Source organism: Tetrao urogallus, assembly GCF_951394365.1.
Source record: "Tetrao urogallus genome assembly, chromosome: 1".
In the NCBI taxonomy this organism is placed as follows: Eukaryota; Metazoa; Chordata; class Aves; order Galliformes; family Phasianidae; genus Tetrao; species Tetrao urogallus.
In genome coordinates this window covers 58235505-58379605 of record NC_136813.1, presented here as the reverse complement: position 1 = coordinate 58379605, position 144101 = coordinate 58235505, and the positions used below count along the sequence as shown (strand labels likewise).

Sequence of the window (144101 nt, the reverse complement as noted above, 5' to 3'; positions counted from 1 at the left end):
TCTTTAGAAAGAGTTGGTTCAATATATTATACACTCTGAATGGTGTCATTGCAGAAAGAAGTAATACAGCCTGAAAGCAAGATTCACTCACATGGAAAAAATGGGGTTCTCGTTCCGTATCAGGAGGAAACAGATCCTCTTTTCTTTTTCCTGGGTGAAAACAGAGACACCTATCTCCAAAGCAGCCAATAACAAAGAGGCTGAAAGTTTCCTGAAGTTTTGGACTCTGGGTCCAAAGTCACTTTCACTAAATCAAGAAAGCAAACTCATATACCCTGGCAAGGACTGATACAGGAGCTAGTGCTTGGCACAAGTACATGTTTGATGTAGGAACATACAGGACACCTGCATCTCCATGTGCACATCCACACACATGCGTAGTGAGCTTGGGCTAGAGGAAGGAAATTAAGCACAGGAGTTTGCAAGTGCAGCTAGGAACAAAAAGGCTCCAAGCAGCTGATTTGCCCATTGAAATGCAGGATAGTTTTGATACCTTTGAAATTGAAGCTCCTTTAAGTGAAATTTCTGCCACTTTCTCACTTTCCCAAATGTACACCACATGCACTGAACTCATATTTTTACAGTCTTTATGCTCTGACCAATTTTAAGGTTCTTTTGTTTTTCAAGTTATTGTTAGCATATATATGCAGATAACATATAACACATAACAGTTAACATATATGTTCATACAACACCAGAGTCATTAGGTTCATGTGATAGGCATGTTCTTGCATTTGCTTATGAGGAAGAGCATTGCCTAGGAATTCACTAGTTTTACTCAGTGAATGAATGGAGGTTTCTGAAATCAAGCGATTCCTCTCTGGAGGAGTTTATCCTTGCTTTATTCAAGCTGAGACTTGTGCCATTGTTCTGCCTATCAATCCTCTGTAATAATATTTGAACCCATCGGACAACTTAATGCCTTTGGCAGAAGGACAGACCTCCAGGACAGTCTAGCTGGGGAACCATAGTGAAGGGACAGGAAGTGGAAGGATTTCCAAGAGAGACAAACCACACTGGAATTTATACAGTAGAGATGAATGTAGGAAACAGTTTGTTGAGAGCTGACTCTGCTCATAGTGTAGCAGTTTGTCTTGTGTTATCTTCAAAAACACAGATGGGCTGTTCACACTGACAAGAATATGTCTACATGGAGATGAACTGCCTCTCTGTCTTTCAGCTTCCAGTAAATTCACAAATATACAAGGTGTGTTGTCTAGCTCTGTCCAGCTAGACTTTATTACAGCTATGGGATCAGAATTGTACTCCTTTTGTGAAAGACTTTAATAGACAGTGTTCAGGAGGCACCGTTGTCTCTCTTCCCTCCAGAAGTCAATTGCTGAGTGCTTAGTGAGAACCTCCTACAGAAAAAGGATGTCCAGTAAACAGTGAAAAAAGCAAGTCAGCTTTCTTTCCTTCTTGCCATGGATTTGCCTCTCTAAAGAGGACAGCATTTCTTCTCCACATAGTCCATATGCCATAGGCGAATTACACAGAAGTTAAGGTGTACCAGCTTGTTTCCAAACCTCAAAGCAAATCTGCTGATTTGTGTCACAATACCACATCAGTATCCTGGAAAAAAGTGCACTGAAGGAAATTATGAAGGATTGCAGCCACAGGGAGAAGAGGCCAAGTGATGGAAACATCATAACCCACTAAAGTGGCGCGCAGCAGCCAGTAATACCTCCCCATGTATGCTTGCAAGGAGACTCCTACCAGCAGGAAACAAGGCCTGACACTTCCTTATTATGAAAGGACATCTGATAGCCCAGATCGCTCTACCAGACAATCTATCATTCATTTATTGAGCTCTAATGAAATTGGATAGTTGTTTGCCCCTCTTGGATGCATCCTGTCTTCTGCTCTGTAAGTGACTGATGAGCATCCTAAATACTGTGGTGGACAGCTACACTAATTTTAACAGGGGAATATATTTGTGAAGATGAATACTGCACACTCCTCCCCATGTCCAGAAAGATGGAAATGGAAGAGATGCTGAGATACTTCAGCACACAGGATGATCAAAAGTACTGCATGGCCTCTGCTAGATCAAGGAGGACCCTTCTGTTCGAAAGGGAGATGAAAAGGGTTGGGAAGAAGGTTTTGGGACCACCAGGAGATCCACGGCTTCCCACAAGCTCTGGGAGCAGGGATGCTTTGGGACCTCCATGAGAGAGGGGCTTGTGTTTTGCTGGGACAGCGGTTTCAGCACACAGAGCAGCTCAACAAGTGGGGACATAAATTAAAGGCCCCCACAGGGCTCAGCCCCTGAGATGAAATAAAACCCACCTCATAGCTTCTTTTTGTGCTGTCCTGCAAGCCCTTTGTACAAAAGTAATAAAGCCACTCAATGTAAAGCATGTGTGCTGGGAAGAGTGTACCCCTCCTAGTCCTTCTGTTGGGGCCTTATGCATACATGATTGTCTTTGGCTCATTTGCCACTCCACGTGTCCCCTGATGACAACTTATACTCTCTCCTCATGTTGCTAATCAAACAGTCAGATTTACATTATTCAACGATGTCACCCGTTCTGTGAGGTAGAAGACCAGCCTGAGAACCAAGAGACTCAATTTTAATACAACATGTGACTCAAAGGCAGCTGGCACATCCAGAAACAAGGCCAGATGCCCTTCCAGAAGCATCCCACAGCCAGCAGCAGGCTCTGAACAAGAGGGACAAAGCTGGAGAAAAGCAAATAGTAACAGAAAAAGGCACAACTATCTTCACAGCAACTGGAAAAGCAAAGCGAAGTGCAAAGGAAGTAGAAGCTAAAATGCTGGATAAAAAGAAAGAGAGCAGCAGACATAGAAGAAGGCATTCAAATTGTAAAGTATCTTGTTGCCTGTCATAGATATTACATCTCTTATTGTGTTTGTTTCCCTCTGGTTCTGTTGTGCATCATTCCATTAATTCTTTTTTTAGATGAGCACTGTTATATGAGACGCTTCCCAAATGATATATTATTACCAAGCCACTTTTCAAGTGTGAAGTCAGACTTGGCCTGAAATGGGATTGCAGAGAGAAGTACAAAGGGAGGAGAAAAAACATAAAATGTTCAACTCAGGTTTTAAGAAGGGCACCATCTGCATATATGTCAGTGATTTTGATCAGTCAGACCCCATAAGCATGGGGGAATAAAGCTCCCATACTGTTCATTCTTCTCATGAAAAAATATGGCACTGTTGAAATCAGTAATCTACATTTCCTACTCACTTTTCTTCATACAGAAAAAGTATTTAGTACAGCCTTTGAGAGGCTATCATCCCATCTTTAACATCTGATTAACTACCACGTTATTGCTTGAGGTCTTCATCTCAGACTTGTATCTGCAAGATATTTTTGCTCACCCTAGGTATGTCCTGGAATTTCAAGTACAACTTTAAAACATGTAAACAGAAAAGCCTGTAAAAATATTATCTCTACTCAGTGCCATTCACTGAGCAAATAAATAAACACAATTTCATTGAAAGCCCTGAAACTGTAATTCTAAATTTAAAAGACAAAATTAGGATTTTAGGATCTCATGGACAACTGAAAATGTATCCAGGGAGGAAAATAAAAGCAGTAGATACAATCTATTTCTGGACACACATTTTAAGGCTGGGAAAGCCTGTCCAGAACTGTCAATCAAATCCAAAATATGTTTTTGGCAAGTCCTGTGAATGCTCTGTCTCCATGTCGCCATCTGTGAATGCATCGCAAGGCTCCAGCCCTCCTGCAGAGAATATTTTGGGATCCCATGTAAGTGGATCTCTGTAGCAGTGTGAATATCAAGCAGGGCTTTTACTCATTAAGACATGTTGCACAGCTCTGCTATGGACCAGGCCATCCTGTGCCTGTTAATAATCAATTTGTACATATTTTATATGTTTATGTCCTTTATTTAAAGGATGCCAATGAACAACTCTGAGATGTCTTATTATCTCTTGTGATACCTCTCCATTACAATTTTTTTCCTGATAGAATCAGTGCTCTGAGTCTGACTGTCACAATTCAAGCATCTCTCAGTGATGAATGGAAAGGTGAGAACTCTTCTCAGATACTGCCCTAATAATCTGGCAGTAGTTTAAGTCCTAAATAATGAACTGCCCAACAGCAGACACAGAAGGGGCTTACTGAATTGAAAGTGTATTTTCTTAGGAATAGCATAAACATGTATAAAATAGCATCAAAACCTCTTTAGCTATGCAGAATGTTTTGATTTGTTGCTCCTTTGGTGTAAGCAACTTGCTGAAGTGTGACTGGCTGCTGAGAAAGTGGACATGCTCCAGACTTGCCCTGTCTCCCCTTATTTGAGACCAATGGGAGAAACACTTATTGAAATCTATATTGCAAGTCTCACACAGGGTCTTTCAAGTCACTGGAGTAAATCAGATCCAGTGTTTTCTCCTTTCTCACCTGATGGTTCACGTGTACAGGCTTGCCTTCCTGATAGTGGTGTAGAAGGTGAATCAAAACAATATTTGCAACTGATCATGCTGAGTCTGCAAGTCTTAACACGTACTTCTATGAAGGAACAAATCTATCAGCAGGTGGGAGAACTGAGAAATACAATTGAGAACTGAACATGGTATTCACAAGCATCTCCACAATTTCAGCTTACAGTCATAGTCAGTTCCAAACATCAGGACCTCAAGATCTCAAACTTCAATATTCACTACTGATGCTGATCCCAGGCAGCGAAATCAATATTAAGACACTAATACTTACATTCTGAAGAACAGCAATATTCCAAGATTTTCCCATCTCAGAGGATAACAGTCAAACTGCCAGTTTAAACTGACAGTTAAAAAGATGGTTTTTGAGGTCCCTTCCAACCCAAGCCATTATATGATTCTATGTAATATTTCCTGCAGATTTGTTTCATACAAACACTACAGTGTGCACACGAAGACCAAAAGACTCTACTAATGAAAATCCCTACAGCAGCAAGTAGAATGGGATGTGGGCAGCAGATTCAGGCAGGAGAACAGCCTGCAAGCAGTTGAAGGTGGCATTTCTGTAGTGTAAAATGTAATGCCTTGGTACAGGCTGCCCAGGGAGGTGGTGGAATCGCCATACCTGGAGGTGTTCAAGAACTGTGTGGATGTGGCACTGAGGGATGTGGTTACTGGGCACAGTGGGGGATGGGCTGCTGGTTGGACTTAATCTTAGTGATCTTCCCCAACCTTCATGATTGTATGATTCCAAAGAATAGAAAATCTGGTTAAACTGGGGATGGCTAGGGCTGGAGAGTAGATCTTAGGGTGGTAAAGTGTGACACTGGCATATGGGAGAGGGTGAAGGGCTGCTGCTTGGGACCTGCCACACAGCTGTGAACCGAAGCTTTAAAGGCTACCTTACAGGAAAAAAGAAAAAGAAAAAAAAAAGGAAAAAAAAAAATTCTCAATATCCAACCTAAACCTCCCCTGGCACAACTTGAGGCCATTTCCCTTCATTTCCCCTCGTCCTGTCACCTGTCACCAGTGAGAACCCCGCTCTCCCTGTAAGCATCTAACTAACACGGAGACCAAAAAAACGGCCGCTTCGCATCTCACAGCAGACAGAAAAAAAAGAAAAAAAAAAAAAAGAAAAAAAAACCCGGCCAAAGAGACAGAAAAACAAGCACTTAAATCATTTATTTCAAGTTCGTCCAAGAGGAGAGCAAACGTTACGTTCCCGCGGCGCTGCCGCCGAGGCAGAGGCGGGGGCCGGGCGGGTCGGGCGCGGTGCCGAGCCGGCTGTACGCTGCTCGCTGCTGCCGCCCGCCGTGCCGCCGGGGTCCTGCAGTGGGCAGGCAGGAAGCCGTGCCCGGGCTCGGTGTGGCCCAGCGGGAGCTCCAGCCCTGCCGAGCTCTGGTTTTGTGTGGCAAGTAAATAAATACATAGAAATGAAAGGCAGTGTTTACTTTGGGAGAATCTCTCCCTCAGGGCGGCACACACACACACCAACCCGGGGAGTAAGGTGATGCTGTGGAGAGAGAGCAAGGTGCAAAGCATGCTCGCAGGTGTATTCATGACTCCATACAAATTGTTTTGAAGCCCAAGAAGATGTCAACATGGACATCACATAGCTCTGGGTGCCCACAGCTCACCCTAACCACAGTAAGCTGCTACCAATCTTAGGACCTCAAAGAGTAGGGGAAGGAGAGTGATAGGACAAGGGGAATTGGCCTCACATTATGTAGGGGAGGTTCAGGATGGATATTAGGGAAAATATCTTCTCCAAAAAAGTGGTCAGATGCTGGACTGGGCTCCAGCACCCAGGGAGGTGGTGGAGTCACCATCCCTGGAGGTAATCAAAAACATTTAGATGGGGTACTGAGGGATGTGGTTTAGTGGGTAAACACTAGTGGTAGGTGGATGTTTGGACTAGATGATCTTAAAGGACTTTTCCAGCCTTAACAATTCTATGATTCTACAATATTGGGAGTAGTTTAAAAAGCGTGTGCGCAGCTTTAGCTACACCATTATCCTTTCTTGTTTGTAACTGACTTGAAACAATAGTGATTATACTCCCAAGATAGTAATTATACCAAATGTAAGTTCTTTGTTTGACATGAACAAGACTTTGTGCATAACAGAGGCAGGGAGCAGCTCTGCAGGGGCATTGGCTGGTAATGCGGCTTGTTTCCTTGCAACACCTCATGAACACCATAGGACAATCTGTGCAGATGGAAAAATCCCTTTGGCAAAAGTTAATGAGGCCAGAACTGCTGGAGATGTTTTGTGGGATGCTTAGTGTTCCCAAGGACCTCATTACTCTCTCCATCATCCAAAAGACACTGCAAGCAGTAGTATGCCACCCCACAATGCCAAGCTTTTGACTCACTGACTGTCCATCTGAAAGGAACATCACTGAGTTTTGGTATTTATTTTTGCGCTCAGTTTAGCACTAGTTTCCTTTAGTTGCTCCTTTAAATTGCAGAATGAAAGTGAAGGGAGATGGCTGGGCTCATGATGGGGCCATGTTAGCAGCCCGAGACAAAGAGCAGGGCAGAAAAGCAGAGGCCAGCCAAGGTCCTCTGGAAAACCCCAATAAGTGGTGGGTCAGACCTGAAGAGAAGCTGCTTTGCACTTTCCACAGCCCTGGTCATGCTGCTATCATAAACCCACACTTTCACCTAAACCTCCTTGCTTTTATCAATTGCCCTGAGGCTAGAAACATCAGCACAGTTCAGCTCAAAGATATTTTCACTGTTTTCTTGCCCTGAGCTCCTCAGGCTGCCAATTTGATGCCTTTATTCTCAAATGTAGAATTGTTGTCCTCAAATTTTAAAAATGCCAACACCTTTGTCTTGTCAACTTGCAAAATTGCTTGTGGCAATGGTGTTGGAGCTTGATGATCTTTGAGGTCACTTCCAACCCAAGCCATTCTATGATTCTATGAAAATATGGGAGAAAAGCAAATAAGAGGAATATAAAATTCTCTTTGCTCTTTCCACTAGGAAGGCACAGCAAGCCTAATCAACTCCTGACCATTTAATATGGAAAACAGCCATTAATCAAAGAGAAAGACGCAAAGCTCATTTCTGCCAGTGGATATGACCCCCAAACACCAGCTCTCCCATCACCCCTGAGGTGACCTCCACACACAGAAGGTGGCAGCCCAGCAGATGCCTCCGCCCAGGACCCACCACTAGGACAGATTTCCCTCCTTTCCTGCCCTTATCACGAGTGAATAATGTTTAATGTTTTACTAACACTGATACTGAGCTCCCATTCAGTACCATGCAGCAGCTCCAGCAGCTCACTGCAGTGAGCATTATACAGCAGGGTGAGCCACCGTTGTGCTAGGTGTGCCGTCATCCACTTCTACCGAGGAGAATATCTCAGGACAGCATTTCAGGCTAGAGCAAAACTTACAGGTGCTCCAAAAGAGGCTAAATTAAATTTAAAGCTCATACTCAAGCTTACAAACTGTACTAATTCCCTTTGCATTCAGGTATGCATTCAGCTACTTCTGATCACAGCAGCACAGCTCTCCTGAACATGCTCTCCATTGCTCTTCTGGAGAACATGGGCCACCCTGAGGCCAGGCTTTTCCATGCACACAGTGAGGTCGACAGAAGCAGGAAAATGCACACAGCGCCCCCCCCTGCCCTGAGCAGGGCAACCTGAAGCAATCGTTAAAACTGCAAAACTGGTGCTAACGCTGCTGCCTGCTGGAAGGGGTAGCAGGGCCGTGGTCTCCAGTTCTGTCCCATGCTCCTGTGTGACCCTGCCGCTTGGCTGTCCTTCAGCTGAACAGCCAGCCCAAGGTCGGAGATGCAGATGTTAAATACCAGTAGGGGAAAGCAAACATTGGTCCCAGTTCATGAAGCTCTGAGTACATGAAGTACCTTGCTGCTCTCTGAATGCAGTGTGTGTGCATGCCCACATGCCCATGGCCTTGCAACCAAAGGCCAAAATGCTGCAGGATTTGGGCAGAATAAAGAGACCAGAGCTGGCTGCAGGGCCAGCACTGGATGAGGAAAATGGGCATGAATTGAATCCTAATGGGCTACAACAAGCAGCTACTTAGACCAACAAGCCCTTCATGGAGACATGGAGAGATGTCCACTGGTTGGTGACAAATGTCCTGACAAACGGTCCCAGCAGTGGCTGGGAGCTTTTGAACAGAGCCTTTGGAATAGTCATATCTCCATCCTATCCTAATAAACCTCTTCAGACAGGCAGTGCATATCCCCATTCACATGCACAAATTTTCCATGAGGTTTCCTTACTTGTCACAGCTCCACATGGATTTATGCCACACAGCTGTGATAGCTCTGAATTCAGCTCTGTGGGCACCAGTGCTTCCCAACCCCAGCTTTTGGTGTTCTTTTACCTCCACCTGCAGATGTCAGTGCCCTCTGATCACAACTTTCCATATCCAGCTTTTCATCCTCTAAATATGGCTGCACAATTTGGTGGGCAAATTAAGGTATCAGTTAATGAATTAAGGTAAGGTCCCAGCTCCCTGGAGGCAGATTTCACACACTGCCTGGAAAAACCCTCCAAGGAAAAATCTGTCTTTATAAATCTTTTCATTCCAAAATTTCCCCTCAGCCTTTCACAGGAAGCACCAAACTCTGAGTCAGTTTGCCTGAAGAGAGGTGGAAAATCTCCAGGTTCCCGCTGGGATAATTCTGAAGTCAGGCAAGAGAGAAGCTGTGACCTTGGCTGGGCCTCCCTTGTCGCGGTCTTGGCTGCATCTTGGCAAGAGGACAGGGGGTGAAGGTGATGTGGGTCTGCTTGGTCAGGAGCATCCATGACACGTAGCAACAGCCCCACTGAAGATTTTATAGATATTTTGCCTGCTTTTTCTTACATTTTCACTGACGATTCCAAATACTGAAGAGAGAAACCACGTTAATTTAACCACCTGCTCTCATAGGACTTTGATGTTTTGTTTTTCCTACTCCTGATTCCGTGTGTAAACACATTTGTCATTTATTGTTCTTAATATATTTACGTATTTAATTTATTCATGTTAGAATTATGTACTTGGCTCATTATAAAATAAGGATATAATTAACTTGCGGTAATTTTATTTATGCTCTTATATTAATGTGGTTAATGTGTTTATGTAATTTGTATTTCTGGAACTTCCAGTCAGAGCAGATTTCCATCTGTAATATTTTTCCCCTTTATTCTTGCCTTTTATTGTAGGTACTGCTTTTTGTAGATACTTCTGCACATCTTCATTTGCAGTTTTCAAGGCCTTAGGCCATTTCCTGCCATCCACATTTCTCAGCCTCAGTCATGCTCTGCACTGCACCTGTGCTCCTCAGATCTTGGGGTTCCCAAGTTGTATGCAGCAACAGGTATAGACAAATGAGATATAACATGAGAGAAGATGACTACATGACCACACATGAAAGCCTTGGCCTGGGGCTCATGAAGTGTACTGCCAGCTTCCCATACAGCGTAACACAAACTCCTGAATGCAGGCAGGCTTGGCTTCACCATCTTTTTGTTCATCCTCCTCTTTCCATGGGGCATACAAACTGGCAGAATGTCTGTAAATCTTAATTTTGTTTCACTTAGCCTGGTTCCTATTTTATCATCTGAAAACAGGTAAAATCACCCCAAATCGGTGGCTCTTACACTAAAACATCATGCTGCCTGACCTGAGGCAGAAAAGCAATATAAATCTGTATTGCTTCTTAGAAATTCAGCATTATTTAGCTGGCAGAAACCCCTGCCATGTCACAGGGCTCAACTACAGCTGTCTCAATGTCCAGATAACAAAAAGCCTGCCAGTTAATCTTGTCAGATGTTCCCATCTTAATGACTTTGCCACCATACTGAATGGCAGGGTATGCCAGTGCTTAAAAAAGAGGATGAAATCCCATCCCTCTGCCCATAGGTTGTAATGGGAGTATTGCAATCAGTATTTGCAGGTTAACTGGAAAGAAAGAAGGAAAGAAAGAGGAAGAGAGGAAGGAAGGAAGGGAAAAATATAAATAAATAAAAAAAAACAACAGAGAGAAAAGGTTCTCCTTCTCCTTATCTCTTTTGATAACCACTATCACACTGAGCATATCGCAAGCCCTAAGGCACTCTGCGAAGTGCGTAATCCTGTCAATCTCTTTGGGGCAGTTTACCTGGGAAGGGCATTTGATAGGAGCTGACTTTCCTTTGCCAGCCTCAGCACTGAGCGTTATCAGCACTACCTATAAAGCACTGCATCTGCTGCGGGCCAGTAATCAGTGTAGGGGCTTTTGTCGGTATAGGCAGTGATCTCCTTGACCTTCAGTGGAGGGGAAAGTATAAAAACCAAAGCAATTTGCTTGGGCAACTCTTTGAGCCCCCGTTGAATTTCTTCATTTCTGAAGAAGACGCTTTTGGGGGAAATTTTGTGGCAAAATGGCAACTTTAAATGAAAAGAAGACCTGCAGTGAACGGATGGAAAATTTCCGCCGTTTTGTCTGGAATCCAGAAACGAAGCTGTTTATGGGAAGGACCTTGATTAACTGGGGTATGTTTCTGTGCACAAGGGTTTCCTTTCTGACACCCTTAAAAATCTTGAAGGGATAGGGGTTGTTCTGATGAATGGGAGGTAATGGAAGGATGGAATTTTTTATAACCTCGATTTTTGGATGTGCTCCTGATCCTCTTACAATATCCCTGCTCTCTGAATACAGTCAATTAGGTCGAAACATTGATCCAAGAAGCTCCTGCAAATATTCTAAAGCATTTCTGGCCCAAATATTTGATAAGGACAACACTGGACATATAGAATCATAGAGTGGTTTGGGTTAGAAGGGACCTTTAAGATCATCTAGTTCCAACTCCCTTGCTATAGACAAGGAGAGTGTTATAAGCAATAGACATGTTAACATCCTATTAATAGCTAAGTGTTATGACTATAACATGATGCTGACATTGCTGTCTATAAGGGCTTCTGCTGCAGGGGAATTTGGCCTTGCTGCTACGCTGGCGTTGTTCAGCCCTGCAGATGCCAGGCTGATGGGGCCAAGCAATGGCAGCACTGTGCTGCAGACCTGCACTGATGATCTCTACTCTACAGCTAGCTGGGGAGGTGTGGGAAAATATTTTCTGTCCAATTCTCTGGAACCACGTTTTGCTTTTCTGAATTTCCTTTTTAAATTACTGCATGTTGAGTAAATCTCTTTTACCGTTGAACTAATGCCTGTTTCAGCTGAGGCTTCCTGTTTGTAGCCAAGCTTATGTCTGCCACAACAATGTGTCTGATGATCTGATGATCTGTGTTCTGGGAACTGCAGCTTGGAACATTTTAGAGAGTCCCTGCACTTCCTGCAAGTCGTAAGTGTAGCTGCAAGCTTCCAGAAGGTTTTCTTCTGATGGGAAATGTGTAACTGTAGCCTGTTAGCCATTCCTATAAACAAAAAGGAAACCTAATCCTTTCTGATTGTGTATACATTCTGCATATATGCACCAAAACCAGCATTATTCTGAATCTCACCCCATAATGAAATAGCAACACGGTGCATTTTGCTGGAGGTGAGATATGGATCTAAAGCAAGCATGCCCAGAACACTAAGCTCCATGGTGCAAGCAATACGAGCAGCAGCTTGCTTTTGTCAATGAAATCTATTGGGTCTTTTGCTCAGTCCGTGTGTAATAAGCAGCTGAATGGCCTTAATGTGAGAAGCTGCTCCATGAAGCCACACAATCCTTCAAGCTTTAAACAACCCAAGTGCCAGCAACGCCAGGCTCGTTCCCTTCTTGCTGACATGATGCCATTAGCTGCAGTGTTCACACAGCATGAGCTCAAAGACCCTTCCCCTCCTTTTTCCTCAGTGTGGATCAGCCTGTACTACCTGGCCTTCTACGTGGTGATGACCGGGATCTTTGCCCTCTCCATATACTCCCTAATGAGGACGGTGAATCCTTACGAGCCAGATTACCAAGACCAGCTCAAGTCCCCAGGTATAGCAACTACCTTAACCATCCCTTTCAACCTCAGCCTGAAAGCAACTAACAAATGTTAAATATTTTAATGAGCCGTGCCAGCAGCCCGTTAAATAAAGGCATAAAATAAGGCAAAGAGACATGGAATGAGGAATCAGGGTTTGTGGGACATGATGTGAGGACGGAGAGGGACAAGACAGAATTAACAGGAGATCACCAGAGCCTATTGCTAGAACTTCAGCCCCCAAGTCACTTTTTATGATTTTTTCAAAGAAATTGCCTCTACTTATTTATTTGTTTGTTTGTTTGTTTGTTTGTTTGTTTATTGCATGCCTGCTGTACTTGGAAGCTTTCTTTCTCAGTATTCTCTTAGTTTGATGTTTGCTGACAATATCATTTCTCTGTAATATTAAGCACAGCGTTTTCAAGAGCTGTTTCTCACCTGGCAGGACAGCCCATTTCCTTTTTGTAAATGCTGTGTTTAACAAGTCCTGGGGAAATCCACTGCAGTCATTGGGATTATTTTGTGATCTGCTCTGATAACAGCACCTCTCTCCTGCTTTGCCTTCCCCTCTCCTCCTCTTGAAGGTGTAACATTACGACCAGATGTGTATGGGCACAGAGGGCTACAAATCTACTACAACGCATCTGACAACAAGACCTGGGAGGGGCTGGTGACAATGCTCCAGACGTTTCTGACAGGTAAAAAAGACAATAAGGTCACCTGAAGAAATGTTCTGTCACCTTTTCCTTACTACAGCTGAGAACCTTCAGGTTTTCCATTTTCTGTTTGTCCCTCTGAAATCAGAGATTTTGAGTGGGAAATACATTTTTTTCTGAAAAGCAGGAGCAAAACACTTTGTGAATCTATAAATCAAACATATGTAAACGTGTATATTAAAAGCAGAGCCCAGCTTCATCGCTCTTTTTTTTTTTTTTTTTTTTTTTTTTTTTTTTTTGTAGCTTTAATAAAAGAGGCTATCAGAGAGTAAAGAAATGGGAAGAGAAAGATCTACAGAACTACTGTCTAAATTAATCTAATCGTATCTGTGACTACAAATATCAAAGTGCCATAGCAAGTCCTGTGGAGCCAGCACATACTGTCATCAAAGAGCACAGCCAAAATAGGTTGGGTGCTCCATTTATGTTCATAGTTCAATGTATTTATATTCCTTGTAAGCCTTATTTTCACATTTCTGTTTCTCATACATGCATTGAGAAAAATCGTATTTGAAATTGCCTTTTTCTGGAGCTGGCAACACAAATTGCCAGCCTTAATGCAATTTTTTATTTTTTTCCCCTGGATATTCTTAAAAAAAAAAAAAAAAAAAAAAGAATTAAACTTTCCTTGTTCCATCTAATCCCAATTTCACTTGAAGTACAATCTCCCATCATAGAATATACAACCTGATGTTGAGATAGAATCAGAGAATGGTTTAGGACCCTTAAAGGCCATCCATCCAACTCCTCTGCAGTGAACAGGGACAGGTACAGCTGGATCAGCGTGCTCAGGGCCCCATCCAGACTGACCTTGAGTGTCTCCAGGAATGGGGAATCCACCACCTCTCCATGCAACCTGTGCCTCACAGCCCTTACTGTAAAATTCTACTTCCTTATATCCAGTCTAAATCTCCCAGATGCATAACTTCTCTATGAGAGGCTTCACAGAGGAATTTTCTTTTTTCTTTCACAAACCCAGCATATAGCCCAGCTGCTCAGCATCTGAACATCAACTGCACAAGCAACACATACTTCATCCAGAACACCTTTGATGGTCCAAATAACACAAAACTGTCCTGCAAATTTACATCAGATATGCTTCAAAACTGCTCTGGCATCACAGATCCTACTTTTGGATTTCCAGAAGGAAAACCTTGCTTTATTGTAAAGATGAACAGGGTAAGTGCAATGTCAGGCTGCAGAACAGCGAGGAATTAGTCAGGAAGCACTGGGTCTCATGATTCTCAGCTGGAGAGCTCAACTCTGCTTTGCAGTGTGCAGACAATTCACTCCGCTTTTCCCAAGAGTGACTAGAGAAGCAGTGACTAGAGATGGGACTTTGTCACCATCCCTAGGAGAGTAACATGAACAGAATCTCTGAAGCTTTGGGGCACTTTTGTTAGTATCTCTGTAGTGCTGCTGTCTGAAAAACTATTATGTAAAAGCTTCTTTTTTGTAGTACTGAGACCTTGCTGTTAAAGCGTTAAGATAGGGCTTCAGGTAAAGTGACTTCAGAGATGTGCTTCTTGCACATTCCATTTCTCCAGCCTGCAAAGAAAATCTTTGAATGAACAAACATTTCAGGTAAAATGCTGAGGTTTATAGTTTAATTTCAGTACAAAATGAAGAGTTTGTATTTGTCAGTTCCTGATAGACAAAATCCCTTCATTTTTGGTTTGGCTCGCACCCTAGGCTTGGGCACTGAATATTTTTGGGAACCCAAAAATGAGATCCACCTGTGAGGGCAGAACCATGCACCTAATGTTTGCAGGCAAAATTAGAGGTGTTTCCTGAGGAAGTTCTTTGTTTTCCTCAGCAAGGATGCGTGCAGAGTAGACAGAAAGGCAGTTAACAGGGGCGTGGGGACTTCAGTTCCTTCTGCCTTTGCTGCTGCAGGAAGTCACCCTACTACTGTGTGGGACCAAATGGGTCCTAGAGCTTCAGCCAAAGCAGAAGCTTCCTAGTAGGATATTCACAGTGCTGCTTTCTGAGCACCTCCCAGGCAATATCCCCCCCACTATCTTAGTGAGGCGGTCTGACTGATGGGGCCTTATGCAGGAACACATTCAGCAGCATCTAAAGCTCAGTTCATCCTTTGCTCCCTTTTGTCTCAAAACCATCACCAAAATGACTCAATGTGTGCTTTCTATTTCAGATTATCAAATTTTATCCTGGCAACGGCACCGCACCGAGAGTGGACTGCACCTATGTAGTAAGTGTGTGAGGGCTGCACTGAAAGGCTTTGAGCACCACAGCTCTGACAGCCAAGCAGCCTAAGAACCAAAAAGCAACCAAACAAAAAAGCAGTTTGTTTTGCTCTCCCAGTAGCGAGGTTTATGAATCAGAGTAACTCTTCAAAGCTTTCTGCAACTTTCAGCAGATCTGTTTTTCTTGGCAACAATAGCAGCAGGAGATTTCCACTTTTATTTGAAGATTGGCTCTGAACAGATCGCTGTACTTGAGCAACAGCAAGGAATATTTGCAGGGGGGCAGCCAACAAATCTCTCTTACATTACAACAGGGTGACGAGTCCCGCCCGCTGGAGGTAGAATACTACCCAGTGAATGGCACCTTCAACCTGCACTACTTCCCCTACTATGGAAAGAAGGCACAGGTGGGTGCCACATATTTCAGTTTTAATTTTCTTCATCTCCTTCAGACAGTGATGGGACAGGGCGGAATGGTTTTAAGGTGAAACAGGAGAAATTCAGGTTAGATGTTAGACAGGAATTTATTACTCAGAGGGCAGCGAGATGCTGGCACAGCTGCCCAGAGAAGCTGTGGTGCCCCATCTCTGGAGGCACTCAAGGCCAGGTTGGATGGGGCTCTGGGCAGCCTGAGCTGGTGGGGGGCAGCCCTGCCCATGGCAGGGATTGGGGATGGCTGGGCTGTGAGCTCCCTTCCAACCCAAACTGTTCTGATTCTATGGTGACAATCTTTGTGTAAAATGAAATGACTGCAACTTTCCTGTCATGTTATGTGAACTGGAAGAAAGATCTATTTTAAGATTTTGAAACTGGCAATGGTAAGATAAAGAATTTTTGTTTGTTTCCTCCTAGCCCACTTACAGTAATCCTTTGGTAGCGGTGAAATTTCTCAACATTACAAAGAATGTAGAAGTCAAGATAGTGTGCAAAATCATTGGAGCCGGGATTACCTTTGATAACGTTCATGACCCCTATGAAGGCAAAGTGGAATTTAAATTGAAAATAGAGGACTGAGCAGCGAGAGACACTTCTGAAAAGCTGATGTGAAGAATGACTTACCTGTTGTCACACAGACTGATATTTATTTCCTATGATTGCCATATGAATGTACTCAAATTACAGTGAGCAGACAGTTTCTACTGAGAGGTAACCCATACAACTAAAAACCAGTACATCACTCAGCGTACAAAAGAGATGGGAATTATCCCCAGTGTACACAGCCTAGTGTTCTGTGGCTACACTGTGCTTAAACCTCTATGCAAATCCTTGTACAAAACATGTGTCTTCTAACCCAAGCAGGTGTGCTTTCCAAGAAGAGGAAGTATGGGATCAAATGTTGTTTTTCCTCATTTTTCAAACTCTAATAAATAATTGATGTATAATACTGAATACTGGATATTGTAGAAGCAATAGCTAGAAAAATAAGTAGCTTGAAATACTCTGAGATAATACCCTTCTCAATCTGCCTTGTACAGGATGTTTAAATTGTAAAGGGACAGCCTTTATTTATCTGCATGCCAATGCATTGCTTTGTGTATCAGCCAGCTGAGTCTGACTTCAGTTGACAAATCAATAACTGCAAGAGAAGAACTTTAAAGCGGCCTGTAGCTTTTCTAATACCTAGCATCTGTGATTTCTTTCTAACAATAAAAACGCTTTTTTGGTTGGTTGGTTGGTTGTGGGGGTTTTTGTGTTTTGTTCTTCCCCCCAAAAAAGAACTGCCATGTAAAGCAATGAGTTGTGGGTTACCTGGAATAATCTGGAAAAATGAGAACTTTAAACTAAAACATTAAAGGAATCTAAACTTTGAGAGGTCCAGCCCTCCCACAAACATGCTGTGTATGTACAGTATGTTCATCTTAGATGAACTGGCCTCACTTAACAATGTCCTAAGCACTCCTATTCCAAGTCTCTAATTCCTTTTATATATATATACACATACGTATATGCACACAAGTTCACATACACACATACAAAAAATACACGTACATTCAGTCACAATATTAGAGATAATTGGTTCACCAACCAGTACCAATGAAAAAAGCCTGTCAAACTTCACAAACCTTTCTTTGACCAAGACACTGAAGCAGTGCATTTCAAACTAAATACCATATAAGAAAAAGAGATTCCCAAGTTTAACTGGATACAGATTACTGAGACACTAGAAAGAGAAGGCAGCTGGGCCATGTGGCCCATGGGCCATCAGAGCAGAGGGATGGGCCATCATTTTTCCTGTCAGCTGTGCAATGGAGACACCAGTCAGGGAAAGAGGCAGGTAATAACATGGCATGAAACTAATGTTAACCAACTGCATTATTTTATCTATATCCAATTTTTTAAAATATCCATTAACTTTCAGTTTCTAGACTTTTCTCTTAAAGGTGTTAAATCTCATACTGAAGGTCAATGCAGAGCAGACAAACACAGAAGTAACTTTGAACCATTAAGGTTGGAAAAGACCTCTCAGATCACAGAATCACAGAAAACACCAAGGTTGGAAAAGACCTATAAGATCATCCAATCCAACTATCCACCTATCACCAATAGTTCTCACTAAATCATATCCCTCAACACAACATCCAAACGTTCCTTGAACACCACCAGGAACAGTGACTGCACCACCTCCCTGGGCAGCCTGTGCCACTGCCTCACCACTCCTTCCAAGAAGATACTTTTCCCAATATCCAGCCACAACCTCCTTTGAAGATGAGATGCATCTTCCTACTGCATCCATTGACAAATATTCGTAGAACTGCTGATCCAGTAGTTGAAGCATTAAGTCTAATCTTCAAAGTCACAACCAAATATTAACAGGGAAGAAAAATATCAATGCAAGCTCTTCAATGCTTAAAGGAGGCTCTTTGCTATGACTATCAGCAAATTAAAACGTTTGCTTTCCAGCTTCCACAGCTCCTATGTACTGTATATAATATAAAGTCTTTGCTTAACAGTCTCACACAAGGACCACAGTGTCACTGCAATTGCCCTCAGGAATTCCACCTCATCATTTTATGCAACTGTTTTTCACCTCTTTCATTCAAGTAATAAAAGACTGATACTGACCAACCTGCAGCAAATAAAAGTGTCTATGTGCTACTCGCAGTAATTGGATGGAAAACAATCACAACTTGCATGTCTGCAAAAAACATCACATGCTTTGCACACAGCCCCTTCATAAGCTTCCCCACTTTCAGACAAAAGCATTCAATCACAAACAAGATTATGTTGTTTAATAGAAGATAAAAAATAAGTATGAAAGAATATCTGCATTTTTTTCTCCTCAATTTAAACATCTGAACAACTTCGGACAAAGTTCGCTTTTCACTTCTTCCAATTCATTTTTTTGATACCAGAGTGGGAACAGCTGATGATTTCTGAATTGTATTTTTGTTGATGAAGGCCCAAGGCCTTGTTAAAGCAAGCACTGCTCGGGCACCACATGCAGAAATTGGGTTCCTACATCTCTCACCTGCTCTAAAATGAGAAAGAACTGAATTTTGAAGATGCTTAAGGGTAACGTGCTTCATCAGTGTGCTCATGTGTCAGTCCTACTCTTACCAAAATGAGCATTTTATCATTCCAATTTCATCACGTGTCAGAGGGTTCTTACCACCTTTACCAATTAGATAGCTGAGTTCAAGCTGATTTTGAATTCCAGTCCCTAATTCTTGTGTTGCTTTTCTCTCACATTGATGAGCCCCTTACAATGATGTCATTTTGTGTGATCTGATCTGACAGAAACCCAGACACTTCTTGTGTTTCTTTCCCACAAACCGAGAGTTCCTTAAATCTCATACAAGAAGACTCTGACCTTTGATTTCAAGTAATGAGGAAATGATTTTTTCACAGTCTTTTCCAATTGTTCCAACAATCTTTTTAAACGGCGAGGCCAACAAGAACACAGTTCCTCAATGCTGGTCCTGCTGTTATGTATCCAGGTGTAAAATCACCTTACAATTACACTCTCAGAGAGTGGTCAGGCACTGGAATGGCTGCCCAGAGAGGTGGTGGAGTCTCCATCCCTGGCAGTGTTCAAGAGGCGCCTGGATGACGTGCTGCATGATATGGTTTAGTGCTTGTGGTGGCAAAGGTGATGAGGAGATGGTTGGACTAGATGATCTTATAGGTCATTTCCAACCTTGTGATTCTATGATTAATGATTAGTTCTAAGCACAAATATCAGATTAGCTAATTCCTTAAAACACTGTGTAGGAGACTTATATGCAGTTCCCATCTACTGTGGCACCAGATCATTCTGTGGATCCCACATTTTCAGCACATAATCTTATCTTCTGTACTGTTACCTTGAATTCTTTGTTCAAAAGATGTGGTTTGCACAAAGCACTTTGGCCACGACCTTGCTTGCCAAGCAATCTGCATTTATCTGTCCTCTTCATTCTTTTCTAATCATATCACTTACTTTTTAAAATATTTCTTTCCACGTTACTGAAGAAAACCTTAAGCAGTAGTTCAACGTTACTTGATGCAACTACTCAGCCAGTGATGATCCCACAAAAACCTTCGATTCAGCAGTGAACAATTTTTAACCCCTTAACACACAGTGTATCGATATGGTAAAGCTGGAGGTGCTTAAAAAAACCTGGAGGTGCTTAATGATATTGAAATATATCCATTGTTTCCTTCCTAAAATCAGCTACGCTATCATACCACATTCATTTGTTAAGACCTATTCTGCAGTTTGTCCATTTTACAGTTAATCTTCCAACCTTTTGATTGAGTTTCAACTGACTCCTTCAACACTTTTCGTAACATGTTCGCTGCTGATCTCAGGCTCTGTAGACCATATTCAGAGGTCGTATTCACATCACTTTTGAAAAATGGAATTCTGGAATTCTTTCATTCTCCAGGCATTCACTCGCAATCTCAAGGCTCATTAAAAATCAGCATCAGAAATATAGAGATTTACTTCACCTAGAATAAATTACTGGGGTTGCAGTTCTTTTTAAGAGTTAAGCTTTAAGTATTTGCTTACATTTTCTGCTTTGTTTTTTTGTGAACTCTCTAACATTCCCATGACAAAAGAACACAACCCTTGCCAAAGATTCCATCTTTGCTATCATTCAACATGCTACAAAGCAAAAATTGTACCTTCTGTTCTGTCAGGACTGGTATGATTGCAATATTTACAGTGATGTACCACAATGCGTCCACAGTGAATGTACAAAGAAAATCAAATCCTTGAGCCTAGGTTTGGATTCCGGCCTGATTGAAACATCCAAACACAAAACCAACAGGTGTTAGCAGAACACAGAAGAGCACTGGTGATTTTCAGCTAACACCAATCTCTCTTCTTTATTCTCTACCACATCAGAGCATTCTGCCTTTATGACCACAAAGACGTTAATCAACAATCTCAATTTTCTCTGGTTCATGTTTCTCTTATTGGTCTTGGCATACTTTGTATGTCTCTCTGGAGACAGCTGCTCTCTTAATTTTTGCAGAGAGGCAGATGTGGCCAGATGAGCAGCACCATAACATCAGATGAGGACTACTATAGTAACTGCTGCAAGCAGAAAATGCCTGTGCGCATCCATTGCCCTTCATCTTGCTCACAGCATCACCTGCATTTCTGCTTAGAAACCCCATCCTAAAGAAGGCAGCCTCCTCCCTGCTCAGCTAACCATCTTGTTTCTTCATAGGAGCCTACTAACATCTCAGAGCTTCTGAATATCAGCTGAACTTCCATTCTTTTTCTGCTGAGTCCCCAGGATGCAGGCAAGCCAGACGATCCATTTGTGAGACTGCCCAGGAGACTGATGCATGGTATTCTGTAACCTCCTTTCCTTAAGGGACCATATGATAACTCAGGCTGGCAGGCACCTCAGATGACTCCTAGTTCAATTCCTGCTTAATGCAGGGTCAGCTGTGAGGGTTCAAGCATGTGGAGGAGCTCTTATCACAAGAGCAGTTATCTTGCCTTTGCAGTGACTCCCTTTGTGTAAGTAACAAACCCTGATTTCGGGCAGTGTCCTGCAGGGTGACTGAGCCATTTCAGTAACCTGTGCTTCCAGGTCAGAGCAGAGAGCGTGATGTATCAAAAAGGTTTAAGGTGGAAGCGCACAGAAGGCATTAGGAAGAACTGTTCTGAGGATGTGGGAATGCATGACAGAAAACGAGGACTGGGGAACATCGGATGGACAGTTAGGATAGTAAATGTGGGATTTTGAACAGAAGAGCTGGACTAGAGTGCAAAGACTGGCCCGACAGCCTGAAGAGCAACAGGACTGAAACAAAGAGACATGAAAGAAGAGAGAACACAGTGTATGATATTGCTCTTTGCATCGTATGATATCAAGACTTATGAGAAGAAATTAAATTAAAAAATTTGAGCCCTCTGTAGTGCAGATGTGGTATTCTGAGAGAGTCAGTTCTAGGTCTTGTGATGAGGAGGAGTGATATGTTCTAGAACAATCCTAAAATTAGAAAAACCACAGAGCTTGTTAAAAATGCCCATGCGCGTTTTATTAATAAAAACTAACAGTGCCAAGGTTAAACAAGTCAAACAATTATAGTCTCTTTATATTCCATAAAATATTACAGAAAAGTTTATTTGTGTTTCAATAAAAAGACTACTGTCTTAGAATAGGCAGCTGACAGTATTTGTGCAGTTAATTGTTTGTGAATAAATTTAAAAAGACTACCACCTGCCCTGAAATTCCTTTTATAAAAATGAACTATTAAAAATGATTGACAAATTTTGAGTTAAAAAACTTAAAACATTCTCTATATTTAATTTCAACTTTATAATAGATTACAGGAAGATGCTTATGAAACAAATACAAACATTTGTTTCAGTACATGTCTTTATATGATAGACTTATAAGTATGTAAACAACTATATAATAAAAAGTTTCCAAAGTCTGCCTGTAAGAAATCAGGCAAATTTTACCATAAGCAATAAATCATTCCAAACCTTCAAGACATTTTATATAGCTGCACCAGCTGGCAGTAAACATTTGCCAAAAAGTTTGTAATTCTTATGTCCCGACATACAGTGACAAGTATATAAACTTGATGGAATCATAATGTTAGATATAATTTAAGGGAAAATTAGTTCACAACAACATTTCTGGAATTTAACATGTAAAAAAGTAGGACGTATCTTTCCTGTTTGGTTCTTTGGACACTGCATGGTTAACAAAAAAACACACTACTACATTAGCTCGCTATCCCTCGAAAGTGGTATAATCAAAATACACTCCAAATAAATTGCCATTCAGTGTATTCATTTTCCACAGAAGGACAGCATTTTATTTCTCAATGATGTGTCTACATTTTCTTTAGCAAACTTAGCAAGAACATTTGGGGGCAAAATCCATTTTCCTTCAAGTAAAAAAAACAAAAACAAAAACAAAACCAAATAAAACAATAAACCAAAAACCCCTAAACCAAGAGTAAATAAAGGCTCTGCATTAACACACTGGTATCAAAAACACACATCCACACCACATTTAAAAATATCCTACATAAAACAATCCTCGCTTGCTTATCAGAGGTGCATTTCTAAACTCAGAACTGCTTACCAACACTTTCCTTGAGGGATGGGGCAAAGTTATTTGAGACTTCTCTCCCTAGAACAATTTATTCCTGAAGCTTGCTGAATTTTAACAAGTCTACAAGCAAAGGGCATCAGTCGTCGTCATCGTTTTCATTAAAATCGTCATCGTCGTCATCGTCATCTCCCACGTAAGAAACTGGTGTTTCAACTCTGGAGCCACTGTACTGAGATCCATTGGAACTCGTAGCCAACATCCCATCTCCACCATTGGAAAAGTCACTAAAACAAGAAAAGTCCAGTTGACAGTGTTTAATGATACTTCCCAGATTATGGTGCTTATTATCACGCGTCTTCTCCATCTCTTTAATGCCACTGCCACTCTGTAAATTAACAAATTTTGAAATGGTTCTTACTATGTTTCTTCCCCAGGGTTGATATGAAATCCTTTCAAGAACTACTTTCATAAATATGCTTTCTAGATTTCATTTGAAGTAGGTGTACTTAATGCCTAACAGCTATCTAAGGCCCAAAATGTTCTGTAGCACCTGACACGAGGCACCCCAACTGGATCCAGTATCTTCCAGAAGCACATCTTGATTCAAAGAATTGAAAAAATGAAGAATTCATAGCTTCTCTTGGTTATTATATGGTCAGCTACCATGGCTACATAGTATATTTTTAACTGGAAATTTCTTTTTCCTAGATGAATTATCTGTATCCAGAAGTATTCTCTTTCAGTAGTCAGAACATTCCTCATTACTTGCTATTTTTCTGAAGTTTGCTAGTGTTAACTTTATCTAGTTCTACATTCTTAGTTGCAAATTCTTGAAAAAACATTTTTCTAAAAATCACAGAAATAACATCTCTAACTTGACAAACACTCATCTTTAAAACTGTTTTCAAAAATACTTTTACTCATCATTTTTAATCTACTTAACATGCATTATCAATCACACAAAATCTTGTTGCATGGAGCTAACTGAAAGGCTTGGGAGTCTATCATTCCATGAAGTGAAGCTTCTTTCAAAAACACGAGTTACATTTCTACTCTTTAATCTTGATGAAAATGTTGTGCTTTGTTTTGGCTTTCCCTTTCATTTAACCTGGAAATGATGTTCAACTAGCTAACTGCACACTTCCAAGGTTTCAAAGTTAACTGCAGTAGACCAAGAAAACTCCTTGGATAGAGCCTGCATCTGAAGCTGTACAAGGATGAAAGAATGGATGGGGTGGATGGGGATGATGTTTGGAAAGGAAATGTAGCACACCCTAGAAGCTTGCAAGGAAAATATATTCAATATGACACTTTCACGTCATACATTCTATACATTCAAGTTGTATGTTCTATACATTTTTTCAAAAGAGAGATACCAAGATATACATCTAGCTAAAATTATGAAGAAACAAGTTCTCCACAATTAACTGTAGAGACAATTTCAAAAATAAAGAAAAAAGGAGATTTTCCCTGTTTTCCAAGTTTGGAAACAAAAATCAATCTCCCACATAACCAAGAGGATAAAAGCTAGTGGATTTCATAACTGAATTATCCTAGTGACACAAAGACTAGGATGAAGGCACTGGAATTGACATCTTCAGGCTTAGAATAGCTTTCTCAGGAGAGTTGACTGAATAAACACACAGCTTTTATTTCCATTGGCAGCAATTTTTGGCACCAGGCATGCTACACATCTTGTAGTTTCCTACTGCCATGAACAGGTAAATATATACAATAATTAAACATAATTAATCACTACCCTTTTCCAACCTCCTACGAAACGTTAAGTGCTAAGAGTTCTTGTGTTTCTCACTATGGCAATGAGCTACAATCAGTCTCTCAATACTCCAAAGTTGTTCCGATTTTCTTTGGAAAACAGAATGCCTTAAAAGACTAATGCAATCACACTTTCAAAGTAAGCTTTATCTTTAGGAAGGACTTCCTTCCAACTCTAAGGGAAGGCGGACTGGTGAGGAAAAGCATCTTCAGGTAAAAGAAAGAAGAATAAAATGCTATTTCCTTGTCTAAAGATATCCCATCAGTACAGAAGTTTTTCTACTAACATAAATGACTTTAAAAACAGCCAAAAAACTAGGACTTCCTAAATAATTTAAATAATATATCAATTTCCCAAGGCACTGACAAGGCACTCTTACAAAAAGAGCCTACATAATCTGTAATTTGCACTCACCTCATTTTACATTGCCCAGACTGGATCAGTTGCATGATAATAGGACGAATGCAACTGACCTTTGATATCAAGCTAACTTTCCATACACCATCAGACAAACATATGTCAGGTAATGAACACATATACACGTAATTTGCTCAGATAATTGACTCACTTCATTCAAGTGTTTTTAACAGCATTAAACATTTCAATAACATTTGAGTCATTTAACAACTCAAAGCTCACACAAGAGAAACTTCTGATCAATGCAATGACAAAAAAACTTGTCAGTAGTTACTACGTAAGGAAAAAGTGCCTTGTATGGCAAGAGAATAAAATATCAGTTAAGCTCTGAAATAGCATATCTCTGTACAAGGTTACATAAAAGACGTGACTTGTCATTCTACCAGTGTATGATGTGGTTTAAAGTTCAAAGACAAAAATCTGTTTTGTGCTAGATACCAATAACCAAGTGAGAACTGTGCCCTGGTTAGGTCTTAGAAGTATCTGTTTTCTTGTCACAAACTCAAATCTAAATAAAATTAATACCTGCCTACTCAGTTTATTTTCCAATACTTTTAAACAAGTTTCTTTGTTGACATTGTGAAGAAACACCAATAGTCAAATTAAAGCGATTTCCAGGGATAAACTTGAGCACACTCCACACAACATTTAATCAAAGCATAACTAGTTTCACAAAATATTTCAGATGAAGTTAATTTTTCTTCATGCTGACAGATTTTAAACATTTATCAGTAATTCCATCTCACCTGGCTGAAAATCTTGTGCCATTTGATGCAGAACCTGACGAAGATGTGACATATACACTGCTGATTGATCCCTGAGCCATTTCTGTAAAAACAAACATACAGATCTCAACACTTCGAAGCACAATCACCTAATTCAGTAAAAATGCTTTATTCTTTTTGGAGTCCAGAGAATGAGTCTTGCAGCCAATACAACGAAACATATTGATGCCCTACACCCAACATTTCTTAATTAACAACCTAGTGACTGCAACATTTCAAAATGAATATGATTTTGAAGTGAACAAGCCAGATGTCTTCATGATTCTATATATGGAAAATGAATAAATAAAATGAAGCCATTACCAAGTTCACACTTAATACCTTCTCCCTTCACAGATGAATCAACTACGAATAATGTCCTCAAAAAAACCTCACCAAATTACATAATGAAAAGATTGCATGGAGCAATGCAAAAAGTGGTGCTGTAAACAGCAACAGTCTATTTGCTAAGAATGTTATTTATTCCCCAAAGTATAATAAAAAGCACAAACATCTGACAACTTATAAATCTACAGCATAAAACAGTGGAAATTAGCTGAAACATTTTCATGAGTTCAGAAAAAAAAAAAAGAAAGGAAACTAAAAAAGAAGGAAAACAAAATAGTTCTTCTTACACTAACTAACCTGTCACATATGGTTCCAAAGCTTTGGGAACCAAACTCCTTGCAATTTTTAGGTCCTCTGCTGAACAGCTTCCAGATTCTAGCCCACAGGCCATTCCCATTCGTTTTAGTACTTCTATATCATCATGAATTTCAAAAGTATTGTCAAAATTAAATAGATACTCAAACCTGTAGAGGAAAAATGTCTCCATTAGCTTGAATTACTTTAACTATCTTACCAGACACTTCTAATTTCAGGAATTGCAGAACTTCAAAAGCTTAACACAGTGTTAGTGACACACCTTCTTAAGTAATCAAAATTTTCAAGATACATGTATTTGACAGCAAATAATTAAAAATCATACACACTAACCTTAAATCAAAATTTAAGCTAAAATTAAACATAAGCTCAATTAAAACTAAAATTTTGCATACTATATAATCTTTAACACGTTTAACAGATGTTGAAAGTTTTGGTTAAACGTTTAGTTAAATATTTTGCACATCAATAAATATTTCTCCTATTCCTCTCTTTTTACTGGCAACAGTTGACTGTTTAGCAAGCAATAATTTTTGTTTTTTTAAGATTTATAGTAACCTAATAGTGCAAGCAGAAACCACTACTACATTCAGTCTTAGTTGAAAAACCTAGATTTTTGAACTGAAAGCAAGGAACAGCAGTTTTAAAAACAAAATACAGTCAAGTCTTCTGGCCGTACTTCATGTTAGGGCCAAGCTGACACTCCTTGCTAATGCAGCATTGTATACAACTTAAGTAGAACTGCCTTACTTGGCTTCTAAAATTTCTAGTTCATAAATCTTACATTACTAAATCTGAACACTATTACTCTTTCCATTACAAAGCTCTATTCAACATTACTAAGTTTAACTGCACGTTGGCAATCTGTAAAAGGCACAATTTATTTGTATTCCATTTGAACAAATACAGATTAATTCTTCGTACAGAGTTAATACAGATACAGAACTCACAGCTGTACCAAAAGCCAGAGAGAAAGCTTTGTTAACTCACTTGTCATTTGAAATACTGCAGTCAATCACTGTTTTCTTGCTGGTGTTCACGATGATGAATGGCAAATGGATGACAGAATTGGAAGGTGGCGGTCGATTTGCCTGCTGTTCTGCCTGACGATTTCGCTGAACGAGGTTCTTGAAGGCAATTTGCTACAAAAAGCAATGGAAATATGGAACTCTGAATTAAAATTTCAAGATTCAATTAACCTAAAAAATCTCTCAGTGAGTACCAGCAGCACATGAACAGAGAAGTGAATAAAAAAAGGTTCACCACATTTCTGAACTTTAAGATGCAAGAAAAAAATCAAAAATCATAGTATTAAAAACATGATAAAAATTGAGGGGGAAAAAAAGCATTTTCTAATAATTTCATTACTACAGATCCCTGAATAGAACTTTGACAGAGAGAAAAGACAACAACTGTAAAAAAGCAAGTTTCATACAACTTCATACTTCCACTTTGTTTAGTATTCCCTACTAGCTATCACATTCCACAACAATAGTTGAATTAGTAAGACTGTATTTTTGCTGAAATTATATGCTTGAAACAGTTAAAGTTTGGGATGTGAATGTCTGATATTACATTTCTGGAACATTCAACTAAGATCTGTAATTTCACCTTGAATTTCCTCAGAATGGAATTTCCATATGAATGGAATGTTTGTATTTTAGTTCTTATGTTTGCCATTCTTTAAAGTTATTCCAGTTAACTACAAAAACTCAAGTTACATTAACATCTTACACTAAGCTACCAAACTAAAAATACCGTGTTTCTGGTCGGTCATGGAGTAAAATGAAATAAATGGGCATTTATAAAAAATAATGTAAATACAAAGCCAACAAACGCTGATAAATATCGGATAGTTGTAGAAATTGCAGATCCACAACTGTCTTTTCTTTCTGCATGCCTTCCCTGAGACTCTCTTTCTTACTGCATACACAGCACAACTAATACATTATAGTGAACCAGCAGTACAATGACTTAGGGGATTACTGCTTCCTGTATATAAAATACTATATATTGCTTCCTGTATATAAAATACTATATATATGCTTCCTGTATATAAAATACTAGGTGGAATCTGGGAAGTTCAAGTTGCCATTTAGCAACTGTTCCAATACAATTAAGCCACCTACACAGCAGGGCAGCAACGTTCAAGAAAGGCAAGATAAAGATCATTACGAGAGATGACCTGTTACAGTCAAGCTATTTTATCTGAGGACTACTGCAGAAAAACATTCATTGGACAATTCCAAGGAGTACAATATCAATTATTGGTCCTGACAGCATAAATTCTCTTTAAACATACAACTACAGAAAAAAAACCATCATAGCTCATAGAAAGTTGGTACCTTCGCCAGAAACAACAGTCAACACTGTGGTCCCAGTGCTACCTTTACCACAAACCTCACTTCTAGCCTTCTGAAATGTCTCCCATTCCCCACTGGCACAAAACAACAGGAATACAGATGGAAGTTACCTTGCCCTATAGACAAGAGTACCTTGACTGTACCTGTAGAATGAGTTCTTGTAGTTGAGATTGTTTTTGCTTTATTCTTTCAAGTCTTCTCTGTTTCTCCACCTTAAGACAGTGAATGAACTGATTAGTTTGTAGGTTTTAAGTAGTGTTTTGTATCAACATTTTCTCCCCTTAAATTGTTTAAATACCAGAGAAATGAAGGCAACAAGTGTGTCAGTCACTAATGTTCTGCAGAAGATGCAGAGACCTACAAAGTCTCACATCAGTACTACTGGTGGAAACTATAACAAAGAGTTAGGACATCCAGGAATAAAGAATACAGAAGGAAGAGCATAAAAACATCTTTGTAAGTGGAAGCTATGCCTCAAAGAGTTACCCATATTCTGTGTATTCCCTCTTCTGAGGGAGGCAAAAAGCATGTGGACCAGAATGGTCTATTTGGTATATCCTGCTGATATTGAAGCTATTGGAGAAAAATGCTTAAAGAAACGAAGCTGCTTACATTCCCACAATATTAAGCACTAATTAGATCTGCTGTACTTTCTTCATCTGAACACAATAACACTGCTAACTGAAAGAAGGTTAGCAATAGCAAAAAAACCCCACAACATTTCATAGAATCATCCCCCTCTGTAGACAGATTCAAAAATGTTTTTCTCACTTGTCTGCTTCTACACAGCTTTTAAGTTCTACTGAAGAACTTACCAGGAATAAACACAAACACCTCATTCTCTTCTGGTAAAGTACAATTGATTTATTTAAATATCTTACATTCACTATCATGCAAATGTGGGACTCTTAGGATGCTTATAAAGACAATAGAAAAATTCAGCCAAAACTCAGGAATGACACTCAGTATAAAACATTTAACTTCCAAGGCTTGTAGTAAGAAAATGCTGATGTATTTGCCTAAGTATCAGAAACAAAAACGACCTACAACAATAAAGAAGGATCATGCACTATCTGCATCTACTGATTGACATTTAACATCTATTGCTGCAGATGCATTACTTGTCTGGCATCTGAAGAAAACAGTATTCCTGACTCTTGATTACCACTAGTGTAATGTTGGAAATACACATTAATCACTCGCTTTGATTTACTTCTAATTAGAACAACTTGAATTACTTCAAAAAAAAATATATATATATTAAAGCAATCTGGAAGCTTAGATGCATATTCTGTAAATACAAATTAGAAAGAAAGTCAGAAGGAACCAAACTATTCTACTTTTTATCTCAGAAGATTATATGCACATGTAGAATAAAAACGAATTCAAGTTTTTAATCAAACAAATCCACTGTGAATTTCCCATACATTTACCTCTAAATTCTGACATTCCTGAGCCGAGTTTGTAGGTAGACCAATCCATTTGATTTCCTTCTTCTCCTTAGAGATAATGTTCATGGCCATGAGGACATTTAAGGCATCATAGACACGTCGTCTAATGTTCTTCTGGTCGTAAGCCTGCTGTAGACATAGTGCATTAATCAAAAACATACCTGACAAATGACAAAAACATTTGAAAATAAATACATTACAGCAAATGAGTAAACTTGGCTATTATCTGAGCTGTTTAATTTAGTAGTGGGAAAAGAAATCTAAGTCTCCCCATTCAGTTTACATGTTACTAGCCTCCCATATACTCACTGATTCATTTGGTGAAATGTGATCATCAGGGGTAGTGAATTCTGCAACCAACTCGTCTGCCACCTCATTGTATGAGGTGGTTCCTTTTCTTTGTACCTTCTCACAAACCTTCATAGAGAAATGACGTAAACCCGTGCCGCTCTTCTCTCCTTTTCTGTTCCGCTTCCTAAACATAGATATAACACATTGTTTAAGAAGATTTGAACTTTGGAACACTTAACAGCTCTTTTTCAAATATAGACACACTGCTGTGAAAAGCCAAGGTCTTCCCTTTTTTTCTATTCCTCACCCTTCCCAACATTTTTTTGGTACGATTCCACCCTCTCCCTTTTAAAATTTAAAGTAACTAATGATTATCTTGCTGTTCAGACACACTAGACGAATGCAGTCACTGTATCTGGTTTTTTTTCCCAGTAAGGGTCAAGTTCTTAACTCAAAATTCAGGATATACTCATTCAATCTGAAGTATATTTCTGGACATCCTCCAGCCAAACAGAAATGTGAAACTAAAAGCCGAGTCACCTCAGATGAATTCCTATGTCCTTTCAGGAGCTGAATTCTTGAAAAATAAGTAATGTGAGAACACCTGTCAGTGTTCACAGAAACATCCCAGTTGCTTTTATGACATGAGATGACATCATTCTTGTGTAACTGCATCTGATTTTAGTACAGTACACTTAAACACTGAAGTGCTCCTGATTTGAAGGTAAACAGACTGTCTTTCCCACGCTGCTTTCCCCCATGAAGAGCGCATACGCTGTCACAACAAACATTTAGAGCAAAAATTCTAAGTAACTTATTGATCTTCTGTAACTTTTATTTTGCTCACCCAGCAGACCACGGCGAAGAATCTGCAGTCTGGTTTTGTGATACAAAATGTGTGTTAGGTGTATGTGGACTTCCTACCAGGATAGTATTTGGCACTGAAGGTCTCTGAGGTGTACCGATAACCTACAACAAAGATAGAAATCATTTGGAAAATAACCATAACTACCCCAAGATATTCAGATGCTGTATTATTCATGACGCATTATTCAAGAATAAAAAATGCTTTCTTTCTACATACTTGTAACAGATGCTTTCAACTTAGACACGTTAGCACAAATGCCTTCAGACCACACATCACAGGGTTAAAACACTCCTTAAGCAATAATCATTTATATTTTATCCTTCCAAAATCAGCTTTTCATGCTTACTGGGTTTCTTACAATTGCAAACAAAACAAAAAGCCCTGCCAGACTACACCTGAAGATGCTGCTGTAAATTACTGTTAAAATATAAATATACAGAAGAAGATGATTTGAAAATCAGTAACAGCTGAAAGAAAACAGTGCAGTTGCAAGGCAATCTCTCCTACAGGCAGCCTCTCTCACTGCAGAGTTGAAAACAAGAATACATTAGAAGTGAAGATAAAGAAAGGTGCGTCTTTCTTCCTCACTGAGAAACTACCCATAGTATAGCTATAGTTAGGCCATTTCTGAAAGAACATTTTTAAGAAGAGCTGGAATAAGCATCTTCCAGGCACGTTCTAAATGTCTGATCCCACTTGCTGGTTTTTTTGCTCTTAGGTAACTGGAATTCCTGCAGCTACCGAGGTGTGATTCTGCCAACAACCCTTTCACTCATCTCATGGGAAAAAAAAAAAGTCTGGTTCACCAACATCTCAGAATGCCGTGAAGACTGCCAGTGTGCCACTCACATAACACACACAATAGAGAGAACAGAGGAAAGCTAGTAGCCAATCTCTGTTTCTTCTGATGACAGAGGACTGGAAGAGATTACTTAACAGCCTGCTTGCAGAGGTCAAATTTAAAGGGTCCCCCTCTATGCCTTGGCTCCCCAGTTCCACAAACACTCCCACCACCAGCCTGATGCTACATCTAGAATTCCTAAGATTGTGCAGCTGGATGAGAGGCCAAGCCAGCACAGGGGAGCGAGCAGAATTACAAAGCTCAGAGAAAAACAAATCCGTTGGCAGCAGCAAATGCTGGAAATCTACTGTGCTCAGTACTACTGCTAAACATTGAGCAGTACAGAGTAAGTGGATAACCCCACAGGCTAACGTGGAAAACTGAAGTCTGTTTGGCAAATTCAAAACCTGCTCAGCATTCCATCTCAGGAAGTTTACAAACTAGCCAGAATAATACACTTTTATGCTATATGTTTTGAAAGCCCGCGCTTTCACATAAAGGGTATGGCTCAGATCTAAGTTCATGTATTATGCAAATAATATATGTGAGGGATAGAGAAACTTAGACATTTTCTAAGTATCCGTAAGAAGTCTAACATTCCTCTTTAATACTGAAAAGTCTTCATATAATGAACAACTGTATGTTAAGACTGTTCAGTTTCTCTACAGAACACGGAGGAATAGATAAATCCCACAGGCAAAAATGAAATTGTTCAATGTGGGGTTACTTGCTTTTCTTTTTAAATAGCTGTTTGAAATCCAATTACTGTCACAGTGACCACCAGGAAAAAAAGATCAGCAATTTTCTTTTTTTTTGCTGAAAGTTGCATCTCCACCAGTTTTTAAACACAGCTTCCACAGAAGCTTAGAATTTGCACTTTTGGTTCCAAGGTCCTCTCTTGTTACACTGCTTCCAAACATCCAAGATTTTCTTTTCCGTATTTCAAGGACATGAAATGCAGAAATACTCCAGAATTCCAGAAATAACTTGTAAGCCTCTACTGGTAACTATGTGAAGAATCTTGAACAAAGAGGATGTCGATATCAAGTGTCATATTCAAAGCTAAACAAGTATGGACTGACAATTAAGGAAGACCCCACAGCCTAGAGTTTCAGATTTAGTCTAAGAATTATTTGATTTAGATTTTGATTCAGTCTAAGAATTATTTGGTATTCTTATTGTCTCCTTAAAAGAAATGCTGATAACCCTAGGTTACTCACGAGTTCACAGGTGATCATAACTTTGCATTAAAATAACACTAAGAGCTCAGTAGAATGAAGTCACTGGGGCACTGGGAACATCCTAATATGAAAGCTTACAAATGGAATCATAAGAGGATAATCGAACAAATATAGTTGGAATTTTAGGGAAAACAGAAAGGGAAGAGGCAAAGAATGAAGTCAAAGTAGAAATCCACTGTATCTCTACATTTTTAAAATGTTTTTGGATTTACGAAGAATGAGATTAAAATTCAGTTCCTTAAGAATAAAGAAGATCAAAAAAATGGAAAAGAACAGGCATGACAGCCTTCAAATCCACTTCACTGTACTACAGCGCTGTCACCATTAACACTTTTCTCCTGAGAAGAAATAATACCAACTGAACAAGAATACAAGCTCAGAAAATTAAATATTTAAGTATTAAAAACATGGTTTTACCAGACAGATGTTAAAAAGTTGATCAGGGTCACAAGCAAACTCAATTCTTTACCAAGAACATCTTGCTTATTGGCAAAAAAAAAACAATTATCTCCTCAGCTTTCAGGTTTAGCTTTTTCTTGTTATCATTCTGAATTATAAGGCCAGCATAATTTTATCCAAAAATTTTCTCTCAATATACACTTGAGATTGAACAAGAACTCCATCTCTTCTCTGCCAACATAAAAGTAAGCATCTTATTTTGTACCAATAAGAGTCAATACAAATATGCTGATATGGGCCATCTTTTTTCTTACTTAAAATGTTTAGAATAACACTTAAAATGCTGACAAATTCTTCACTGCAAGCATGAATTTCACACAGTGATCACACTAAGAAAGACACCATGAAGAAAAGCAATTTCATGTTACCGTGCAAGACTGAAAGTACACGAGCATTTGTCAATTAAATGCAGTGAAGACAATTTACAGATGTATAATTAGTGCATATGCACACACACAGGACTGTAAACGTTTATTTACTCAACCTTCAAAGTTTAAAAAGGCATCAGATAGCTTGTCATTTCATTATCAAACCCTCGTTTTGATAACTTAAGAAAAAGTCTTCCATGTTACCAAAAAGAATGTTTCATTTTCAACATTAAACTCAAGTACACAGCCTCAAGTATACAGCCTCAGAGTAATGTCCAGAAGACAAACTACGTGCCACTGTGATATGCAGAAAAAACCATTCTCTTCCTACTGCTAGTTACTGCATTTAAATTAAAAGAATATCTAACAGCTCTGTACTTGGATATTTATTGATAAAATATCTCTTACTGAAGAGGTGAACTCAGCTAAACTCATTTTAATAAACTCTACCTTTCAAGCAATTGCTGGAGGCACTGAATTCACCAATGCATACAATGAATAATCTGCAGTTTCACTGACACTTCGTTAATCTACAATCTTTAGTCTATCTTGTATGGGACTCTTCAAATTATGTGAACCTCAAGACTTGAATGTAGATATTGTAGTTCAACTCAGGACATGGGAGAGTGTAGAGGTTTGTGGGTTTCTCATTGCTTTGCTTTTTTTCTTGGCTTGTTGGTTTTGCTCTTCTCCCTCGCTGTGCTCTTCAAATTGACAGTTACACCAGAGCAGCTCTCTGAACATGGTAGCAATTTCAAAGTACAGCTGGTAAGCAGTTATAAAGATAGGACTAGAGGGACTGGACTTTCCACAACAGCTGTACAGTTGAAGTGGTACAGTTTATAGATTTAGGCAGTCTTGCTCCTTAGAGCTTAAGAGTTGGGCAAAGGGGATGGTAAACTGTTTTCGTATCAAGAAACTCAAACGTAAGACAAATTAACTTTCAGATCTTTACACAATACAGTTGCTTTCCATAAGATGGAAACCTTGAGACCTGCTCTCTTCAGACCACCACATTTTAATTCTGATCACTACAGAAGTGGCTTCTTATAACCTGTGTATTTTCAACTTCACTATTAGATTCCTTGAATCCTTATTTCATACGCCTCACACAAAACAACAGTAAAAGTTAAAGCAAAAGGATACTTCAATTTAGAATAAAAAAAACTTTGCTTTCAAAATTGCTTTCAATTTTGTTCCACTTGACTTCAATCTCACTAACAACGTGCTAGAAGAATCCATTTACATGTCTCTATGACAGATTTCAAACGAACATGTGAAAGAGCCACTGATTAGAAGTGGCAACGCTACCAAAAAAGAAAGCAATCCGAATATTCAGGTATCTGCCTATTGATTTGAAGGTCATTTTCTCATTTCCTTCTGCAAAAGCACATTTGTTCTAATTTAGTGAGTCTATTAAAGCTAGAAACATTTAGACAATCTGCACATGACAAGTGATACTGAATATCAGCAACTAAGATTTACAGCACGTAAGTTAAAAGAAAACAACACATCTCCTTACCACTTGTTGTGCAATGTTGACATTAGACCGTCCAAATGTTTTTGGCAGGAGCTGTTTTCCGAGCGTATTTACTGTAGAGGGATGAACAGCCAATAGAGAAACAACTCCTAAAAACAAATAGAAGTAGAAATCTGCATGTCAGCCAAACTGTATTATTTTTGCAATTCCAGTTTCATAAGTATTACCAAGGCCTACTAACAGAAACCAGCTCTGAGCGCCACAGAGAGCCAAAATGAACGCAGCATTCACGCTCTTGAAGCAGAAAGAAATTAAGATTCCTAATATATTTTTCTCACCTTCCTTTTGTGTAATCATCTCAGTGATCTAGTACGAGCATGACTTAACTCCTTACGGTCCACTTATTCTGCCAAAGTACAGTAGTAGAGCTAACAGGTTTATGATAGAAGGCATATTCCCCTCCTCTTCAACCCACTTCTCCTTAGTGGCTACCAAAGTCTTTTGCCTAACCACTTAAAAACCATGCCCAATTCCCCAGCATCTGACATACCCTTCTGAGGCATGCTGATCTACAAGAGATTACATTTGTTTAGCATGGACTTTCCAACAGAGTAATTCCAACCTTCCTCTTTCTCCTAGGTGATCCCTTCCAGCTGGAGAGAATTAAAGAAGTCTACAAGAAGCCAGAATTTGAGCAAAACACATGTGAACAAATGCAGACCAACCCTGAAGGGAAAACTGTTATTTTCCTGTTCATAAGCTATCCACAGTCGCCACTGATAGTTACATTTTAACTATGTAAGACAAAAATACAACATCAGGTATCCTTAGAAATCTGATGTTCCAAGACAGTCATGTCCCTGTCTCCACCCCCTTTACCCTCCCAAAACCCAACCAACAAGCAACAACCAAAAAAATGAACAATACCACAAGATACCAGGAAAGATTCATGGGGCAAACAAGATGAGAGGTTTGACAGTTCTTTCCCTCAAATCTCTTTTAAAGGGGCCAATGGAGTTAGAAGGGCACGGCACAGCTTCCTTTGCCTTTCTTTTTCCCATTATCTCATACAAAGATAGTCTGTGATCAGTCCATGATACTCTCCATCTCTCTAATGAATGCCCTTAATCAACTGAAAGTTGAAGAAAACTCAATTCTGAAGGCCTTGCTTTCCCAAAGGCTTGTACTTCCTAGCTGCCATTACTACACCATGACAAACTTGACAGCTTTGCACCAGAATCTACTGTTGGTCCCACACACAGCTTCTCAGGATGCTATAGTCAAGGCAAGTCCAACCCACAGCCCACAGACTGTGTGTGGCCACACACAGCTCACACTGCAGCCGTCCCCTGCCCTGAACCATCATGGTGGTGGTTCTGCCCCATGGAGCAGCCCCCAGTCTAGGGCAGCTGGCCCAGCACAGCCATCACTCAGCACCAATTGAATATTAGTACACTCTTAACCCCATCCAGGATGAAACTAGGGCACAGGATGCAGTGCAGTGCCAGCTCAAGTGATGGCAACGAAGTTTATGGGTTTTGATACACTGGCTGAGCACAGTCCTGTGAATAGAGAAAAACATGCAGCCACGCTTTCTGCTGTGATAAACGAATTTGAGAACAGATTTCAAGATTGCCAAGAAGCGAATCAATTTTTTTGTTTAGTTGCAACTTCATTTTCAGTTGATGTAAATTAACTGAATCTAAATCAACTAAATCAAATTCATAGGTGTGAGTTTTCAAATGGAACATACAGAACTGCAATCCATAATCTGTTCACGTCTACCTACTGGACTTACAGAAGCTCTCTCTTAGCAGAGAGAACATATCCCTCGCTTCATAGTCACACCTTATTCATGTCACCACTTTTGGCAGAATGCACATTTGTGAACAACTATTCTCTAGGATGAAGCACAAGAGTAAGATTTCATCACCAACCTCTGATAAACACTTGGAGAGCTCACTGAGAACTGCCATCGAACCTGACTGATGCATCAGCGTCACAAAAACAGGGTCATGTATCCCACCAGCACTATGCTTTTGTTATTCTCTTTTGTAGGTTTTAAATAAATAAGTTTTGTTACTTATACACATTACCTATATTACACATTTTATGAGGGCTGTTCCAAAAGTAATACTTCCCAAGTTATGATGTTGGCCCACAGTGTCAGAGGCAGATGATGGTGGTATGGCAGCAGAGGCTGAACCTTTGACCAATATTGTTCTTTACAGAGAGAGTGGTGAGGGGCTGGAACAGGCTGCCCAGAGAGGCTGTGGATGCCCTGTCCCTGGAGGTGTTCAAGGCCAGGTTGGATGGGGCCCTGGGCAGCCTGGTCTAGTATTAAATGGGGAGGTTGGCAGCCCTGCATGTGGCAGGGGGGTTGGAGATTCATGATCCTTGAGGTCCCTTCCAACCCTGGCCATTCTGTGATTCTGTAATATCTGTTACATGCTGTTGCTGTGTGACATATGGCAGCAAAGGGGCAGCTTGACACAATGGTGGATGAAGCAAAAGTGAATCACTGAATTCCTCCAGCTGGAAAAAATGGCATGCACTGCCATTCATCTACAGTTGCTGACCATTGAGATAGAGATCAAACAGTGGACATGAGTACAGCGAGGTGCTGAGTAGTGCGTTTCAGCAGCAGAGATGGCAGGTTGCTACAGGATTGTTACAAGCACAGCATGCAGGCTCGTGTTCATTGCAAGCAAAAATGCATAGGTAATAGCTGTGACTGCGTTGAAAAACAGCATTTTGTAGCTGAGAATTCAATCCACTAAACAGTGCTACTGTGCTCTCTGTACCTCTGGAAATTTCCATGGAAATAATTAGGAGGCATTACTTTCAGAACAACCTCCACAAACGCAGCCCCAGACAGTTTCTCTTCACTCAGTGCAGCCCAGACAAGCCGAGAGCTTGGACACCCATGCTGCAGCCTGTCACTCTCACATATTAACTAACTTTTAAATGCTCTTTTACAGAGTCAGCAGCTATCAAGCTTGCAACAGTCTGTTACACCTTTCCGTTCCTTCAGTGCTCCTTTGAGTTCAGTCACCACTATCTAGCTTTTTTTTTTTTTTTGTCTTGCTCCTTGCAGAATGCTTGAAAATGATATAAACTACTCCAACTACAAGTGCCTGCCTATCTTCTGCTCAGCTTTCTGCCAACATGCCTTTTTTTAAACCTTCTCATTGCTTGAAAGACAAGAAAGCTAACTGGAGGTTCCACTTCCAGTATAAAAGTTGTAACATCTTTATCAAGTTAAGAATTCTTGTCATCTGATCTCTAACTGTACAGAGCCCTCTCCTTACCTCTGATGCTGCGTGTACACCTTCGAGCTCTCCTGCTGTTTGAGACTTGTTTTTGCAGGAGACAGGGACACGTTACCCATGAAAAAAGGATGCCATATGTTATTGTACAACTCTGCAGCATATTTTCTATTTTATTCTCTGCTGATTTCTAAGCAATTCTTTAAATTTAATTTGCTCGTTCCCCAACAGACACTAATTTCATGTTTCCATAACTTAACTTACAAGGACTTTAATAACTGCTCTGAATTGTAATACCTCACTTGGGGTCCTCATTACATCTGGTTTGGTTTTCATCAATTATTAACCCATAGGAGGACTGTCCCATTCTCTGACACCTTAGGTTCTTTAACAGGCTGATTAAAGCCCGATAACTTTTTTTTTTTTACCACTGCTTTTGACAAATCCAAGGACATCACACTGATTAGATAACCCTTATCCACATGCTTGTTGATTCTTTCAAAGCATGACTTTGAACAAAGATATAACTCTCTAACTTCCCTCTTTCCCTGCCTTGTGGAAAAGCATTAGCTCCTCCTCATTATCACATTTACCAGTGTGTTTCCTAATTACTTTATGTGTTATAATTACACTGGGTGAACAAAACAGAAGTACCTTCACTAAGTACTTTTAGAACTCACAGGTAAATATTTTTTGGTCAAATTACTAACGTGGTTAGAGTACTGAAGTGCGTGATGTTTAAGGAGAAGCTGAGGGAGCTTGATGCATTCAGCCTCGAGATGATTAAGGCAGGAGAAGATGTGTGCTTGTAGTGATCTAATTGTCACCTTTGAATATCAAATGGGTAGTTACAGAGATGCACAGCAAAAGAGGCAGCTGTCCCCAGAAGCTGCACAGAAAATTCCAACTAGATGCCAGGGAAAAAACATTCACAATGAAAACGGCAACAGGTTGCCTAGGAAATTCCCTGCAGTTATATAAAAATTTCAGTTACTCAAGGCCCCATTCTTTGAAGTTGCCCCTGCTTTGATCATTAGGCTAGATTAGATGGCCTCCAGCTTCCTTATATTATTCATAAAATTCTACGAATACAGTTATCTTGCAGCTACATCATCAGCATGAAGGGAATAACCTACACTATGCTTCTTTAAGGTTTTTAAGAACATTAATGTTTTTGTGGCATTGTGCTACGGAACCAGCCTGGCCCTCTCCAGGAACTGCAAAGTACATTTGTCTGTATGTACGAACTGAGTGGCAAGGACATACAAACACAACTGGAAGAACAGTAACACATGCTTCAGTTCTAAGCAAAGTCAAAGTCAACTCATGAAAGGTAACACATTTAACATTAAAGCATAATAGCTCATTTTATTTTTTTTTTAAGCATTTTTAAAGAAAGGATGTTTTCAATTTGTGTCTGCTTAGTGTATCTCCTAGTTTCTTATTTACCTGATGCGCACTTTTCTAAAAATCCAAATGCACTTTTTTCCAAAGGCTCGTAATACTCTGGTTTCTGGGTGGAGTGGGGAAAGTTGTTTAAGTACATAAAGCAGAAATATTTTTTTAACTTAGCTTTGAAGGTGACTGACAGCTCAGTTTCTCAAAGGAATTTTACTAATCATTTGTTAATTACTGTTACATCAATTAGTGCAATCCAAATAATCTTCTGTTTTACGGCCAAGAGACAGCATCCATACCACCATGTAAAATCTGGAACAGCATGTTAGCAAACAGTTTGCCTGGCACCAACTCTTTTTACTTTTCAAAATATTTTATTAATACAGCTAGGTCCTTATTTTCTTTTATTTCTGAAGAGACAAAGACTTCAAAAACCACAGTAAAAGGCCATTTAAAGCATAAAAGAAGTTATATTGAAAGACAAAACTTTCCTACCTAAATTCTCAGACTCTCAAATATTGTCAGTATGGAAGAAAACTCTAAGCAACTTACAAGCAATCATTAAGCCCAAATGGAAGTAGAACTTCAGTACTGTACAGTTATAGAATGCTTCTATACATAAGATAATGATACAGATGGGATCAAGGAGTAATATCACATAAAACTTGAACAGCAAAAGCAGCAGCATGCTTTAACAAAACATTTTATTCACCTGTCTACAAACATTGCTAGGTAAGCGCTTTCCTCACAAAGAAAATGTGTTTAATTGCCTGTTTCAATTACTCGTTTCATTTAGGGGAGAACTCTTGAATCTTTTCTGGCTTATAAAAACAAACCCAAAAATTCTCCCAACAACAGAAATCATTGAAAAAACTAGTCAGTTTTCTGATAATGCAGTCTTTAACACATTAAGTCTTGTAAACCTGTCTCCTAGCATAGGAACAGTAATGTGTATGATTGTTTTTAGAAGGTAATTTTGAAAGCACTTTCTCAATTATCACATGCCAAAAAAATATACAGCATGAGAAAAAGAATGGTTTTCCTGCGGTCAAAGTAATTCCCACCACTTCCTTCCACAGTTGCAAACTCTCCAGCAGACTGGTTTGTAAGTAAACACTCTACAAGATTGAAGGCTAGGTGCTGAGCAAAAGGGTTATTTTAAGAAAGATCTAAAGAGAATTAACCTCACAGATGACATTTTGCAATACAACCTCTTAAACTACTCTTAAGAACTGCGTAAACTTTTGGTTAGATTCTATAAGCTTTGAAATCAATGGCTTTTAACAGAGAGCTGAATCTAGCTGAGGACAGCCACACAGCTTGGAAGACAGCAGCATTACTAAGCCAATCTCAATACAAGTCATACAAGTTATTTTTATTTTTTTTTAAGCCAGCATTAGTATCAAGAAGCTGATAAAACTAGAGCAAGAGAGTTGGGGAGACCAAAAAAGACCAAGGAGACTTTCCATGAACCAGAGGGTTCCAAGAAATGACACTGATGATAACGATTACCACTTTCGAGAACGCCAAGTGCCATTTGGAGTATAACATTCCAAATTTTGGAATTATAAATTTTTAAAGGTGGCACAGTACCAGTACTTCTTAAGATGCAAATTACTGATGTAGGATTACATGAAAACTACAAGAACTGTATGGAAAGTGTTGTAGCACCTGATGTTAGCATCTATCTTCTGTTCGTGGATTTTCCTGAGTTAGAAGAGATAGGAGGAGAAAGACTGAATTCTACAAAATCACTACCAAAATTCCTTAACGTCACCATTTTGCAAAGCAAACACAGACAAAGATAATTTGCGCTTCAAAGCAAACCAGTCATTAACTGCACAACCTGCTCTTTTCTCTCCAGCGTGTCACACCACCCCCACATTGGTCTCTGTAGAAAGCTGTCAGAAAAATTATTTAGTTTGGAAACAGAAAGTGACTAGGGTCTCTTATATGAATGTAAAGTAGCTTAACTCCATTCTCATTCTTTTGCAAAAGTTCTTTTTCCCTTTACAAAGCTCTGGGTTACCAGACTAAAGATTTTTCTCAGGGCTTTTTCAAGTCATGAGACTTATTGCAGATATGGCTATACTGTTCTGAAATACTTGACACTAAAGTCGCTGCCACAGGCTCTACTTGTATTTGTATCACCTTCAACTAGTTCTCACTTGATGCTATCCTACTTAGCAAAAGTTGCATTTGGCCATTATAGCCATGTAGTTGACTGCTCAATAGGTGGTTAGTGGGACCTCCCACTAATTTCAGTCAGACAGCTGGTGACATCAGGCAGTAAGAACACAACCAGGTAACCTGAGGAAAGTCCTCTGCTTGTTTACACAGTATTGCTGCACGGGCAGCAACAAAAAAAAAAGTCTAAAAAAACATCCTGGAACGACAAGATAGCTTATCAGCAACCTAAGTTTTCTGTACGAACTCCAGGGCAGACTTCCTCCTTCTGCCTCTTCCTCAAAGAGTCATCATGGCAGTAGGAAAGTGTACTCAAGCATCAAACCCATAAAGCTGCCTCAATACAATGTGATGTACATAGCGCCTGACCATCTCTTTCAACCTCAATTCCAGATAGAGATGAAGGGGAAATCAAATGCCAGGCAGTTCTCACAAGGACTATTTACAGTCTTTTCTGGGCATTTTGTTCTACAAAAGCTACCTCCAATCAGCGAGTCTGAACCGCTGCTTTCATAAATGTGAGACCATTATTGAAAACACCGCTAGGGTGAAAACATGAAAGTGTCACGTAAAGAACCATTTATCCAGTCCACATCGCTTAAGAAAATCATTTCTTATCACAAAAGCATCAACTTGATTAGCTTTAGGTTATTACTGATCACATATAAACATACAGAATAAGCATAAAGGGTGTTCTTAGAAGATCTGGTAATGAAGACAGGTGACAAGCAAATTCTGGGAGCTCCTCAGGCTTCCTTAGAAGCTGCAGTCTGGAACTTCTCTCTTGCCACCACAGACAAAATATGATTATTTACATGCTAATCTTCAAAAAACATCAAACTACTTCTGAAGGTTTCAACCTACTGTAAGTTCTAACAGGGCACGTAGATGACTGCCTCTAGTTGGGTACCAAGAGTGACTTTTCGTATTGAGCAGATCACACTGCCTAAGATATTGTTCTCAAACAGCAATTTGGAAATCTTTTACAAAGACATCAATCTTCCCTTACGTAATACTACAGTATCACTAAATGCTTACTAAACTTCTGAAATCAATTAATGCCCTTAGCTAATTCTTGCCATTCTTAGATATGACTAATAATTTATCCCTCATATTACCAACCAGTCTTTCCAAGTCTGTTCAAATAAATGCTAAGACCTACTCTTAAATTTCTTGGATTTTCATTGGATTTTTTCCAATATCCTTCCTACTACCAGACACAGTTTTATTTTCCAACTTGACTTTAGATAATAACAATGGTTTGGAACTGTCCGCAATGCCCAGCATTCCATAATCAATAGAAAGACACATGTTTGCTAAAGGGTGCATCCCAGGCTCCTAAATAGATCTCTATTTCTGTTCCAGAAGCACAATTCCAAACACAGTCAAAAATCAGGGAGTTTGATCTCTCTGTATAAAATTAACAGTTATGTTACACTGAAAAAAAGCTTCTTGTCATTTAACAAGTCATTTCAGTTAAACAGTGCTGAAAAGAGCTTACATACACCTTAAAAATTGATATACTTGACTTCAAGTGTTTAAATTAATAAATTTGAAATGAAAACCAAACACAAGTTCCTTATGCCTACATAGCATGAAATCTTATATTAACTATTAGGAAAACAAAAGGAGCTAAAGACACCTTGACAAGCACTTGCTGGTTATGTACCAATAATGCCACCTACTGGCATGACAGATGATGCAAATTTTATTTTTCACTGATTTTAAAAGTAACTGAAGAGCGTTATCTTCAACAGAGCATTAAATAGCATTGTTCTTACTTCCTCTCACCTCAACCAGATGTTTTCTTTCGCCACATATCCTGACAAGCAAGGGGTAGGATTAGAATTGTATTCTTTAATACTGAGTCTAATTTGACCCTAATAACTGGGTCTAGAATGCAGTAGTCTTCTTCATAACACAATCTCACTAAACAGCAGCATTTACAGACTTAGAAAGTTAACTGCCAAATAGATTTTAGAAGACAGACGTGTAATGAAGTTTTATTGGTTCGGCTCCTATTAAAAATTATTTCATTTCCTCCAATACATACGTAATTTCTAACTCTAAAAATGAATTCTAATCCTAATAATCAGTTGAAGCCCATGTATAGGAAGAATTTGAGCAATTTTTAGTTTAAGCAGTGAGTCAGGTCGATATTTCAAAACAAACCCAGCAGGTAACACAACTACGTATTTTTTTCATTTTTAATCCCAGAATGGAAACAAATTAAAATAGCAAGTAAAGTATCCAAATCATATTATCCTTGCCTCATAACTTCAGAGGTAACGGCCTCAAACTGTACCAGGGAAGGATCAGGTTGGGCGTTTGGAAAATTCTTCTCAGGAGTGGTGAGGCAGTGGCACAGGCTGCCCAGGGAGGTGGTGCAGTCTGTCCCTGGAGGTGTTCCAGAAGCGTGTGGATGTGGCACCGAGGGACGTGGTCAGTGGGCATGGTGGGGGTGGGCTGGCAGTTGGACTGGATGATCTGAGAGGACTTTTCCAGCCTTAATGACTTTATGATTCTCTAAAGCAAGCAATTATGATCAAGTCACTTCAGAACTTAATCCCACAGTTCATCTGTGCTCTTGTTCTATCTTTGATAAAGGGATATCTCCCTTTTGATTATCAGCAAAAAAGAGGTGATATAGCTATAAATCACAGTATGGGTGTCCTTAGAGCTTCACTTTAGTTCACATTTTACATTTTTTAAAACATTGTTTCTGACTATAATGATTTATTAATTTAGAAGAAAAATTTATGAACAAGATTAGGAATGCCCTCCCCGAATACAGGATAATAAGCATCTAAGTCTTTAGAGAAAAAAAAGGCAACTGGCTATTTTGATATGAGGCACAGAAACTTATGTGTTCAAGAGGATTTAGCATTTCTCCACACTGTTACAAGCTGACAGTAAATACAACAGCACAGGGCAAGCATGAGCTGTAAGATCATCTAGCTTTATAAGGTTATCAACGGAAGGGTGGCTGAATACCACTACCTTTCCCTCTGTGTGTTAACTCACCATCAGAGACACTACCAAAGCTGCATTTTTGAAGTGCCTGGCACTGTCAGGATGTCCTGAAACAAACACATTTACATCATATCGTCTTCCCATTAAACTGCTTGGGAGCAGGGCTTTAATAGAAAAGCATCTTCCTGGCTACCAAGCACACGTGTCAAAACCTTTCACGGTGGCACTTGTGCCAAATCAAACTCTGCTGACTGGTGTCTGTGGATTTGTGCCATGAAAACCCTGTCAGACTACAAGTTCAACAGACCTGGTACTTAGCATGAAAGCTGCTCTAAGATATAAATTTCATGCCTCGTCTCCTTAAAGACAAGTCTTCCAGGAGAACATGGACCTTCTCATCAGGACCCCCCAGGATCCAGACACACTGAAAACCTGCATTAGTTGTATCTTTTCATCCAGGGACTGGTAACATCCTGAATACCAAAGATACTCCACAAAGTGCTGTTCTTTTTAGGGTTAATGAGGTGCTACGTTTCCTTAAAGGAAATACACCAGAGCTTGGGCAAACAGAAGTGAATTTAGAACGATTTCTGAATAGACAACCTTCTACCACATATCAATACCTCTTACTGCATGCTAAATATGTTTTTAAAGCATGAAGAACATTAACTTAAGGGCATTTTACAGGTGCTACTCAAAAATCACTTGCAAAACAGATGTTGTAAAATTAACATTTTTACTTATTTGGACTATTTTATTAAAATAAATAAAGTCCAATGTTGCTTTAAAAACAAAACTTGTTAGTTAAATCAGTGCTGGTAGAAATCCAAAGTTTTTCAAGCTGTAAAAATAAATGCTTAAAAGAGTTGGCTGAAACTCGAAGGAATGGTGTAGAGCTGCTTCAGGGGAGGGTCACGCTGGGGGTTAGGGAAAGATTCTTAACCTGTGGGTGACTGGCCACTGGAACACATTCCCCAGGCCACTGGTCACGGCACCGATCTGGCAGAGTTCAAGAAGCGTCTGGACAAACATTCAGTTATATAGTATGATCTTTGGGTGGTGCTGTGTGGAGACAGGAGTTGGACTCAATGATCCTTACAGGTCCCTTTCAACTCAGGATATTCTACGAAACAGGATACAGAAGACTAGACTCGAGATGCCTTGAACTGGACTACAGGTTAATCTGAGCGTGAGGGCAATCCATCAATGCACAAAGTCAACGGACTTGTCAACATGGAGGTTTATGAGAACACAGATAAGAAGCAGCAGGTGAGTCAGTCCAAATCAACTTTGCCCTACTTAGTACAACCTACCAAAGCACCCCATCTGTTGCACACAAATAAACCAGACTATCAGCATTTGGACGCAACAAAGAAGAACAGCCATTCCACCAAAATCTACTGTGAGATGACTGTGAACCACAAACACAATGTTGCACTGAGAAATACTGATACCTCCATAAAAACATGGCCAACGGTTGACTTGGAACTGTATATACAATTTGGGTCACTTGTGTTAAAGAAGGCTGATGAATGCAATAAAAAATGGTTAGACGACTGAACACGCAGAAAATCCAGAGGACATAGCATACATCTGATGACTAATCTAGAAAAAAATCTGGCCAGCCCATCAAACTAGAAGCTTAAGATACATCATTGCTCTTTACAAAGAACAGGTAAACACATTGGAGAAAAGTATTAGACTGAAAAATAACAATGCTATCAGCAAATGCATGAACTGGCAAGAATACATTTAACTGGAAATCTCACTATGGAAACATCCCATAAGAATACAGAGAAGAAAAATCTGATTTTCATATATAGCATAATCAATTTACAAAAGATTATATGACATAGCTGTCTAGAACTGCAGACAACTGGAACTCACTGTATTCTGTTTTCTTTCCCAGTTATGCTAAACGTAACAGACAGCACATAACTCTTCTAATGTTTAGATATTCTTAGTTTTCCAAGCCTACATATCAAACTGAAGTTTATAGCCTGTTTTATAAAACTGCTTGATTATATTACACTGTCATACAAGCACAGCCACTACGAGCGAGTCCAGAACGGTTCTGTTCAAATTATTATTTCAGACAGAATTGCATTAGTATGAATGCAGTATCATATAAACTGTCAGAACCTCTCTCAAACTACTGCACTCCTACATTTTTCCCATTTGTTAGAACATAATGCCCCAGAAGATGTATTTGGCCATCACAGCCTGCACACTTACATCAGCTATTCTAATGTGAAGATCACGTACAGAATGGCAGTAAAACCACAACTGAAACTGATCTTAATTAAACTATAGCTTGTTTGCTGAGCACGTAACATACAACTTAAGAAAAGCTCTACTAAAGCTAAGGAAGTAGATCAAAGCCAGTAACAAGCATAACAATCAACAATCAAGAAACAGTCTTACTAAAAATGGTGTTCTTACCTTTTCCAGGACTTAGGTTTTGGTCTATAAACACCTTAAGCTCTCCATTGGCTTCAATTAGTCCAGCCTATTAAAGAAAGTAACTTTTATTAAATTGACAAACACTGACAGCCTTTTATCGTCAAAGAGGGAAGAAATCACACCAGAAGACTCTGTTGCCACCACTCACATTTCCTCACTAATCTGCCACTTATGTAACCACACTGCTTGTGCTATAATATTAGCCAAACTTCAAAATCAACTGATTTTTATAATTATCATGTTCCTAAAAGCAAGCAGAAAATCAGTTTACACATACCTTGCTATTTTGCGTTCTAAGTTTACGAGGGTACATGCAGTGTCTTAATAGATAGCTGAACACCTTGCTAATTAGAACCACTAACATCTGTGACTGTATATTGTGCTGTATAGCAACTATCAACCTGCCACTGAAATCATGGTAGAACCAACAGAGGTGCTAAGTGCCTTATGTCACACTAAACAGAAAAATGGCATTAAAAACAAACACCGTTTGTTCTTCTTCTTTTCTTTTTTTTTTTTTAAGGATAAGAAAGCAGAGCTCTTAAGTAAAGGATTTCATCCAAGTGTATCAAATAATCAGCACCCTTTGAGAATGCTCAGTAGAAGCTATTAATAATATATACTATTAATTCTGGATAGAAAATGCATGATGCAGTAACTCCTTATTATCTTCAGACTAAGCAGTCCTGAAGGAAGAACGAATGCAGGACACACAGACTTTTTCCATTTAGAAAGAACAGTAAAAAATTCAATATTTGTACTCACCACAGTATAGCAAGTGGTGTTACAGAAGCTGAAATGTCCCTAAACTATATTTTGTGCACTGTCAGTACTTGAGGGCTACTGCAGAGAGAGACAATTAAGTGCTCTGCTGTCAGTCAGCAGCAAAACTTTCCCCTCAAAAGGCTACCTGAAAAGCCTTGCTGGTAATTAGCAAGTTCAGCAAACCAAGCAGACCACTAGAGGATGCTGTAGTGCTGCTACTATCCAGGTGTATGACAGCAATCAATTTTTAAGCCAGAAAGAACTTCACAAGGCAGGAAACTGTTGAAAATTTTCTCTCCTCTCACTGAAACAGAAGAGGGGAAAAGTGGTTGATAGAGCACTGAGGACAGGCTGGGAGGTGAGCAGAAGAGAAATTTTGCTAAGGTTAGGATTAAGAGCAGAATTCTGTAATAGCATTGCAGAGATGAGGACCTAGTGGCACAGAGGAAACATAAGTGAGGAGATAATGGAAGCAATGGGTAAAATGAAGAGCTTGTAGTATTTGTCCTTCCTTCTCATAATCCCCCCCCCCCCCCCAAAAATGCAATAGCCTGATTTAATGAGGCTGCAACAACTTACCATGACAAAAACAATGCCTGCTCTCCACCTTGCCCAGAGCAGGGATTCAATAGTCAGCTCCAAACGACACTTCTCCTGCCCTACTCCTAAGCACCAGACCGAAACAACGCCACAGGCCAAGAGACTACATCTGACCCTTCCAAAGAAAGATGCTATTCACTAACATGAAATTGCTAACATGTGCAAAGATGTTATAAAGCAGGCTCTGCAGCAATATAAACTTCCAGAACACCCAAACTCAATGTATTGAATCAGATGTGAAGACAAATTTGGAGGTTTTACATTACGCGCCCAACCCTACCTCAGTTACACAACAGGAGTGCTAAACCACACAGGAAGCACAGTTTCACTGTCCCAATTCTTCTAAATGCAATCCTTCAGTTTCTATTCAACAACAGAAAGAAGAGGCTTGTGTACCTAAGACATCCAATGGTTTTTCTTTTCATGAGAATGAGAAATATACCAATGAGAATGGAAAGATTTTTAATATGCAAAAGAAAACTTGCATCAAGTTTGCGTATCAGTTAAAGTGATAAGCCAAATACAAATATTTACAATGTGAGCTTATGCAGGAATTCAAGTAAAAAAGGCAAATCACTACTGAATACCATTTCAATAATTAGCAAATTAGGTAATTCAGTAATCAGTTATTCTTTGGCCTCCCCATATCTTTATTTTAATTGGAACAATCTCCAATATAACCATTTCTATTACTTCATTTTATCCTTCAGTATGCTGTCAATTAATACATTACATAATATAATAAGGTTCGTATTTCCTTCTACATCATGATGAACTACCAAAACCAATGGTCAACTCTAGGAACACAATCCAACGTTACAAAGGGTCAGGTTAGTGACCCTGGATCATGTTTCTGTGTGACTGAAAGCATGCAAACCAATGACAAAGTGGAAAACATTCAGGAAAAACATTGCATTTCAGTCAACAGCAGAATACAATTTTGGAAAATCTCAGAGAAAGACAATCACCAAACAACAAGAACCCTGAGGAACCAGCAAACTGATGAAGACCACAGCAGTTAGAGCTCCACCACCCTGCACACTGCTGTCTTGCCAAAGGTTCAGTTCTGGCAGTTACATGGCTGGTAAATATTCAACTTGAAAGCGTATGCCTAGGAAAGGCTCCAAGAAATCTGCCTGGGAAGAACATTACCAAATTCAATAGCAAGCAGCACCTCCAGCTGCTATGATTCATAATGGAAGTTGATTTCATTTCTAGTGAAAATTCTCCTTCTCCAGGCTCAGTATGTGCACTTCACACTTCTAGATACAGTATTTGACTATGAGGTGATCAAAATTGTCACTATTTTTGAGTCTCCTTAAAGTCAGTAGCTTTTAGCGACACAGAACTCAAAAGCAAAACTTTCATCCCGTATAAAAATCCATCGTCTTTGTTCCACAATAGAACTACTAGGCAAAAAACTCTCAGTGCATACTTGAAAGAAATTCCCGCTATTTTACAGGGCAGTTTTTTGGGAAGGGTCCAGGGTTACCCCTCCATAACCTACCCAGCACAGCGCCCAAAAGAATTAAAGTTGACCTCAGAGGGAAATGTGACCACAGCTCCCAATATTTATATCCCAGTCACAGATCCACAATGCATGCAAGTAGTACTTGGTTTTTGTTTTCCTCAATAGAAAAGTAACCTTTCACCAAGAAGGGTATCAACTTTTTCTGATGTGAAAACAGATTTAGTTTTCAGGCCTTATCGAGCTACTTGTATCAAGGTATTTTGATTTTTTTTTTTTTTTCCATCTGATAACAGAATAAAAAGACAATGTTTTCTTCTTCTCATGATTCTCAGCTTCAAGATGCATAACTTCCTTTGATGATAATGTCAGTGCTGCCTGGAGCAATATCACGATCTAAATATTTGATTCTGAAAGCTTTATTAACTGTCTGCAACTTCACAATTTAGAGTTGCTTTCCTCTTCAAAGAGGCACGCTAGGTACATAAACTTTTGCAAGGCTATGTAAATGAACTTTTTGTGTTGGAAACAGGTAACAGGTACAAAACCCTTTATGCTTTTCGCATTTCAACAAAACCAACAGAGATGTAAAAAGAAAAAAGCAAATAGCTTTGGACCCTCAACACAGCATCTAACTCCAGCAGCTGTTTCCAGCAAAAACTTTGATCCCCTTTCTACTAAACACAAGCACAGAAGATTAAAGACCAATGGACAAATCAGTAAATCTGCACACTAATTGTGGAAGCCATGCTTGAGTAGAGAACCCTACCACCACCTGGGATCCACCTCATCACTGTTCAGAACTTCTAAGGATAAGAAAACGACTGATAGGCTAAACATATTGAAGTTTCAATTGAAGTTAGCCTGCTATAAGATCAGTAGCAGCCAAAAGGACTAGGAAGTCTATTTTTGCTTTGTTTCCAAGTAAAAGCTGAGAAACTATAAGTGGTCTCCAACTGAGAGACAGTAAACTGTGAAATAGTATTTTTTCTTGGACTAAGGTAAATCTGTAATGAAATTTGCTAAGAATGCAGAGAATTTCACTTGTTAAAAAAAATCCCACACTGCAGACTGAGATATCAAGTCCTCTGATACTAGCTAGCTTGTATTTGTGATCTCCGAAGTTACATAGTAGGAATTCAACACCCTTACAATGAAAGTACCATTTCCATAGCCTTCCAGACTTGCAATTTTCTCTTACTAAAAACTGGTATAAAATTATTCATTAAAAGCTTTAAACATTAGAGTTTCTTGCTGAATTTGGACTGCAGAATAACTGGAGAGGTCCATGTCTGATGTCTGTCAAGGCTAACCTGAGAGGAAGATCCCCCTGCTACAATGAGATAAGCAAATACAGAGAAGAGAAAGCTGCCTTTGTGCCATATAAATACCTTTTCTATCTCGCTTCTATGTAATGAGCCAAATTTTAAGTATGCTCCATGAGAAAGAGCTGAAAGAAGTGGGAAAGAAAAAAAAAAGGTGGAAATAAATGGAAACAGAGGCATTTGCCAAAAGGTATTTCTCAGAAAGTTTTCAGTTGCTAACAGCAAGATAAGACCACCAAAATGAGGCACAGAAACTGGGTTTGACAACCAAACAAGAAAAGTAGGTCAAAATACACAACTTTGCTGAAAGAATAAGAGTCAGAATAGGACAGCCGGAGAAACAAGCAGACAACATCGGCACTGACTGGGAAAGAATGAAAAAGAACTACAAAAATCAAATGTAAGACGACAGATGAGGAGTAGAGTTTAGTGTAGTTGGGAGTCTATTAAGAAGTACAGGAAACAGAAGTGATGGGAAACTGAAAGTTTTAAAAGAGCAAGGAGACTGGATCCTATGCAAAGAGAGTAAGAACACGGGAACAGGGATAGTGAACACATCCTACACTAAATTAAGCCACAACTACAGAGTATATAAACTGGGACTCACACTGAGAAGTAGTAAAGACACAACTAGGCAATGAAGAAATGAGAAAGGAAAAGTATTCCCAATAGAGCAAATTTCCTCCTGCAGCTTGTCAAAGGCATCAGGAGGATGCTTCTACTGTCTACAGGCATTTGCAAAGTCAACTGGCAAAAACCCACACATCTGGAGCAAACTACTTAATTTGATCAGTACAGAGTACCAATCTCCAGGATTTCACGCTTTAAAAGTAAACAGTAAACATAAAGGCACTGTGCCATGCAATTTGATTGTGTGCCTCCTTAATCATAATGTAGGGGTCTGGGGTTTATTTTATCATCAGGAAGCAACAAAAAAACACAATGGAATACAAGCACAGCTACAAATGGAGAACCAGAAATACAACCAGAAGTATTACAACCAGAAATAATGCTTACAACCAGAAATAATGCTGCTTAGTTTTACTTTCACCCCTGGCGACACAAAGATGTCATTTGTAACAAGATGACTATACATTATTTTTCCCCATTGGACTCTCACCTCATTCAGGGACCAAAACAAACATGCCCTGGAAATGAATCATCATACAAATACAGGAGGCTGTCCTATAAAGATAGCCATTTCATTTTTCACACAAATTAAAAGGTAATTAAGGAATACAGCAGAGGTCTGCAGGAAAGGAAAGAAGGTTCTTAAGTTTAAAATATTTGAACTGCATTTTGCAAATGAAGTGACAACTATGCCTTACTGTATAAAGTAAGGCAAAAGATCTTCTAAAGTCAGGCGGCAGGACCCTGATCCTACACAATTCTCTCATGTGTTACTTTACTGCGTCCCAGTAACTTTCGTCTAAAGCAGATACACCCCATCCTCAGTTCACAGCACATCAAGATTAATGTGCCTGATAACCACTGGGCAATGACCTATGCCAAAGTAAAAAGCCTCCCAAAGAGTAAACCAAACTATTAGCTGCTTAACCTAAGCAAGGTGCAAACAAAACACTAAGGCACTAAAAGACCTGAATCATACAGAAGCCTGCGACGATTTAAAAAATAAATAATCATAGGTTAGTAGCTCAGTGAAGCACGGTCAATCTTTGCTCTGAACGTATGCTCCACTGGTACTGCATACACTGGACACTGACATACATACGTGGAATTGCATTTAAAGCTTTCTCTCCATTGTGGAACATTTCAAGGCCATTAACTTTGCTGGCTGTTTTTCTAAAAAGAGTAACATGTAATCTTTGCTGAATTCCAGACATGAAGAACTCATTTTTAAGACAAGTCAAACAGTGACCCAGCCTAAGAAGTCACACGGATCAAAAAATCCAAGCAGAGTTAAAACTATTATAGTAGACTGTTTCTCACAGTGACCAAATGGCTGAAGTGACCCAATCTTTGCCAACACTGAAGTTGGTGCCCCCAAAACTAACTGCAAGGCTGTAGGAAGCTGAATATGAGATTCCTAGTGTGAATACAACCAAAGCACCGGTTCACCATCTCTACCACAAACTAATCAGGAAAGGAAATGCTGAATTCACAGAAATGCAGGGGTTGGAAGGGACCTCAAGGGATCACTGAGTCCAACCCTCCTGCTAAAGCACATACCCTACAATAGGTTGCACAGGTAGGTGTCCAGACAGGTCTTGAATATCTCCATAGAAGAAAATTTCACATCCTCTCTGGGCAACCTGATCCAGTATTCTGTCACCCTCATTGTAAAGTTCTCCCACATGTTTGTATGGAACTTCCTATGTTCAAGTTTTAGGCCATTGCTCCTTGTCCTGTCACTATGCACCACTGAGAAGGTCCTGGCCTCATCCATTTGCCTCCCACCTCCCTTGAGATATTTATAAACATTTATCAGATCACCCCTCAGTCTTCTTTTCCCCGGGCTGAGCAGACCCAGTTACTCAGCCTTTTTGAGTCCTCCAGACCTCAACACTCCCATGCAGAAAAGTAACAGCGGTTGCTGTTCCCACAACTGTCTCCCAATGCCATTGTAGATTTGACTTTAATAGACTTCTTGCAATCAAATCAAATCCTTGAGAAATTTGTTCAACAGTACTCGAACACAGCAGAATTCAACAGGTTACGTTAAGTAAGATTTGTCTGCCTTACTGATGTCTTAAAAGGCTACAGCAGCCCACAACATTAATTCCCTGTAAGTCTGCATAACCATGATACCATGGGGCTTAGCAGATGTAATGTAACGCAACACAGGACAAGCAGCCAGCAGCATTCCTGGGCATATGGACAACTGACCACACTTAAAATCAAGTTGTTCATCCTCTGAGAACCACTTTGACACTGAGAATATTTAGCAAACATTGGCCCATTTTTTCCACTTACTTCCAATTAAGACACAATAAATCTCTGCTAAGTGATATCCAAGCAAGCAAATGCGAACACTGAAATAAGTAATCCCTAGTGTAATTTAACTTTTGAAAACTGGCATTTTTGTTGAGCGTGTTAAGTTGCCAGCACACACTGTATTTATTTAGTAATGCAACAACTAAACATATGCAGCCATTACCATTAACTACACATAAAATTAATGAAGTAAAGCTTAAGAGAAAATGATTAGCGAGGTGACGGTAACTTCTGAGTTGCCATTCTCTGTTTAATAAATATAAACTAACATGGAAAATAAGAAATAGAGTTTATTATGTATTTGCAATGCAAAGATCTTAGGAGTTCTTTTTCCTTCTGCATTCCTCTCAAAGGCATATTTAAAAACACTCTACCAGCATTTGAAAACCTGGACTGAGATGCGCTTTCATAAGACCTGATTTCATAATACTATCTCATCTTCAGTTTACCAACTTCTGAACACGTTAAAGCTGACAAAAAGCAGACAGAAATAAACTAAGCTACTGAGCAGTCGTTGAGCTAAAATGATACCAAACAAGGTGTGCAAACCTCTTGAAATCCACTGACAATTCAATTTCTATAAGCTGCCTCACTGAAATAAAAAATAAACATAATAACAGAAATACATGCCGATACTTTAAGAAGAACTCTGCTAAATGTTTTGTAGATTCTTGAGCGCTTCCTAGATGCTCACATTACTTCATGTAAAAATCTTTTTCCTATTTCCAACAGGAACTGTTTTTTTTATAAGTCTATTCCAAATGTGACCTTCTCTTGCCATGAAGGCTTGCTCAAGTTTGATGTACAAGAACCATACAAAAGCAGTTAAGAAGTACAACTTCGGGATGTTCCAGCAAAATTACCTGCACAGAAGTAGAGATCTACCTCCTTCCCCAAAATGAGAACACCTACTGACCTATTAAGTGACACTGTTGTAAGCAATGAGTTAGCTGGTTGCTACTTTTTTGTTGCTTTTTGGTACATATTTTACTCCAAGGATATTTAGGGAGTACTGTGAGATAAATTCATTGGATGAAACTACATACCCAAACGTCTTCTCAATAATCAATTAAAATAAGCCATCAATCTTTAAACCCTGTGTCTTCAGGGGTCTAGTGGTATTAGAACACGTGCTGAACTCTGTACCAGAAGAGCCTCTACCATAAGTGTCTTCAGGATTTACGCATACACACAGGGCTTCCTCTGCAAAGTTAGATACATGGGCCGTATCTGGTATTCAGTGATATTAATGAAGTACCAAGGACAGACAATATGCTTCAAGCAAACAAGAGGACAACATAAAAATCACTCAAAGTAACTCAAGAAAAAGATAGCAGTAGAATAAACCATAAAATTAAATATATATATATAATCTTAGAACCAGTCATCCTCAAACCAACGCCATTGTGTGCAATTCATGAAACTGTATGAGCCTTCCTGATGAAACAGCTCTCCAGGGAGGTATTTCAGCCCGTGAGAAGTTCTGAGAGCTAACAGTGGTGTGCCAGTTTAAATGTATGCGAAACACCAAATTAGTTTTCAACTGCACATTCTTACCCATTTTTCTTCTAAGAGTGGAAACAGTCTATGCAATGACTGTGAACAACTGAAACAATCACAAGCAACTGTACACGCAGTGAGCATTTAACTTGTGTAACTCATCTACTTCAATCTTAAGCCTTAAGTTGCGCCAGAGGAGATTAAGGTTGGATATCAGAGAAAATTTCTTCTCACAAAGAACAGTGATGGACTGGCACAGGCTGCCCAGGGAGGTCAGGGTGGTTGGAGTCACCATCCCTGGGGGTGTTCAAAAACCATGTGGATGTGGCACTGAGGGATGGGGTCAGCAGGCATGATGGGGATGAGGTGGCGGTTGGACTAGATGATCTGAGGTCTTTTCCAACCGTCATGATTCAATAGGCAATTTTCAAGATCAGAAATTATACTCATTCCTTTTGTCTAGCTCCCTATTTGCCTGTAATACCATGCACAGGGCTACCCTCTCTAATAGCTCCAGTGCCTAGAAATGAGTCCTGCTTCTTCTCCTTAACATTGGGTCTTAAAGAAGAGAACTGCACGCTTCTCTTAATGGCTGCTTGAAGGGCTCAACAGTTAATCTGCAACAGAAGTATCTGAAAGCAGAACCTGAGTCACACCTTAACTTGGATTTTCTACTACCGGCTAGAAACTACTGAGTGATGGAGAAAATACTGATGCTACTGATAAAGAGAAGTATTTATCACCTTACTTATCAGATAATTATAACACATAAGTGAATATAAATAAGGCCAGCAAGCAGTCTTCACTTACACTGGGAAATGGAAGACAAAAAATTAAGGTACCAAATTTACTTTCTGTCTCCTTCTATTGACGCCATGTGCTGCCTAGTTTTAAGCATGCCATGGGTGACAAGAAAGGTCAGCATTTCACTCAGGAAACTCTACCTCCACCTAACCATGAATCCCTTGAGCAGCACAAGTCAGCTGAGGACCTTTGCTCCTCCAGCTCCTGCCTCCGACGTACATCTGTAAAAGCAGCTGAAGAGTTTATAGTAGACTCAGTGAAGTCTCAGAGAATGACAGTTATTAACCAGAAAGGGGATGTGGCTAAGCTGGAGTTTCTGGAGATGCTACTTCTGTTTCAGACCAAGAGATTTCCCATACACTGTGTCCACTGCTCTCAAAGAAGACATACACGGTGCAAATGCACACATCAGACTGTACACTACTAACACTACTGCCCTCAACAGAGCAGTTTGTCATTCTGCCTCTGAGATGCAGTAGATTGCTCCTGCTGCCATGGTGCATGCATTCTGAAGACACTGCACTTGGCATTCCCTCACTCACCCATCTTTTCTTCCCTGCTGTTCTTTTAAATTATGAAAAAGTGAAGTCCTTTTAGTAACTCAGCTCTTCTGAATTGAATGTGATATTCCACGGCCTGCCTGGTTCTATTAGAACTGATTTCAGCTCCACACAATGCTCGCATGCCTCAAGCCAGAAATGGCTATGCTCATTACCATGACCAGATCACACTGGAAAATGAGTTTCTTCTTTCTTTTTCCTTCTACAGTTATAACATTCTAGATCTCCTAACCCTTATATAACCATTCCAAAAAATAGAATTTGGAATTCTCACAGATACTTTAACCTTCACAAGCTGCTGCCTCTTTTTACATTGTTATCTCTCAATTTAACTTAACTACAAGACTAGATGTGATTATGCTCTTAAACTCAACCTACAAGCTTTTAATTAAAGTGCTACTTGAGAATGTATCTTTTTTTTCCCCCCTCATAGCTCACTGACCACAGCAAAGGAGATGAAAGTATTCTGCCAAAAACCAATGCTTTGTTGCTTATTTTTTCTTTACTGTACACTCTGAAAAGCATTAGTGGGATATATTTTAATATAAGACTTAACAGAATTTAGACTTTGTTCAAATACCTTGCAGGCATTATCTTGCCAGCTTACCTGATCAGTACTTTTCTAATTACAGAATCACAGAATTGTAGGGGTTGGAAGGGACCTCCAGAGATCATTGAGTCCAACCCTCCTGCCAAAGCAGGTTCCCTACACCAGGTCGCACAGGTCGGCATCCAGGCAGGTCTTGAACATTTCCAGAGAAGGAGACTCCACCACCTCCCTGGGCAGCCTGTTCCAGTCCTCCGTCACCTCACTGTAAAGAAGTTCTTGCGCATGTTTGTGCGGAACTTCCTATGCTGCAGTTTCCGGCCGTTTCCCCTTGTCCTGTCTCCACACACTGCTGAAAAAAGTCCGTCCTCGCCATTCTGCCCCCCACACCTTAGATATTTATAGACCTGGATCAGGTCCCCTCTCAGTCTTCTTTTCTCAAGGCTGAACAGACCCAGTTCACTCAGCCTTTCTTCGTAGGAGAGATGCTCTAGGCCCCTCACCATCTTTGTGGCCCTAATTACTTAGTCCTTTTAAAAAGCATTTTCTTGGGCTTGCCAGTACTCTCCATCACGCTCCCAATTTCTTCAATTCCCCTAGAAAGACTTAGTCTGCACACTTTCGCAGGTACTTAACTTTCCAGACAGGTATTTTCAAATAGCAGTTTTTATACAACAGAGGCATCAGCTGAAAAGCTAGACGTGAGCAACGTAAGGAAAAGAAGTATTTTCCTTCAGCAAGTGGGAGGAGGGGTTAAGCAGGAACGTTATTTAGTGCAGCTCTGGCTCCACACCTTCTGCAGGGCCGCCTGTTCCAGCAGCCGCCAGCACAGGACCCAGCAGCACTGCACCCAGAGCCCATGTTCCCCAGCTGCAGCATGCTGACACATGCTTGGCAATGGGAATGCCACCTTCAGACTTGGGGGGAGAGCGGCACAAACCGCCCTCACCACAGTTGTGCCACTTCAGCCCTACTTGGAAAAAAAAAAAAAAGAAAAAAAAGGAAGGAAGGGGTGGAGGCATTCATCAACCGTGCCATCTTCTTCACCACATCTTGCAGTCCATTACAGCACTTGATAGGTGACACAGCAGAACCACAGGCCATTAATTGCAGCAGCATTTTCATGTCAGAATGTTTATGTTTACAGGGAGCACAGGTCTTCACAGACCCCGTGCCCAGGAATGCAGTGCTGCTTTCCCTACCAGGACTAACTCCACTGTTTCACTAGGGTAAAAACTGAGCTTTTGAATTTAAAAAAGTGAGAATCACTCTTCCCTTTGGAAAGTCAAAAAACTGTTATATCAATTAGCTTCTCCGTTTTCTAACATCAAACCAAACCTAATAGGTTTGACTTGGAAATTTAAGATCTCCCAAGATTCATTACACATTTTAGGCAACACATAATGGTGGCCATGCAATAGCCTGAAAAAAGGCAAGCAGTTCGTTTTTCTTCCCTGAAACAGGACCATATATATCCACAGAGACTTCTGAAAACAGGTTAGACAGTTCATCAATTAAGACTTCATACACTCCCTATCCTGTCCCAGTGCTCAAGCATGCTTAACATGTTACCTACAACCTGAGCCGGATTATCACTTCTCCAAATTCAGTTTATTACTTCTTGATCTACTCTTAGAAGATGCTGAAAACACCTATCTGTTCCTAACTGTAGCATTTTCTTCCATTTCTGAAGTTTACTGTTGTGTATGTTATTCCTCCCTTAATTATTCCCCTCCTCCAGCAAGACAGATCTCTGAAAAATTAGGTTCTTTCTTAGGTGTCTTACGCCCATTATGCTCCCACACACTTTCTATGACACTGATCAGTGCTACTAATCTGCACTTCAGGTGCCAGTCCTTCACGCAGCCCACCTCCTTCCAAACGGCAGTATGAAACAGATGTATCCTAATGTCTGAGTTGCTCTGAACTGCCGCTATTTCATCTCCTCTTCCACCCCTTCTGTTTCATTTTTTCCCTGCTTGTACAGCCCTTCATTCCCTGAACTCTGCTATCTGTAGCACACTTGAACACCCTTATCTTTTACAGGCAAGCTTGCAGTGACTATGTATTTCTAGTTGCATTTCTGCACACCGAGATACTTCTCATGTGCTTCTGAACGACTAAAATTCCCTACAAGATTAATTTGTTGAACCAATCACTATTTCACAGTAATTCTCACTCTTTGGAAGCTACAACAGTTCACGTAATAACGTAACCTGCTGTTTAGAATTTGAATCGTATCACTTTGCAACTTGTTTGCTTTTTTTTTTTTTTAATATATAAGTGGAGATACATTCATATCTGAATACAGAGCACTCTATTCTCTTATTTTCCATAAAGAAACGTGGCAGTCCAATTACATTAGCTATGAACAATGCAATAGATCTGAAAGGCAGAACGCATTTAAATGCTTTTTAAAAGAATACTGGAATGGATAAGAGCAAAGGTGGTTCTAAGGCCTGCCTCAAGGCCACCAGTCTTGGCGTGGATGGCAGGGAAGTCTACGCTGCAAGTTCCCGATGCTTGTTTTTACAGACAGTAATCAGCATCTTTGAGTGGACAGGGAAGAAAAAGTGAGGAGATAAGGAGGCTTTGCTGCCCTGAACACACCAAACAGCAGAGGCAGCGCCAGCCAGCAGTGACACTCAGCTGCTGACTTCTGGAGACAACGGGACAGAGCCACCAACCATCCCAGCACCTGAACAGTGTATTCTGGGGCTGTCAAAGCCAACCTAGGATAGCGTTCAACATGAATTCATCTAATGCCAATGACCAGACTGCTTTTATGAGTACAGTAGATCCTCACATCTGCTCTGAGGAAGCTGCTGCAGACCTGAAGCCGCTCTGGGGTTGGATCACCCATAAGGAAGCACAGCCTAGGCCTGAGGTAGAGCAGAGTCAGGTTCATACATTTGCACTGCCAGCTATAACAGAGCCTGACCTGCTTTGCTTCTGTTAGCAAAAACAAAAGCAAAAATATGCTATTAGTTATGCCCCTGCATGTGATGTGCTATAAATATACTTACATCTTTTGCCATGTTACCCCAGCCTAGCAGGCAATCCTCTTACAATCCTGCTGCCTGCGGGACGCGGGGACGACGATGCTATTTTCTAGAAAGCAAACACAGCCAACATCAGTCAGCTCACCACAATGAGAGGAGGCAAACTTTGCACCGCCCCAATTCCCGACTGCTCCCCACCGCGTTTTGCTTCACAACACAACCCTCTGGGAGAGCACGAAGTTCCCCCCCCCCAGTCCCGCTCTGTCGAAGCGACGCCCCCGCTCACAGTCAGCACGTGGGAGCGACGCCCCGCCGCCCCCCCCCCTCCCCGCACAGCCGCCGGCTCCGCTCCCGTCCAGCTGCACAGGGGGGTGCACGGCACGGTCGGGCCTCCTCCAGCCGCCCCCATCCCGGCGGCGGGCACACGTAGGCCTCGGGGCCGCCCCCCTCCTCCCGCCCGCATACAGAGGCTGCAGCCGCCGCCCGCCCCGCGCCCCTCCGCCGGGGCCTCCGCTCATCGGCGAGGGGCCACGCCGATCGCGGCGCCTCCCAGCGACTCCCATCCTTTTCCTCATATCCTCGGGCCGCAGCCTCCCGCACCTGAGCGGCCCAAGGCGGAGAGCGCCGGCTCCATCCCCCGCCGCCGCCCCCCAGCCCGGGTCCCGGCGCGCAGCACCCCCCGCCCGGCGCCGCGCTGCCGCTGCGGAGGCGCCCGACTGCACATGTGCGGCGGCGCGCGCGGGCCCGCGAGCACGGCGGGAGGGGGCAGGGGCGGAGGGAGGGAAGGAGAGAGGGAGGGAGCGGGCGCCCAACGGCCGCTCGGTAGGGGGTGGGGGGGGGGGGGGAACACGGCTGAGCACGCTCCGTGCCGGCGCGGCGGGACGGGGGGGCGCCGCGTGCGGGCTGTCACCGCGCGGCCCGCGGCCCTCGCACACCTGCCCGGGGGGCGGCTGCAGTGGGAGGGGGGGGGGGGGGGGGGGGAAGGCGAGCGCGGCGGCCCCTCCCCGCGACCCCGCCGCCCGCTTCCTTTCTCTTAATTTTATTTTTATTTTTATTCTTCCCCCGTCGACAATGGAGGGAGCGGGGAGGGGGGGGGGCAGTTGTTGGGAGGGGGGGGGTAAAAAAATTGAAACTTACACTTTTGTGCGTCCCACCGGCGTGACGCTGCGCGCTGACGTCACGGGGTGTAGCGTGCCTTGCACGGGCACACGCGGAGCGCCTAAGCCAACCGTCCGCCCCTCCGTGGGCGGAGGGAGCATGCGCGGGATTTTCGCGCTTTCCGACTCCCCGCCCTGCGGCTCTGGCGGCGGGCGCGCGGGAAGCACCGGCGCGAGATTGCTCTTCGGCCGGGCACGTGGTCGCGATGGCGCCGCCAGGGGGCGGGAACGCGCCGCGCTGCCCCGCATCCGCGGCGCCGCCTCCATCGGCCGACCCGCTGCGGGGAGGCGCCCCGCGGCGAGCTGAGGGGCGCAGGGGGCGGCAGGGACGTGCGGTTGGGTGCTGCAGCGACGTGCCGGCGCTTCCACTGGCTTGAGCGCCAGTCACACCTAGGGAAGACATCACCCATGGAGTCACCGTCCCGGGAGGTGTTCAGGAACCGCGTGGATGTGCCACTGAGGGGATGTGGTCAGTGGGCACGGTGGGGATGGGCTGACGCTGGACCAGATGATCTGAAAGGTCTTTTCCAAGCTCAGTCATTGATAACAGCGCTCCTCAAGGCGTTTCCTTCACAGTAACCCCTCACTCTCTGTCTGTCCCACTCAACTGCTGCAGGTACCATGGCCATGCAGTGCCTTGCACTGACAGCCACCATGGCCCCATCTCCCCATTCTTCCTTCCTGGAGGGGCATGATGGCAGTGGAAAGCTGAGAAAGAAGATAGCAGTGAACGTACAATGTGTGTGCAACTTCACAGGAAGAGACTGAGAACCTTCATAGAATCATAGAATTGCTCAGGTTGGAAAAGACCTTAAAGATCATGGAGTCCAACCACAAGCTAACCATCCTACCCTAACTCTAACAACCCTCCGCTAAATCATGTCCCTGAGCACCACATCCAAATGGTTTTTAAACACATCCAGGCATGGTGACTCAACCACCTCCCTGAGGAGCCAATTCCAGTGCTTAACAACTTTCTGCAAAGAAGTTTTTCCTAATATCCAACCTGAACTTACCTTGGCACAACTTGAGGCCATTTCCCTTCATCCTGTCACCAGTGAGAAGAGACCAACCCACACTAAATAAACATTGAGCACCTTAAAACAGATGCTATATAGATACTATGCATATTTAAACTATTTGTAAAACTCAAGTCCCTGTCTACAACCCCAGCACCCCATTTACATTCATTTTTCCAAGAAAAATTTGCTCCAGTATCCTAATGACCTGCAATTTCCAGGATTGCATCCTCAACAGACAACGAGGCATGTCTGTCCCAGGGCAAAGAAGGGACTACAAAAAAAGCAAATAATTGCTTTTAGAAAATTGGAATTTAACAACTACACTGAGCAACCAGACAGTTCCTCTCATGCTTTAAGTTATACCTCACAGACCAGCTGTGGTGCCTCATCCCTGGAGGTGCTCAAAGCCAGGTTGAATGGGGCCCTGGGCAGCCTGAGCTGGTGGGCAGCAGCCCTGCTCACAGCAGTGGTTGGGGCTGGGTGGGCTTTGAGCTCCCTTCCAACCCAAACCATGCTGTGATTCTGTGAAAATTCTTAGGCTGAAAACTTGTAGCTTCTCAAGTACAGAGGAAGATAGACAGAATCTTCTCATAAAGGTGAGAAAATAATTCATTACCAGTTGTGATTTATAGGAATTAAGAAAACTATACTAGCTTTTTAGAGCTAAGGAGCAGTAACAAAGGACAGAATATGAACCTCGTACCACTGCTTCTGCAAACCACATAGCTTCACTGCAAACAAGAATTGATACTTTCTAGACCACAGTCAGTACAGAAAGTGATTGAAGACCACCTTTTTAATTACTCTAGTTCTTCTATTTACATTTGTCATGTAATTTTGCTGTTGCACCAGCAGGAAGAACTTCAGCTCTCTGCTCTCTCTTCATCTTCTCTTCTCCATCAGGTGTTTTGGAGATGTAAGACTTGTTTGTATCCGTGGAAGGCTGCTGTGCATTACTGTATGTCTGTGGCCTCCTTCTCCATCTTCAGCATGCTTCAGAATGAGAACAGATCCCAACTCCAAGCATCAATTTGCTGTGACTCCACAGCAGACGCAGAGAGGAGGAAAACATGTTTTAACTAACTTGCAATCAGAAACCTGCAATGGGCCAGAGAATGTGTACAGGGACACATTTTGACTTTTGGAAATTGAAGGCAAGCCGTCTTAAGAGAGGGACCTGTGAGAGCTCCTTAAATACAGACCTCGTACCAGCTGATAAGCTTGTCAGCATTTGGCCTCCTTGGGAGGTACTATCTCCCAATTCTCAAATTTCTGCTCTATTTTAGGAAATAAAAATACAGCTTGGCTCTGTAACCTTAAGAGTTTTGCCATTGATCTGATCTAGGTTTTATTCCCCAAGGCAGGTTCAGCTGTCCCTAGGCCCTCTGGTCACATGATTGTCCAGTTTGTCTTTTATTTGCAGAAATTGGGATTCCTTAGTCTCTCTTGGTGTTCCTCGCTGTCTCGCTGTCCCTACTGTCAAGAAGCCTCTCCCCACTGTCAGTGGTAATTACTCAATGAAGTCTGTGAGAGATCCAAAGAAACAAGCTTCCTGCTCCATGAAGCTGGTAGACCCGTATCTTTATCTTCCGCCTGTTTCCTTCAGGGCAGGGTGGGCCACACAATTCCCAGCTCTTAAAACATCTTGCTGCATTTCCTTCTCTTTTCACTGGCATCGCTGCCTCCCTTCGCTGTCAGATCAGCTTATGGTGGTTTGACTGGTACTTGCTGCTGTTAATAAGCTATTGCCATATCCAGCCAAGCTACTAACACTGCTAGTACAGCTTACCCTTGTTATTTAGAGGTCCAGTTTCCTCCACACTCCATGTTGCCCATGTGCTGGAGCACTGCCAGGATTGCTTACAGAGCAGAAATACATTCCTTCCCTAGACAAAACCCAGGAGTGCTTTTGTGGTTAACTGTTTTGGGTTCATTCCAGCAGGCAGCAAGACCACACAAGGTTTCTCACATTCTCCATCACGCACCATCCTATAGCACTGTTCTCTCATGCGAGGCACTCCCATGTGCCCCTCTGCCCACAAAGCAAAGGATATCCAACTGTAAAACCAGATAAGAAGTACTGTGAGGCTGCTTTCTCCTCATCTTTGAAGATGGAAATAGGAACTCTTAAAGCTCTCAGAAAGTTCTGTCTAGGCTCCCACAGCAGCATTCCTTGATCTTTCTATGCTAGGGCCGTATCAGTCACAGTTGCAAGTAGTTACCTTGCAGCTCCCATAGATAACTTCCAAATGAGAAACTGAAAGCACAGACTTCATATGGGATGAGCTGTACCTAAGAGTGGTTGTGGGGCAAGATATACCAATCTGGCCCTGGAAACAGGGAAATGAATCACAAAGTATAACCATAGGCCACACCACCAGCTTGTAAATTATTCCTGAAGAGCTGTGGTTATTAATTTCTAAGTGATCCAACTGTGAAATATTTTCTCCCCTAACAGATCATTCAAGAATAAGACCTATTGTTTCTATCCTAAGATTTTATCATGAGACCACCCAGTTTTGATATGGAATTGTGGATGAAGCCATTCCTTGCATTGTAGGAAATACTGAAAATATCTAAATATACCTCCAGCTTTCTGTGGGAGAGTCTCAACCATGTAATTGTAAACAAACTTATGCGTCTAATTGGTAATTTGGACTTGCATCTGGTATCCAATCAGGTAATCCCAGGCTGCATCAACAAAGAGACACAGAATATTGATATTACTACTTCTTTCCTCAATCATGACCAAATCAGAACTTATTTAGGAAAGAAATAAAAGGGATGAGACAGCCCTTATGTCACCTGGTGTCCTAAGGTCACCTGGTGTCCAGCAGGTCATACCTGCTGTTTGGACAATGGTACCAAAAGGACTTTTCACTCAAATCTTTTAAAAGATAATAATGAAAAAAATAAATATTTTTTCTCTTAAGAGATGTAAGCCATCAATATCCCTACTCTCCTAACAGGAATTTTCCAGAGAAATACAACTAATCATAGCAGTTTATTTATACAAAAGGTTTACTTACCACAGATGTAATATTTGTATAATAGTTTCAAGGGCCCACCGGCTGAAAGAAATGCTGGAACCCAGATAGAGGCCTCTCTCATAGTCTATCATGGCCTTCCTTCTTCTCTCCCTTCCTCCCTTTCTTTTCCATAGAGTATGCAAGAGCATCTTTCCAAACCAAGGCATTGAGAAGTTTGTATTTCAAGAAAAAACTATAGACTAGAACAGTAGACAGACTAAGCTTTCTTTTCCTAGTTAAGAAATAAAGTTTAAAAGTTTAATTTGGTAGATGTTAAACTATACTGTAAAACTTTAGAAGAATCTCTTTTAGAAGACCAAGTCTCAGACCACCTCATGAGACTGAATATATGCAAGTCTGCAGGGCCTGAATAGCATGCATCCCAGGGTCCTGAAACAACAGGTTGATGCGGTCACCAAGCCACTCCATCATATTTGAGGAGCCATGGCTGTTAGGCAAATTCCCAATGAGCGGAAAAAGAAAAACATCACTCTCATATTTATGAAAGGGAGAAAGGAAGAACTGGGGAACTACAGGCTGGTGAGCCTCATCTCTGTGCCTGGGAAGATCATGGAGCAGATCCTCCTGGAAGAGAGGTTAAGGAAATGAGGAGGCAATTTGAGAGTCAGTGCGGCTTCACTAAGAGCAGATCATCGTACCCCATCAGTACTGGTGGCCTTCTGTGGAGGAGGAACAACATCAGTGGACAAAGGACGGGCAGTTGATGTCATCTGCCTAGTCTTGTGCAAGGCCTTTGATGCCGTCTCACATCACATCCTTATCTCTAAACTAGAAAAGTATGGATTTGAATGGTGGACTATTCAGTCAATAATGAATTGGTTGATAGTTGTAGCCACAAGGTTGTTGTAGATGGCTCTGTGTCCAGTTGGAGGCCAGTGATGAGTACTGTCTGCAGGGGTCCATTGTGGAACTGGTGCTTTTCAACCTTTTTATCAGTGACATACAGTGAGATTGAGTGCACACTCTCTATGTTTCCGAATGACACCAAGCTGAGCAGCGCAGCTGATAAAACAGAAGGAAGGCAGCCTTCCATTTTAATTTGCAATTTAAACCTACATAACATACATTTTTCTAGCTGTTTGGTGGGTATCAAAGTTGTTTCAAATGACAGTATAATACTGACCTGAAGTGTTAATATATTTTAATAGAATCATAGAATCACCAAGGTTGGAAAAGACCTAAGAGATCATCCAGTCCAACCGTTCACCTATTCCCAATAGCTCCCACTAAACCATGTCCCTCAGCACAACATCCAGCCTTTAAAACAATAGCATTGTTTTAAACAGATAAACCTCAGGATGATTTTTAAATTGTCAGAGTAGACTACAGTCTATGAATTAAATCTTCTCTATGATTCTTCTGGAATAGGCTTTTACAAGGTGCATCCTGTTTATCTATAATGTTTTAAAGAACAAAGCACTTACATCTAAGATCACATTCAATCTTTCTTTAAATATCATGATATTTTAAAAGACTAGCAATTTATTCAATATAAATGCAAAGTATAAAGTTGTGGAGTTCCAAATACATATTCAAGCTGCCCTTTCTAGTTTTGTGCAAATTAATTTACTCAAAATAATTTCAAATGCAGAATATTATAAATAACATCCAACCTCTGCAGTGATTTTTTTTTTAAACATCTGCTTGAAATTAGACTACCCATATCTACTAAGTTTATTTTGGATTTAAAACAAACAAACAAAACTGTAAACAATTACTGTAACAGTAGCTAGGAACAGGAATGCATGACAACTGTCAGTCTTCAAATATAACTTAAGTTATGCCCTTTTTCACCATCAACTTATAATCAAGTATGTAAATAAATGCAAGAACTAACACAAACAGAAGTTACCACTGAAAGAAAACACATTATATGCTGTAATTTGGAACAAAGTAGCACACAATGTTGGCTGCATTATTTGGAATATGTGTTTGACTGCTTAAAACAGTTTGATACTAACAGTTAAACTTTGTAGAAAGGACTAAGACTTTTACTCACCGTTACAGATTTGTTTTGTGATTGAATTTACACTGCTCTAATGAACTCATTCCTAAATGCGAAAATGACTCAAGTCATTTAATGGAAGGAGATACCATAGGCACCATAGTACACTTTTTTTCTTTTTTTTTTTTTTTTTTTTTTTTTAAACAAAATCTGGTGGTGAACTAACAGTAACGAAAGGAAAATGAGAATTAAAAGGCACATTCAGGCAAAAAAAAAAAATAATCAACAAAATTTGCATGATGCTACAGTTAAAAAAATAATTTAGACTGCATAATTGATCAGATAAAAAAAATAGTCTGGCAGATCCTAATCTGTCAGAGAAAGCCAGTTTTGTAAGAGGCATGCAATTAAAATCAAACAATTCTTTAGTGTTGAATTTTGTTTTAAGGTCAGTGTAAGGCTTATTACCAAGTGCATGTTAAGAGGACTACTGAAAACCTCTCGTTTTCCAAGTGCATAGAAATACAATGAGCAATGAAGATATGTTTGCAAGAAGATGTGTTCTTGTTCATGTGCAAGTCTTATCAAGTACTTGAGCGTCTTTCAGGCCTTGGAACACATTTCATAATTGCAGCTCTCCACAGGGCAGGGGCAAGTAAAAGGCTTAGAGTAGTCACACTCAGAATAAGAAGATAGACCTGGAAATTGGAAATAAAAGCTCTCCACAGTTACAAGGCAAACTAAGAAACTATTGGAAGTTTGATGAGATCGAACATTTCTCAACAGTATTTTCAGGAAACTTCACCTGTCTCCTCATCCACCTATGCACACTGTTACAAAAACATACAAGTGCAAGCACAAAACATCTGTTCACCCGGTTTGAACATTCAGTTACAAAAACAACACAATGAACTTACATTAAAATAATTATTTAGATCTGCAGTTAAGAGGTCAATTTTGAAAGCAGAGCCAACAAGTCAAAGGCTAAACACCACTTTATGAAAAAACAAGATTAATTCAGGTTTGCATATGTAACTGCAAAATGCATTACTATTTTAAAGACTAAAAAAAACAACAAAAATTCCTCTAAGTCATACCACACATCTTCTGAAATGAGGTCTTGGTTACATATTCTGAAAGAGTCTTACAAAATGGCAGTGGGAAGAAAACAGAAGAGTGACTTGAAGCAATTTCAGAGCTACATAAACTTATGCAGTAGATAACGGCACGAAAAATGAAAGCCTAAAGGCCTCCCTCCAAACCAACTGGGTGGGCCCCCCTAGATTGATTCTGTAATCACATATGGGTCTCTTGAAACTCTATACAAACATACAGTATTTATAACTCCTAATTATATGCAGGAGTAAACATGAAAATGAATCACCTTAACATACACAAGTGAACAGCATTGTGTAAATTTTTCACACTTGCTTAATTTGGAATTGGTTCCAGCATTATACAGCCTACTGCTCACACAATGGAAAGCTCAGAGAGCCAGGCAGCGGAGTATTTTTGTGAGCAGAAAGACAGAGGAGAACACACATAGCTTTAGAAAGCAGGGTCAGTTGTTACATCTCTGTAGCTACAGTTTACTGAAGTTTGCAAAGCAGATTTCCTCTGGAGACAACAGTATTCTTGTAACTTGAATATAAAAGTAAGTTAAAGTTTTCCTTCATAAGAAATTTTTTTTGAGAACTGCTTTAAAAGCTTATTTCTTCTGCAGAGGATTTAAAATTAACAAATTTCACAGGTGGTGACTACAAGTTTGTTTCCTCCTTTGTTTGTTTAAATATTAAGTCAACTTCCACTTCACCATACCTGCTCTCTAATTTATTGATGTTTCCTTCCTCAGTTCCTATGCTCTCAGTTACCTCTTCCTATAGCTGTATCAAGATTTCAAAAGCACAGGCTTCTAAGCCTTAGTGACTTGGGGAGTAGCTACAATTCACTGCTCAGTTAATAAGGAAGCTCTAAGGAGGAACAGTTAAGAAAAAGCATTTGTAACAATGTCATTTTAAATTTATGCTTGCAGCTTTAATATTTTAAGTCCAAGAAGTTTAATGAGTGAAAAATCAAACAACGAATCTTGTCAAGGACACACGTTTCCATTTGTATGGGCTGATTATTTGCTAACAATTTAGAGGTGCCACCAAATACGTGTGTATTTCAAATACACTGTAAAATAAAATCCCAGTAAAATACTGAGATGCAAAATGCAAAGTTAATAACTATAAAATAGCTTACCTCCCGAGATATGATCCCTGCTCTGCGTGCTCTGCTTCCCAGAACAAAAGAGAATTCACTGACTTGTGCCAGTCCTGCTGAGACAATCCATTTGATATACTGGCTGGTCTTTGGAAGAATCAGAGAAAGGACCAGCACTGCCAAGACAAACTTTGAGAACATTGAACATTTTTTTGTTTTTTTTTGAGTTGTTGCTGTGTTGTTATTGTTTTCTTGATTACTTTTTAAATAAAGGAAGTATAATAGATAAAATAGAACAATCAATAGAAGATACATTGCATCAAGTGCAACACTGGACTGGAGTGGACTTTTAATTATGTTATCTGTATTAATGTCAAAAGAGGCAAAAGGTAGACTGCAGAGTAAAAAGTACCATCTTATTTACTATAATAAAACATTTGATAATTTGATAACTTTTCATGAATCCTAAGTTAGACAAATAGGCATTTCTCCATGTGTAACAGGCTTTTACATTAAGAAAGATCTTTTCTTTAAGAATACACACACACACACAAAGAATGTTACATCAAACTGTATTCTATCAGATTTCTCCAACTGCAGTCAAGATGTAATATTCATTGCTATACTAGATGTGCAGTTTCTGTGCAATTTTCATAGTGACATGCAGTGCTATTCAGACTATCTAAAGATTAAAAAAAGAAACAAATACCTTCATTATGACCACAGACAACGTAAGGAAGAGTAACACTGTGAGTTCGTATATTACAAACGTGGGGAAAACATGAAGTCCTAGGAGGAAGAAAAAAAAAAAAGTGCTATTATCCCAGTACTTCTTTTAAAACCAACAACTTTTGCCAAGCATTCAGACTCACATCTAAGCCAAGTCTTAAATAGCAAAGTCTTATGTTTGTTGGAACGGACAAGTAAACAGAAAAGTATGCAGTGTTTCCAAATGCCAAAACAATATATTTTTATTCTACACTATTTGCAGATAGATATACTATGGAGTTGTATTGCATTTAGTAGAGGATTTTCATTTTTTATTTCCCCTTTAAAGGTATCTGCTACACTGGTATCTTTCATTTCTATTTCATTTAAAGCATACACAGTTTGTTGCTGAACACTGCTAATGTTTCACAAGAAGCATTTGCAATGGTATTTGCAAACAGCATTTGACTTTTTTCCAGATTTTTGTAACTATTGCTTTGATAAATTTTTAACTTTCAGAATAAAACTACGATGAGGAAGCTCTGATCTCACTGCATATAATAATACCCAATTTGTTATTCTAGGAATCCCTGGAGACAAATATTTCAAAGCTTAATGCTGATATGTCATTATTATCATTTTTAGAGTTAACAGATTTAATTGCAAGACTATATTTTCAAAAATAAACAAAATCCCTAGGATACCTACCAACACTACCTACTCCATCACTGAAACACTCCTTGCCAAATCTTTGGAAGGGTTCATCCCAAACAACATTCAAAATCAAGTTAAATTGTGTATGATTGACACACAGGCACTTTCATTTATAATGTTTTCTCTCTTCTGCACCAGTAAACAATCCAGAACCTGAATGAAACACACCTCTTTCATGAAAGCTATAAAAATACCACAGGAAAATAATGCCATTGTTCTGCAGTGTTTGCAATATAGACTTTGCTAGCCACTTAGCATTTTTGTATGAAGCTGTAGTGGACTATTACTTGGGAAATAATGTCATTTTCAGGTTTTATATACATTACAACTACAACAGAAAATTGCTTTCATCCCATGACCCTCATTCACAATCCCTGAAAATCACCTGAACAAGAAAAATCACTTTGAATGGAATCAGGGAAAATCATTAACCTTTGAGTATGGCCTACAAGAAGAACTGCATAAAGCTACATTGCTATGGTGTAGGAATTTTGTTGTTGCTGGTTTTATTGGAAAAGGAATATAGAAGAAAGGTGGCAGAACCTTATGTCTCAAACTCAGACACACAAATTTTACTCCCGATAAGCACCCATGTGCTTTTTCATTAAGCTTATCTGTAGAATCAGTAAAAGGTGAAATTTTACTCTAGAATCAGAAAAGAAAGAAGCAAGATAATAAGAACTGTGAAGAGCACAAAAGCTCAAAACTACACCTGAGTAGTATTAAACATCCCAGGAAATCAAATACTTGTTGGAGAAGTCCTAGAGTCCCTGAAATCACTGCAGAAGAATCTTAAAGCTAAGTCCATCACCTATGATATGAGGAACTTACACAGGTAAACAACTTTGGAAGCTCATTCCTTTTTCACAAAAGCTCTTAAAAAGGAAACTAAAATAGTGGCGGTGTCCTTGATAAATTCCTAGTAGCTGCTGATTCTTCAACCAAATTGTTTCTGCTGAAGGCTAAGAGATCTGTAAATCAATGCGGTAACTTCTTATTGGAATGCAGGATAAATTTTCACTAATTTCCCCTGCTTTATAGATCACAGAGCCAAAAGAAACATATAGAACTAAGACTTGTCTTCTTCTCTTCCTAAATGCAGAAGAGAATGTACTTACAGCAACTTCAAGATATTTTGTCTATATGCGTATTCCACCAGAGATTTTTATACAAGTACTACATAGCACACACACACTCTACTTTATTTCTTAATTTCTGTCTAACCAGAGATGCACAAATACAAAGGATTATCAGAATAAGGAAAGAGATGGCAAAACAAAAGAGATGAACACTGTATCAAAAAAGAAATCTAGACGTGTGCATACACATGGAGGGGCAAGTAGCTTCTGTCTCTCTGGTGTTTATCACATGCATGTTGCTTGTTCACCTTTAGGCTGGTCTCAGAGATGATATACATGAAAAGCGGCTAGAGAAACACAGCCTGTAACAATGTCTTGTTTGACAAGAGGGCCAACCAGCATATCTGGAACTGAAGATTTCAAAGGAGGCTGTAAGTATAGCCTAGGGCTCTCATCACTACTGGTGGATCAACTTTCTCAGTTCTGAAGCAGACAGGCAGCCTGAAGTTCATTTGGACTGCCTCCCAGCATGGAGATTATTACCTTATTCAAAAGAGCTGAAGTACAAACTACCACAGATTTCTACACTAATCCTGTGGAGGTAAGCACCTATAGGTGATAATGTCTCTAAGCTAAAGCAAGCCTAAGCCTGTTACGTACACAATTCTGAGAAAACAAGCATACAGCCCTGCATGCACGCACATTTTGGGAAAAATAAAGCCCACCACAGTAATTTCATAATTACTACAGATCTTTGTCCTACGCAAAAACTTAGGATAAGGCCATAAGTAAAATCAGGCTGCTATACAGGCACATCAAGCCTTCCTGACAATATGAAGGCCATCAGAGATTAACTTCACAGACAGGAGATGCACTAATTTCAGCAGGTTTACTTAGACTTTGTGACTAGGCTCAGGATTCAATAAGGACTTGTTCTCTAAGATGGAATAAGCACTTCAATCAAGAACTCAAAAACTTTAGCACCATCATCTGGTAGTGTTGGCCTGTCACTCATAGCTAGTGTACCAATTAGGTAGGTTTTCATAGCTGAACACAGTCCATGGGCCTTCAGCTCTAAGCAGTGTTGTGTAGATGGTGGCCTTGCACTGGAAGTCAAGCCAAATGGCACAGTTCATTCATGTAAGTTGGTATATTTTCATTTAAGGATGACTCCAAGGAAGACTTTTCACCTTTTTTCAAGTACCTTTTTTTCTTCAGGAAAAAAATAAAAATACTTTAAACGGATTCTACCTGCCTGTTGCATCACAGCACATGAAGATCGAAATGTAGTCATCTGCTTGTCCTGGAAAATCCAGCATCAACAAGGGGGATCTTAGAGATTCTTGACAGCAGACAAGATAACAGAAAACAGAACTCTGGTGGTTGAACCTCAGCCAGGTTCATTCTGACTCAGATTCTGACATAGGATTAACTCTGACACATCCTCAAGATAGGACAATCAATCAGAAAAATAACTTCAGTGATGCATTTGGATGTATATCTATCAAGACTTTAAAAGCCTTTTAAAGCCTTTTGACACTGTCCCCCACAGCATCCTCACGGAGAAGCTGGCTACCCACAGTCTGGATGGGCAAACACCTTGCTCGGTGAAACACTGCTGGATGGCCAGGCCCAAAGAGTTGTGGCCAATGGAGTTAAATCCGGTTGGCGGCTGGTCACAAGTGGCGTCCCCCAGGGCTCTGTACTGGGGCCGCTTCTATTCAACATCTTTATTAATGACCTGATGAGGGGACTGAGTGCACCCTCAGTAAGTTTGTAGATGACAAAGTAGAGTATTTCCCTATGGTCCTTAAAAAACGCCACTTAATACAACTCAGCTTTCTTTGCAACATCGCTCCTTCTTAAAAACAACTTCCTTGCCACTGACAGAGCTTCCATGCACTGTTAACCACACACTTTGAAAGCAACTGAAAATAATAATGGGAGGAGACAAAAAGTTTGGAGGGAGATGCTTTGTTTTATGGAGAAGGTTTTTGTTTGTTTTTGCACAAGCAAGCAGCACATTTTGTCAGATGCACATACGTAGCTCATCTTTCTGATTTTTAGCTAACCTGCTTGCGAGGTGGCATTAGCACCCATTTTCTGTAAAACCACACGAGCTTGTCAGGCAATTTTCTCTCCCTTCTTACAATTCTGTTAACAGCAGTCAAAGATACTTGTTGAATTCTGTACCGTAATTTCAAAAATAATTTCAGTCTTCTCTCAAATCAGTGCTGCTATCTTCTTGTCCCATGTATCAGTCTTATTGATACTCGTAATTTACAAAGGAAAGCGTTTCTGTTCAAACTCTTGCAAAATTGACTTCTGGCTTATGATTACATGCCATGCTTTTAACTCTGGTCACACATTTAGCCTCATCACTTTCTTTACTAACAGACACAAATGACTTATCTGTGAACATTTAGCAGTCACTCATCTAACCAATTGTAGGTTACATTGTAGGGACTGTCTATTGCACAGTCCCAAAAGATTTGCCATAATTTTTTTAAATGAAATGGTGAATGAGTTCTTCAAATAATGTTCTTATCTGACTGATCAGCACAAATTATCATGGGCTGGGCAAAACGGATTGAGGCTGGTGAGCATAACTTCTTCCCTTTATTTTTATCTTGAAAACCGCCAAGAAACACTTTTGGTTTCTGTTACGGTACCGCAGGCATACAACAGGTACATGTATGAGGTAAGGCATGCAAATTCTGATGAATATTGGGCTTCACTACCATTTGAGTAGACATGGAAATAAAAAGACAGAAAGACCAAAAAGAAGAAAAAAATACAAAAATTTATGAGTGAGTCTAGTTTAAAGGAGACTGGATTTGAGACAGCCCTTATTCTAGACATTGCAAATCTCCCCAGATAAGATACACATCTCCTATATTGTCCAGATGGAGAAGCAAGCACTTTCACTCAGCATGTCTCCTCATACAGTATACTGAAGCACTTTAGAAATGTGTTTCAGTTTCTGTCAAACAAGGCATGCTAATGCACAGAGAATCTAGCAGTTTAAAATGAAGATATCAGTTGATTATATAAATATTCTCAGAATTAACATGTTCTGGATAACAAGCATGATGAATTACTTCTCTGGTCTTAGGCATCACTATTGCATTTCAGTCAGCAGATAGTCTTACCTAATCTTCCTGTGCTGAGAATATGCAGATTACATTTTCCTAACTAAAGAAACAAAATGCTGGAAAAAGGATCTGCTTCCATTGCCATATTCTACTTATAGAGAAAAGCAAGCTATAAGGACCTGAAACCTACTCTCGCTGACTCAAAATGGTAATAAAATTTTGGTATAAATTACAACTATATCCAATATCAAGACAGAAGAAGAGTTTCAAAAACAAACAAAAAAACAAAAATACAATAAAAAATTAACTTATTTTTCCCTTAAAATTTTAGTAAGGCTTTTAAATAGTTCAAACAAATTCAGAATTAACAGTGAGAAAGTTACATTAAGACAAAAACTGACAGTACAACATGGGAATTCCTTATGAAAATTGATACTGCATTTAAAATATAAGCAAAATCAAACCAATTGTGTCATCTTTTAATGTTTCAGTGTGCATAGAAATAAAATCCACCCCTCCCCTGAGTTTGTAAACATCAATTCTCTTTTTCTTCCCCTGCATTTGTAGGGCAGCACTATTTTTAGTAAGCTTTGTTAGAAATTACCTATGGATGCAAAGAAAATGATGGCAAGAAAGTCACGTATTGGTTCAATACAGGTCATAATCTCCTCAGTAACCATGTGACCCTGAGAAGAGATCAGAGCTCCAGCTAAGAAGCATCCCAGCTCCATTGAAACATCCAGCAGCTCTGTGATCTGTCAAGGAACAACAGAAAAATCTGTTACCGTTCTCACGTCCAGAGTGACCATATATACCATTTCACTGCAAAATTACAAAACTATACATTGTGCTGGATGTAGTGAATGCCTGTGCAAATGCAACAACAAATAGAATTTGCTGATTTATTTCTGTTTTCTGCAGCACTGTATTTAGCCAAAAGTCTCACAAAAGCAGTTTCCCTCCATAGTGTTACCTCCTTCCCCACAAAAAATTTTTCTTTTAATCTGGATCACAATGCTTTATGTCACTCTTGTGGATGGCATCTGATTTCAAAGACTACAGAGAGACTAACAGCTTACAGTTAGCGCTGCACAATACACTGAGGCTGTAAAAACAAGCCATAAGAACTGCATAATTTCCAACTGTCAAACAAAGAGGAAAAAAAAGTAAAATCTTATAGTTTGGGAGAACAGTCTCAATATAGCAGACATAATAGACATTTTACTACTGTAAATTGGACCTGGATGTGCTTGTGTGTTTTACTGAATAGCAAAGAATTTAAGCATGTGGAGTTAGCTGCTGGAATGAAGCACCTATTTGAAAGAACTCAGACTCCTCTTCATTGTTGTTTTTTCTTTTCTTTTTGTTATTTGAATATGGCACTTCAAGGGAGAGATTAAACATGCAAAATGACTGAACCAAAACCAAAGAAACTGCTTAAGGCAACGCCTATAACACTAAAAAAGCAAGCAGCACTTTTCACAGGAATAAATTACTTTAAAGCCACGCTGCTGAGGACAGTCACCTCACTTAGAAAGGACAATTCTATTAATATTAATAGAATATTTAAACTGAAGACTTATTTCCATAATAATTTAGCTTAAGCAACGACACACCATGGTACATTTATGGACAGCATTGATCATATGTCAAACGGTGTTACACAGAGGCACAAAGCTAACACTCAAATGACTCAAAATTAACAGAGGAGAACAAAAGACAATGATAAACAAGCAATGCATAAAATGCCACTGAAAATAAAATCCAGTCTTCTGCGTATTTCAGCATCTCATCACATAAAGCCACTTGCATACTAGTCTTTAACTTATTGCAAGGTATTTAAGAAAACAAATTGCTTCTGTCAGTGCAAATGGTTGCTGACTGTTCAAAAGCAATAAAATAATCCATTCCAGCTACTATGTGAAATATGCCACTTTTGACACATTTGTGTCTTAAAACAAAAGGAATTTTTCAGTACAGTTTCAGAGATGCGCAGCGCTTTTCACAACCAGCTTGAAATTGTAAGGGGGAAGAAAGAAATGCATTAAATTAATTAAAATAAGAAATACACATATATAGATATGAAACATTTTTGAAAGTCATAACTTCGTGAATATGATAGATCCAGTACAGCTTCTTCAGGTAAACTTGGAATTATTTCTACTTCTCTGCTATAAACTCACACGCATTCTGGTTGAAACCTTTTTAGCTAGTATTTTAAGTATTTGCTTGCATGTGGATAGATTACCATTTAAGAAGGGATTTACCACCCCTTGTACTGGAATTGCACAATGCTATCCTGTTCTAAGAATCACTATTGAATCACTATTGAAGCAAGGCACATTTTAATTGGGAAGCAACTTGGAGAAGAGAAGGCTCTGGGGAGACTTCATTGTAGCCTTCCAATGCTTGAAGGGAGCATATGAACAGGAGGGGCAATGGCTGTTTACAAGGGTGGATAGCGATACAACAAGGGAGAATGGTTTTAAACTGAGACAGGGAAGGTTTAGGTTAGATTTTAGGAGGAAGTTTTTCCACACAGAAGGTGTTGAAGCACTGGAACAGGTTGCCCAAGGAGGTTGTGGATGCCCCATCCCTGGAGGCATTCAAGGCCAGGCTGGATGTGGCCACACCTGACTTCTTTCAGTCTGTTCTTCAGATTTAGAGCTAGATTTATACCAGGACTACTTTTTCTATTCCCACCCTAGTAAGTGGTTGTCCAGTAGCATTATCAGTAAGTACATACCTTTCCTCAACTAAATCTGTAGGGTCAGGGTTTATTTTAAATAATGCATACAGACATACAATGAAGAGTGTTTTACTGGTGCAATGGCAGTTTAGATAAAATTTCTTATATAAGCAAAACTTGAGAAATATTTTGCATTTAGTAATCCCTCTCTGTCTGCACCATTTTTAAAGTTTTGCTTTATTGAACATTACTCTAATGATTACTAATCCCCAAGACGTGTTCTATCCTCTTCCCAACTCCTATATTACAGGAAGCTTCTCCACTCAAAATTAAATGAAAAACTTTTGTTAATTTGCATCCTTCTACCTCTGTATAATTTAGCTTTCATTTGTTTTCAAAGGTCCCATTTTACTCCTAACTCAGAGAGGATTGCTTTGCTCTAATGGGAATATAGGATTTTTATGTTCAAATATTCTACCACAGCAATAAAGAAATAAACATTACTCTATGCCATGTTCCAGTTGAATTTCAGCCATTTGTTCAGTAGTTGTTTTGCCTACTAATATTGCCTATCTTACTCCTTAATCATCATAGAAGCCTGATGAATAGGGTAAGTTAGTAAAACTACAGAAACCCCTCAGGGAAATGTATTAATATTTGGGACATTCATAACTTAAATGTGTCCAAGATGAAGAGATGAATACTAAGTTTGCACTTTAAAGAAGCAAAGCCTTAATGAGACCTGAAATAATTTTTTTGTGAGCCTTTTAAAACTCCATCTCGGATGATTTTATGAAATAATTAATTTGAATATAAGATTACAGTTCTTTCTTAATCTTCTCTCCTTACTTGACAAGAAGGAGTTCAAAAGCAGGTTATAAGCCATTGGGAAGTACTCCAGCAAACAAGGAATTACATTCCTAATAGAATGCAGGAAAAAGTATGCATGATTTCTTACATAAAGTACTGCAATAACACAGCTATATTTACAACTTTTTGAGATATAAAGACAGCTGGCAATTCCCCTCTCCTTACTGTTGTCACCATAGATCTACCATGATGCAGTCAAACTAAAAGCCTCTTTTTACCCACAACTGATCGACACCCTGGCTGACACACGGCATGTTCTTCAGGTCACCTGTAGTACAGTTCATGTCCTGACATAAAAGCACCATTTTGGCCATCTATCCTCTGTGGCTTTAAAACCAGAAGTAGGCTTCACTTTCAAAACAGTACGCAGTACCAGCATAAATCAAAGCTGGAAAAGAAGCTGAAAGTTTAATAATTTTCTACTGAACTTTTGTTACTGATGATAAGCTAAGCGATTTAAAGATGGATAACCACGTAGCAAAATTCAGCAAGACTTGCATAGGATTGGTACCTGACATTCTCAGAGCCCTCCAATGTGAGGAAAAAAAAGGGGAAAACTTCACTTACATATCTGAGATATCTCCAAAATTTGGTAAAACAGCTCATATTTGAGATGTGTTGCATCTCCTATTCTAAGTTGGCTTACAAAGTAAAGACATATTGAAGGTCCAGTTTCAAATTTTGAGTTGCAATGTTATCCAAGTGAACCAAGCAGATCAGAAATGCTCTAGACAAAGGAATGTTCAAAAATAATTTCCATGCAGAAGGATCCTCAATCAACAGGATAACACTTGCACTGCAGTGTTAGTAAGCAATTTCAGTGTAATAACCTTCTCTGTCCTATCCTCCTTTTTTTCCCATACAGTTGCACAGAAGTTGCTCTTAATGGTAGAGAAACTACTATTCTTGTTTAATTTGTCATTGGAGAATTTGAAGCATGGGACATAAGTAAAATAAATGAAATTTTTATATATATATGAAATGTGCATTACACATGAATCCCAACATGAGATAACTTAGGTGAACCCCAGACATGGCCTTCAATGTGGAAGCACATAAGTATTTGCATGCATGAAGTACAAACATCATGCAATTCCCACCTCAGTCATGCATTGGAAAGACATGGCCTGCAGAATATCTCATATGTTAGAAAGAGAGCTAAAGCATTTTGCTTGAAAACATCTCTCAACTTTTCCTAAATGGAACCACAGAGTTTTCTTTGGTTAAAGCTGCTAAAACATACATTCTCTTACTCTGTCCTTCAAAAGCTTTTTTATAACTACACAAATAAGCAAAATTCCATGTGTCCAGATAATTAAACAAATTCTGTGGATGTTTAGATTTGTTTTTCAAAGGAGAAAGATCTTTGTAAGCACTATGTGAGTTCAATTTGTTCTTACCTGGCACTCAAAATACTCTCACATTCCAAAAGTTGATCCTTTCCAAATTCATGCAACATTTTCAAATTAGATTGCCCCCATGCTTTTTTTCCTGAAATAATAGGGCATCTACAACAATTTAGATTTAGATTTGTTTTCCAGAAGATCTTCTTGATTAATTTTTCAATAGGACAACTGCATTGTTGGTGGAGGTTTTCTTCTTCTTTCCATTTTTTTCCCTTTAGCTCTTTGAGCTTAAACCACAGCTTGTACTGCAAACTGTACTAAGTGTATCTGTACCAGAGAACATAAAGCATCTGAACTGATTTACCAAGGTTACATTCAGCATCTTTTGTACTGATCCTTTTAATACATTATTTATCGTGCTTTAAGGGAAAGCTGCTTTTGCTTGAAAGCACACAAAATATTTGTTTCTTTTCAAACACTTCTCATGCTGAAGAAGCACTCCATTTTTGTGATACACATCCAATATGCTCAAACCTATTCCCCCTCAGGTTTGTATACACAGCTTACATCAAGTCACATACACCAATTCCCTCTGCATTTGATGTCAGTTTGGGCATAATATACCCAATTCAATCAGATTAATCTATGCAGACCATTTTTTTCATCAAAGCAGTTAAAGTGCTTCCAGGTACCGCAGTACTTAATGTGACTTACATTGGGTTTTGTTTTTATTAAAGCTGTTCTACAAACATTATGTCTGCCTGATAGAAAGTAAAAAGGAGGAAATAGTTTTGTTTTTTATTAAACAGCACTTGTGTTTGGAATATGAATAGCTGTTTAGGGGGATGCTGCTTTTAACACACATAACAAAAATCAACAAATTGTGAAGGTATGCTCTCACTAACTTCTTTCTCTATTGGCCCTGTAATAACTGAGCAAACACAGATAGCAAAAAAGGCTCCCAAACACTGGAGCATCTTTGATAATTTTTCTCAGAAATTCTCAAGGCGGACATAAAAATCTGCACAAGCAGGATAAAGGAATTTCAAACCCACAGTTAATATCGTTGGCTGTCACAGTCTGTTCACCAACAGAAGAGTCTGTTGGGGGGCTGAAACATGAAATAGAAGCCAGGGGATGACAGATCCAAATAAACCAAACCCGTAAGAGATCTCAAAATCAATTAACGTGATCTACATCCTGGAGAATTATGACTTCTGAAGTTCTATTCTGTCTTCTCACTTCATGCATAAGAATCCTGTACACTGTAGATTTGGCAAAATATCTGAATCCTTGGGCATTTTTATACTTTCTCAACTTCATCTCCAACTATTTCCCACAGAAAAAAACAAACAAAAAAAGAAGCTATTTTAGAATAAAATCTATATCAAGAATTTGCCACTGTAAATGAGCTATTAAGTGTCACCATGTGCCATTATCAGTATCCCCAAAACCCATCCTAAATTATTTTCAAATGCATGAAATACCTCAAAATTAAAATTGTAATCATGTTCCTTATAGTATCTATAAGAGAAATTACCAGAAGTTCAATCTATCGACATTCAAGTTGTATCAGTTAATGCTTACCTGTGCTGTGACAAATGAATCATCTGTGCTTTTCTGTTTTAAAACATTTTAAAGCCAAAAATTAAACTGCAGAGTTATGTGGATATGCAATACCAGCAAGTGCGATGGCTTTTATGGCACTGACGTAGTAAACTCTACCACACGTATCAAAATGTTTTATTAATTTAAAAGATTACCGTTAACATTAGGAAGATGAATGCAGATATTCCTAGAATGAGGATTTCCTTATTCCCTTTGCTTTCTGCATGCAACTTGCGATAATACGGTCCTATGAGATAAGTCTTTATAACAAGACATATAAGAAAAACAGCAGCCAGAGAAAAGAGAATTTGGCCAATCAGTATCAGTATTCTCAGTATTTCCTTGAAAATGCTGGAAGAGAAGAACAAACAGAACATTTCTTTCAACTGCTCTCTTGCCTCTAAACCAGTTTTCCTTGACTGAAAAGATCTCATTCCACAGATGTCTGAAATTCGGTACCTACAGTAAGATATTTCAAACGTTAGCAAGACAACACAAATACTACATCTGCTAAGTGTGTCAATCTCTTTTAATTAATTCAAAAAGACTTCTGCTGACTGCTCTTCATAGTAAACAATAATCAATAATTCTATCCCACAGCCTTTATCAAAAATGCCTTTAGAGAGTAAGGTCTAAAGAAATCAGTAATAAACTAAGAAATTAGCAACAAAGTAACAAACTTTTCACCACAAATTTCAGGTTACAAGTTAGACTGGACTAAGGTAGCTATAGCAGAAAGAATATCCTCACACAACATGGCAAGTACAAACAGTGAAGGGAACACAGAAAACAAAGTCCTATTTTTTTAGTGGACTGACATTAAAGGTAACGCTGTCATATTTGTATTTGCAACCTATATACTAAACTGTAAAGGCCAGGGGGGAAGGAAGATATATATATATATATATATATATATTTTTTTTTTACCTGGAATGTGTGCTCACCCCTGCTTGAATAAGTGTAGGCATAACAGCTATAAATAAGCCGAGCTGCACATCCTGCATCACCAACATGCCAAGTAGTACACTGCTGTAGTCAATATCCCCTGCACACCAAACAAAGCAGTCACGGAAACATTTATCAGAGTCTATTAATGCTTGCAGAAAAAACAGCATCTTAATCAAATAAAGGCTATGTATAGCTCTCAACGAAGTGAGGTCAAAGTATCATACAAAGCTTGACTTTGTTTTGCAGTTAAGCTCTAGTTATGCATTTACTGGAACTTCTTTACAGAAGCTTACAGTCTGCAGAGTAACAGGCAGATCTAATTTAACAAGAGTCAGCATATAGAAAATAAACTTTCGGCAGTGGAATAGGAGTATTCTGGGGAGAAGGAAAACAGAAACACCTTACAGCACCTATGGATAAGAGAGGTTTAAGGGGAAGAAAACAGGCTGGCAAAACTGCTGAAATGAAACATTTAGAAGCCTTTTGAGAAGCCAGCAATACAGCACTTGAAAGTACTTATTTGAAGAGCTGCTGTCTTTGAAAGACTAGCAGAGGTGGTCTTAGCCTGCAGGAAAAGGATGTGAATTACTTCAGTTAGCCTTTCTGCCCATTGACAGTCTGGTAGCAATGGTCTTATCTGGTAGCCTCTTAAAAAGCACCATGCATCCAGAGCCCCAGTAAAGCCAATTTTGCACTGATTTTAACACCGTTCCTTATCCAGAAAGGACTGGCTACATAAGTAACAGGTGCACCTCATAGCAACAACACATATAACACTGACCAGTTAAAGGAGGATGATCCCTTGCAAACTAGACAAGGTTTTGTTTCATTTTTAAACTACTTTCTCTTACGATATCACAAAGTCCATTTTTGTCAAATTTTATTATACATACTCAAGCAGTCCGTATTTAAATCACACTTACCTTCTTTATCTCCTCGAACAGTACCTGCAAGAAATCTTGACACCAACGGTGTGCTTGATAAAGACAAACAAGTGGAAATGAAGACACTTTGTGTTGGTCTGATTTGGAGCAAGTGTCCCCACAATAAACCAAAGGCAATCATCAGAACCGTCATGTAGCAGGGTCCTTGCAAAGATATTTTCCACACCTCAGGAAGAAAACAAGTTCTTATTAAGAAGTTTGACACGTTACAGAGATTTTCAGTGCAAATAAGCAGTTAAAGTTGCACTATCAGGGGCTGCAGTGCTGGGCTACAGACATAAGCAGCTCTCATCATACACATCCCAAAGCTCTAAAGATATTATACCTAGGAGATAATACTCTATGTCAAGAGGCTCGTTAACTCATGAAGGCTCATTAAGTATATTTCCCAGAGCTTGTAAACCAATAAATTAAAGGTCAAAGATCCACTATGGGCTAAATTACATCAAAATCAAGTGGAAGACCTGTTATTTACTGTGATTATAGGGAAAAAAAAAAAACCAACATAGGGAGTGGTGTAAACCACTATAAATACTAGCAGCCCAATTCATACTAGTCCATACATGATTTTGAAGTTGCTTGCAATCTAGTAACGGTTTGCATAGTATCTATTTAAGAACCTCTGAATTGCTGACTTTCATTTTTGACTTCAGATGGACTAAAAATCAGAGAGTAATCTGAATACTCAAACTTCAACACATTTCAAAGAAAGCTTTTATAGTCTCACGAACTCACAACCATCAGTTTGGGAACAGATCACAAAACACAACTGTTTAAGTACATGCAGTCTTCACATCTTCTGTGGTAGTATTTTCCAATATTAACATTCTAGCTCATTTTATGAGTTTGTTTTTTTTAATTAAGATCAAAAACAACCTGTACCTTTTTGCTGAATCCCAGTGGCCACTGCAAGTAATACTCATGATTGTGCTAATGTACTTGCAGAATCAGCTTACTAGCCAGTACAGCACGTATCATCAATTCAGTATGTAGTACTTAACAAACAGATTTTTTTAATTACAGGACTGGCAAAAATCACCAGACACTTCATAACAGCAGCTGCATGTTTCTGCACGTTAAAATAAAGCAGAGATGGATTGCCATAAATTGTCTGAGATTTTTTGAGCAATCAACCTATTTTACTAAAATGAAAAGGAACAACAAGTTTTGTTGGAGACACTGAATAAATAATGCATTCTATTCTTTCCAGAAACTTAAAGAAAAGATGCCATATTTGTCTTTTCAAAACTGTACAATAACAGAGTCGTATATGGTAGAAAGCATGTGCAAATCTGAAATAGAACTGGTGACTTAAACGTTAGCAGTTACATCTTGTAATATAAAAGTACAACAAAGAAATACCTTTCTTAGTCTTTCAGGAGAAAATTCCAAACCAACTAGAAAGAGAGTGAAGAATACACCAAATTCTCCTAATGTCTCCACCTGCACAATAGACTTTCAAAAACATAAAATAAATATCAGTGCACTGCAACCTAATTATAAAGCAAATTGTAAGTATACTTACAAAACAAATATTTTCTCATAGGTAATTCACTTGCTAGTAATATAGCAACACAAATTCCCTCAGCAGTGTAGTTCCCACTTCCTCACAGTCTCTGAAAACCCATTGCTGAATCTTTCTAATGTCAACAATACAATCCTGTTTCTAAACCGAGTGGTCAACCTTCTCATTCCAAAAGACACGTACTCCATAAAAGTTATTATTTATTTTCAATTTTAGAACATGAAATTTTGAAACTGTATTTCTTTCTTTAGTCTTTTTTTTCCTAATGTGAGATTAAGGGAAAAAGAAAAAAAATCAAAAATTTTTTTTACTCATTTTACTTGCCCAACAGTCAATTTCAGTAAGAGCCCATGTAACAGCAGAGGTTGTGAAGACAGGAATTTCTAAGCAATTATGTGAATATTAATGTAATACACACATTTAGCATCTATTCCATTGTGCCAGTTGGTCAAACATTTTTTAATGCACAGCAGACCACTACTCAAAACACATGCATTTGAAGTTGGACATACCATTTTTTAAAATGACTGCTAAAGATTTCAGTAAATGCAATCAGTCAAGAGACAACATGCATGCCTACCTTAATGCTATTTAATCCAGATGGTCCTAACAGTACGCCACAGATGATGTACCCAAACATAGTTGGCAATCCTATCATTGTGCATAGCCAGCCACATGGCAAAGACAACATTCCTATTGTCACAATATCCTAGTATGTAAAATGTACAAGTATGTTAGTATAAAGGATACCCAAATTAGTGGTGAAATTAAAGACTATTACCCTTCAAAAGGTGAGTGGCACTGTAAAATTACATGTAGAATACTGCCTGAGAAAACAAAGCAGAACTTCAGTAAACTTACCTGAACACAACTGTAGGTGTAAGCACTTCTGTTTGCAGATGAAGCATTCAAACTACCAACCCTTTAGTAATAAGGGGAATTCCGATCAACTTATAAAATGTCTTAAATACATTATAGGAGGCATACAGTTAATTAGGGCTGCTAGAGAGACTGACAGTTTGCATTAAAACAAAACAGTGGAATAGACCAATTTTGATTTTTAAAAACAATCTCAATCCACTTATTTGTCATGGAGAACAAACACAGTAACAGACTGATGCATTTTGCAGCTTCCATTCCTTTACTGCAGTACATGAACATATAAATTCTCTGTTGTGACAATATGCAAGTGGCTTGTCAGGTAAACTAATAGCTTGCTTTAACACTGTGCTGCCCCAAAGGAGCAAGTTAAGCTAAATATGAACAGAGAGCATCCATGTGGTTCATCATCAGTCTTATGAATACTGTGCTAAAATTAGGAACACACCGGCCAGACTGCAAGGAGAAGTGGGGAAAATAATGAATGCCAGGGTAGCTTTGTAGGGGAAAAAAAAAATGTGAAATTGTATTCAACCCAATAAAACACTACCAGCATACAAACTGATGGGAGTAAGTCTTATAAAAAAAAAAGACAATAGCATCTCTACAGTTATCACCTTTATGAAGTGATGATCAGCACGAGGAATGGTTGAATCCCTGGGCTTGGTAAGGATATACTGATTGTTCTGGGAATCAATGAGCATACTAAGACCTAAGCCATCCTCTACTTCTCTTTTTGAAGCATTTCTTTTGGAGTTGGCTTCATCTTCTTCCACTCTTAAAACAGCTTCAAAGTTAACACCTCTTACCTGTAAGAAAAAGAAGGAAAAAAAAGAAAAACAAAAACAAAGACATGCATCTATGAAACGTATGCTAACATGGAAGGCTATTAGCTGTGCTTGGAGTTGCTCCAGAAGGTGTTCATGTTGACTAAAAAACACTGCAGCTTCTTTTTATATAAATCTTTTCATCCTTTTTATCAAAACTTAATGATCATAACTGAAAATGCTATGTTTGCTTTTCATTTTAATCAATGAGAGGTTTTCCAGGCCAATTTTCTATGCCTCTTTAGCCAACCTGTTCAATCAAAAAAACCCCACAACATTATAAACATGGGGTTTCAAAGCTGTAGAATTCCAATGCAGGAAATTGAAACAAATTCTGAAGTTTGCAGAATTACTTAAAAGTACAATATGTCTAACCAAACATTAGCATTTTTCAGTGCTAGAATGAGAGGTTGGTGACCATTTTAGAAATTACGGAAGTTGTATTTTCCCACTTTTTGCCTACAACCTGCCTCTTTATGTCTATTCCACTTTCACCTCCCTAAGCTCCCCACTTACCACACTATTTTCCATTGCAGAACCGAGCGTCCATTGCCAAGTCTAAGAGACCAAAGCAGGTTTTCATGTTTTCAGCTGATGAGAGAAAGCAGGAGCAGCTGCATGTCACATACATGCAAACTGCTCTCACAGTATCAGAACAAAGAAGAAAGGCTTCCCTACAGCCAGCGTTCACGAAGAACTGTTTCTAATCAGAATACACAATAGATTCCCAATCCTGTTGCTTTTCTGTTATCTACACTCCCAACCTCTTCCTCCACAACCTTATTGCCACTACAAGGAAAACAAAAACAGAGCTTAGAACATAGTGTTAAACGCTGACTTCACAATTTAAAATATACTGATTTTCACGTAAGAATTATTTAACTGCTTAGTGCAGTTTCCCCATCTTGCAGATGACTGACTTCACCAGAAAACTGAAACATTAACAAGGCAACATCTGTTCTAGTACCATCTTGAGAATTTGAAGTTATGAGGTCAATGATAACATTCACTAAACAAAATTACATTATTAAATACATCAGCTTCAAAGCATCTGCTTTGAAGATCTGGAATTCTAAATTCATACAGAGTTTGTTAAGTGTTCCTTTGTATTTGGTAGCTGTGTAAACAGAATCTAACCAAACTTCTCTGTATCAAAATTTAAATAGTATCAAAGACCAAATAAAAGTGACATTATTGGATAAATGTATTCATCCTCTAGAGAAGTTCAGCCTAGTTCAGAAACAATATTAGAAATACAGGGAAAATGTTGCAAGATTAAGACAATTATGAAAAACAACCTTTTTTTCCCCTGTGTAATATATTTATAAATCATATATTGTGATGATATCATGCCAGATTTTTGTTTTTATGAAAAATAGACTCCACTATGAGAACAAGAGTAGATGGCAGAGCTCCAGAATGCTTCGAAAAACTACTAACAAATGTGAGGACACGATGACAGCATTTATTTTCAGGATTTTACTTCTTAAAACAACTATTTCTGAAAGGGTGTTCCATGCAACAGTGCACAAATATTGTTGTATTCTATGACATAGGTTAGCTCATATTCTTTTTTTTCCTCCACTTGTATCTATTATACATCTCTATTTGAATATGTCTTTAATAAAAGCCTTTACATCCTAACAGAGTGCTGATGATTCTATTAGAGCTTTTTTCACTTGTCTTTTAGCTTGAGAGAAAATATGCTAGACAGTCCTTACAAAGACAGAGATGTAAATAGTCCTCCAGTTTGAATTTCGTTATTTCTTTTCTTTATTTCATGACTAGAGATATAAGACAAAAAATAGAAGAGACACTGGACAAGAAGAATACGTTGTTTTTTTTCCCTTCAGTGACCATCTATTGCAGATGAAATAGTACTCCTATCACTAAAATCGGCTGTTATATCCCAGTGTAACAGAAGAGGGCACTCGAGCAAGCTCTTCTCTACACTCTTTCGGTCCTGCTAGGTAGGATTACGTGGAGGTATAATTGCATGGGTCTGGTGTAGACAAAAAGCTACTTTTCAATTTCCTTCAAGAGCATACAGTCACCAAGCCCGACTGACTCTCTCCTACGGAGCAATAGTTTTTCCTCCTCAGCAGAATTCATGAGCTACATCTGTCTTATAAGACAACCTGCAAATCAACAAAATCTTCAAAATGAAGAAGCCAAATAAAACTGCAACCCATGGTTGTATGAAAAGGACCAACTGAGGGGCTGTCTCTGAGAAAAACACAGTGGGACGCTGGAATAAACTGATGTACTCCCAGATCAAACTACACACAGCCTTTCCTGAGGGATACTGTCCATCGTGCAACACAGAAAACAAGAACAACACAAACGGTGCTAAAAGCAGAGAAGGTCACAAGTCCTTACCTTGAACAATACATGTTTATTCAGGTTGTGAAAACTAACTGCAAGGATTCTTGTTCACCTATAACTTTCTCAACAAAGGAAAAAAATAAAAATGGAGACTATGCTTAACACAGTAACTCCATATCCTGTGAAGTCCAAATATCACAGTCCCTACCACCATTCCAGAGTGTCATGGGTCATAACTCCCATGAGCTGTCTCAGTGAGAAGGAATACACTTGTCACTGTAAGTGATTGCTACAGGGAGTACTTCCAAATCAAAGCAGAGAAATCTAAAACAAAAAGAATAATGATTCCTGTTTGCTCATTCTTAACAAGCAATTATTCTACTAGTAAATGCTTTCTTTTCTTAACAGGGAAGAGAAAACAAACGTAGAACCAAAAGGTGTTGTTGTTTTTTCCTGTTTGCTTTTTCAAAGCAGTGACTAAAATCCTAATAACTAGCCAATACAAGACAAATACACCTACAATGCAAATATCAACATAAATACAAATACACATGAATACACAGTCCAAAACCTTACTTACAGATTTGTTGTCATCGAAGGCGTGTTCTTCAATTTCTTCCTCTAGTCTATCAGCTGCCTTCCTGACATCTTCAAGAATTTCATCAAGCATTGACAGGCTTTTGTTTTGATGCTGCATGTTCTTAAGGGCTTCAACCTGGTGCTTTTCTGCTGCTAAGAGTTCAACGTATTCCATTTCTTCCTGTCAAATTTCAGAACACAGGTAAAGTGCTGGACAGGCTTTTATGCAGCAAAACTTTGATAGAAACATGCACTTCTTTTAACATAAAACATTTACCAGTAGCACTGCAGAAGCAACACAGACATTGTATCAGTGTCTGAACACTGTTTTTATCGTACCAGTCTTAACAGAGAGAACAGGGTAAGGAACACAAGTAATTCCTAGGTCAGACTCAGTTGCTTGAACACAAAAGTTTCAATCTCTATTTTTGATATACTGCCATACCCAGCTAGAGATCAGATCGAAATAGCTCTCCCTTTGATTTTATCTGCCTTCCCCACATTGGCATCTACAACGGCCCTAAACATCTCTGCCGGAATAAATGAAGTATTCCCTTCTCCAGGCACTTTTGTAGATGGACCTTTTTCCACTTGACACCTGCAAGGACATGCATACAATTCAAACAATTCCTTGATGCCAAGACAACACTACGTTCAGAGCAGCCTATAACTGTGTTTGGCCTTTTTAAAAAATCTTGTCAGTGAGATGAATGCTCCAGGTTGTGCTGAAACCACAGAATCGTGGTTCTTGTATACCGGCATTTGTAATTAGCATAGTTACACTGGAACGATGAAAGGCCCCCAGTTCCTAAAATAACTCTAGCTAGGAAAAAATGTAACTACTAAGGTGTTTGGACCAATAGCAACAGCTTATTCATACGACAGGTAAGTGAGTCAGTCACTCTTGTAAGCCTCAGGGAAAGATATGGTCTCTCTGTTGTTCCCTGTTAGCAGACATCGTTTAAAAGATGTAAAACCCCCAGCCAGTATGAGAAGTGGACTCTTCTCCTCAATCAACAACCTAGAATTCAAGGTGGAGTTAACAAGGGTTAGAGTTTCTGCCCTTGAAAAAGAAGCAGGTTTTTCCTCTCTCTGAAAAGCGAGGTAGAAGAGCTGTGGAAACAATCCGGTTTTAATTGTAAGTTCCTTTAATGAAAAAGAAGTATTTGTTGCTGATGGAAGTAGTATCTGGTTGTACCCACTGACCACTGCAGTAGCTGTTGAGTGGAATAGTAAGAGAGAATGGTGTTGATGAGAAGGAAGTGTTTTCTCAAACACCTTGCTACATATTATGCAAAGGAGCACCACAGTGCAAACACTGTTCCGCGCTTCATGCTGGCATTGGAGACATTTGATCACAAAGTATATGCTAAACAGCCTTTCTAGCAAGGTAATACATGCAAGTATTCTGTACTAAGCACAAGATGGGAATGCCCAGCAATATGTGCAAAGGGAAGGCAACGCTAGTTAAGAAAGTAGCATTACTGCTCTCTGCTGTTTGTTCAGCGACAGATGAAAAAAGTAAACTCAGAGGAGGATGCATTTATGCAATGCTTATCTTTTCCATTGATGAACAAGTACTGGACGCCCAAGAAATTTGAAGCTGATAGAAAGTAGGTAAGATTTTGCTGCTTCTTCCAGAACTCCCCCACAGTTCCTTGAGCAAATTCAGGCAGAGCATATAAGCAGGAGGGGAATAGCTGTTTACAAGGGTGGATAGCGATACAACAAGGGAGAACGGCTTTAAACTGAAACAGGGGAGGTTTAGATTAGATATTAGGAGGAAGTTCTTCACACAGAGGGTGGTGTCACACTGGAACAGGTTGCCCAAGGAGGCTGTGGATGCCCCATCCCTGGAGGCATTCAAGGCCAGGCTGGATGTGGCTCTGGGCAGCCTGGTCTGGTGGCTGGTGACCCTGCACATAGCAGGGGGTTGAAACCAGATGATCATTGTGGTCCTTTTCAACCCAGGCCATTCTATGATCCTATGATTCAACACTTCCCTGCTGTGAATGACTCTGTCATGCTCTTTCCCAGAAACAGAACCAGCATGAAAAGCATCACAAACATATTCTGATACTAACAATTTTCAAATACTTGGCAGAAATAAAGTGAATGAGTGATCCTGTATCCTCTACAGTCATTAGTATTTTCCATTCAACTTCTCTTTGGAAAAATATCTTCTGAGTAGCTCAGCAAAATACAATGACAACAAAAATATAGTGGAAGAAACTTGGACCTGATGTGTGAACATCTTCTGAACACAAAAATTTATTCCATGTATGTAATTTTCATCTGGCATGTGCTTACCCATCGTCTCCTCCTTTATTTCATACTATAACATAAATTACAAGGTTAGAGAAACAAATACTGCTTAAACAATCATGTAAGTGACATAAAGAGTGGTATAAAAGATTGCTTGATTGAATAAATCTCATGACATACCGAAAAAGACTACACAACCCACTTCTGCAAAAGTTAAGCTCTTACAGGACGCCCCTCTAAAACAGCACTACACACAGAAGCCTCCTTTTATGAAAGAAAAGAAGAAGGAACATTCAAGCTCTACTACAGATCTCCCTCTGTTTGTTTTACAATCATATTGCTGCCAAGAATTAGGTAAATGAGACAAAAGGTTACAGACGGCTTCACTGCTGCTATGTGAAGAACTCTAAGAAAAAAAAAGTAAAAGAAAAAGAATGTAGCGATGTCTGCTGTTTCTATGCAACAGAAGCTGGCACTGCCATTAACTGCCAATATCAAAGTCATCCTGAGTCACTGGAACATACACGGATCCAAGCTCCTCATTACCAAATTCATCATAATCCAGTCTTTGTTTGCACAGACTGCTCCAGTTTCCTCAGACTGCATCCTAACTTCTACTCCCAACAGCCTTTTCTCTCACTGTTCACTGCGCTCCCTTGTACGCAACAGTGCCTTGCCACTCCTCTCTTGGCCTGCATGTGTCTCAGACAGCTGCCCTGCCTAGGTTCTCCTCTCTGCCCCCTGTAGCTTAACTATGCTTTTTCCTTTTGCCCCCTTTCACAAGAACAGCCCTTTCTTTAAATTAAAAAAAAAAAAAAAATGCAAAGAAAATTCCTAGCATTTTTCTTCAGTGGTTGAGGGGCAGAGGCTAGGAAACAAGTAATTCCAATGCCAAGTCAGCTAAGCAACATTTCCTCTCAATGGCAGACTTTCAGTACATGCTCTGAGCGCTACCAGATTGGGTGCCAGACTGTGCAAGCCCTAACAGGTCTGGATTGACCTGAAAACCCAAACTTTCCATTAAGCACTTGAGCTCTCTGGTTACACACCCCTGCTTTTCTCAGTCAAGTTCCCTCAATCATCTCTTCCTCGGAGGTGTTATTTTCCAAACCTGCACTTCCTAGGCTAGGAATACTACACCAAGACAAAAAAAAAAAACAACAAACAGACACCAATATTTCACACCTCCATTTCACTAACATCCATATGAGTACAGAAAATAAAGGAGTTGTTCTGCCAGAATGATGGGTTTGGGATGAGCAATTCTCATTTCAATTGGAAAAAACATTTAGTATTTGGTGAATTTGTTGCCTTATTTCCATTCTGATAATCCAAGTGATTTATACAGCTCTGCTGTGTGCAGACTCACCTCGTCTTCTTTCAACACAGTGTTTGATGTGGGTCTTGCAATTATGCTCAGCTTTGTTTTGAAATAACTATTGGCTGCTACTAAGCTTTCAGATCTGTTCCAGAATTCTAATTTTGCTAATGAAAACAAACACAACTAATTTCATTCAAAAACTATTTTAAAATGTAAATCTTCAGTTTCATGGAGATCTACTTATTTGTATAGAACAGAGTGAAAAAGCATCATAATGAAATTAAAATATTACTATTCTAGTAATAGCCACAGCGGGGGTGGAGAGCAACTAACCTTAATTGCAGCTTCTCTCAAGGCTTCCAGTCTCTGCCTACTGCTTTCTTTCATATTTACAACGTCTTTGTAATCGCCCTGTAGAGCTCTCTGAAGGCCGTGGATTGCCTGAAAGACTGAGTTTTCACTTTCATTTAGTTCCTTTTGGAAAATTTCAAAGGTATGCACCTGAAAAAGTTTCTCTTCATCTGACAGCCCAGCATCTTTCTCAACCGCTCTTATAGCATTCTTTAATTTGTTGAGCACAACATTCTTCTGGCGAAGGAGACCAGATAGTTTTCTGCAGCTCTCCATCACCCACTGCTTTCGCTGAGTAATAACAGCTCCTTTCCCACGGTGCAGCTTGATTGCATGCTTTACTACATCTTCGTGCTCTGCAGTATTTCCTAACTGGCCACAAAGCAGTGAAGTCAACGTCCAGAGGGAAATAAATCCAGGCACCTTCATTCTTCAGTTTTTACTGCTGATGGGAGGAACTGATAATCCACAACTGCTCAGAGCTTTCTGCTACATGGTTTCTGCATCTCCAGGACACACAACGTGCTGCAAGACAGTACCAACCAAATATGGTCATGTTGGGATGCTGGATAAACAAATCACAAAGCAAACCAAAAACTTTATTTTACACTGCAATCTTTTATATAACATAGGTTGCCTCCTTCAGTCAATGTTAGCAAAATTAGAAACAGCCCAAGGTCACTGATAAGATTTTGTTCCCTCCTTGCCTATTTTCTAGAGATTATCTTGTTTTAAAAACACTGTACAGAATGCTTACTCATCTTACATGGTATTAATTTGTGCTTCTTCTTAAAGAAAAGTCATTAAAAATACTATGCTGTGATGCCATTGGTTGTTGTACTTCAACCCAGCACCAGAACACATTCTTCCTTTACATCAGTAAACCTCTCATAGTTTTTATCTTAAAAATTTGTATCTCATCCAGTTGTTGTTTATGCAGTCTTAGAAGCATCAACACATTCAATTACATGAAACATAACAAAACAAATCTTAACTGGAAGAGATTAAGTTATACATTATGCATGAGAAAGAAACGTTTCTACAAGAAAAAAGGACAACGGGAAATGGCTTCAAACTAAAAGAAGGGAGATTAGATTGGATATAAGGAAGAAGTTTTTGATAATAAGGGTGGTGAGGCACTGTTTGCCCTGAGAGGTGGTGGATGCTCCCTGGAGACACTCAAGGTCAGGCTGGATGGAGCTCTGAGCACTCTGATTCAGCTGCAGGTGTCCCTGTTCATGGCAAGGAAGTTGGACAAGATGGCCTTTAGGGGTCCTTTCCAACTCAAATGATTCTAGGAGTCTATGAAAAAAACATGAGCAGGGCTTCCTGGACTTCTGCACACTGCCAGTTTAGATCACAGACCTCAAGGCTGAATGGTCTGGAGGCATTATTTCAACACTAATTGGTCCTCAGGATTTAAAAATAGACTTACAAGAACACTTGAAGTGATAACAGCATCATTCACAAGATTATCTCCCAGAAAGTTCTTTAAAGTCCATATTTAAACTACACAGTTTATCCAAGAGGGATAAAATTCAAGAATCCATTTCCACCTCTCAGCACCCACAAGAGAAAGACCACTGACGTTACAGTCAAATAGCCCACAATATTTAAAAACAAGCCAACTCCACACAGCACCTCCCCACACCCAAACCGTGTGTCTGAAAGCGTGAAAGATGCTCCTCGAACTGCAGCGCTCAGGGCCGTGCCCACCGCCCTGGGATCGTGACATCCACGCAGAAGAACGAACCTTCGCAGCCGTCCCGAGGCGGTCTGTTTCCCGCCCGCAGACACACGGCGGTAATACTCAACCCCCGGGCCCAGCCCTTTCTCGCACCCACCTGAGAGCGGCTCGGGGACGCGCAGGGGGGGGAAGGGAGCGGCGAGGAGGAGCCGCGAACCCCCTCCCTGCGCCCCGCGGTACGGGGGAGGCGGCCACGAAGGGAAAGAGGCCACTGCCCACCCGTCCACCCCCACCACACTCACCTGCGGCAGGGAGGGACGGAGCGGGGCCGGCAGCGGCCGGGACGCGACCGCAGCATGGAGCGAGAGGGCAGCGCCAACAGCCTCGCCCGGCCCGCAGCGGCCGCCCCTTCACCCTGCGCCGGGGACCGAGCGCCGGCGCGGCGCCTTTAAGCGCAAGGCCGCACGGGAAGCGTAGTCCGGACGTGCCGAGAGCTGCAGGACGGAGCCGTTCCCTCCCCGTGCCGGGAGCTCCGGGCGCGGTGCACGACTGGAGTTGTAGTCCCCGTTCCGGCCGTACCGCTGCCGGCAGGGCCGCGGGCGCGCAGCCCCGAGCTCCGCGTTCCTCTCCCCGCAGCGCGGCCGCTGATAGGCGGCGCCGGCCGGGCCGCTGCGCGCCTGCGCGGGAGGTGCTGGTGGTAGCGGCAGTGGCGGCGGCGGCGCCGGGCGGTGAAGTTGGTTAAAGCGCCGGTGGTAAAATGGTAGGTGGCAGGCGCGAGGGAAGCGGGCGGCGGACAGCGGCGGGCGCGGCGCGCTCCGCTCCGCTCCCCTCCTGGCTCCTCGCGCCCTGCGGGCGTTCCTCCGCTCCTTTCCCCGTGCCCCTCCGGGCTGCCGTGTGCTGCGCCATGCCCGGGCGACCCGAGGACGGGGCGGCGGGGGGCGAGCAGCAATCAGGAACGGCCGCTGCGCGCGGGGGCGGCGGGAAGGTCACCCGGGGCGGGCGCTCGGGGCCGCAGCACGGCGCCGCGTACCTTTCCCTTTTTTGGGCTGCGCCGCCCGACACCGCAGAGTCCCTCCGCCGCGTCCCCGGGGCCGGGCCGCCTTCGGGCCCCCGAGGCGAGGGGCTGCGGGAACTGCGGTGTTGCCCCACGGCCTCCGCCGCTGCGTTCCGCGATGGGGCTGCTCTTCGGGGGCGCGACCTCCAGAAACGCCCCCCCGGCCTCGTACGCGTGAGTCCTCCGTCTCACGCCGTCGGGAACTCCCAGGGCAGCGAGAGCAGCGAGCGGGCGGCCGCGTGTTCTCCTCGAGTGACCCCGCTGCGTGGGCTTCGGCCCCTTGTCGCGGGGCTCTGTCGGCATTGCCCTCGCGGCACCTGGTGTGCACGAGGAGGGGTTCGGTCCGGGGGTACCTTAACCATTAGCGAGAGCTGAAAGCTTGCTGAAGGAGCCGATAGTAGCCGAGCAAAAGGCTGTTGAGATTTTCTTCTCTAAACACGTTGTAGTTATTTTCCCTAGTAGGGTTGTTGTTTTTTTGTTTTTTTTTTTTTTTTTTACTTTCCCGCAAAGCTGCTTTCCATCTTTCTGCTTATATAAAATTGAGAAGTGTTAAGAAGGACTGAAGCTCGTACCTTGTTCATGTGACGCGTTTCTTGTGTCGGGTCCACCTGCAGTGGAGATGTCTCCGTCCATGTGTGTATGAGAGATAAGAAGGGTGCTGAGAGCTGCCCCAGCCTCTGGTACCGTGCTCTTCCTCTGATACTTATGGGGCTGGGACATTGATCTTTCTATTTTATCCCCTCATGCAGTATTCTGCTGTATCTGCCTCAGCAGCAGAACAACTGCAGACAGCTTTCTCAGGTTACTTCCTTGTTGCACCTGACTGTGTGCAGTTTAACAGAATGAGGAAGTGCTGGAACACAGGGATTTAAGTTACCTTCTCCTCCTTCCATGTTGACCCGTAGTACTAGCAGACTTTCTCCCCATAAAATCCCTGCTCCTACCTCTTGGGTTCTCCAGAAACGTAGGGATGTGGTGTAGATATGGCTGCTGCCACGAGCTAAGAGAAACTCCTTATGGGCTCCTGTGTACCACTATAGCAGGCTGCTTTATTGATTTTATGTATTAATAGCATAAATATCTTTTTTTTTTTTTTTCTTTTCAGAGTGCATTGGAGTTTCAGGTCATGTTTTTGAGAACTTTTTAGTTTCATTATAGCATTCAACGCGTCTCTAGCACGTGCTTTATTTTCACTTGGCCTTCTGTTGGCAGAAGTTATGTAAAAATGGGAGAAATACTTCTGTCTTCTCAAGTGATCATTTAAAAGAATGAAACTTTCCATTAGTGCTAGGAAAATGTCAGGAAAACCACTAGGCAGATTTCTGTTTTCTTCAGTTTACAGAGGACTTGTACAGAACCTGAGCTTCTGTACATTGGGCCTCTGTGGTTCCTTGTGTTTATAAGCAATGGATGTATTTTCAGAAGATAGCCATATTGTTATATGATGAAATTTGTGTTTGCTCGTGTTACAGAACAGAAAAACGCTCTTGCATATGTGAGCAGTAAAGCAGGAATACAAATTGATTACTGTCAGAATTTTTGCTGTTAAAAATGTATGTATAGATGCTGTCATTCATATTTGCAGAAGAAAATGCTGTCTTTTTAACTGCAAGAGAGCAAGGCTTTTGTCTTCCTGTAATTCTGAAGCGAAGGTTCAGCAAGAAAACTAAAACCTTTTAAATATAGACATTAGTAGTAGAATGCTGAAACAAACTTCTGGATTAGCTTCATTGACTTTCCTGCTTCTTTTGCATCCCAAAGCATAAGCTTAAATCATCTCAGAAGGACAAGGTCCGCCAGTTTATGGCGTTTACTCAGGCTGGGGAAAGGACTGCTATATACTGCTTGATGCAGAATGAATGGAAGCTAGAAGTGGCAACAGACAACTACTTCCAGAATCCGGATTTGTACTACAAAGAATCCATGAAGAATTCAGTAGACAGGAAGAAATTAGAACAACTGTATAATCGATACAAAGGTAAGGCTTGTTTTTCTTTTCTTGTTGTGGGTTTTGTTGTTGTAATTATGTCATTTGGGTGGTATCACTCTGGCTCATCCCTCTGCCACTCTGAAGGAGCTCTAAGGAAAGACTGTGAACTTCTGCTATTCGCTTTGTGTATGCAGCACTGAGATAAGAATGAGAAAAGTGTGATTTTTCCAGTAGGAATTTATTTTGAACTCTACAGGAGTGTGTGCCAAAGTTGTGTATTGAACACTAAGAGCATTTAAAACCTACTGTGTGGAAATCTTGTCAGCTGCATATGTGGAAAGGGGAGTAGAGCTTATTATGGAACTTAGTTGATTTACTGCTGCTGGCTGCTATAAGATACATGGATGATGTACTTTGTGCAGCAAAAGAACTCGCGTGATCCTGTACTAATATTTGGAGGAGTTTCGTTCAGATATACTAGTATTTCTTTGCTTTGAAATCAAAAAGCATTTCAGGTAACATTACAGCTAGAAATCTGTCTGAACAGTAAAATAAAAACCCTCAGAAAATTAGTCTTGAATCTCCATCCTTGATTTACTCTTTGCACTTGCCTCTTCCTGCAAAAATGATGTGTCTGTTTGGATGGGCTTGGTAGGAAAACAGGGAAGTGGGATTAAGACAGAGTTGTTTCTTCAACAGCTGATTATTTTTTTTTTTTAAACTTCATTTCTTAAAAAGAACAGAAATAATAAAAGGAAGAGACAGTAGCATAAGAACATATGTGATCCAGGTAATGATGCTTTTGGGAATGTGGCCATCTGATATGAATGCATGCGTTGTTCTTTACATTTTAGTGCAGAGCATGCAGGAAGCATCATTACAAGCTGCTGCTGGGATCCATAAATTTTGTGTTCTAAAAATTAACTCTTAACAATTAATCAACTATGATTTTATGTACTTTTCCTAATTGTAATGTATGATATGCTTCATATACACTTTATCTTCTTATCATACTATTTCCACTCTTTCTACTCTTGAAATCATACGTTCTACTTTGAGCATAGACTTTCTTCAATACTTCATTATAAGGTGATAATGGAGAGACAATCAGAGAAACTGTAGAATTTACTCTGTGTATGTGGAAAAAGTCTAACTAGTTAACCACTCTGTTCTGTGTCTTAGAGATATATATTTTACTGTTGTAGTGTGTCTGTATATACTTGTGTTTTGGTCTTTGAATATTGATCTTGGGGATTGTTTGGTAAAAAATATATATGCCAACTCACAAATGCCGTAAAGAATATAGAAATTTGGTCAAAAAACCTACAAATATTATTTATTAGCAGTATTCTAGCAATGGCAAACTGTCCCACTTGTGTCTGTGAAAGAAAGCTCAGCCAGTTATCTGTCTGGCTAGCAGCACACCTCTGCAATTCTAGCACAGATCACACTAAAATTATAGCCTTAAAACTTTCCAAAGATTGGAAAGAATACAATTAAGGGCTTGATTCCTTGATTTCAGCACACGTGCATTCTGCTTTCAGATCTTCAGTTACTCTCAAAATATGTAAGAATGGCATTTTACCTCTCTTAGAACTACATCAGGTTTAGCTTGAGGCCCTGTTATGCTGAGGTGTTGTTTGAGCCATGGTGCAGTAACCTTCCTAACACATGAAAACCAAAAATGCTTCAGTCAACTGTGGTCTTTAAACAGTTGTAGTGTGTTTTCATCTATCTCTATCAGGAAAAATTCTGTGGGCTTACTGGGTAGGTTTTTGTTTAGCTGGTTAATAACTTTACAACATGCTAACCAGTCAATACGTTGCCTTGTGATGAATTTACCAGCTTTACTGTGTTGTAGATTCGGTCAGGCTTATTTCTTTCTGTTAATTCATATCTTGCACAGAGCACGATGGAGAGAAGATATCTGTTTTGTTAATGTTACCTGGGGAATGTAGAAAATAATCACAAGCCAGTTCTTAGGGAAGCTAAGCAGAAAACTTATTTCACCTACTGTTATTCTTCAAGGTACTTAGAACTAGATTTCAAGTGAAGACATTTGTGAAGCTTAAGTAAAACCAAAACCTTGAATTTTGCAGCGTATCAGAATTGTGCTGATGATGACTATTGGTAACTATTGTTCTGAATAATTACAGTGATCCTTTTTGTATTTTCAACTGCAGACCCACAAGATGAAAATAAAATTGGCATTGATGGAATACAACAGTTCTGTGACGATTTAAGCCTGGACCCTGCCAGTATCAGTGTTCTGGTTGTAGCGTGGAAATTCAGGGCGGCTACTCAGTGTGAATTCAGTAAAAAGGAATTTGTAGATGGCATGACAGAGCTGGGGTAAGTATGCATGTCTGTGTAGTTCAAAATGCAAGGCCTGAGCTCAGTTTCTCACTAGAACATTTGAAAAGCTGGTTGTAACTGTGCTGAGCTTAACAGCTGCTAAAGACCTGTAGTGTCCTGTCATCCTTACAGCGGTACATTACTGCACAACCTTAACGATGGGCTTGGGAAGGCAGAAGTAGAATGATTCTTATAGCACAGCAAGGAAGAGAGATCTTGTAGAATCATGGAATATCCCAAATTGGAAGGGACCTGTGAGGATCCTTGAGTCCAACTCCTGACTCTGCATGGAACCACCCAAAAATCAGACCTGATTATATCATTGTCCAGATGCTCCTTGAACTTGGCAGCTTGGGTCTGTGACCATTGCCCTGGAGAGTCTGTTCCAGTGAGGTTTATATGGTCAGCTTTAAGAACAGAATAACATCTATTGTTGAATTCATAAACTCATGAAGAGACTGCAAAAGCAATCCTGCTTTGGTTGTGTGCTTATGAAGTATAATGTTCCATTTCAATTTGTTTAGTAAAGGTGTATGATTGTTCATATTTTTGAAAAGGCTTTCCAAAAAGACCTCCTCTTTTTAAGGTAACTGTTATTTTGTTTTGTTCTGAACTAATCCTTAAAATAACCAGCAGTAAAATAATGTAAACTCTTTTGCAACAGGTGTGACTCCACAGAAAAACTAAAAGCTCTATTGCCACGACTGGAACAGGAACTGAAGGATCCAACAAAGTTCAAAGATTTTTATCAGTTTACTTTTAACTTTGCAAAAAATCCTGGACAAAAAGGTCTAGGTAAGTAGAAAAAGTGGGGAAAATATGTAGAGGCAGTGAACTGAATTCCTAATACATCCAGTAATGTAGTTGTGTCATCAGTGATTCTGTAGTAAACTTGTTGTGGATCATTTTTCCTGAGTTGTCCTCTCTTCTGTTCTCTCAGTTAATCGCTTCTTTAATATTCACGTGGTACAAATAATTTAATAGAGATTTCTGTTAGTTTTGATGTTCTCTCCTCTTGTCAAAGCAGTTCTTAGACCTCTGACATAAAATTATGTTTAAAAAAAAAAAAGGAAAAACGAAAACTGAGCTAATGAACTTGTGTTTTCTGTTTTGTTCAGAATAAAGCTGAAAGAAAATCTCAGTGTGAGCTTGAAAAGTGAGAGAAAACTCTGGGCAGAAGTTATTGTCCTTTTTAGAATTTTTAGCTTTAAGCCACAGCTTTTATGTGAAGTTTGAAGAAAAAAAAAAAAAAAAAAAAATTTATGGATTCGGTTCAAAGCTAGTGAATAGAAATAGGCGTGCAGTGTAACAAGTATTAGTGGAGTATTCTCTCTAAATTCTGAGATTTAGCCAGATCCGTGTCTTGTATTGCTGTAGTAAAATGGATACGTTACTTAAATTCAAATGTTTTATTCTCAAAAAATCAATATTTATAGCATCATTTCATCATCATTGTTCTGTTTGTGTAATGGTTAAGAGGAAGTTTCACTCAGAGGGTGGTGACACACTGGAACAGGTGGATAGTGATAGGACAAGGGGAAATGGTTTTAAACTGAGACGGGGGAGGTTTAGGTTAGATATTAGGAGGAAGTTTTTCACACAGAGGGTGTTGAAGCACTGGAACAGGTTGCCCAAGGAGGCTGTGGATGCCCCATCCCTGGAGGCATTCAAGGCCAGGCTGGATGTGGCTCTGGGCAGCCTGGTCTGGTGGTTGGTGACCCTGCACATAGCAGGGGGTTGAAACCAGATGATCATTGTGGTCCTTTTCAACCCAGGCCATTCTATGATTCTATGAAGTGTTTGGTTTCTTTTTTGCCTAGCCACTTTTCTGTGTCTGCATCACTAGATAATGTACGTTAATGAGTAGTCTTTCTCAAAAATTGTTGGAAAGTAAGTGAAGTGGAGGAACAGAATGCTGATTTGGGCTTCCTCAAACAGTGGTGTCTGTTCCTCATCCTTTAATGAGAATTTCTTTGAATAACTTGGAATGCTTTTAGTCAGTTTCGAGTTTCCCTTTATCTTTTGCTGCAATTTTTTTTTCTCATTACTCTTGTCATTTTTTCATGGGTCACATGCCACCATTTCAGACAAAAAGGAAATAGTTACACAGTGGTTCTGAGTAGCTGGTTGGAATTCAGGTTCATCAACTAGTTGTTTGTTTTCTTGCCTCTCTTCATGATGAAGTCTAGTTCTATCAGACTGCAGGAAAAAGTTATGGTGGAGGCTGGAGTTTCTGGAACACCTGAGGAAATATTACAAATAGTTTCCTGTTTTAATTGGCTCTATTCCAGCTTGAAAGTCGTACTTGGGAAATACGTCTAAAAAGCTTTTCACCTAAGTCTGTACAAAGAGAGGGGAGGGAAGGCAGCCCAACCCAGATTATGGAACTGAATGTACTGTTTATTTGACATGAGGAGGAAAAAGGAATCTACTTGTGTTCCACTACCTTTCTTTATTTGGTACAGAGGCCCTTTCATTTGTAAGTGTCTTCTCTGTTTGAAAGAAAGGTGCTTCTTAGCAATAAAACACCAAAATGTCGTCTTGCACTAAAAAAGTAAAGTTTTAGTGAGATAAACTATGCAGTGCAGAAAGAAAGTGTAAAATATGCTGTAGAAAAAGTTGATTTGAACTGTTACTGGTGTCAGGTTTGAGGAATTATAATAATTCTAACAATACTTACAATGTCTTAATTTCAAGTGATGCCTAATTCACAGTAACTTGGGGATGGTTTTGGTTAAGCTCTGTTTTGCTAAGGTGACTCTAGATATTAAATCCAAAAGCTATTTCTCTTATTTCTGTGGAGATGCAATTTTCTGTTCAGTGTAAATTTGGACTGCATAGGTTGAGTAGAAAAAGGATGTGGGCATGCATGTTGTCTAATATGCATTTTTGGGTTCTTCAGGTCACTGATAGCTTAGACAAACAAAAATTGGTTTGGACACCAACACCACATTGATTTGGAATTGTACTTTTCTCAAGAAATGCTGTTAAATTCAGTGGAGCAGAGAAGTAGACAAAAACAAAATAGACTGGTGTTTACTTGGTACTGCTTTCTCCTCTGATTATTCTGAGAGTGATTATTGTTCTCTTTCAGCAAAAAGTTTTTCAGCAAGTTCAGTCAGTTGCCCTTCAAAAGCATTTCTATGTGCTGAGAGCTCTAGTATTTTCAGTTGCTTCTAATATAGGATTAGGTACTTTTTTATTGCATAGTGTATATTCTGTACACTTTGTATTTTCTGTTTGTTCCTCTTTACTCGTTCTCTCCACAACTATATGGAAGCAGGTGGTATTTGAGTCCCTATGACTGCAGGGCGTATTGTCGAGGAGATGCAGGAACGTATCTCATTGACAGACTAAGCCCACTTCTTTCTTATTCCAGTGTGGAGCTGGTAGAAACCTCTATCTAACTCTATCTAGATCCTTTTAAAGTGCAGATCTCTTCTTCCTTTCCATGTGCAGACTGGATGACATACAGTGCTGTGTAAACATAGATGCTCCTAAGCTGTTGTCCTAGCCGCTTTCCTTAATTTTTTTTCTGATGATGTACTTCAGTGATAGTGTTTGCCTATCCATTTCCATACCTTCACATTTGAATTAGGCTTGAAGACTGTAAGCTTACAGAAAGAATGAAGGTGAATAGAATTAATAAAATGGAAATAACAAAAGGAATTATTTTCTGCCTTTCAATTGGGAAATATTTTAATGTGATTTTTTTCTGAGGCTTGAAGTATGTACTGCTTCCTCTTACTACACAGGGAACTACAGGGAACTAAAACCATGAAGTCTGGTAGCTGTTGCACTCATTGCTTAGGGCAGTGACCTGCAGATGGAAATAACTTCTTCATTCTCAGGTATACATATGACCTGTGAATACTCCTATTTGACAACTAGTGTCAGTGACAAACTGATGCTCTAGTAGTGAATCAAGTTCTTTGCTTGATTTTTTTTTTTTTTTTAATGTTTTTGATTACTGTTTAAAAATAAATAAATAAATAAATAAAGCATCTGTTGTTCACTGTGTTCAATGGTATGCAAGCAAGACATCCTGCCTTGCCTCTTCAGTTTCAGTAGTTATCTGCAGAGTCTGGGGTCTAATTGGCGTTGATCCTCTGGCTGAAAAAGTTGGGCAGCCACTGCCTTTTCTTAATATACTCTTAAATTTCTGACAGCAGGTCTTGTACATACATGGCAGAGTTTATTTATGGTTAGATTTTTTTCTGTTTTTTTTTTTTCCTGTAAATTAAATCCATGTTCCTGAGTTCTGAAGCTCAGTACTTACACATCTACCATAAATACGTATACAAGCATTTTCCTACAGTTAGTAAAAGCTTCTTACGTATCTGGCATATGTATGTCATCCCTTACTCTCTAGACTGAGTTAAAAACAAATATGCTGGTAATTAAAGTAAACAAATAAATCTTCCAAATGATCTATTATTTCCTTTGCAGTCCAATTGATCTAACTTTCTCATCTTGTAGGTAAGAAAAAAGTTAGCATTCCCTGTGCCTTCGATATTTTGCTCCTTGTTCTACAACTCAGTATTGTTTTTTTTTTTACATTCTAACACTGACAATATCTGCATTCTGTGGTCTATTATTTTTCTTGTTTTCTGCAAAACTGCAATACACTCTCTTGATCCCTGTCTTCAGTTTTTGCAGTTGATTATTCCTACTAACTGTATTGCTTTGCACTTCTCCTTAATGAAACGCACCCTGTTTAAAGTATTTTGGGGTGTTTTGGGTTTGTTGTTTTTTTTCTTTCATTTTGTGTAGATAACTTTGAATTGTAATCCTGTGCTTTACCGTGCTATGCTTTATCTAGGTTTTGTGTAAGTGGTAGATTTAATTAAGATTTCCTTTGTTGTATCATCTGAATTATGTGTTGAACACTGTTAGATACAGGATTGACTCCTATGTGTGAGTCATGTTTTCCTAGTTCGGAAAAGAACAACTGAGAATCAATACTTCAGTGTGGTCTTCTAGAAGCACCTTTGACTTCTGTGGAGTCTAAAGTATGACAGGTAGCAGTTTGAATTTGTTTCAGTGTACTGTGATGAATTTTGCCACATCCAACTTCGCTTTCAAAACTGAAGTTCTAGAAGTTCTTTTGAGGATTACTGTCAGTCTCCAGAGAAACTTTACCTGGAGCGTACCTCTGGGGGAGGAAGAAAACAAACCAAAGTGTTCATATGTCCCAAACATTTCTTTTCTAGGAGACAGCATCTTTTATTTATTGACATTATTTGTAAGGAAGGGAGTAGAAAGGAATGGAAGGACTTTTTGGTGATGGAGCACTAAAAAAAAAGAACCAAAAAATGAAGAATTTTAGTGGTACCTGACATCGTTTTCTTTCATGGCGCAGTGAATCTCACTGCAGGAAAGCAGTCCTGGCTTTTTTTTGGCAGTTTTGTGTTGGTTTTATTTCTTTTTTAGAGCCACCTGTCTTCTACTGCTTCTTTAATTTCTTTTTATTCTATAGTTTCCCTCAGAGCAAGATATTCTGCCTTTACATTATTAGTTGGGAGGAATCCTCTCCAGTAAATTCAGTTGCATTGATTCCATCTTGCCCCAAAGTAGGCACAGAGTTCAGTGTTCATTCCGAGAGGTAGGACTGCCTTTTATATTAGTCTCTTTCTTTTCCATGGTTTGGTGATACCAGGGAATCTTTCTCTTTATATCTGCAGCACTTCTGTCTCTGTAGTCTCATCCAACTTGAATTCCATTTATTTTTATTAGCTTGATAATGTTAAGTAGTATGCTTCTGTCTGAACACAGGCTCTTTAAAGGATAAAAGTAGTAGCAGTCCCCTTAGGTGATAGCTCATGTAAGTAGTGAGATGCAGGAAGCAAAAGCGTATTACCAGGATTTCCTTTAAAACAAAAGCTGTGTTCTGATTGCAGTGCTTAGGATCCAACTGTCAAGTCTCTTTCAAATATGCCTGAATAGATTTGATTATTGTCTACGAAAAAGATGTCTGTTCATGAGTGTTAAATCTATTGCCCTCTGAGTGGTGGACAGAATTTGGGAAAAGAGAAGTTCCACAGAGCAGTGCCATCTCAGTGGCTGCGTATTAAACCAGCAGACACAATATTTGGATATGTTAAGGTTCATCTGAGGGCTTTGTATTTTTTAGGTAATGTGAGAGGTACGGTTTATTAAGGTCCAGTTTTCAAAGAGACTTTGACAAAGAATTACTATGGATAACTGCTTCTGCCTGTTTAGTCTGCCTTCTCATAGTCTTGCTACTGTATTTACTGTAATAACTCTTAAGCTTTGCCAAACGTACTTGGAGATCTTTATCTCACCTTTCACTCCAAGTTTTAGCTTTTTCAACTACAGTCAGTGAAATTTTGCATCCTAGCTCTTGTCTGATTAAAGAATAAGATTATAGACCTTCGGTCATGCTGTGTAGAGAGCAGTCGAGATTTCCAAGGCCACTGTTCAAGCACAAAACAAGGCCTTAGCTCCATCTTTCCTTGTTTTGTTTTTGAACCTGGTACTTACTGTGAGTCTCTTAATGGATCTCCCTTTTGAACCTCAACAAGATTTGTTCAAGACATTCCTCATGCTCAGGACTTTAACTACAGTTTGTTTCAGCATAGTGGAGGCACTTAACCCATTCCTTCACAGTCTTCAGCTTTCAACGTGGAAACAAAAAGATTTGGTCCTTCGTCACTCCTTTGTGGTCCCTTCACCTACTTACTGGCTCAAAAGGTTGTGCTTCCTTCTCTCTGCCAGTTTCCTGGGATCAAGCAAGACATGATACATGAAGAGGGCATTCAGACTTGAATCAAATGTTACCTCAAGACCAGAAGAATGACTATCTTTGCATCCGGTATGTGGACTTCAAGGAGGTTGCATCTTCTGTGAGCAGATGAGTATAATGTGCTCTTTTTAATTGAAGCAGCATCATCTTTAGCTTTCATCATAGCGTTATCTCAAGTTTGAGAGTCTTTAGTGAAGCTTAGCCGTTAGACGAGGATATCGTTTTCTTTCTTGCTAGTTATCAACATTTCCTTCACTTTCTGTGAAGAATTAGATTGATCCATTTGTAGAGTGCTTGTGAGAGTGAGTAGATGAAGAAACTGAGGGAATTCAACAAATTAATTTCATGTTTATTTTGGAAGAGGTCTGCGAATACTGTATTTTAGGTGTTTGAATAGCCTTGGTCTGTCTGTATGGTCTTTGTTCTGTTTTTGTTTGTTTTTCATTCTGACAATACCTGCTATTTAAGAGAAATTTAGTCTAGAACATGGTGCTGTGATGAAAAAGGCTTATAGTGGCACCAAAGATGAGGTATAACTTCCAGTTCTTGTAATGCCTTGTTGATTCTTTTACTCAGATTTGGCTCTTAATTAGGATATGTATATCCAGACAACTTTAAGTCATCAGTTATTGATTGTTTGAACTGCACATGGAGAGATTTGGAGAGACAGAAGGCTGGTAAGACTGGCTATAATCAGATTTATTATCCTGCACTCAAACTGACATTTAGATAGTTATCTTCTTCTAAACCTGGCTCACATTTAGAAGCAGTTTATCTGCTTTTGTACAGTTGATGCTCGAAATGTGAGCACGAAAGGTTCCTCATGGAATCAGTCTGCTTCAGCATGGCTGATACGGAGATAGAGTTAATAAGCAGTCAGACCCTCTGATTTCTGCAGAGATCTTCTGAAGTCCACATACTGTGATTCACCTCCCCGTCCACCAGAGACTTAATTCTGATGCTGTGCATTGTGTCCTCAAGCACAGCACTGGGGAGCTCCTGGCTAATGGTTTTGCCAGAAATAAATGGCTACAACTCAGCTGGATCCTGAGTTAAGCCAATTCCAGTGTTTGCTTCATACTCCTTTGCTTCTCCCCTCCTCTCTTTCTTCTATGAGAGTGCTCCTAATTGTAGATCAAGGTTGTTTTGCTCTAAACATTTGACAATTTGCTGAGGGGTTTCCAGGTTGAATCCTAATGGTGTTTTCTTGCTATTCTATGTAGATTTTACTTGTTTGTAAAAGAAAAATGCTATGATTAGGAAATAAACTATTTTTGTGTCCACATCCTCTGTAATTTGGAGGCCCAAGAAGACAAAACTGTTCGGAGGTGAGAAATCAAGGAATCAAGTAACTCACTGAATCTTGCAAATATTCATCTGATGTTTTTTTTGGTGAGGATAGTATGATAGTTTAGTTCTTTAGATTCACACTTGTTTCCACCATTTCTACATGTGCACCAGTTGGTTTGGGTTTTTTTTTTTGTTTTTTTGTTTTTTTGTTTTTTTTTTACACAGTGCCCAGGAATTTTATTGAAAGAAAATAATTATTTGTGCAATGTAGGTTTTGTTTTAGCTTTATAGATATGATTTTTTTTTGTTGTTTTTTTTTCCTGTGACCATAGTAAGGAAACATGAGGAAAGAGATCAAAGATATTAACCCAATGATCTTTTAGGGCAAATTACATGACTACAAGGAAAACATCTGAAGTTCAGTCTCTCATAAAGGTTTAATATAATATTTATCATAGGCAGTTGAATGATGAAATAGATTTGTCTTGCATTTGTCCAGATTACTGTACCTACCATAGCATAAAAAATTAGAGCTTCTTGGATACTCTTGTTTTCAGAGTTGTAGAATAAGATTTGGTTAAAGCAGTGAGGAAAGAAAATCTCAAGTGAAGGAACTCTTCGCTCTGAAATTTTCATTTCAGACTCCTCAGGTTTTTTTTCTTGTTTATTTGTTCTTTAATCTTTATTAACTTATCTAAAAGCAACTCTTTCCTCCCATGATCTTTGTTACATTCTTAGCTAATTTTCTCTTTTGAATCTGAAAGTGGGGTAACACTACCAGATACTTCCTATTACAAAAAAGTTCTGCCCATGCAGTTAGTTGAGTACTCTTTGAATACTGAGCATGGGGCTCTTTACAGGCTGCTCATAGTCTTTCACAAAGATGACTAGAGTAACCTAGAAAAGCTTTATAACATCGATAAGAAGATAATGATTTGTTTCCAATCTCTCATACATGGTAGATTATACTATCATAATGCACAGAAAATAGTGTGCCAGTTACAGATTTTATGGGCAACCGTGCCTAATATTGAAGATTCTTATAAATCTTTTTTTTTATACTGGCCTCCAAATTAGCTATTTTGTTTTCTGCCTATTTTTTCCTCTCATGTCAGTAATTTAAATGAATTGGTTATTGTATTCTGACAGCTTCAAACATAACTGCATAAACAGCTCTGTTGGTAGTGCTGTCTGAGAGAGCTGGAAAGCTCTATTTGGCAGAGGGATGACAAGTGAGTGCTGCAATCCCAGAGTGCTGTTTTGGCACAGCAGGTCTAAATGAACTTAATTTCATGTCCCTCATAAATCCTACTCTCCAGTCATTTCCTTGCAATCTGATGATTTATCTGTTTTCTTGCTTCCTTGATTACTCGTGTGTACAGTGACTTCATTCCCCATATCTGAAATCAGAGCAAAAGAATAAAGAACTTGGTCTAATTTTATTTTTTTTTAATTTAGAAATCTAATCATGAACATTTTTGTGAACAGAATTAGGCATTTGGTCAAATCTTGAAAGTAGATACAGTCTGTCCAACTAGTAATGTTCTTTCTCCTTCTCCACAAGTTGTGTTAGTTTGGTATCTCTGGTCCTTGCTTAGATCTTAGTTTCCATAGGTTCATGCAGCTGTCTTTTCATTTCCAATTCTAAAACTCATACACTGATTTTTGTACAAAACCAGCATAATTACAATTTTTTTTTTTGTCTTTTATAATTGTTGCTTTCATAACTGTGCAGCACTGAGATACATATTCTTAAGACTGCATAAGAAATTCCCATCTTGCAAAGCATCTTTCTGTGGGATGCAGAATTCATGGCATGAGGCCAGAGAGGCTGTGGGGTCTTTTCCCTGGGGATCTCAGCACTGCCTGTCCACAGCCCTGGGCACCCTGCTCTGGGTGCCCTGCTGGAGCTGGGGTGGGCCTGAGGGACCCAGAGAACACTGCCAGCATCAACCAGCCAGTGGTTATGTGAAGGCTTTTTTCCCTTTCTTATTTGCTTCTGCTTTAATTTTATAGAGCTGTGCTCACTGTAGCAAATAAAGGAACTCCTCAGCATTAGAGTTTATTGATACTACTGTCAGCAGCCTGATGAGGAACTGAATCCTATAACAGAATCTGAAGGCCTGGTTTCTTCCAGCTGCTTTTAAAATTGGTGCCTAAGCTAGCACCATTGCCATTTGTTCTAATATCTCTAAGTTTTTTACAGGTGAGTGGTGAGTGCTGGAACAGGCTGCCCAGAGAGGTTGTGGATGCCCCGTCCCTGGAGGTGTTCAGGTCCAGGTTGGATGGGGCCCTGGGCAGCGTGGTCTAGTATTAAATGGGGAGGTTGGTGGCCCTGCCTGTGGCAGGGGGGGTTGGAGATTCATGATCCTTGAGGTCCCTTCCAACTCGGGACATTCTGTGATTCTGTGATTCGCATCGGTTCGTGGCCTCCTCTTTCCTTACTTTTTTTTTTCTTTTTTGGTATTACCTCTGACTAGCTTTGCTTCTTTGCCTGTACATTCTTCCATTTTTCAAGGAATATTTCATCAGAAGTATGTAAACTCTTGTGCTATGAAACTGTTTTTTCATCAAAGTACATTTTGCTTGATGCTTGCCAGTGCTTACGAGATCAGCTTGGAAAAGTTGAGTCTGCATAATGAAGCCTGAGTGAATGGAATCAAAGCCAGGCATTTCACAGTGTAGTTTAGGAACTCATAAGATTATTTGAGTTTCTCCCTTCCCGTTTCTTTCGCTTTTCATTTGGAATAACAGATACAAATAATTAATTTAAAATTTCTATCATCTTAGTCTGGGCTTCGCTCTCTATGAAACAGGCTCTAGAAAACTGGCTGTGTTGAAATCTGGAACTTCTCTTTCAGGTACGAAGCTAGGTGACACTGGCTTTTACTTTGTCATAGGACATGCGCAGTTCCAAATACCACACTCCCCTCTTAAAGGCAGGCCTGCCTTCCTTTACATCTGCTACTACCATAGTCTTTTTTGTTAAGTTTCATATTTGGTTTATACTTAACCTACACTAAAAGCACCAATTGAAAGCATTTTGTGGTTTGAGAAAGGATGTGCCTTTTGTGGTTGCACGACGACATGTGAATCCGTGACAGTGTTATCTGTGAGACTGAGCAGAAGCAGTTAGGTATTGCTGCTGAGAATGAAACCTGCCTTCAAGAAATTCTTTTTCTACCCTTATCCTGCATCTAATATTGCTCCCCCTTTTCCACTTGAACATGTGGCAGTGCTGCAGCCTCCTGGTAGTGTGCATAAACTGAGCCCTGCTGTTAGATTGCGGTGTAGAGTAGGATCTGCTTTATGGACTTAAGTTTTCAGCTTTGGTTCTAGGTGTTCTTCTGATAAATGATTCTGGAAGAAGAAAATTGTATTGCTGTAAGGGCTGCTGTAGAATTATTAGGCCCAGAGAAATAGTTTTTTCCACTCCCTCTTGTCTTTAAAATCCTATTCCAGCCATGCGTATCTAAAATGTGACAAACGTACAGTAATTGGCACCTGCAAATTTCAGTGTTTCGGTTGCTGTCAGTATGTGCCTCTTTTTTGCTTTGAGTCTGTGGACAGGTTTACTGATAACGGGTGTGTGTTGTTGCTGGAGCTTAATTGCATCTTTAACCCAGCACTGCTGGGCAATAATGGAAGGACTTCAATCTTTAGGACTGTAACGTTCAATATGCAATTTTTACCACCATCTCTCACTTTCTGCCTTTCGGGTCAGTAAGCACCTTTTTCTTCTGTCAGCTCTAAAAATTTTAGAAGAATAATTCATTTATATCATAACGTATTGGCTGTGGCATTGTTTAATTGTAACAGAGCTATTGCTTACAATGTAATGTAACGTTTGATGGTTTTGCTTTTTGTCTTGCAGATCTAGAAATGGCAATTGCATACTGGAATTTAGTCTTGTCAGGAAGGTTTAAATTTCTAGATCTTTGGAATAAATTCTTGTTGGTAAGTACACAGTCTCTTCATCCCTGACTGTTGTAGTCCGCAGTAGTTTGGCTCATGTGGGTGGTACTGTGCTCACTATAAAGAGACAGACTTTCTAAATGCCTCCTTCTGAAGTTCCTCCTTTTTGTAAGCTGATATAAGAGAGTCTTAGACCAAGCCAAAATAAATCTTCTTCATGTAACTTTCCAGTGGAGAAGAAAGCAAAAAGATGTAGCAAAGCAATAGTGCATTCTACTGGCTTAATCTTTTATCCTCCTACTTAACAATAACTTCTGCATGAAATGAGGCCGTAATTGCAGATTGAACTGATGTTGTCTTTATTCTCAAGACAGCAGTGATTGCTGTTAGCCACATATTTGTGCCATGCTCTGCCTTTAGTGGTATTAATGCATAAACTGTTTTGTGGTTGGTTGTTTTTTTTTTTTTAAAGTCAATTCTGTTATGACTGACTTAACCTGAGAGGCAACTTTTTAGCAGAAGTTCTTTCTCAGAGTAATTATTTTGACTCACTTTGGATAATAGCTGTGAACTGATCTTGACAACTTTGAATTATCAGTGCAGTTCTGTGGGCAGTGGAGTAAAGATGTATATATTAAACTTTAGAAATTACAAAATGTTCTTAATAAAGGAGTGATCTATTCATCCATGTTCCATTTCTATGTACTTGCAAAAAATGTATAATTTATTTGGACTTTTCAGTTTGATTTTTATCAGTAGTTCAGGAGAATAAAAAGTTTCTTCTGTACTTATTTCTATATTTTTCAAGTGTATACTTTTCATAATAATTGCTTAATTTATTTTTCTAATGTTTTGGGGCAGTATATTTTCTTCACTGACTATATGTATCAATTTCACTGAGAGAATTTATGAAAATATTTTACATATTAACTGCCTTAATACACTTAGATCTTAAAACATGTAAATACAGATATATATATATATATATCTGCAAAAAGTTCCATTCAGTGTGATCAAATCTGTTACAACAAACAGTTCTGCAGAGCTAGCAGTACTAATGTTATTTTGCTACAGACATTTAACCTGAACCAAAACTTTAGAAGAAATGCATGGATGGGGGGGAAAAAAAAAAAAAAAAAAAAAAAAACCACCTAAAAAAGCAGCAAGCTAAGGATTCTTTATGGTGTTATATTTTAGTTTGCGTGTTTGTTTTTAAGGAGCCTTTTCTAGGAGATAATGTTTGCTTGTCGTATCTTGACTGAAAAAAAAATATTTGTTTTGCTGTTGTGTTGGGTGTCAACTTCATTTTGATCAAGTTCTGGGTTTTTAGAAATGCAGTTTGTTAGTGCTGCTGATTATTAGTGCATTAAAAAATACAGAAAAACCCATTCCACCGAGCCTGTTTTTACATGCAGTTACAATTTCCTGCTGCAAATCAGATCTAGGTTTCAGGAGTGAAATTGAATTTCCAGTTAATCACCCCTGCTGACTTCATTTCATCTGTTGATACTGCTGCATTACTTGATCCTACAGCTCACAATTGCTTAGATTCTCCACAGTATCTTCCATACCATATGTTTCTGCTGCTTTCTTTTAGAGTAATTGAGGCACTTCACTGACCATCCTTTGAGTTGTTTCTGTTTGCTAAGCTGGCAGAAAACACCATTCAGATAAAACTGCATTTTTCTTTCTCTGGGCTAATCAGGAGGTTTCTCATGGGGGTCAGAAGAGTGCCAGAGCTTGCTCAGATTGTTCTGCAGAATTGTGTGGCTGGTTGTGGTGTGGAACAGAAAGGATGGAAAGAGAAGGGAGGGTTGCTTATGGCCAGATCCTTGATCCAGTTGATCAAGTTGGGGCCAGTATGGGGAAGTGGAGCAAGGTGTTAAGGTTCTGAAGGGGATTGAGAGGAAGAAAGAAAGAGAATGCAAAGGGTGACTAAAAGCTGAGAGAACACTGACTAGAACGGAAGCTTGTCTGCATGCTGCTCAAACTGGCCACGCTGGAAACATACTAGAAATTGGGCAAAGATGTGGTAATGGAGAATAGAACAAGTGGAGCAAATGCAGATGGGCACTACCGTGAAGGAACAGAATAATCATAGAATGGTTTGGATTGAAAGGGACCTTTTAAGATCACTTGGTTCCAACCCCTTGCTGTAGGCAGGGACATTACTCTGCAGACCAGGTTGTTTAAAGCCCCATCCAGCCTGGCCTTGAATGCTTCCAGGGCGGGAGCATCCACAGCCTCACTGGCAGCCTGTCCCAGTGTTTCACCACCCTCACAGTAAAGAATTCCTTCCTAATACCTAATATAAATCTACCCTCTTCCAGTTTAAAACCATTTCCTCTTCTCCTGTCACTACCTGCCCTTATAAAAAGTCCCTCTCCAGCTTTCCAGTAGGCCCCTTGAGGTACTGGAAGGCTACTTCACTAAAGGCTGAGATTATGGATCCAGAATGTAGCCTGGGAGTGAAAGGAGAAAGGCAGGTGCAAGTGCAACTGTAACTGTATTGAAAAGACAGACTAAGTAAAGGTAGGATGAAAGGGCTCAAGTTGAAGTGGTTGGGCAGTGAGATCCATAACTGGAAGTGCAAAGTACATGCTTTCTTTCTTTTCCACCTTTCTTAGTAGCAGTTTATTTTGTAGTTTCAATTTATTAAAATAAATAATTGTAAACCACCTGTTTTTGTGCATGTCAAAATAAAATACTTCTGTGGAATTTACAAATAGATTATATTGAACAGAAACCTTCTTCTTTTATAGGAACATCATAAAAGATCAATTCCAAAAGATACTTGGAATCTTCTGTTAGACTTTGGAAATATGATTGCAGATGATATGTCCAACTATGATGAAGAAGGTAAACAGTGTCTGAATATCATCAAAAATTGATACAACATTATTGAAATATTGCTTTAAATAAAAAACAGAATATAGAATCACAGAATGGCCCAGGTTAGAAGGGACCTCAAGAATCATCAAGCTCCAGTCCCCCTGCCACATGCAGGGCCACCAACCTCCCCATTTAACACTAGACCAGGCTGCCCAGCGCTCCATCCAATCTGGCCTTGAACACCTCCAGGGACGGGGCATCCACAACCTCTCTGGGCAGCCTGTTCCAGCACCTCACCACTCTCTTGGTGAAGAACTTCCCTCTGACATCCAACCTAAATCTTCCCTCCCTCAACTTAGAACCATTTCCCTTTGTCATGCCCATTATGTACTCTTTCAAAGAGTTGACTCCCCTCCTGTTTGTAGGCTCCCTTTAGGTACTGAAAGGCTGCAATGAGGTCACCCCATAGCCTTCCTTTCTCCAGGCTGAACAAGCCCAGCTCCCTCAGCCTGTCTTCTTAGGGGACATGCTCCAGTCCCCTGATCATCTTCATGGCTCTCCTCTGGACCCTCTCCATCAGCTCCATGTCTTTCTTGTACTGGGGGCTCCAGACCTGGACAAGTATTCCAGATGGGGCCTCACAAGAGCAGAGCAGAGAGGCAGTCACCTCCCTGTCCCTGCTGGCCACCCCTCTTCTGATGGAGCCCAGGCTACCATTTGCCTTCCGAGCTGCAGGAGCACACTGCTGGCTCATGTTGAGCTTTTCATCCATCAGGAACCCCCAGTCCTTCTCTGCAGGGCTGCTCGCAAGGGCCGCTCCTTCCAGTTTGTATGGATGCCTAGGATTCCTCTGGCCCAAGTGCAAAACCTTGCACTTTGCTGTGTTGAACCTCATTAGGTTCACCTGGGCCCACCTTTCAAGCCTGTTGAGGTCCCTCTGAATGGCATCCTTTCCTTCCACCATGTCAGCTGCACCACTCAGCTTGGTGTCATCAGCAAACTTGCTGAGGGTGCACTTGATTCCATTATCAGTGCCATTGATAAAGATGTTACCTGTTGCCAAAACGTTAAAGATTAAAAACTTGCTATAATATGTTAATGAAAGGTATATCATGGTGTGACAATATCTTTACAGGTAATATCTGAAACTGTTATGGTACAAGTGTCACAGTATTGCAGTACAGAGATACCGCAAACTGCAAAACTGTATGTTTTTTTTTTTTTTAATCTTTTTAGAGACTGTGCCAACTTATTGCCAATAATAATTAATTTCTGAACTGCATGCCTTCTCCTTAGGAGCATGGCCTGTTCTTATAGATGATTTTGTGGAATATGCACGACCGGTAGTCACAGGAGGAAAGCGTAAAACTTCCTAACCGCAGACTCATCAACGTGGACTAAATGCACAGTCTGAACTGCATTAGGTAATGAAGATTTGTTGGCTGATAGCTGTGCACATTGTTGCTGGTTTCAGTGGTCGTGGTGAGATTCCAGAGACAAAATGGAAATTCTTCCTTTCTGCCTAACGAAAATGATGGTTGAGTTGTGGACGTTTCATGAACAAGCTCAGAAGATGGTCCAGGCTGGTTGCAGGCTATTGGCTTCAATTATTGTACTGGTTGTATCATATAGGATGTAGATTTTGCATGATTTTATACTTTGGAGAAGTTTAACTAGAGGCCATTTTATTATTGAAGTTTTGACAGCACAGCATGCCATTGAGTTCATGATCCAAAGTGAACACCAGCAGTCAAATAAACAGAACTGTATTATATTGTACCTATATTAAAGGCAGTATTTGTGGTATATAAATTAAATCCCTAAATAAAACTTATGCAGTATGTTGTGTTTTTATAAAAGTTAGCTCTGTGGATGTCTTAATAGAGAATTGTAAAAAAACATGCTGTTTATATTTGTATTTATATTTGTAAGCCTTAGCTACAGAGATTGATCACATCCAGCCTTTTATCTTCCACTGAGGCTGACTTCTTCATCACTGTGTTCTTGAAGTGCTTGCACATGCGTTGCTGAGAAGGAGCTGCTTCTCTATCCTGTGTTGTGACTTCAGCTTTTTGTTAACCATTTTAAAGTTGACTTTGTGCAACCAAAGATGCTTTTATAATTCACGTTTGATATCATTATTCAGCTAGTCTTTACATATTTTTTTTTAATTTGAAATAATGGATTGGTAGAATATAACTTGTAGCCTGAAACATCATCAGTTCTAGCAAGATTCAACAACTTGGGAATGCAATTCCTGACACATCTCCTAGAATGTAAGCATGCATAAGCCTGGGCGCTTCAGTAGTTGGCTTCGACTTTGGAAATAGTTAGAAGTAAAGAAACTTCACATTAATCATGATAGTCTCTGGATATTTTGTATATTCAATGATGTTTATGTGAGGGGGGGGGAAAAATAGCATCACTGATCTCAAGGCTAGTCGAATTGGATCTGAATGTGCTTTTCTCCCCTCTCAGTAGCTATCTATTATAAAGTGCATAAATGTCAATATCCTTCTTCCCAATGTCTTCCAATGCTTAAGCACAAGGCTTTTTACACAGGGCTCTTCTAAACACTACCTCATCAAAAAGAGGTGGCCATAGCTTCTGTCAAAGTTTGTTAAAGCAAGGATTTGCTAAAGAATATTTACAGGTATGATTTAATATGTGCGCTGTAATCAGAGCTGCATAAATAGAAATAGAAGAATTGGAGAAGATTTTGCATTAAGTTATATAACATATCTATTTGGATCACATCAGGTAACTTCAGTATTGCATGATCTTATTCCATAATTGTGAGGATATAAAAACTTATAAAACTTAAAGTCTTCTTTTTAAAAAAAAAACCCTCTAAATATTAGTTTCACGTAAGCAGTCAGCTTTCGTGTATGGCGGTGAAGCCTACAAGAACAAATGTACATACTGCATACAGAGAGCTTACCAACATTCTTCTACTTGAGAAAACTTCAGTTGTGCATGATCTTTAAAAAGCAGGGCTTACAAATTAACCAATTTTCTATGTGTAGGGAGATAGCAGGCAAGTCACAAATGCCCAACTAGTTGGTTAGTATTCATCTTCTCACCCAAAGCAGTTTCTAAATGTTGGATCTTGCATGACAGCCACTAGATGTCAGTGTCTCAGTCTTCAGGCGCTTACCTGTATTGTGCAGGAAATGAGCCTGTTAGTTAACGCGTACTCTGACTTTCTGACTTTCTTCTTAGAAGGGGATTTGTGTACATAACTCCAGCATTCTATGCAAGTCAACAGAGATTTAAAAACAGTATGACGCTCTTTGTAATGCATTCGATTTTTCTACTTGGCTTACAACTAAAGATTTCTGTGTCTGTCCTGTAGGCTTGGGAGAATAAATGTTACATCCAATGGCATCAACTGCTTCTATCCAGCCAATAGCAGTGGAGTGCTTTCAGTTCACTATGTCACTTAGGATGTACAGGTATAATAGAGCAGAAATTATTTAATCTATTGGTGTATTATATAATCAAACAGTTTCATAGCACTAGAGCTTGTGAAACGTGCTGAGAACTCCCTCAAATCAACCTGATGACTCTTTTATGTTTCAGGATAAATGTAGCATAACAAATGCATGTGGCTTGAGGCTTTTTGACTTAATAATCCGAGGAAGAAGGTGCTCAGCACAGTGTTCTATTTCCATACAGACACTATTGTTTGCCGCTCTTAAGCCTTGCAACAGAAGAGGACTGGGTAAAAGCGTAGCGGGATTTTTATTTTTCTTTTGCTCTTCCCAGTCTTTTACCCACTTGAAACCACCTGTGCACTTTACCTTCCCATAAATATGGAATAAGTATGGATTGTTCAAGCTTGAACAATCATAAAAGTAAATGCAAATAAACTGCTTTCGGATGATGACTTCCTTTTGAATTCTAGTATTTGCTGCTGTTCACTCTTACAGTACTCTCTGACTTAGTTTTTTTAGCTCATATACTGGTAACGCATAGGCTGATCAATTTATAATTATAAATGGTACAGAAATCTTTAAGTTGTTCCCTGCATACCATATTAGTTCCTAGATAAGCTGTTTGTATTTGTTAAAGTTGTTGCCAAGTTGTTTGGTTTTACATCCTAGAGCGTTTGAAACTGAGCCATAGGATTTGTACTTGCCAATTCTAAATTTAAATGTAATTTATCACGTGTGTCATTCCAAGAAGAACACACCCGCAGGCATCCATTTGTGCAATGCACCTGGGAGCTTTGCTGCCAAACAAGCTGTACGTGTGTGAATTTTGTGGCAATGGAAAAAGGAATAAAGGGACTTGGAACATAAGGGATCAAAGTCGGTCATGTGGGATCTCTGTATGGTTTTGTCAGCTTTCTGCTTTGGAAGCCTTGCAAGGACCAGTGGGATTTTGGTTTGTTTCAGTTAGTTTGTTGGATTCCTGCATTTTTATTTCACTGGGAAGAAGAGGGCAAGGGTATAACTCGACTTTTTTTAGCAGTTACAATGGAAACAAACGTCTGCCTGTTTTGTTCATCTGTGGCACCTTTAAGCTTTTAAGCAGCTTGCTGTGTTCAGCTGCAGTGCTGGATCCACTACGCCTACCCAATAGCGACTGTACTCTCCCATTTGCATCCTCAGTTTGTACTAACCACGAGATGTAACTGCAGGGGAAGTCTTGCTCAGTCTTAGGTTCTGAGTTCTGCAGGCCAATCTATGCAGAGACCTTCAGAGGTATGTATTCAACTGTCCTTAATTCTCTTCTGAAAGTTTGGAGCAAAATAGGTGTCCTCTCTGCTTTCCCCATGGCATGTCTGTCCAGCTTCTGCGATGCCACAAGTAACTCCTGTAACAGCAAAACTGCTGATGAGTCATGGCAAAAAATGGCAAACTTTTCCAACCTATAGCTTCCCTCAGCTTCCACCAACCCAGCACCTGGCTCATCTAGAGGCACAGCCCTTCTGAAAGGGAAAAAAGTCATGTTTTGAAATAACGAGACCTTGTTATTTTTTATTTTTTGGGGGAAGAAGTATTCACCAAAGCATGCTTTCTGACATTTGCATTGTAAAGAATGTAAAGAGTGTCCTGGGTAGAATAAGGTGAGATGGACACCTGTGATGCTCAGCTTTTTTATTGTAAGCCATTGATAGAAAGATCTGTGACCGCAACCACCTCTACACTCATAAACACAAGATGCCAAGTTCCAGATCAGTGGGTACAGTGTTCGCTTCTTAATGAGAAAACACCTGAAGAAGCTCAAGGACATTCACATTTTTATTAAGTGATCAGGATGCTTCCTCTTATTGGCTTGTGTAGCTGCTTGACATCCAGTGTTTTTTCTCTTGTGCCTCTTAGAAGCAATGAGATGCTCTGTGCTCTGCCATTTGTTGTTAGACAAACCCTATAGGCTTCATGTGATGTTGTAGGCTTTCTGTCAAGGCGGTAGAAAAGAATCAAGTCTATGCTGCAGCATTAAAGGAACATTTTTCTCTCAAGGCAGCGGTGTGAAGCAGCATAAAAATGATGCACCCCCAAGTAATTAAACAAGTAAAGGCTTTGCTTGTTTTTTTTTCCTGGGTCTCAGTGTCTTCTATAACTAGTACCGTTCTTAAAGATGTGATCCCTATGCCAGAGTGAAACCCTTCCCTTTGGTAGTCACATTGCATATCTGATACATCTGGCCAGGGTTAGTGAATAGGTTCAAGTCTAAGCAGGAGCTGGAACAGAAAACAGAACTGTTAAGAAGCCCTGTCTGGTATCAACTGTACTTCTCTGGGGTACAGCTCTGTATCCTTGGAATAGGTGAAATTTGAATCCAGGGCATTTCCTACTGAGCGTACTGACTGGCAGACTCACAGGTCAGGCACCTACAGCTTAGTCTTCTTTTACTCAAAATGCGAGGGGCTGTTGGTGGCAGCCGTCTCGGCTCATGCTCCGTTGACTGGAAGTAGCACATTTAAAGGACATCACGTGCAGTTTACAAATTAAACGAAAGCTCAGTTCTTTGTTGTGTTTTCAATCTAGCCTTATTTCCATTAGCTAAGGGCTTTGTTCCTAATTTGGGATACGTTACGAGCAGTCGAGTGTGCATGCAGCAGTGTAAAGTCCATGGGAGGCAAAAGGGCACTAAAACTGCCAGCTACTTTTAAGAGGACGAGATAGATGGGAAACTAAGAATAGCTTTGCCCATTTCCAGAAAGGAACCTTTCATCTGATAAGGCCCCTCCCAGCCCTCCGCAGTGCCTCAGCAGCTGGTTTGCAAGTCTTTCCATGTGCTTTAAAATGACAATATAAATGACATCTCCTATGAGGAAAGGCTGAGTGAACTGGGTCTGTTCAGCCTTGAGAAGAGAAGACTGAGAGGGGACCTGATCCAGGTCTATAAATATCTAAGGTGTGGGGGGCAGAATGGCGAGGCCAGACTGTTTTCAGTGGTGAGTGGAGACAGGACAAGGGGAAACGGCCGGAAACTGCAGCATAGGAAGTTCCGCACAAACATGCGCAAGAACTTCTTTACAGTGAGGTGACGGAACACTGGAACAGGCTGCCAGGGAGGTGGTGGAGTCTCCTTCTCTGGAGATGTTCAAGACCTGCCTGGATGCCTACCTGTGCGACCTGGTGTAGGGAACCTGCTTTGGCAGGGGGGTTGGACTCGATGATCTCTGGAGGTCCCTTCCAACCCCTACAATTCTGTGATTCTGTGATTCTGTGACAATATTCTGTAGGAGTGCCAAAGGCGTGCCACAGCAGGCTACAGGGACCTGTAACTGAGATGTCAGACTGGCAGCTACTATGCCTCCAGTGGTTTTTTGTAAGATGTGTTCGCCTGAATTTTCCATTTGAGTGCTCTCTTTCAGACCACCATAGAATCATAGAATCAATTCTCAGGTTGGAAAAGACCTTAAAGATCATGGAGTCCAACCACAAGCTTAACCATACCACCCTAACTCTAACAACCCTCTGCTAAATCATGTCCCTGAGCATCACATGCAAACGGTTGCCCGTGGCTGGCCATCTCTGGAACTGACTGCCCGGCCATGTTGCACAGCTCATGGCCCTCAGCCCTATGCGGTTCCTCTGGGACATAAGGCATAACTGCCGTTTGCTCTGTGCTTTTTCCGTTCAGAATTGTTCTTTCCTACCAAAGAAACACACTCGTAATGTCCTTAAAGCTCAGCACTTCTGTTACCTGTGTCCTAATCTTTAAAACACAAGTTGCTGCTTCCTCCGGTTTTGCTTATTTCTTAGAATGTAGAGCGAGGATGGCAAAGTTTATTTTCCATCCAAGTGCTTGGAAGCTATGTTAAGGTTTCTTGTGTGAAGTACAGTAGTATTCGTACTCATGTCAAATATCCTGTCTGTGATTAACTGCTTATCATTCTGGCAGGTAGCAGGATGCATCCTCTGCACACTGCCCTTTTCCATCTGAGGAGCAATCAGGATTGCTTCTCATAAAAGATCAAAGGAAAACAAAACTCTCAGATATCCTCTATCAAAAAATTGACTTTACTGCAGTAAAGCCAATTGCATTCAAGTCAACGCTTTCTGCACAACTGCTTGTATTTCAATCTGTAAAGTGCTAGTAATTTGTGATTCTGTCGGTCAGCATGAACCTTGGAACCACAATTTAGGTTGGTCTCTATAGACCCTTGAAGGAAGATGCTGAGCCTATGTAGATGGATTTGTGGGCACTATATGTTCAGAAGGCTGCAAAACTGCAGAGCCCTTTCTTATACTGCCTGGCAGCAGCACAGAAAAAAACTACAACAACAGAATGAAGTGCTTGATTTTCCAAGCATCAACTTTGGAAGGATGGCATTAAGAAAACTCAGTTCTTACAAAGTGTGATTTCTCCATATATGAACTTTCTGAGATTCGCAGGATGCCATTTAAATACGTCTTTTAAAATAGTTTCCTTTACGAGTGCAAATGTGGGCTGCATGTAAGCTCTGCCTTAGGAAAAAGTCATTCTTCGCCAGGCAGCAGCACTTGGGACTGAAGCTGGCGTTTTGCTCAGTGCTTGTCCAGGGGTGCAGTGAATTAACTAAACACTCCTGGTGGAACAGCAAGAAAGTTGCTGACAAAATATTGCTATGCAGCATAATTAGAAGTGTGCATGTTACTTCAGATGGGCTTTCTTGTCACGTAAGCCATCATTCTTGTGATTCCTGATTAATGGGCACCTCTTTTATTGCAGGCTTTCAGCTTCTCCATCAGTCCCTGAAAGTGAGACTGACTGCAGCCTATCAGAAAAGTGCAGGAAAACGTATTAATTTGCAAGTTATTAAATAAATAAACACCCTTGTGAAGCCATCTGTTTTTCTGGGTGTAGAATTACTTGCACTGGGTAGGGCTCAGAATTTCCTGGCTTGCTTTGTGCAGTGTGGGAGAAACGATGTTTTTGCACTTCGCTCTGTGGACGCGTTCCTGCAGTTCCATTGAACAAAGCCTCTGCAAAGTCCCCAGCTTATGAAATATTTCCTCTTCATTGGGTCCCAGTCAGGGGATGGCATCTGCAGAGCCAGAAAAGGAAGCTCTTGCCTTATAGAGAGCACTCGTGGGGTGACACAATGGCTGATATAAAGTGTCAGAGGAGCTGAGCTGAAGGCAAAGGAACAAAGAAAGATCCAGATCCAGTGGCTGGGAGAGGCAGAAGTGTCTCGAGGATGGATAAATTTAAGGCTGCGCTTGTACTGGCTGGGGTAGGGGATGCTCTTGGTTACAGAAATTTCTCCCGACAGGACAATGCTTTAGGTGCAAAAATCCAACAGGAGCTGAAAGAAATCGGAGGGCTGGAGAACCTGGTGCTCTCCCCAGACAAATGGCCAGTAAGTGACAACACGCTCATGCACATGGCTACAGCAGAGGCTGTCATCACAGGTAGGTAAGCTGGATTTGGAAGTGCAGTCTGGAAAGAAACAAAGCTGTAGAATTGCTGCTTTTTCTTACAATAAGCCCGAGTTGGAAAAAAGTGTGTCAGAAATGCTGTTGATGTGAATGATGATGTTTAGTTCATCTCTTCCATGAGCATGGTCCTGTGGCCACCGCTCCAGCTGAGGAGCTGTGATTTCTTTCGTGTGGAGGGGCTCTCTCTGTGCTTCCCCTCATTTTATAAAGCTGGCTAAAGCTTAACGACTTGAAATGCTGCAAGTCAAGAGCAACAAAACAACTGGTAGAGTAGTTAAGTAGATGATCTGTATGCTACATACACCAGGGATTGGTACAGCCACTAGAAAGAAACCTGTCTGAAATTCTTCCATAAAAGATCAGAGCTTTCATGAGTGCATTTCTAACATGTTTGTGCTTCATGCTCCAGGCGGGGGTGAAGTACCCTTGATATCTAATCCTGGCTAAAATGCAATGGCAGCAGAGGAGCAAGCTGCTTTGTAGAGAGAGCTCTGCACCTTTAATCCAAACAATATTCTAAAATATGATGATAATAAAATATATCCCAATGGTGAAAGTCATTAATATGTCTTCTAAAAGCACAGCAGTTTGAGAGGAAACTTTTTTTTTTTATAAGGTAGTACTGTTTGTCAGAGTAAGCGATATTTTTATCAACACCCTATCCAATGAACTAAGGCTTTCTGAGACCATCTGGGTTGTCACCAGAAATTCTTCACAAGACAGCCGCCTTTCAGCAACATTTTGTCTCCTCCAAATGAAACAAATTTTTAAAACCGATTTCCCTTTAACACGTGCAGCACTGGATAACTACTAGCAGCAGAACCCAGCAGTGAAGCTGAGTATTGTTATAGTCAATGAATGTGCGTCTGCTTCGTTGCTTTATCTCTGCTTGCTTCTAATGTGCTCTAAATTTAGCGTGCAGAGATCAGTTGAAGAGTGTGGCGGACACTTCATGCCTGGCTGTTAGCAGGCCAATGGTTTAAGGGGTAGCTAATACACTAAAGATAAGGGCAAGATGTCAGCCAATCAAGAACAAAGATGACTAACATATTTCTGAATATAGGCTATGATTAAATACATATCATATGTTTCCTGCTCGTTGAACTGTCCAAAAACCATAACTTCTGAGCAGTCGAGCCGGTTGGACTATGAGTATAGTAATAAATCTTGCATGTTGCAGGAGCACTGCCCTCTTTGAAGAAAGAAAGGTCTCACTAATTTTCATCACCTATGCTTATCTCATGCTCTTATTTCTTTGTCCCTGATCAGACGGGCTTTAAAAAGATGCTGCTATAGGCTGGTGAGAAAACAAAAAGCAGGAGAAGGGAATTTTAGTCAGAAATCTTCCTTTCAGACAACATTCATAAATGGGGGAAATCAAGTCCTTTCCTCTGCTTCCCAGAAGGGAGGCAGGGCTGCCCCTCCTGCAGACATCTTCTCCTTGCAGAGAGGACACAGCAATCTGCTGGGGTGGCCAGGCTCACCCCCTGTGGGAGCAGAAGGCCCCATCCAACCTGGCCTCGAATGCCTCTGGTGATGGGGCACCCACGGCTTCTCTGGGCAGCTGTGCCAGCGCTTTGCTGCTCTCTGAATAAAGCATTTTCGCCCAACATCTAACGTAAATCTCCCCTTTTAGTTTAAAGCCATGGAGTGTTCCCACTTAAAGAAAGAGCCTGTTCCATCGGCCCGCTGAGGCCGCATGGTAGGCTCAGAACCCTGGCTCTGGGGTCAGGGCTCCTGCAGGAGGTGCTGGGTGGTAAATCCTGCTCTTGGCTCACATCCTCATAAACTGACATCTGATTCCTAAATCTGGAAATAGTTGGCAGTTTGAAAGCATCCTGCTCCTCCAGGACTGTATGTGAGATGGCCAGTGTAATTGATAGGGCTTTTTTCTTATAAAAGGAAGGGAAATTTCATTTTGCTCTGCATCTTTTTTATTTGTCTGCCCGCAAAAATGTCACTTTAGAGAATCTGTGGCTGGTGGGGTTCAAAATTTATTCCCAAATTTAAATGCTCCTGTAGATTTCAAGAAATCACCAATATTCGATGAAATGAAAACATGTTTAAAACTTCCCCTGGTGCTGTTTCACAGAATCACAGAATCACAGAATGGCCTGGGTTGGAAGGGACCTCAAGGATCATGAATCTCCAACCCCCCCACCACAGGCAGGGCCACCAACCTCCACATTTAACACTAGACCAGGCTGCCCAGGGCCCCATTCAATCTGGCCTTGAACACCTCCAGGGACAGGGCAGTTTGATTTGGGGGATCGTTTGATCCATAGTCAAACCACATTTCAGAGCACTCATTGAGTACACAGAAAACTTAGAGCTGACTGGCAGCCTCCTCTGTTCCCACTGGCTATGAACTTGTAAGATTCAGTGAAGGCTCCACCTCAGTGCAAACCAGGGCATCAGCAGCACAAAGCAGCAGTTGTAGAAACACTGTAGGTTCAGTGCAGCAGAGATTCCTTGGGCAAGGCTTTAAGGCTGTAGATGAGCATGGACGTGGGCCGAGGTGGGAGCAGCTGGCACCAAGGCAGTGGGTGCACGCAGCGAGGCCTGGGCAGCACTGCACACCCAAGGCAAGAGAAAGCCCCCCAGCAGCTGCTGCAGGGAGAAGAACCCCTCAGTCTGTTCAGTTCTAGGAATTAAAAGTGAAAAGAAAAGTGGGAAAAGTTAAGAACAGAGAGACAGGAGTGTTTTCTCTCCAGCCTGCTCTCATGGTTTGCAAAATCATTCATAGTAGCACCGACACCATGCCTCTGTGTACTGGAAACAGAAACTGGAACATATATTAATTGCATCACTAGCCTTCTATGTTTGTTTTCAGTGCCCTCTCATTATTCTGCATTCATGTGACGGCCTTTGCTCCTCTTCTGAGCAGATTACTGGTGTTTGGAGGACCTGTACCGGGAGCTAGTGAAGCGCTACGTGGATGCTGTGGACAAGCTCTCAGGGAGGCGGCCAGACCCTGCAACCATCGAGGGCTGCCGGGAGCTGAAGCCAGATAATTACCTTCTGGCATGGCACACTCCATTCAATGAAAAGGGTAACGTACCGCTTTATATTCATAGCCGCTGGCTTGGGTAACACCGGCCTTCAAGATCTGGGGCTATGGGGATATTGCTTTGTTTTTCTCCCTGACGTCAAAAGTTACTACTTCTGAAATATTTCCATGTTTGCCTGGGGATGGCAAGAGGTCTGCCAGGAATTCCTGCTCTAGGGCACTGTGTCCTCTCGTAAATGCACCCTACCCCATTTAGCATCTATTTAAAGAGTCTCTGTCCTTGGCTCCGTGCCTCTGGGTCCAGGTCTTTGTCCTTGAGTTTAATGGTTATTTTAAGAAATATTTTCTGCTTTTTTTTTTTTTTTTTTTTTAATCATTTAAATGTTTGTAGATGCAAGTCTTTTCAGTCATACGTTACTTTTCTTCAGGAGGATGCAATGCCAGGAACTACAGCTGTTTAACTGATAATCCCAAATATTCCCAGCACCGTTTCCCTTCCCAAGACCCTTACTTTCTCTTTGCAGTCATTTCATTTTATGATGAATAGAATTTCTTCTTGCAGCTATTTAGCACACATGCAGCTGTGTACACTCGTAGACCTGAGCAGTGCCATTAATCATGGCAGCAGCCATGGCTGCCCACACAGGTGTTGCACTGTGTCAGTGTGATGCAGTACTGCCGTGGTATGTACAGACACTGCTCAACAGCATTGTATGTTGATGCAACACTGTGACAAAAACACAGTGGCACCATGCCTCAGCTATTTCTGGATCTCTGCAGGCAGTTTTATTTGACTCAACAAGGGTTTCACTGAGCCCCTGTCACTACCATAGCCGCTGGGTCGGGAAGGCTCCCCTCTGCTTTACTCTGCCCAGCAGCCATACGCTGGGCAGGATCTGAGACAGTGCCCCTTGGGCGGTCGTCCTGTGCTTTCTAACTGACAGTGAGTAAAACTCAGTCAAAATAACAGTGGGAGCTGCTGCTGGCCCTGAGCAGCTCTTGACACCTCCAGCAGCAGGACACAGCTGTTCCCCGGCCTGCTGCTGTTTTGCTTTTCAGCCTTCTTCCTCCCCAGCTTTCCATGGCTGAAGATTTGCTCTTAGGATGCTCTGGGCTAGAATTGTCTAAAATGAATTCCTTCAGATCCAGCATCTATAATGCACTGTCTCCATCTGGTACCACAAATATCACTCTGAGATGTTCAGAATCTCATAGATTATTTACTTTCACTTTTAATTCAAACAAACTTCCACTTGAGGCAAGAAAAATCTATGTTGCTCAATGTCAGGTGATATCTTGAATGATCTGGTACCAAAATGATCTTTTCTGGTGTTCATTTTATGTCATCCGACTTCTTTCAAAGTTCATATGCTAGCCTTCATGGAACAGTAAAACTGGAGCTTAGATAATTTCAAACTGCTCATGTAAAGGTCTTCTGCTCAGCTTTGTGTGTGTATAGTCAGTACAGCAACCTCTTACATCAAACTGCCCTATGTGTCTCTTTCCCACCTACAGCCACATTCATTGGCATGCTCACTGAAGAGCAAATTACTCAAATTATGTTACAGGGTGATGGAATTCCTATGGCCATCAAGAGAACTGCCCGAGTCTGTCCAACAGCTTCTGTTTTAAGAGCTTATACCCACATTATGGCATTGATAAGGACTGATAAGGAAAGAGTTTAAGATAAATGCAGAAAGTTGGAGACCAAAAATGAAGAGAAGGATAAGCTGCAGATGGACTTAAAGGAAAAGGAGTTGAGTTCTGAGTTTTCATGAAGAACAAACCATAGTCACAAAGGATATGTCCTCTTCAGAGCTTAGTAGCCATTAATCTGATCTTCATTATTCTACATATGTAGAGTGAGGAAAAACCCACTGAGGTCTTCCATCCTAACAAAGAATAATGCACTGCATGAATGAAGATGATACAGTAAGCTCCTGCGGAGAGAGAATTGTAGAGAAAAAGTTACTTCTCATAAATCTGTTAGAAAGCCCATGAAATAGTCAAGAAACCAGAGGTCAAAGGAGATGTCTGAAGATGTCTGATGCATGAAGTCTGTTTGGATTTCCAATGCATTCAACAGCTTTCGTAGCTACTAACGTCTAAGGTAGATCAGTAAAATTATAAATCGGATGGAGAACATTAATATGGGTAGAGAAAACTCACTGTCTCCTCCACAACAAAACTAGGCATTTCAGATGAAACCAACCAGTCATGAATTCCAACCAAGTAAAAGGGAGAACTTAAATGTAGCAACTAATTAAGTTGTGCAACTCTTTTCAATGGGAACGTGCAGGTGATGACATTCCTATGCGTTCAAAAAATAGCTTGGCAAATTCACTCAGAGAAAATTCTTCAAGGGCTCTAAGCAGGGAAATGAAGCAGCAGCTGACTCCTGAACCAGGGAACCAAATTGTCAGCAGTTTAGTTAGTACAAAGGGACTACGCTGTTACAATTTTCTTTCACTCTTATTGTCATTTTTATCGTAATTGTTATTCTTACTCTCTGTTGCCCAATGTCAGAGTGGATCTAACCTTGTCAGATTACTTCACCTGGGTGCCCGCTCAGGAGAGTTGCTGCCTGGGAAGAAAGCAAGCCCACTCTAGAGAATTATTCAGATCCTAGTTGGTCTGTGTTACATCTGGAGATGCTAATGGGTGTCTTGAGTTAATGTTTTAGTTTGGATTGGGCAGGTAACTTTATGCTCCCTCTACTATCACTCACACTTTGATGACGCTCATGATCTTAGAGCACACAAGCAGCAGTCCTTTGGGTTGAGAATGAAAGGAAAGCGGTTCTCTACTACTGGCCTTGGCTCCTTGGCATCTGCTGTTTCACTGTGCCCCGTGGATTGCTCCTCTTGTGCCATTATACTTGCTAACAGAGACAATGTGTTTCCTTGCTGCCTGTCTGGGAAAGACAGGAAGAATGTGCTTCTAATGTAGGTCCCACACATGCTAAAATTAGGTGGCATAAATATTTCTCCTTATCTACCAGGGGCCAAGTAGGGAAACGCTAATTGCTCTCACCAATACCCAAGGTTCTGGGAAGTGTGAGTGAGTGAAGGCAGTGCTGAAAACATGCTAAGTACTTTGAAAAATCGAACTCTATCCATCCTGAAATGAGTGCCTGCAATGAGAAAATTCTTTTTTGGGCACCGGCTCACCAGCTGTGAAGAGGAGATAATCACCTCACTGGTATCTTGTGAAGATAAGCTCATTAAAACTTCAGTGGGATCCTGATAGTGCTGTGATAAGTACTGGAGAGAAAATAATCAGTAAATTTAGCTCTGCATTCAGTAAACTGTTTAAAAGATGAACACCTGGAATCATATACTCAGTACTGAGGATTGAAAGAAAGACCGGATTATCAACACATAATCTCTGCACTGCATGAGGCAGAAATGCCCAACAAAAAGCTCAGTAAATTCAGGCAGCAGCATGATGAGTACGTGCAAAATCACTGACACCAGTTTGCACAGGAAACCTCAGTTCTGAATTCTAACTTTTAAGGATTTGGCTCTGTACTCTGTTTTTGAGACACATTATTTTATCAAGAAATAGAAGCTATTTTGTGAGCTACCTCTGGGGCTCTCCAGAAGGATCCACATAATAACACTGTAAGATTAGCTGTGACAGTCATATAAAGAGTTTTAGTAATGTACTCTCAGCATGATAACTACTAAAATAAGGGCATACTAAAAGTGTACCTGTTTGGCAGAGTGCTGTTTCCACTGCTGGCATCTGGAGCAAGAAAAGAGAGGTGTCAGCCAAGGATCAGTAAAAGTGACATGAGAGTGGGAATCAAACACTGGTAACAGGAGAGCATGCTGCTCTTTGATACCTGCTATGCTCTTTGTAGCACTAAAAATACTGGAATATACTGGCAGAATATACTGGAATCGACTAGCATTAGAATAAATTGGCAAAATTACATGCATGAAACTTTCAAAACATTCAAATTTGTTCCTTTCAAAATACGTAACTCTGCTTGCATGCTGTTTTCCTGCTTCCTGGAGAGCTCCTACAGAGGTGCTGAAATAATAGAATGCACTTGTTTCTGATTGAATCAACAAATTTATGCATCAACAATCTCTTTTTAAGTGCTTAGCATTGTTGTTTTGCTTTAGGTTCTGGCTTTGGAGCATCTACAAAAGCAATGTGCTTAGGGATGCGTTACTGGAAGCCAGAGAGGCTGGAGTCACTTATTGAAGTGAGCATTGAGTGTGGACGAATGACTCACAACCACCCTACAGGTAATATCTGCAGATGTATTTTTTCTATGAAGTGCCCACAGCTGCTTTTAACTTCTGAGAGAACTAACACAGCTCCTGTGAAGCCACCTGGTTGAGCAGCTTTTGGTTTGCAGACTCCAAGGCCTAGGTTTGAGTTTTGCTCAGGCTGCATATGTATATGTATGCATACAAGCTTATATACGGGCTTGTGTATTGTACAAACAGCAGTCTCAAGCATAGGAGTGCTCCTTCCTAAAATCCCAATGACTAAACACACCCTGTCTCATCCAAAGCACATTCATGCCACTTGCCCTGATCAAATCTCAGGATCTGTGTACATCTAGATGACTCACTGTTACAGGGTGAGCTTATGGTTCAGAGGATAACAACATTTTTCTGTTGACAGGTCTTGTCACATCCGATTGCTGCAGGTAAGGGTAGAAAGCCAAAAAAGTTCTAATTCCATACATTTAGGACACAGTCTGAATTATTATCTAAACAAAACATAAATAATTAGATTTAATGTTGCTCTGAATATCCAGGACTGTCAATCTGATAGTTTCATGCTGCTTAAGCACGTATTCATTCAGTCTGCTTTAAAGAGCAATAAATAAAATTATAATGAAAAGTGACGAGTTCAACATGCTCAGTGCTCTGAAGCAGTCAGAAAAGCCATCAGGATGGCATAAAATTAAAGGAAAAGTATTGAAAGCAAAGTAGAGAATATTTTTGAGGAAACATGCAACATCTATGGCTCATTAGCAACAAGCCTGGTTGTAGGTCTGGGTATCCCACTTCAAAAAAGGACTTAACTTGAGCCAGGAAATGGCAGCGAGGAGTATCAAATGCCTTCTGCGTGAGGAGAAATTAAGTCCAGAAGGATTTTCCTGCTGAAAAGGAGACAAGTGGCATGGGGGGGAGAGGGGGGGAGAGAGGGGACAGTGAGAAGAGGGGTGGAAAGGGCATGACAAACATCACTAACATCCTAAAAGGTATCGAGGAAGGTTGAGCTGTGAATCTCCAGTCAGAGACTGGAAAAACCCAACTGAGATGTCAGTTAGGACGGATACAGGACTGACTCCCCATCTTGGTCCCTGGCTTTGCCCACAAAACCCTCTGCAGCCACCTCATGTTGAGTGTGACACTTTTAAGGATCTTTGTGGAAGCTTGGATAGATGCTGTCTGTCCAAGTGAGACCATTTTTGCTGTCTCTGCCTATTTTGTTTTGTTTTGTTTCAGATTCTGAAAACATCTATTAGATGTGACTTTGGCCTGACCTGGTATTGAAGGTTTTATCGTAGAGAGAAGCAGTAATCATCTGCTCTGGAGTTGTAACCTCCTAAAATAATTTATGTTTGCCTTCAGAAGAACACACCAATTTCATTATTACCTCTGTGCATGAAAAAATGCTTTCTGAATTATGCACTCAGTGAAGCACACTGTGAAGCAACAATACTCTGCTCACCCAATGCTTGTCTGAATGATAGAGTTGTTTTGTTAACCTTCTTTTGCCCTGGATTGGCTTTTTTGCATTTGACAAAATGCCAAGATCACAAGCAAATATGAGAAACAAGCTTGTCTGTTTCTGACATCATAGAGGATTTAAGTGCCCATTAATAGAAAGTTCTCTTCAAATATATTTGTATCCAAAGGGGATGCCTGTACTTACAAGGGTATGTGGACAATGTCTTACTCAGACAACTGAAAAAAAGAAAATAATGGATCTAACTAGATAAAATGGACTTGTCCATCTAGAGTAAAATAAGCCAGAAATAGTGTGAGATCCACTGAGCTGAATGACTCCATATGCAAAATGACATAGCTTTTAAGTGAATACTTTTGCGCAAGTCCTTTATTCCATGCGACTTCAATTAGAAGATCTTCTGTATCAAATCATCATAATCATAGAATCAAAGAATGATCTGGGTTGAAAAGGATCTCAAAGATCATGTAGTTTCAACCCCCCTGCCATGGGCAGGGCCACCAACCACTACATCAGGCTGCCCAGAGCCACATCCAGCCTGGCCTTGAATGCATCCAGGGACAGGGCATCCACAACCTCCTTGGGCAACCTGTTCCAGCGTGTCACCACCCTCTTTAGAGGATGATGTTTATTTTCGAGCCATACCTCAATTTCTGTCAAGTTACACCACTGACAACAGAATCTCCCTTCTGTACAAAGTAAGTCATAAACCACTGGGAACCACGTGTTAGCTGATATTAGCATATCTCCATATGCCAAGAGCCAGCCAGAAAACAGACAGCGGTAGGTTATGTGCATTTGTTAATCTACCCAAAAGACGAGGCATCCTAGTGATTTTACCAGGGACATGACAAGAACAGCGCAAGTACAGATCACGTGGTAGTAATTATATTTATCTATTATTTCTAGGCTTTCTAGGCTCCCTGTGCACAGCTCTCTTTGTGGCATATGCAATACAAGGGAAGCCCCTGGTGCAGTGGGGAAGAGAAATGATGAAAGTTGTGCCGATGGCAGAGGAATACTGCAAGAAGACCATTCGTCACATGGCAGGTAATGTCTGAACCAAGAGTTATTTTCTTAAAGGTGTGTTCAGCTAGCAAGATTCCAAAGAAACGCCCAGTTTCACCATTCTTGCTGCTCTCCCCTCACCTTGCAACCCTTCAGACTGTCCTCTTGCAGAGTCCACTTGGACTATAAGCTCTTTGCAGGTGGTGCCTTCCTCTCGTACTATCTGTTAGGTGTCCAGTATATTGATGACAAAAAAATGCAAAGAAAATAGCAGTGATAAGACCACTCTGTACAATTTTATCTTTAGGAAATATTCAAAGATTGCTGAGAGGGAAAGAAGGAAGACTTATTAATTAGCAGGTTGTTAGGCAAGCATATCGCTGAAATATAAATTACTCAGCTCTTTCCATCCATTAACATAGTCCAGTATCTTCCATAAGAAAATCCACTGCCTTTTTACTCATTTTGCTAGGAGAAGTTCACTTGCAGGCACCTCTTGACAGATAGCTTTTGACCACAGATGCAGATTTGACCCGTAGCTGTTCTGAACAAATATTTAAAACACAACGCCTCGTATCTTTGTTTTAAAATAAGTGAGCGGACCACAGCTGTCAAACTTGATACTGTTTCATCACTGATGTATGTGGTCTTCAGGACAGATGTACTTTAGTTCCTTCTTACCGGGGAGTGATGCATTTGCAACAGTGAGACCTGCTGTGGATGGATGAGTATAATTGCCTTAAAACACTGAGGAAAGAGATTATCCTGTTAATCTCAAGGGACAACTGTTGAGAAAGACTGAATTCTATGGAAAAAATTACTCAAGTACACTCAGAAATGAAGATTTATCTGGGAAAGAAGGCTGCTGCTTTAAAACCTGAAAGAAGCAGGGAGCCTGCCTGAAAAACACTGTGTTTTCACCCGCGTCTCATTGCACACTAAGATTTTTTTAGACCAGACCTATGAGGAGCAGGTGCAGGATTAGTGTGAGTGAGATCCTCTTTGAATGACTTTCCAGCAGGTTCCTGTCACTCCACCAGAGCAGGACCCCTCTGCATGGAGGTATGTGTGTTGGACTCCTGAGGCATGCTGTGCGGGCAATGTCCGTATTGTTGAGCTTTGTCCTATTTTGGTAGCAAGATTCTTCTGCATTAAAGATAAGCTCCTTGCCTGGTGAGATGCACTGCAAAGACGTCCTGCCAAACAGAGTCCTCCTGATTTAGGAAACACTTCTTGGCTGCTTTACCCTCCTTGGATAACAAACATGATGTTCAGACATGGAGGGTTAGATTCAACACCCCTCTCTGTTACTCAGTTACATTTACTCTTCAGACAGCCCATGGATCCCTGACTGTAGCCTTCATCTGGGCTCAAGAAATGGGCCAGAGCCTCATTGTGGCTGGTGGATGGGGTACCTGACTGTGCTACAGGCTGTCCATGCAACCAAAATCTCCTGCCTCTCCTTTCCCGCTTTGCATCTGAGCCCATGCACTGAATAATCACTCTTCCTTGCTTATTGAGATACTATACAGAAAATAGTCATCCATGACATTTTGATGCTTTATGTACATGGGGGAAAAAGGACAGTGGAAAATATGCTTTAAAATACAACACAACCTGTCAAACTCATTTGTATATTTAAAAGCAATTTTGGAACCAACTAGTGGGATGGGCTTTGGTAGTTTTCTTCAACTAATAAGTTTAATCTTCATGGGTTGTATTTTTTCCCTTGAAATACACTCTGGCCTAATGGCTGTGTGCTTTTTCATTCTTCTGAATGGCTCATTTATTAGAATTCTGACAGCTAGCTTCCTTGTAATCAGGCAAAACAGGCACAGAAGAAGGGCAGATGTACATTCCCACATATATGGGGCCATGTGGCTGCTGATCTACCACCTCTTGGAGGTATTGGATACAAGGCAGCATGGTTTTGTTTATATGACGTTTAACTGCTTTAAAGATCTGAATTGGCTAAGAGAAAAACCTGTGCAGCCTTTTAGGAAAAGAAGAAAAATCATAGAATCACACAATGGTTTGGGTTGGAAGGGACCTCATAGCCCAACCAGCCCCAACCCCTGCCATGGGCAGGGCTGCCCCCCACCAGCTCAGGCTGCCCAGGGCCCCATCCAACCTGGCCTTGAGCGCCTACAGGGATGGGGCACCACAGCTTCTCTGGGCAGCTGTGCCAGCGCCTCATTGCTGTCACATTGAAGAATTTTTTTCCTCATGTCTATCCAAAATCAGTTTAAATTCTGTTTTAAAACTATTATCCCTTGTCCTGTCACTAGGTGTCCGTGTAAAAGGTCTCTATCTTTATTAGGCCCTTTTTAAATATGGAAAGGCCAAAATAAGGTCTCCCTGGAGGTTTCTCTTCTGCAAGCTGAACAGCCCCAACTCACAGCCTTTCTTTGTAGGTTACATCCTTCAGAAAACTGGTTCAATTGTGTGTATGCTCCTCAGTTACTTACAGCACGGAGTGACCAAAAAGGGCAGAATCAGGGAGAAAGCAGCAAGAATTGATCATATTTTAAGCTATACACAAGTAGTCCCACACTGAATCCCCAGTTTGCCTTGGCACACTTAGCAGCCATGTATATCTCACTGATTTTTAATTCCTGACTCTCATCTGTCTTTTCACTCAGGCATAAATTCTGCAGGCATAAATTCTGTATACGTATTCAGTGTGACTTCTGCACCTTTTCAAGCCTTTATGAAAGGTCGATTGTTGCCGTGAAAACACACTGACTTTAGTAAGACTATTCACATGCACAAAGTTAAAAGTTGTTAGCAATATTCTTCTCAAAGTTACATTAAAAAGGAGAAAGGCCTATGGTTATTACAACTGGCTCATTTGTATGGGCAAAGACATGTGTGTTGTTTATTCTTTTTTACTACATTTAATAAGGATTTTAATATACCCAAACGGAAATTTTGGTCTTTCTCATCTACCCTTTCCTGAAAGATCAGTCATGAACAGAAATTCTGGAGAAAATGTACGAATAAAAAACTGAGGTGGGAACTATTTGTACTTCAGGCATGTAAGTATTTTTAGATATTCTTTAATCACAGCTAAACAGTACAAAAATTGGCACAGAACTGACATTTTCTCTCTAATTCATTGACTTTTACCTTTTTCTTAGACTGTTTCTAAGTTCTCGAAATCTCGCCTTGATGCCTCTTAATGTCATTTTAATATGTCGTAAAAATAGCACGAGATTCTGAAAATACTTTCTTCCTTTTAACATCTGCAGTTTCCAGTTGGATGTTCCACCTCATATTAAAATGCATACTTAGTGTATCTGCCTGTTTAACGTATGTTCCCGTAAAACACCCAGGTTTTCAGATGAGTCAATACAATCGTTTTCTTGAGAAGCTATTGAAGTAGAAATGAAAATGTTGCCAAGATGAAATACTACATCGTTAATTTCTTTTGCGTTCAGAATACCAGGAGCACTGGTTTTACTTTGAAGCCAAGTGGCAGTTTTACTTGGAGGAGAGAGAAATCAATGAGGAGAACCAGAACAAAGCCGTCTTTCCAGACAACTACGATGCGGAGGAGAGAGAAAAGGTAACCATGACTTCAGATAGCGCCCAGAAAGGCTTTTGCTGTTGGTGGGACACACCAATACTTTACAAATGTTTCCAGTGCAGAGAGAAAGTCTTTACTTTCTTCTAAAATTTTAAGAAACTGTAAAGAACTCCCATCCTTGGTGTGGGTACTTGTTAGTGGAAAAAGCAGCTGCCGTCAGTCCTGAGGTGCTAAAGGTTTCTACAATGGGAGAGGAAGTCCTAATGTCAGATGTGGTGATGCTCAGCACGGGTATAAAGCTTGTAAATGAATCCCTGTCAGCCACAGCTATTTGAGGTAGAAAAGACAGCTAAGGAGAGGCTGGAGGCTCTCCTTGAATCCTAATGGAGCTGTGCCCAAGTCCCACAGAAATGCCTCCTAATGGAGCTGGGTTAACGTTTCTAAGGTCCTTTGAACAGAAGACAGCCCTCCTAAGCACTGACCTGCAAATACCTGCAGTGCCCCAGCGCTAGTTTTAATGTCTCAAGAGGTTTTTTTACCATGTTTTATGTGGTACTGTTTTACAGTATCTGTGATCTTTCTTTTGCCTTATTAATACAGGTTATAACTTCTTAACTCAAGATAAATAATGACTCCTCTTCCCTGGTGTTTACAACTCTGATACTTGCTGGCACCTCTCAATGTTCTCCACTTAGCAGCTAAGAACTAAGTATGTAGTCCTTGTCACCCTTCCCCATAAATCAATCCCTTTTTCCAGAGTATAAAAACACCGCTCTATTCTGAGAAGACACTTTGTATATATTTAGATGTTTGTTTCTGCAGTGAAAAGTGCCAGTGGAAGCCAGATTTACTCTGGGTAGTGAAAAAAAATGCTTTAAATATAAATACTAAATCTTCCCTTTTTATTTTATTGATTCAGCGCTACAAACTTGTTACTAGTTTTTTGTTCCTTCAAGTTCTGCTGCAGTCTTTGCGGGGTTTTATGAGAGATTAAACTGATCGGTATTTCCCCATGATCATTTTCAAGAGGGAACTGAATGAATTCCCAGAGCAGAAACAAAACTTATCTTCGTGAGCCTAACCCAACTAATTTGACCTACTATGCTATTCATTTTGATGCACAGGAAAGGAAATGTTGCTTGACCCTCGGACTGTACCGACAAACAGCAATCACATTCTGGCAGAAGTTCCATTTTGCTCACAAACTGAGCATGTTTATTATAGCCATGGAAAGAATAAGCAAGAAGACAACTGTCTTGCCTGCCTTTTATCCAGGACTGCTTTAGTTTTCACTCCCAACCATTTTGTGTCTAGAGATGTAGCGGGCAGATGGCCTTTCTGCAGGCAGTGAATAAACCGCAAATAGCTGGTAGCCCTTCTGGCAGCAGGTCTCATGGGCATGAGAAGAGGCCCCATTCTGAGGACACAGCCGGAGTAGATGTGAAAGAGAAGCGCTCAAATGTGGCATGAACCAATCTGAGTATATTGCAAAGGCAATTTCCCTTTAGAAAAAAAGTGAGCTTTGATTGCTAAACAGCAAAGATCACATTCTGTATAGACAGATAGGTACAAATTTGGAGATAACTAGAAATGTAGGGGAAAAAAATCCAAATTACCTCTTCTTGAATGTATAAGTATGAGCTGGGTGATCAGATGTCGGTAGGAGGTGGCTGTAATGACCAACCTACCAGGGGTTGGTAGCAAGGACGAGATGTGGGAATTGCCTCTAGGGCTTGTAAGGAGCCCAGTTCTCTCTCTCAGCATGAGGGACAGCATGGGTACACCTGCACTCATCCTCACTGCTGGTCCTCACCTGCCCTTGCCCAGGGAAGATGGGCTGCCGCCAAATCACAGAGCTGCACCAGGGTGCAATGTTCTGCCCTTTTGAAAAGCTTGAGAAACTGTCTTGGAGCAGATCAATCCCAAGGAGCGCTCTCCCTCAAGTAAGGAATTCCCAGCAAAGCGAGGTGACATCAGATGTGCGCAGAACATCAGTGATAGTGTGGGCTAAATGGAGAGAAACTTGAGACGCTGGCTTGCTGGCCCAGAATAGCGCTTCCACAGTCAGTGCACTTGCATTGGTAGTGCTGCACCTGTGGCCTTGCTGCTCCGCCAGAATGGAAACTGCAGGAATAAGGCTATAAAGTTTGCTCGTGTCAGAGAGCAGAGTAAGCAGCTGCTGTCTCTAGTCTGAAAAAAAAGAGAACGAAGTGAAGCTGGATTACCCAGTTTAACGTCCGTGCAGATAAACCATCACTAAGTATATACTGGCGGAGGTGGAAGTGAGTAGATATATGTGCTTACCTTCATACACATTATAGAAGCCACGTGAAAGGAAAACAGCTGAAGCTAACTTATCATGATGCAACTAAAGCTCCAGGAACTACAGCTGCCAATTCCTGTTAAGGGAAAATTATGATTTTAATATGAGCTAATCGGAGTCTTGAGTTCATTTGGAGATTTTGGGCAGTTCTCTTCAACTTACTTCTCTAAAGAAAATTCAGCTGTCTTTGCAAACCTCACTGTGGTCTTTTTAATTTTTTTCCCTTCTTTCTTCTCTTGGGGAAGAAATGTTTCTTCTGCTTGCAAGTATTTTTCATTGCTGCTCAATGGAAGGTGAGAGAATGGCTCAGAATGAAAAAGTCATTGACGGAGTCTGAAATTGAGTCCCTAAAGAAATTACCGAATCAGAGCTTCTTCAGCCTCCACGTAAAACTTGGCAAATAGAAACATTTGCATACATGTCGCAAGAGAAGTTGAGAATATTTCCCAAAAGCAGAAGGAGGACTGATGATATAAACCGTCTCTAACCCTAATTTTTAAAGAATAAGGACTTCTAGGGTGTGAAATAAGAATTTGTCTTGATCTACTTCTTAGCATTCTTGGCTCATCATGTACCTGGCCTGCCAAGTTTCTCTGCATCCTTCCTAATGCCTTGTCCTTGCTGTGGGCATGGTGGCCTCTGTCCCTAGAAGAGATGTGCTGCTTCCAGTAGGGATCACTCAGCAGGGAGACAGGGAGTGCAGCAGAGCCTAGGAGGAAGTTTTTCACACAGAGGGCAGTGACACACTGGAACAGGTTGCCCAAGGAGGTTGTGGATCCCTGGAGGCATTCAAGGCCAGGCTGGATGTGGCTCTGGGCAGCCTGGTCTAATGGTTGGCAACACTGCACATAGCAGGGGGTTAAAACTTGATGATCATTGTGGTCCTTTTCAACCCAGGCCATTCTATTATCCTATGATAGAATATGAAAGAATTCGTTTTGCAGTCAGTCGTCAGCACAAAGTGCAGATGCCCATTTACTGAATACACCCATGTACTGAATTCAAAATTGTCAGTAGTTGGCAGGATGCTTCCCCTCGTTAACGGGCCCAGCAATCTTCTCACTGTGAAAAGTGAAGAAAAGCTCAAGTAGCAAATGCCTTCTTGCGACTCCTAGGACACAGGGACAGGATAGGCAAGCAAGATGCAGTGCACATCCTCCTTTCCACTGATGCACCCTGATGCCTCCATCTGTCTTGCAGACATACCGCAGATGGAGTTCCGAAGGTCGGGGCGGGAGACGGGGCCACGATGCCCCAATGATCGCCTACGATGCCCTGCTGGGGTGCGGCGGGGACTGGACAGAGCTCTGCAACCGCTCCATGTTCCACGGAGGTGAGGGCACTGCCGCAGCTTCCAGCCTCCTTTCCCCATTGTGTTTCGTGACCTCCCACTCACAAATGGCTGCTATTGACCACTCTGTTGTGCCACTGATTATTTCTACATCCCCTGATTTTGCACCATCACAGAACCACGGGATGGCTGAGGTGGGCAGGAATCTCTGGGTCCATCTATTCCAAGCCCTCTCCAGCAGGGCCACCCAGAGCAGGATGCCCAGGGACATGGCCGGGCAGCTTCTGGAGATCTCCAAAGAGGAGACTCCACAGCCTCCCTAGACCATCAAAAATTCTTTTAGCAGCAGCTGCCGTGCAAGCTGTTTATAGTCATTGTCAAACGTTACTTCATCTGAGTCCCATGGTTTTGCCAGAGTTGAATGAAAAGTAAATCTACTATAACTTTATAAAGGGTTGGCATCTACCCCTGCCAAAATACTAGCACCTTTGGCAAAGCCACATTTTAACTGCATATAGTGAAGTCAAGTAAGGGAGAAAAATGGTACAGTGCCCAATCAAGTGCCAGGCAAATAAATCATAGAGGCATGCAATAAATTATTTTAATGGCTTTTCACAAAGTAATTCTCTTACTGTCATCTGCATACTGCTGGGCCAGAGCAGATGTGGGCAACGATCCCAGCACAAAAACACCTGTGTCCACCTTTGCCCTGTCACAATGGTAGAAGCTGACAGTCTCTCACTGTCAGCAAGAACCTGCAGGCACAGCAATGCGCATTGTTGCTGCTTAACATGGTTGGATGGTTTAAATCATATGTAGTGCTTTGCTGTATTGTTAGGCACACTCTCCAATCTAGAGCATAAATGTCACCAACCATTGAAGGTGATGAGGTGCTGGCACAGCTGCCCAGAGAAGCTATGATGCCCCATCCCTGTAGGTGCTCAGGGCCAGGTTGGATGGGGCCCTGGACAGCCTGAACTGATGGGTTGAGACTGGATGATCTTTAAAATCTTTAAAATCAACCAAACCATTCTATGATCCTATGGCGTTTGCCATGTGGCAGAGACTGCTGCAGTTACTCTTCCCTCCCTTTTTCTTAATAATGGCTATCTGCTTGCAAGAGCTGTTGGGTTGCAGTGGGTTTTCCCCAGCCAAAATAAGCAGTCAATCTGTGCTGTCAGGGATGATCTTGTCCACTCTGCTGGCCATACCTCTCTCTGTCTCTGGCAACCTTATGTAGTCTCCTCCACTACTAGAACTAAAGGGTACCAAGTACAAAGAGTGGGTGAAAACTCTGAAACAGATCAAAGGAGGTGCTCCTTTCAAACACTGAGAAAGGATGCTGTGAATCCTAAAAGCCCACATACATTCTAAAAGTGATCAGATGAACGTGTGGGAAAAGATACCGTGGGACTAAGGAGATGGAGACCAGCTCTAGCTCAGAAGCACACAT

General features: G+C 40.4%; 5 protein-coding genes across 5 annotated transcripts in view; 3 read left to right on the top strand and 2 right to left on the bottom strand.

Annotated features, from left to right (window-relative positions):
• Positions 1-10833: 10833 nt before the first annotated feature.
• Positions 10834-16304, top strand: ATP4B (ATPase H+/K+ transporting subunit beta; the record flags this gene model as incomplete). Its single annotated transcript, XM_079549284.1, has 7 exons — positions 10834-10945; positions 12253-12381; positions 12952-13065; positions 14063-14262; positions 15239-15295; positions 15605-15697; positions 16143-16304. 7 exons carry the CDS (start codon positions 10834-10836, stop codon positions 16302-16304), a joined length of 867 nt encoding a protein of 288 aa, XP_079405410.1.
• Positions 16305-22940: 6636 nt separating this feature from the next.
• Positions 22941-48441, bottom strand: TFDP1 (transcription factor Dp-1; the record flags this gene model as incomplete). Its single annotated transcript, XM_079545754.1, has 11 exons — positions 22941-23088; positions 25745-25826; positions 26408-26574; positions 27416-27567; positions 28932-29000; positions 30222-30368; positions 30549-30714; positions 31378-31499; positions 35830-35936; positions 48057-48123; positions 48355-48441. The coding sequence occupies 11 exons, from the start codon at positions 48439-48441 to the stop codon at positions 22941-22943; spliced, it is 1314 nt and encodes a 437-aa protein (XP_079401880.1).
• A 20920-nt stretch (positions 48442-69361) lies between these two features.
• TMCO3 (transmembrane and coiled-coil domains 3) lies at positions 69362-95484 on the bottom strand (the record flags this gene model as incomplete). Its single annotated transcript, XM_079535224.1, has 12 exons — positions 69362-69475; positions 71022-71171; positions 71692-71771; positions 77183-77333; positions 83247-83442; positions 84019-84136; positions 84963-85149; positions 86346-86438; positions 87089-87217; positions 88005-88196; positions 91120-91299; positions 95038-95484. 12 exons carry the CDS (start codon positions 95482-95484, stop codon positions 69362-69364), a joined length of 2037 nt encoding a protein of 678 aa, XP_079391350.1.
• Positions 95485-99560: 4076 nt separating this feature from the next.
• Positions 99561-118260, top strand: DCUN1D2 (defective in cullin neddylation 1 domain containing 2; the record flags this gene model as incomplete). The annotated part of the gene is made up of 6 exons (XM_079544423.1): positions 99561-99774; positions 101910-102078; positions 102746-102876; positions 114012-114094; positions 116815-116911; positions 118181-118260. The coding sequence occupies exons 1-6, from the start codon at positions 99600-99602 to the stop codon at positions 118258-118260; spliced, it is 735 nt and encodes a 244-aa protein (XP_079400549.1). The 5' UTR covers positions 99561-99599.
• A 7265-nt stretch (positions 118261-125525) lies between these two features.
• The window catches only part of ADPRHL1 (ADP-ribosylhydrolase like 1), a gene marked incomplete at both ends in the record, with an annotated part of 18944 nt that continues 368 nt past the window's right edge, over positions 125526-144101 (top strand). The window contains 6 exons of the mRNA XM_079549090.1: positions 125526-125739; positions 128654-128818; positions 132910-133035; positions 135407-135547; positions 138946-139073; positions 142558-142690. Coding sequence (XP_079405216.1) covers positions 125526-125739; positions 128654-128818; positions 132910-133035; positions 135407-135547; positions 138946-139073; positions 142558-142690 — 907 coding nt within the window. The remainder of the gene's footprint in view (positions 125740-128653; positions 128819-132909; positions 133036-135406; positions 135548-138945; positions 139074-142557; positions 142691-144101) is intronic.